Raw genomic sequence first — 140,675 nt, forward strand, 5'->3', positions numbered from 1 at the left:
AGCAATGGCCCTGGGGCTCTTACTGGGATCCTGGTGTTCCCAACAAGGCCGCGTCGGCCAGTGCTTCCGCTGACGCTCAGAGTCCCGCACTGCAAGTACGTGAGGCCAGGAGAGGGAGGCGAGGAGTATGTTTTAAATACTTTTATTTCTTAATTTACATAAAGGTATATATTTGGCTTATTTATCTGTTTTTCTTATACTCTGAGATTCACAATCAGTTGCTCTTAAAAAATAAAATAGCCATTTGCTTCTGAAAGAAATCAGAAAACTATTTTATACTCCTCCCTTGTATAACAAGAAAACATACTATATACTCCCATACATCACATAGTAACAGTGACTGTAAGTGCTGGTTTACCAAACAAAGCAAACGGAGAAGGGACTGCACAGCTGAGGCAGGGGCTGCAGGGAGGGCTCTGCTCTCCGGAGCACGTCCGCTCACTGAGCAGAGGTTTTGTCACCCTGAGGCTCGTCGGAACGGGCTGCCGGGGTCACCCCGAGTCTCGCTTTGGGTGGCAGCTTGTGGCTCTGGGGCCGATTCTGCTGCCTCTCCCTGCAGCTCCCATCCCCTCTGTGCCCCTTGCTGGGTACGAGCAGCCCAATCGCTTCTGGCGCGGGTGCATGGGTGCAAATGCAGCACTAGCTCTGGGGGAGTTCGTGGTTGCTTAAGAAAACCCAGTACGACGCGGGTTCAGCAACTACCTGCCAGGTTTCCTGCACGCCCAGTGCGCTCGGGACGCCCTGCCCGGAGCTGGACGAGCGCAGCGAGGGGGAGCCTGCGCCCTGGGCAAGGCAGCGGCACCGGGGCCTTACGGCAGCGGCAGGCGCAGCCCGCGGGGCCCAGCGGGGCGACGCTCCGCACAGCCCCCAGCCAGGGGGGACGTGGCCCTGCAGGACGGCAGGGCTGGCCCCCCGCTCTCTCCCTTTTGGGAGTATTTTCCCACCTGTTTTCAAATGAAGTCCAGGGCTCCTGTTTATGTACACTAAATCTCAGACATTCATGTGCAGTCACAATGTGCAAGGGATCAGTGCAGAATAACTGTATATTTACGTGATGAGCTGGAAACTTACTTCATTTGTTGTTATGGATGCTAAAATATGTGGATTCTTGATTTAAAGCTAATTTATCTTTTCCCATTAATAGCTTTTCTTTACCAAAAAACCCTCAAAAATACAAATACTAATGAGGGTTGTTATTCAGCTTTGATGTAAGTATTATCTAAATTCAGAAAAAGGGTCATATTTGTAGATTTTACTCCCATTCCAGAAATGCTTCCTATGCTTATACCAAAAATCTTTTCATTGCTCCTACATATGCGACCAACCACCACAATCAGCCTAAAAGCTTCCAAGCTGATTACATCTCCACCTATAGAAAATTTGTGCGTGTGGAGTTATAAGGGAAATGAGCACAACGCCGCAGGCAAAGTCCAGAAAAGCAATATTTAGAACGGTCTTTGGTCTCTGAGATGAAGTGACTAATCACTGGGTTGATATTGTTTCTTTTTCCACAGCTTAACAAGGAATTTCATAATGGAACTCCCAAATTCACAGTCCTTCAAAGCCAGGCGTTTGGCTGCTGGACGCGGTGTTTGCCCACCAATATAAATAGTGGCATGAGGTGGGAAGTGAAGCATTGTTTTGAACTGGCATTGCTTTATTATTTCTAGCAGGCATTTGCTGTTCTCCTGAGGATACCCAGGAGCTTGAGGATAATTTCTGGCTCTAGAGCCAATGTTCAGGGACACTAGGTCACAGCACAGCCTTTGCAGAAGAGTCCTAAGGAGTTCCATAGGGAAAAAAACAGTTACATTTTACAGGAGCCGCTGCAAACACACATGTATTTCAGCAGAGACTGGCTGCTGCAGTGCATGCTGGCCAGGCTGTTGGTACATGGTACATCTACTCACCACCTGCTACAGCCCTGCACTGCAGATCACTGCATGTCCTGGACGTGAATGGCCGTTTACTAACAGCACCTTCTATGCCACTTTCAGGACAGCCACCTTTCTGACTTATTGTAGCCTATCCGGTCTTGGTTGGCATTTCCTTCTCTGATCTGATCCTATTTGCCCCAGCCATGGCCTCTTTATTAGACTGAGTGCAAGGGAGGTACATTGACCCCTTAGAGGTGCCTGCCAAGCTGCAGGGAAGCAGCTACGCAGAAAATGTCCTGAACAGAAATTAGCCGTGGGGATCACCAACCCAGTGAGCCCGGCTCTCTCTCCAGGGCCTCTGCTCTCCTTCCTTCCCCAAACCATCACAGCTTCACGCGATGCTGTGCAAATTTGGCTTGCAGAGGTCGCATGCAGGAAACAAGACTCCTGTGAAATGGCACTGGCTGCTCTACAGACTCACCTACTCTGTATCTAAAGACGTTCAGACACTGGCTTCACATATTAAAGATCTCGAATGCATCTTCGTTAAGATAAAAGTGACTACAACAGACACCCCAATGTGTGTGCATTAAAACCGTGTGTGCATTAAAAGCTACCTATGGTCCCGAAGGGAGCAGTTCCTGTAGGGTATCAGCCATCTGCTTTGAAAATACTGACGGAGGGAGAATCAGCACGTCCAACACGGGTAACATGATATGCATGTAAACAAAGCATGTCGTCATTGGCACGACAGGACTACAACACCAGGCCCTGGGTAAAGCCATTCAGCCACATAGATTTGGGTATTTTAAAAACCTGTGAACCTCCCAGGCAATGCTGATTTAGTGTATGGAGCTCCTAGGTATTTCTGTCCAAGGTCTTTCTGGGTTTTTCTGTAACAACAGCCAGCAAACCCAGTGCAGCAAAACTCTCTCCTCTGCCCCATTCAACCTCAGGTGACAAGTTGTCATCTGCTGCAACCTCTCCGATGGTGCCCGATATCAGGGCACTGAGATGAAGAGATTGTGGATGTATTTATGCCTGGTATGGTTGCACAGGCAGCTCCAGATTTCCAATGTTTAAATAAAAATTGTTTATCTAATTATATATATATATATAGAGAGAGAGAGAGAGAGATATCTGATATCTAGTATCTTCAGTAGAGATAAAGCATCTTATGACACGTTTAAATTAAAAAAAATTGACTTGAACCTTCAGTGTTAAAGAAAAAGTGATGTACAGAAAAGGTCCCCAACTAGTGCAGTCTCTGGGTGCGGGAATGCTGGCAGAACAGCAGCATGGAATAGGACGGAAGTTGCCCTGTAAGCAGTGCATACTTCACTGGCTACAGCTAAAACCGTATACACAATCTACAGTCACTCACGTGGGGAGCACGTTGTGGGGCCAGCGAGGAACCTGGGACCGTCCTTATGCTCAGGGCACGCCGCGTGCCAGACCGCCCCACTCGTCTCCTGGCACCTGATCCCGCGGGCTGGAGCGGCGCCGTTGGGTTGGCGCTGGATAACCCTTCCAGGGTGCTGCGGAGCCAGAGGGTCCACCCATTTCCAGTAAGGAAGGGCTTCGAGCTTGAGATTGGCGTGGTGGTGGGAGCAGGACTCCACAGGTGGTTTCCTTCATTGGTGACTGCAAACGAGAAGAGAAGGTGGTGGTCAAGGGCGCAGTGCCAGGAACCGCCTAGCAGCAGGTACAACTGCTTGTGCTGTGCGGTGGAACAGCCGAGCGTCTAACAGCGTTATGTTCTCCCAGACTGTTTTTAACCTCTTCAGTTCACCAAAGAAGAGGGAGATTACTATTAGCAGCTCCACAGAAGTAAGTGCTGGGGCAGTGGTCTGAGCCTCAGGTGCTAACTGAAACACTTCTATTAATTACCTGCTAGTAGCCCTTAGCAAATCAAGAACGAAGAGAAGGGAGAACACTGTTTTTTTTTTTTTCTTGTTGTTATTGTTGTTGTTTGTTTGATTTGTTTTTTGCTTTCCAGCTGATAAAATCACTTCCTTAGATTCTCTGCATCCCCCCTGAATGTGCTGTTTTCACTGGGGGATAATCAAGGAAGATGCTTTTCCAGTGACCATCTTCAGATTACTCACCAAACTCAAACAGGTCCCTAGAGATGTGTCAAATTACCAAGAAACTGTATGAAATATAATCAGGACAGCTATCAAGGAAACTATCATATAAAAATTAGCAGGGAAAGGAAAATGGTACCTCCCTATCCAAGAAAAGATCTCTCTGTATTTGCAAATGATGCAAATCTGAGTAAAGATGTCTGGAGAGCAGCAGCCACAGACCCTGCCTTCCCCCTCTCCATCCGCCTAGTCCTAAATTGCCATTTCCAAAACTCTGTGTGCTGTGGAGTATCTACGTGGCCAGCAGCTTTCCTCGGGGTTGTAGATTCCCGAATCTCTTGCTGCAGGATTTCCTGCGAGAGGTTCACTGTTCCATGTTATACAGGAAGCTGTCCCTGACCTTAAAAATCAGTAACTGCTGGGTTATGGAAAAATTCCCTAAATGGATGACCTGGTTTCCCTCTTATATAAAACTGGACCAAAAGAGAAAAAAAAAAAAAAAAAAAAAACTAGAATGGAAAAATCTACAAGTGCTCAGAATCACATGTTCAGTTAAAAGGTGAATCTCAGCAACATCATCCATGTTCAGTTAAAAGGTGAATCTCAGCAACATCATCTAATATTTCCTCCTAGACATTAAAAAAAAAAACAACAAAAACAAAACACCACCACCACCAAAAAAAAACCCAAATTCCCACAACTTTGGGTAAAAGCTGCTGATAAATGACAGTGTGTGAGTATACACCCAGCTCGACAACTACAAGGTACAGGCTGGCCTGTTACACCCTTAACCTACACCATAATATATTCCCCTCTGTGGAAATAACATATCTGCTGTACTTGAAATTGTATTAAATCACTTCCCCCAAAAGGCCGTTCTTGAACGTGTTACCGAGTTCTGAGTTTATGATTAGTCTTTCAGTGCGTTTAATTTATGGGAAAGAAATCCCCTCTTCAGAAACTTGCTTTAATTAATGTTGGCTACAGTAAATGCTGGGCAGTGTTTTTGAATCGCTGCTATTGCTGCTGCTCATCTGAACTGCAGGCGCCCAGGGAGGAGCAGGAGGGCAGCGGGAGAAGGGCTCTCCCTTCGGCTCGCTGCGGAGGCCTCGGACTCTCACCCTGGATCAAGGACTGCAGTGGTGACAATCCTCACAGCGTGCACTTGCGGAGCGTGTTTTCCAGCAGAAAGGCTTCGCTTTGGAGGATGTTGGGAATGTTGTGGGCTAAGGAGCAGATGTTGGGCCAAGGGTAAAGCAGCAGCTGGTGTTACATATGTAAGGTACTTTGAGAGAACATCTGAATTCTGGCTTTAGACCAGCATAACTACTGCTCTTCAAGTCGATAGGGGCAGCGAGGGGTTACACCTGGGGTAGGTAGAGGTTGCCATTTTCCTGGAGGAAACTCGGTGCAACAAAGGACACCGGCGTCCTGCTCTCCCTGACCTTGCTTTACTGCTGCCTGGGCATGGGGTGCAGTGGTGCGGCTGTGCAAGGCCAACCTTGTGCACTCCATGAGCAAAGAAAGGGTTGCATAGCAGTGCACCCAAAATTAACGCCCGTCTAGGGAGGACAGCAACACTGACAGCCAAAAAATGAGCTGGCTCCAGCTGGCACCAACCTGCAGCATGAAGAGTCGTGTCCAGTCTGGCCCTTGTGTAGGGATGCCAGCTCCCTCACTGCAAAGCTCTGAGACTGGGAGCCTCCAGTTCTGCCCCAGCGTGAAGGAAGGAGACCCTCCACCCCCAACCCCAGCGTTTACTGCTCCTGAGCCCCCGGGACGAGCAGCGGCCGCTGCTTCGGGGCACTCACCGTCTCACACTTTCACGGAGGCCGGCGGTATCACGAGATGATTCACCCTGGTGGAGGGAAAGAAGAGCGCCATGAGAGTCAGCAATTAGCCAAGAAAACAGCTCCTAAAACACTCCCAGCCCACTAAATCCATCTTCCTGCTGCTCAGCAGTTAGCACCTGCCCTGCACAGTAATCTAGAGCTGCAGCCCCTCTGCAGCAGGGCTGACCGGGTCCCGGCGTTGCGAGAGGCCACGTCTCGCTGCTGACGCTCGCTCACAGGAGGCCCCAGAGGCACCTTCCAGCAAGCAGGGCCACACGTACGGCAGCTCTTGCACTGCGTCACCGGCAGAAACGTGACCAGCCACCACCGATAATGTCTAAATCGAGCAGAAAGCAGTTTGTCCCCTCGCAGCACATGAGGGCTCGCTGCGGCTCCGGCCGCAACGTTGGGAGGCTGCGGCGCGCTGGCCTGCGGCCGCGGGATACACTCAAACAGCTCCTCTGCAGTGTCTACCTCTCCGCTGGACATCACCTTCTATTGAACATTTTAACCACGCTTTAAATATCCAAATACATCACCAATATAAAACACATTACCTCGTGATGCTATAGGCAACTTTAGAGGTAGGAAGTAAGCTATGATATTTTACAAAGCCATCACGGGATACTAAAACCCCAGCTGTTTGAGTGCTCAGTAATGTTGTTTGAAAGTAATGCCCCTTAACAAGTTACTCATTGCAAATTTTTACAGGCTGCAGAACACACACAGAAAATGTTAGTTTTGCCACTGCATTATCCTAAATGCAGAGCAGCCACCTACATTGCTGACAGATGAATTGTGAAGACACAGAAGACTTTGCTTCCTCTCTTACTTAGTGTGCAGGCTGCTGTGGAATAAAATCTACCTCCCACACAAGTACTTATGTTCTCCCAAGTCATCAGAGTTGTTTGTTCTTTTCATTTTAACCCATTTCTCTCAACTTTTGCCTTCTATCCCTTTGGCAGATGGGAAAGGTGGCCTAGAGCAACTAATCCTCAAAAGTGTAGAGGAGACTGCAGGGGAAAACAGACCTAAGGGTTCACGTGGAAACACAGTGAACAAAAGAGAGACCTAAAATAGTCTCCCAGATTTCAGGTAGGGCAGGTTTCAGTGTGCTTAACAGCAGAGCCTCTGCCTTGCACTGAGGCTCAGCCTACAGGTGGCAGGAGGTCAGTGAGGATTTTTTTTTCTTTTTTTAAGCAAAAATGCTAATAATACATTTTAGATTCTCCTGGCTGGTGAATTGTCATGCACAGACTTAAGCTAAAAGGGCTCAAGCGCATCTAAGCCCCCATTGAAGTGCCACTTGCCTTTCTAATAACGATAATCCCCCACTGAATAGGTTGCGCTTCCCATTTGGGGACATTTGCTGACTAAGCCCTGGGTCCTAAATTGTTCTGTTTTGTCTGCAGTGTTTTCTCAAGATTGGGAATGTTTTCATTCCTTGAAGAGCACAGGGTGGGAACCGCTCTGTTATTTCCTGAGGGGCAGGAAATGTATCCAAACTGCCTCTCCAGAGCAGGAGCTGCCCCAATTGCCTTCATTATTTGAGACCTTCTCTGGCAGTTAAGGACGAGGCCGACTCCTCCTCGCTCCACCACTTCCTCCCCTGTCAAGCCCAAGTATTTCTCCTAGATCCTATCAAACCATCTCCATGTAACATGACAGCATCTCTAATTCTGAAGTATTTATAAAGCTGGCTGTTTAATATTAAACTACATGCTCTAATGCTGTTAAATATTTATAGTATGTAAAAAGCATCTAATTTCCCAACACCTCAGCCAGCAAAAATTACCTAAGAAAAAAGGCCAGTGTAGGGTATGGGACGGGTGGCCAGGACGTTTCTCGCTTTAGGAACTGTGCACAGTCGTTCTCCAGACGCCCTCTCCCTTGCAGGCTAACTGGTCCCAAAGCCAACATTAAATTTCATACATTAATTAAATAGAAATATTTTAGTATCATGCAGATTTCCAAAGACTCTGTTTTCGCTCTGTCTAAACAAGTTGGACTCTGGCTTTGGTAACATGGTAAAGGAAGCATTTTAGGAAATGATGCTCGCTTTTTCTCCAGCCTGTTGTAATTCACATCATTTAATTTCTATGATCAGGAATAAAATCCTTCAGTGGGGTCTGTACAAATACCTCCCTGCCGGAATTGCCGGAGCGCTCAGCAGTGAGGGTGCTGGGCTGCAGGGGATTGCGGATCCTTCTCCTGCCTTCACTGCGCTCAGAGGCTTGTGTTTCTGATACTGGGCAATATGCCATAAATTATCCACTTGGAGTGGAGCTTTAGGAGGGGACAGCAGCGTAACAGCTTCTAACGGCATCCTTCAGCGGAGTCCTTTGTTTAGATTTTCCCAGATACTGCTTGGAATAAACATTGCTTTCATCGACAGCCAAATTTTGATGACCAAGTTCAGCAGGAGGAGGGTTAACAGAAGCAGCCCAGCCTGGCTGCTGATGCTCCTCAGGACCTGCTGCCTGGACAGACCTGCGCAGGGAGGAGAGCCCCAGGACATCGCTGCACACCTGTGTGCGCTCTGGACGCCGCAGTGAGGTTTAGGGGTTGATAAATGAGCACAGGAGGTTTCCTGCACAAGGGGTTTGCTCACGCTGTTGCTATCACTCTATCCCTGCAGGCACCTGACCGAACAGTTACAGCTTTGGAGAGCTGCGGCCTCCTTTCATCTTGGCTTTCTTGAGCTTTAGATGGACACAAAGCCAGGCCCACCGGGTAGAGATCATGCTGTCACTGTGGTCTCCCTGGCACTTTGAAGAGCACTCATGCACTTGAAGCTGGAAGGAAGAGAGGGAAATTCTCTAGGGCAGAGGAGCCTGCAGTGGGCTTAGGCCAGAAAAAATCTTCCCTCTGCACAGTCACCACCTCCTTGCTCACCAGCTGCGACTCAGAAGCGGGGAGAGGTTACAAAAGCAGGTGCTTCCCTCCATCCACCACCTTGCTGCTGCCAGGATCACTTGCATTAAGTAAATCCCTGCTCATGCCTCTTGCCAAGACACGTGAACATTTTGGTAGAATGAAGGAGGGGAGTGGACACCAGTTTACAGACCAGCCCACACATATTTCCCACCGGTGTCTGGATACTGTCAACACACTCATAAACACAGTCAGCTCCAAGAGGATGTAAAGCTCAGTGTGGTTGGCCTGCCAGCAAAACAAACAAGTGACAACGGACAAGGAAATACTGCATTAAAAACACAAATCACCAACCTTCAGAAGTCATCTTCTGTGTCAATCTACACCAAACCTAGTGCTTTTTTCACCAATATTTCACTATGAAGGGATTCAAAGTTGCATTTGTCACAGTTCCTTTAAGCCCTTGAATCAGCCAAACTATTAAATGCACTAAGTCTCACCTAGTCATGCCCAATGCTAAGGAGGCCGTGCACGTGGGCCTGATGTCATGGAAGGACTGCTGCCCTGAAACACCTCAAAGTCATCTATATGGATATCTACATGGATATTCTACTTTCTGTTACTATGATATGTGGTCACGGCCGAAGCCAAACCCAGCTGTCTTACCTACTGCAGAGTGGCTCTCTAACACATCTCCGTGTGTAACACACTGGCTCCATCCCTTCACCAGACACCTCACCAGAGCTAAACCCGCATGGCAGAGGCTCACTTCAAGTATGCACACTGTAAACCTTTCATTGCTTGTTTTTTTTTTTTTTTTTTTTTTTAATCAAGCAATGCAGGACCTAAGTGTGCTAGCTGTTACTGTCCTCCAATGCAAAGGACCATTTCTCCTTCCAAAAGAAAGAGCTGCAGAGCCTTTGACCTTAATACAACAGCTTACCTCCTAAGCAGGGTATAAGAAGAGCCAAATTAAAGATTGCTTCCAGAGAACGTATCACGTTTTACCTGAGCTCAAGCTATTTTATCATTAAGTCAGTAACCTGGGGACAAGACACACAAGATTAATGATGTGCATTACTGCACACCCCTTCACTGAATGTCAGTGCTTTGATTCAAAAGTCTTCTAGCATGCTGCAGCTTAAAATGATGAGTGAAGGTGCAGGAAAGGTGAGCAATAATAATACATCAACCTAGAAAGATCCCTAAGTGTGGTGCAGGGGCAGGACTGGCACAGCTAAAAATAATCTAAGCACTGAACTTCCTGATGCATCGTGACAGCCTCATCCAGCTGCCCGCGCGCAGGGGCTGCGTGACGAGGCCGAGGTCCGGTTGCTAATGAGAAATGACACTAAGCACAGTGCTAAGAATTGTTAACGAGGCAGTGGTGTGTGGTAAACCAGTGCTTAATGTAGCTCTGCTGGCTGCTAATGCTTATTCATTTCTACCCAGAGAGAAAGTCTGGGGCTCATGTTAAAATATATATATATATATCCATAGATGCACACGCACAAACAAAAACCCCTCCAAACCAAGCTCAGCCAGGACACATTTGGGTGCAGCCATTGGCACCGAGGTCCCTTCCTCTGGGGACCTGCTCTATCCAGGGGGGACAGCCCCATGCAGCTTCGTGCTGGTGCTCAGAGTTTCTCCAACAGCTGCACGGAATTGGCTTAAATTCCCTTTTCTTCCTGCACATCAGTGGATTTAGTAAACGGAATACAACGACCATGCAAAACAAATGCATTTTTCCCTCATCTTTCAGTATAGTCCCTCAAAGCCGTGCAGACTCTGAGGGTTTTCTGACTATGGATCTAACCCAGGCGCTGAGCATATTTGCCTGGAGAGGAGAAACATAGATCACTTTCCATGTTCCCTCTTTCATAGATCTTGGTAGAGGAGAAAACTGGCATAATGGAAATGAATGATAGCCCAGGCAGCCCAACAGCTCTGAAGATGAGAGCTAACGGCACCCGCTGGGCATCGAGGACGCGGAGGGAGACGATGCCTGGAGATACAGCCAGAGCTTTGCTGCTCCACCGTGGTCGCTGGGAGAGGCTGCCCACGCTGCGTGGCTCTGGGTGCCGCAGAACTTGCCCCCGAGTCTGTCCCCGCGTACGTCCCTGCGTGGTTTTGCCAGATAATAACGTCTCAGCAGTAAGGTGATGGGGGTTTCAATGCTAGGGGTGATGCGGTTAACATCGTACTCTCATGTCCATTGAAGTGATGGGGGAAAGAGGAGGTAGAGGGTCTTGCTTTTTTCTTGATGTGATTTCATGGGGAAGGAGATAAAACATTACTATAAAACCAGACTTGATCTGTGTAAACTGACAAAACAAAAACACGTGTAGAACCTCCTGACGCCACTAGATTAGAAATGTATTTGCTACCTTCCAAAATAACCTCCCCGGGACATAGCTCTCTCTTCACCAACCTCTGCAATTCCAGGTTCAGGGAATGTCCTTTCATCTGGCTGCCCTGTAACCGTCCAGGCAGGCCCATCCGGCATGTGGGAATGGCCTGGCAGTGTCTTTAGGAACAGCCAAGGCAGAGCACAGGGGATTCCCTTCAGGAGCGGTGGGAGCAATAAGCCAACCGTTTTGGCCCCGTTTCACTAAAAGATGCCATGTGGGGCAGGGCCCCAGGCATGGCTGAATTATGTCAACGTACCCACGACCACAGCTTGTGCAAAACCCGCCTTGCCAACCAGAGGCCAGACCCAGAGCATCCCAGGCCACTGACTTCTGTTATGCTAAGTGTGAATTCGTTTATTATTAAAATTGTTGTCCTGAATACGTGCATGTGATTCTCCACATGAACAGGTCATCTACTGCTGGTAAAAGTAAACACTTTCATAATATATTCTGTAACAGTGACAGGCTCCAGAAATGGACTGATCATGTTGAGTTTTTCATGATTTGTTCTTAAATTTCCTTGTGTCAGGAAGGGTTTGGGGCTTGGAGAGCTGCCTCTGCTCAGTGCCTCCAGCCACCTGCATGGGATCTGGTCAGATGTCTTCGCTGTGCCTGTGCCCCTAGCAAAGAAACTCTCCTAGCATGAGTTTAAAATATCTTCTGCTGCAGAAAGTCTTTGCATGCCAAGAACTGTCCTTTGCAATGACAATGCATCATATTGAATTTGGTGTGAGCATATGATTTAAGTGCTCTTTTCACCAAAAGGTTATTGCGCTTTTAATCCTCTTTTCCAGAAGATGGGCATTTTAGGGATAACATCCATCTTCCTGCAGGTCACAGCAAGATGGCACTAGGCTTCCAAGAAGCTCCTGATCTTGTTAGCTTTTCTAGGACAAACAAGTTTTGCCTTTCTGTAGTTCCAGGCCCAAAGAGAAAATCTCTTCTTGCTGTAAGACAGCACTCAAGTAGCGAGGAAGGGTCTAGGGATCTTGTTTCCCTCTCCCCATGGCACCTGGGCTCGGAGAAGCACGAAGCTCTGCCCCCAGCCCCAGCTTGCAGCTAGCAGGAGCTCTGCCAGCCCCAGCTGCCTCCCGTCCCGCTGCCTGTGCTTCAGCAAAGCTGCTGCCAGCAGCCACCCCGAGCAGGGAACTTCCAGCTCGGCCGGCATTCGGCCTGGGGAAGGACTGCGCTTCGGCTCAGCGCGTCTTGGGAGCAGCCGTCCTGACCCGGGACACCTTCCTACGTAGCCTGCAGGAAACGTGCGGGTCCACTGCGGGGACAGAGCAACGCAGGCGTTTGGAGACATGGGAATGATTTTTCCATCTGCACAAAACCAGCAGCTCCCATTGAGGGAAGCAACTTAGCACTAGAAGTTCAGCCAATCCCCAGTCTTTACATTCTTATATATGCCAGCTGCATTTATGGAGCAAAAAAAAATGCTTATAAGTGGGTGAAAAAATAGCCTTACAAGCCATCTTTTCCACCAATAATGAAACTACCTGCACTGTCATGACCTCTTCACGTTCCCAGACTTTTCATTTCACGCAAACCATTTGATACTCTAACCTTATTCCATCTGCGGCCTCTATATGGTTATCACATCGTTCTCTAATTTCCCCAAAATGTTCCTTGACTTTCTTCTTCCTTCATCACAGAATCTGTGTGTCCTAATCTGGACTCTTTGCCTTCAAAGGTCAAGGGTATCCTATCTAGGCTAGAAGGCACTGAGAGTCTTTATCACTATAGAAAGTATTTTATTATTGTTCGTTGGTAAAGTAAAAAAAAACAAGCAATGCAATCGTGTCATTTCCCATTAATAACAGAATACTGGAAGGAGCAATATGAGCAATATCAGTAACTGTTCCTCAAATATCCCTTTTTAGAAGCTGCAGTTAGATTAATAGATAGTTAGATTAACTCAGGTAGCTGGCTCTAAAACCCTCAAACTGGATCTCTGTTTCAATGCATCACTGAAACATCACTCCAAAATAAGCATCTGACTTCTCAAAAGAAGAAGAAAACGACACTAACAAGTTCTTCCTAAGGTATTTCATAGAAGAAATGTTCTTTTCAGCAACACAAACCACCCAAATGGAACATGTCATATCAGTCTAGCATATCAACTTAATATCTGTGCCACCATTAGTGAGGGGAGCCTGTCCTGTGCTGGCAGCAACACGGGTCATCTCCCGGGTCTGTTCTGTTTCTAACTTCTGCCACAGAAACATCAGAGAAAGGAGGGCTGGCAGCTCGGCAAGTCCTTCCCCTGCCCCACATAATAGAATCTGCAAAGTAAAAATAAGGTCAGACACTTTCAAATTGCTGCAATAGAAGAACTGGGAGATCATTTTATATCTAGTTCTAGAAAAGGCTAAAAATAAGCCCAATGTGCAGCAGAAGACAGAGTCTGAAAATGGATTATTCTCATTTTTCCTGTAATGTAATTTGCAGATGTGCCATGTTTAAGGCAGCAGGAGAGGTGTATGGACTAACAATTGCTCCTTCTGGGTCCTGCACCATCTAATCTGCAATATAAGAACATTCTCTTTCTTGTGTTTGTACCAACCACTTTTAAAATAAAATGTTAATCACCGTTGCTACTCAGCTAGCTAATCTGCTCCACACCTGACAAAGACGTTAAGAGTAAAAATCTTTTTCTTATTAAATGATTAATTTTAATTTCTAGGAGGAAGGGAAAACCTATTAGAGCTGTTGCTTGATTCTTTACTAGTCTTAACATAGGCAAAACATTTATGCTTTCAGGTGTCTAAGTGCTAGCTAGTTAAATACCTGTATTCTTTTGTTTTGACCAGCTGCCCCAGTGCAGTTATTTATTCCTGTTTGTGCCCACACCATGGAATTATGCTGCAGTTGCATCCTGCTGCCTCATCTGCATTGCTGTAAATTCAGGAAAATATCCAGCAAACAGAGAGAGACCGAGCAGTAACAAACGGAGGGCATTGCTTTATACCTCTCAGAGAGTACGGGAAAGAGCAGAAAATCTCAAGCTTTCGGGTATATAAGATCAGCAATTACCTAAAAAATATTAATTATCAGTGCTAGAGCTAGAGTAAGAGGGATATTGTTACGTTTCTGATCCTTTCCTGAAGGGCTCTGCTACAGCCAGTCTAATCTTTCCCTGGTAGACACTGACTTCCAGAGGATTTACCTCCAACTCTAAGTCAAGTCTTATAAATTTTCATGAAGCAAATAAGAAAAATACAGCATGGATTGCAGCTGTGTTTGGAAAGAAAAAAATCCCTGCTCTGACCCTCCAGCACAGCAGTACAGAACAGGAAAGGACCTGCAACAGTGCCCTGAAATTACAACAGGAATTGTAGGTGAGCAGTACCAACGCCAACAAAATTGATACCCTAGTTCTTTCAAAAGAGCTCTTACAGAAATCATCTCCTAACACTTCTCTCTCACATACTTTGGAAGGGTGGGATTAAATCTGTATTTTAAAAATGGCATCAGAAATTATTATGAGTTACTATGTCTTGCTCTGCTACGCCTACATCCTGGAGCAGTGTGAAAGTACTTACAGAAGAAACAGGACTTTTTAAAGAGCTACTTTATGAAGAAATTTCTCTGATTGCACTTTCAGTGAGAGGGGGCATCTCTGTGAGTGCAAAAGTGCTAAAAATGTAACCCACAAAATAGGGCTAGAATGGCAATGATAAAAACAGCACCAAAACTCCACAAGGCATCAGAATAAAGCTTGTAAATGGTGGTTTTGAAAGGAAGCACAGTGGAAACTGGAGGAAGTCTTGCAGGAAAGAGAGGGTGTTATCCTGATGGTCTGCACTGCCTGGAAGAAGAAATGATCTCTAAGCAAATGCCCAAGCAGAACGCAGCAAAGAAAGAAAGAAAGAAAACGTAAGGAGGAAACGCAGGACCCGGGATTCAAGGCGGGAAAGCTCCGTCTCCACGGGCAGAGCGGGCTGCAGCGGGCAGCGTTCCACACCTCTGCTCCCACATTAGCTCTTTGGAGAGGTCTGTGACACCTGCCTGCTGCGCCCCGACCTGCTGGTGACCAAGGGCCTCGACTGCTGGCAGGGCCCTGGCGCCCGCGGTTCCTGCAGCTTCCTCGACTCCTTGCGGCCAAGCGCGTTTCCAAGCCCTGCGCACGGGGAAGCAGGAATCCTCTCACCTAGGCAGGAGCCGGCCGACGGCCCTGGCGCCCAGCAGGGGGGTTTAAGCATTTTTAAGCATTTCTGCCAGGGAATGGAGGCATCCAGGAGCAGAGCAGCACAAGTGATTTGGGAGAAATTACTTCGTTAGCCATTATTTATGACAACTGCTCTCCCTCCGCATCGGAGGCAGCTTGCAAGGGATCCTGGTGTATAATGAGTTATATGGAGTTTATAGACAAATGTGAATCAGACAGACTGGGAAAGGGAAGGATGCTGAAGGGGAGCGATAACCTGCGAAGAGGAAACCCTTTCCTTTCTCCACTCTCGCACATGTTAAGAACACAGAAGGAGGAACTGCTTGCACATGGCCACAGTACAGTCTGCATCGCTGTTTCCAAACCTCTCACCTCCATCTGATACGGCTGTGTGAGCCAGAAAGCATCACCCAAGCAGCTCGCACACTCACGTCCACTTCCACATACCTCATGTTCCCTCTAGCTGTCTCGCACCCAGTAATGCCAGGGCCTCTCTTCTAAGCTAGAGCAAAGACAGCTCTGCTCTCTTCCTGGCTGCAGAATCACCAAGGGCTCCTAGTCCTTCTTCCTCGGAGTTTTTGCCTAGCCTGCCTACACGGGTGCTGTTAGGCCAGCACAAAGCCTGTGCAGCCTCGCTGCAGTGTGATTTCTGAAGGGGAAGCTCCGTCACAACAGCAGCCTCAGCACCTGCCCACGTGTTCAGTGCTACATTATACACAGACACTCGCATCATTCAACAATTAGGAGAAAAGGACTAACCCCAGAAGTGTGTGTGTCATGTGGAAGCGTCTTCTGAATTACTGTAGTTGCCAACCGTGAGGTGGTCCGAATCGGTCTCTTTACTGAAAAACAGTAGCTTTTTTTTTACAAGGTGCAAAGAGGGACTGGGAGAGACTATCTTTAACGCAGCCACCCTGGAGCGTATGTGTCCCCGCATACACAGCTTGCTTCTTTCTTGCCTGATGCTTCTGTACATTGAGGTAGTGAGCAGGGCAAGGTGGCTGAGATGGGACCAGGGATTCAAAGCTGACCACCAAGCTCTATAAGGTCTCTCTTGCTCTTCACCTGGCAGTCCAGAGGTTCCCCAACTCAGCAACCTCTCAGTGCAGGAGGCCTGAGCTGTGACATGCCCACGCAAGGGTAAAAAGGGGCCTGTGATCTCAAACAACATGCTCCTCTCGGGGACACACAGCCAACGACGGAGCTCCACCGCAGCAGAAGCCTGTAAAGGATGCCCAGCCAGCATGACCCAAGCCCTTGCGCTTCGTGCAGAACCATGCACTCCGCTGAGCTGAGCTCCTCAATGCAAAGCCCAACATCCTTTACCTGAAGGACCAAGGCCTGGGACAAGAGTACAAGCAAAAGGAGAGAGAAGAGGCTTCCGCAGCGCCCCGCTTGGCCCGCCGGGTTACTCACTGCTGCTCAGCTCTGGCGCGGTCGCTCAGGAAGAAGAGGGCTGTGGCCAGGAAGAACATCCCTCCCAGGACGACGACAAAGGGGCAGAGCATGAGCGCGTAGCCCAGGCTGAGGAACTCCCAGAGCGGGGACTCCTTGGTGCTTTGTCGTATCAGGTCTGAGATCTAGGAGAGAAGGGCAAAAAAATCAGTCACTTAGAGGAAAAAGAGGCATAAGGGAGAGACCACAGTTCCCTGAAGAGGCACCCACAGAACATGTCCACGTGGGTAAAACGGACCGGGTTTGGGGGACAGGGTATCTACATTAAGGATTGAAGGTTTTTAGCCAGACTTCTGCTCTGTTCCCTGTTCTCTGTTCCCTTTCTGTTACCACAGAAAGGAGGAGGAGGAAATTCCAATGCTTGGGATAGAGTTAAGTGTTGCTGTCCTCTCAAAGGGCACTTTTTCACAGTGCACAGCAAGGCAGAAAACCAGGAGCATTATCAAGTTTCATGGGAGAGTTGACGGTTAAAACAGTCCTTTGATTGAAAGGCAAAAGACAGTGGCAATTAGTCTAGGAGACTTGTTAAAAAAATGGCAACAAGGCTCAAATGTGAGAGAGTGCAAGCCCAGGAGCACAGCAGAACTGCACTCAGCAGATGGGGGCCTCGGCTGATAATTTATTCCCTCCTGAATCCAGCCACCTTAGTTCCCAACATCTTCCTTACTCGTTATTATGAACCAAAATTGGGCACTGAATCAGCTCGTCCACGTGCAATAACCACAACTGAGGCTTTGCATTTCAAAGCATCTTTCACCTAGAATTTTTAAAACACTTTTTAGTGTTGGGAATGGATACAATTACTCTCCAGCAGGACCATACAATAAATAACTCTGCAAATTCACATGATCAATCAGCAACAGGATGAAAAGCTAGCCATATGCTCCTGATTGCTTTATCCTATGGATGACATGACTTCCCAGGCTAAAAAGAGCTTTGAAAATACAGAATCTCCAGCAAATAAAACTCCTACTGAGTTTTCCCCACACCTTTCCTTCTACGGCACTGTATCAATCTTTTATGCCAACAAATCTTGTTGGCATTGTTATTTTTCACGCAAGTGCACATTTTAGGAATACCTCTGTGCTTTTTTCTTCATTGCAGGTGCCATCCTTCCCAACAAACCATGTACACTTCTACTCGAGGTTTCATAGACCTCCTGCATCTCTTAGGTCTTCTGCAGCTTTCCTGGGTCTCCTGCAGAGGCTTTTGCTGTTATCTCATGCACTCCGCGTTCCCTCCCGCTGGTTCCGCTCGGTTACCAGCCACCTGCTAAGGCTGGGGCTTTGGCACCTTCTCTCAAGAGGCCGCAGGACATAATGGAACACATATGTTCCAAGCAGGGCGCCCTGCTTGCCAAACAGGCCACTCTGCACTGCCAATTTTCTGCATTTCCAGACTCCCCCTAAGGACAGTGCTCTGAGTTGTCACCCCGTGACTTGGCAGTCCACTGTCTAGTGTCACATTTGGTCCCTCCTCTCTGTCACGACTAGGTAAAAGCAGGGTTCACACACGGGGCCAGGGCCAGCTCATTTTTGAGATTCCTTCTCCTCTGCTAATTGGTAAGTGGGCAACAATATCCAAGCTTTCACCCCAAACTTGAAACTGGGCAGCCCTGCTGCTGTTTTGCAGCCTAATCGAAAGTGCTTGATAACATCGTCACTTTTTAAAAGTTCACATCTTTTGTCTCACTGTGCAACAGAGATCTCAGACCAAGAGGACTTGGCAGACTAAATTTCTGACTTTGCCTCTCGGCAAATCTTGCTATATAAATGGGTATTTCCAACGCAGTGTCAAGGCAGAAATATCTGATTTTGTTACCAGTTTGATGGAGGCCATTTCTCCCTGGCTCTTTCCTCCGATACGGTTCCTTTACAGACTGCTCCTTGTAACCTCACAGTGACACCGAGTTTGTAGGGGCTCCCACCCTCAAATCAGGGGTGCACGTGAGAAGTTGCTTTGGATCTTTTCAAAATCAAATATAACTGCAAATGTAGCCCGGAAACCCCAAATAAGGGATTTCATAAAGGAGAAGTAAGCAATTCCACAGGCCTGTGGGGGAGCACATACATTTATGCTGTGCTAAATGGCTTGAGAAACACATTATAAAAAGGGGAAATAAAGCTCATTATTTTATATTAGTTCTGAAAGCTGCAGAAGGGAAGAGCAATTATATTCTAAAAGTTATTTCACTTTTTAAATTGGTTTGCATGATGGGGAAAAAAGCCAGACCCTGCTAATCTTAAGTGTGTTCTGAGATGGCACCCAGATTCACCAGTTGGCTGGGGACAGCACCCGAGTGTGCCCAGCACTGCCTGCTGCAGAGATTCCTGCACTTTCCCCCGTGCCCCGGGAATGTGGAAGCGAGGAAGGGGGCTCACTGCTTCAATGGGAAGGGCTGGAGGGTGCTGGCTCATGTGATGAAGGAAGCTGTGGGGCACAGGAGCGCGGTTTGGGAGCAGACCCTTGGCAGGGTCCCTGTCCACAGCAAGTGGCTTGGGTGACACAGCCCTCCTTGCAGCACTGCTCCCGTCCCACCTGTGTGTCCCACATGCAACAAGCCCAGAGAGCAGATGATCTCCTGAAAGTGGGTCTTGGTGTGGGGCTGCATGGGCTCCGCGAGGGGACACGGGCCGGTCTCGGGGGTTATTCCGATCTGCACATCCTGCCGCTCGTGCCTTAGGAGCGTGAGCTTCCTGCTGCAATTATTTCAGCAGATCATCCCCGGTGGAACTGCAGCTCTGCTGGGACGAGGACTATTTCCATTGCTCTCACGCACTCCTTACGCAGCCGGGGCGGGCTGCCCCCGAGGACCAGCTCCTTTCTGCACTCTTATTTCCTCGGGGACAGATGCCAATCACCCTCTCCCCTGTTGCTGTTCTCAGGAACAGGCTCGTGGTCCAGCAGCCACAGGGACTCGCACCTTCCCCCTTGCTGCAGAAATGAGAGACCCAAGGCTGCAGGGTGCTCTTCTGCCAGGGACCCAGAGCCTGCATTCCTAACCAAAGTCACAGCAAATGTCAGGGCACAACAGTTCTGGGGTGGAAAAGAAAATCGAGCAAGCTGTGAATCCTTGGCAAGGAGCATTTTATATACGGGAAGTCACTTGGCTTTTTAGGGCAGATTTAAATCTTTTCTGTTGCTGAATCAGCAGAAGTGGAAAGCTTGTTAGCTCATTGCCACGAGGAGATAAATCCTATACAGATTGATCTCCAGGTGCTTAATTCTCCCCTGTTTCTTTTTTGGAGCTGCCAGCTATATAAAAGATTTGGGATTTCCATGTGCCATGAAAAAAAAAAAAAAAAAAGACTTTTAATTACTCAGCTCAGCCAGGACTAGAGAATTCCTGATATTAAAATTATTGCTTCAGAAAAGCAGAGAATAAGTGTGAGGGGCTGGGGTTTCTTTTCCTAGAAACGCATACTTGGAATGATAGACTGCAAGGGCAAGGTCCATTTAAACCATCACAATCTGGCTCATACACAAGTGTGACCATGGGGAAAAGCCTTTACACGAGGAAGGATCCAGTTTGGGCTCCGGAGCAGCTGGCACTTGCTAATGAATCAAAGCAGGAACGTGTTTCGCGTGACATCCGCTGTCTTCATCAGGGGATGGAAGGTGCTGCCAAAAGGCTGAGGTCGGTGAAACAGAGACAATGTATCCTGCACACACTTGTATATATTATAAATGCATAATATATTCCCGAGCACCACAGTGTGCTAGAGTGCTACAGCAAGTCACTCGTGATAGAAGCACTCCCAGCAAAGCTTCTCCAGCCGCTAATCCTCATTACCACCAGCTTAGAGCCATCATGGGGACGGGATCACATGTTGGGGAAAGAATTCAGGGGAAAAACAAACCTCCAGGCTGAGCTTTCAAGCACAAGCACCAGTGGCCGGGTGGGACAGCTCCTCAGAAGCAGTATCTGATAAATCACTGTAAGAAACACTCACTGGACACTTAATTTTGCTCTCACAGGAAGCAAGTCCTGGAAAATGAACAAGTTCTCCTGGAGAGGTGTCCCAGGGTAGGAGGGAGGCAGCTTTCATGAATCCCAACGTGCCGCCAGGGAGACATCTCTGCTCCAGCCCTGACTGCTACAGCAGCGCTGGGGTAACCCACACTCTTCTGTTACAGAATCTGCTCTGCTTCTTCACACTGCAGCTCTGGCAGGGGACACGGTGCTATGCGCAAGCACTTGATAAGCCCCTGTGTGGGGTAGGGTTCTATGGTAGCCATAACATTTTAGACCATACTGTACAAATTTTAAACCATAATACATGAATTCAGCTTCCTCCCACAGGACAGACAATCCTGTACATACAGACCTGCTTTCCACAGGAGTTCAGTATTTACTTGGATGTTGGAAAGTATCTTGGAAAGTAAATTGCCAAAACACTGCCCCAAACTAGGCCAAGGCTGTGAAATCTCTGGCTCCAATTATAACTTTCATTACACAAGTATCTCCCTTGCTGCATTTACTGCAGTTTTCCTTGGAATGCCCCTAATCAGATGCTGATCTGCCTTGCTGATACGGGGCAGGCAAGATACACCACTGATAATTAACACTGCTCTGCTAACTACTTGCTAAGGGAAAGCCATTAGCATTCTTGCTATTTAAGCGGCTCATTAGATCTAGTTTATCAACTGACTTGCATGAGAAACTTGAGGAAAGGAGAAAAGCAGAGGGTGAGAAGCGATAGGGTTCTTGCTCCAACCCTTCCAGGAAATCTCCGGAGTTGCACAAACCCCCTGGCTCCTCGATGCTGCCGGGGGACAAACGCATAGAGCAGAGCAAGGCGGGGAGAGGAGAGACCTTCCCCGCTCCCATAGGAAGCAAAGGACAGGCACAGCGGGACCTTCCAAAGATGGGAGTGTTGGGGGGGATGCACTGATCAGCGGGAAGATCCCCCTGACTCCCTCAAGATGAAGATGCGGAGATAGACTCCAAGTCACTAAACACTGTTTATTTAAACTCTGCGGGTTATCACAAACATCTTTAAAGAGCTATAGCTCTTTAGGAGTAAAAGCTATCTCATCTAATGAAATACTGCAGCAAAGCTTCTTGTTTGTGAATGAACAGGCAGCCCTGATTTATAGTAATTGATCCTGGTGTTTGGCAGGCAGCAAATTACAGCTGCGCCCTAAAAACTGCATTTGCATAACTTCATTGCAAGATTATCTTAAGACTTTTCACCATAATAAAATACTGTTGAAGTTATCAATATTTAAAGAGACATTAAAAAAACACACACAGAAGCTTCTTTCCACTTAGCTTTTAAACAGCAACACGTACTTGTCACTTTGGGGGATTGTAAAGAACTGCATAAATGCAGAGCATGGATGCTCCTGCACTGCAAGATCTGGAATTCAGGGCAGCTATAGAAAAATTGGAGTCTGACCTTCAGCTCCTATGGCACCCTATATGGCAGAAAAACTCTTCTCCACACAGGACTGCAGCTATTAAAAACCTTCTGCATTCCACATAAGGATTTTAAGATCAATACATCATTTATCGGTACCCAGAAAATACACACGGACAAATGGCTGAGCCAGCTTAGTCCTGCAAGGACACGGACATCCAAGTTGGTAGTAAGAGCACTGCTAGAAGTAGCAGTGACCTCCCCAAACTGTACAAGCCATATTTGCTTGCTTGATTCCCACAGACTGCCTTGAAAATCCTAATTATAACGCAGAGCACTCAGCAGAGCTGCTGGGTTGAGATTTCAGTCCCGCGCAAGGTCTCCATCCGGGAGCGCAGCCGGGCAGCTCCCGTGCCTGGAGCCTGCGGACTCCAGCAGGACAAGCTGCGGGTTCGTCACCTCGCTGCTTGCCCTTGTGATGGGGTTAGGATTTGCTTTTTGGTGTTTGTGCGAGCTCCAAGGGCCCTCCCAAGTCTGTAGCACGGGAGCACGAGCCGGCCCGGGGGCCGCAGAACCGGTGCTGGTGCCAGGAAGGGTGCCCGGCCACGCAGGCCTGCGCGCAGGTATCTCCTCTGCCCAACAACTGCAGCCTTACAGAAGGCTAATTCAAAATCATAATTAATATTTTCCCAGTCTAAAGAAAGCCCAGGGCAACCAATTAAATTGGCCTTATACATATTTCAGGCGGGCATCCTTAAGTAACTCCCAACTCGCTTGGTCTCTGAGCACCATTATGGCAAGGCGCATTATTTTCTACAACCAAAGTTCTTTTTTAATCTGTGACGGTAAAGAGCCTCAGGCAACTTTCAAGATTAATTGCAATCACTGAGGGTCCTGGCCCCCCTTCCTGGACGTCTCTCTTTGGTAACAAAAAAGATGAACACGCGACGGAGTCACCCGAGACAACCCTGCCGCCCGCACTGCCTGCACTCCCAGCCTGCTGGCCTGGCTAGCTCGGGTCCCTCCTGGCCACCCTGTCACCTCCCCACTGTCCCCTCTGCAGGGCAGTCTCCCCCAGCCATGTGCTTGTCTCACCACTTTCCAATATTTGTTAAAATCAGATCATTTCTCCTGGGGACCCCAGAGCATTGGAGCAAATGAGGACTAAGGTGAGTTACATGTATTTATTCTCTTCGGCTATTTCTCAGTTCCTTGGTCTATTTGGGCTTATCTGCATCTATCTCTTCATGCAAACTGCAGAGGGCTAGAGAGGAACTGGGCTGGTGTTGTGAGCTGGCATTCAAAAGCAAACGTGTGTAAATATGTATAAAAACATATATATATATATATGTATATATGACACATATACCTATATGTAGCATGTAGTAGTGGTAAAATATGTGCACAACCTCTCTGAGATGAGCAGAAGAGAAATGTTTGCTAAAAAAAGGGATAGGACAAGCAGTCTGGCTGAGAAGCACATGGTGCTCAGCTGGAAGAGCACGTGCCGGGTGCCAGGACAAGTTAAGATCCTGATTAATTCAGGACAAACTGTTTTATCTCCAGTAAAAAGAGAGGTGCTACTTGCAGTTTTGCACAGAGGTTACTGTATATTATAAATGCTGAACTATATTCTGTGTATCAAACTCAACAAAAAGGTGATGGGAAAGTAATGGCCCAATATATCTGCTACCTTTTTCCTCCTTATGTTTTTCAAGGTTTATAGTTTCAGCTGGGAATGTTTTCTGATGGCAGTTTTGGAGCAGGGTCTCCAAATTTGCTAGGATTTTGCTGGACTAAGAGGGATCTTCAACCAGATCAAAGACAACACATGCAGCAGAAATAGGAAGGAATACTACTAATGGAAACAAAACCTACACATCCATCCTGCTGTGGATTTTGTACCATCGTTTGTAACAACACAGAGCAGGTTTGAATGTCAACGTATCAGTAGAGCAGAAGAGCTGCATGTTGCTACTGTCAAGGAAATATTTGCCTTATGAGACCAGATATATAGTTAAACATACCACTCTCTTTCAGCCCAATTCCTAATGGACCTATGTCCGTATCACAACAGACACCACTATTTTCTATAAACTTTACAGATGTCCTAGGCTAAAAAGATGTAGAAACTCACTTCACCTTCCAGAGTGGTCCTTCCAGGTTGGAACTGGAGCCGATAACACAACCATGCAAGAAAGATGCACTGCTGTGAACCATCTGATTTCCCTTCCACGGGTAAATACAGACCTGCCCTCCCCAGCATGGCTTAACTTGGCATTTTAGACAAGCACTTAGCAAATAAAAACAGACACGGGCAAACAACCCTGCCAAAACCCACTGTGAACACTTACAAAGCCAATCAGATAAGGACTGCCAGCATCTCCCAGGAGGTGCGAGGTGAAACTCTGCAAGGCCACTGCGGTTGCACGGCGTGTTGGAATGACCACATACTGCAAAGAAGAGGAAGGAAAATAAATACATAAGGAAACTCCTTGAAGAACCAGTCCAGCTATCTTGAATTGCTCAATTTATGTCCAGGTTGAGGCAATGTGAAGAAGCTTCCCCAGATTTCAGTCTCACAGGTGGCCCGGGCAAAGCAAAACTACCAAATTCAAGAGGCAGAGCTGGGTAGATGTAAGAAACAGTTCAAAATTTCCTTTAAAATATTTTTCTTGCTATAAAAAGTGCATGAGAGCTAAATGAGAAATAATGCCTGCCTGGCTCTATATTCTATCAATTTCTAAGCAAAAGGACAAAGTTGCAAATTTAGTCAAAACACATCATTTTCAATGAGTGGCAGTGAATTAGTTCCAGTTGGAGAGAATTTTGAATGATACCTGCATTGTACATACGTGTGTGTGTCTGTACAGATATATGTACCAATATGCATTCACACTTACACCTATGATAAATAACTTTGCATGCATATGTGTATCATGTATACACTTAGTCTTTCAAGTAGCAAAATGAGTTCCAAACTGTTTTCATTTTGCCTAGCTAAAGAACTTAGTGATGGCTGAAACAAGTCTGCCATATACTTTATGGTGCCAAATAACTTCCTAAGTTTAGCCTGGAATTCTAGTGATCAAAAAAACATGCAGCAAACAGACATGAGATTTTTTCCTCCTCCTCCTCCAAAAGGATCCTGGAGAGAAAAAAAAGCTCAAAACAAGATCACCAAAACACACAAAAAACCCATTCCACCCTTTTTCCTGCTTAAAAAGTATTTTATTGCAATGGCACGGAAGCAGTTGGCGGCAAAAGTTAGCTGCTGTTCTAGGAAGACAGCAGTAAATTACAGCCCTAAACAGGCCTTTTGATACTAAAATAGACCTAAATTCAAACCATACACGGTCTGGTTTGAGCATCCCACAGAAAGTGGAGGTGGGTGGAAGCCCATGGGCTGGTCCGGGCACATCTCTGGCTCCAGGTTGAGGCTGGGTGCGGAGGCTGACCAAGCAGCTTTGGCAAACCTCGCCCCTTTAAATAGAGGTTTGGAAAGGCCATGGTTTACTACTGACATCCCCTTCCTGCAGTGAAACCACCAGGATTAGCTGTCCTGAAAAAAAAGTGAAGTTAACCAAAAAGGCAAGGAACCACCAACCTACCCCAGGAAGAGGCCACACACCAAAGAGGTAAGTCCTGATGCTTGTGTGTCTGATGGAAAACTGTGCTCAAAACAATTTCACTATTTGATTCTCTCTGGGTTAGCAGGAATCCTTGAGACACCGTATGGGGATTTTTTTCCAGTACCAAAAGCAAAGCAAACACCGTTCTGGCCACTGACAGGCTTTGGGAATAGCTCAGGTGTCCCTGTTGCAGGGATAGAAGAGTGACCAAGAGGCCCTTCACTAAAGTTAACGGCTCACAGGGAGACATTGTCCCAAGGAATAATTTACAATGAAATAGGGACAGGTTGAGCTGGTTCCTGAGTGACAGGGGCAATCTCTGGAAATGCTATTTCTTTGCTGGTAAAAATAGGACAGCGTTTTACACTGTAACAATAATTGCCTTAATTCATATGGAAGGCAATCAGAATAAAAGCATGCACTGCCCCTCGCCTGCAGCACAGCCCTGCACTAGTCTATGTCTGTTTTACGCCTATAGGCAGACTGACACCAAAACAAAACAGTAAGGCTCATCTCCAGCGTGGCAGCTCACGACCATTTAGAAAGAACTAACGTCATAAAAGGAGGCAGAAATATGGGGAACATTTTGCATGAGCATCACGGGGCTTTGCATATTCTGGAGGATGGCTTTTTGCAGCAAAGACCTAAAAAGATTGTGATCTGAAAAGCTGAGGCCCTATAAATTATCTCCTGCCTCTTACACGAAAATGCCATCAAGCCTCTACCCATCATCCGTGTTTCCAAGACGAGCTATGGAAGAAAAACCCAACTATTAAGACCACGTTCTACAAAGTCCCAAGGACTCCAAGACCAAAGCGCCCGGCGTGCCTCAGTGTTACCCACTCGCCTGCTGCACTGCAGCTCATTCATTATTGCTCTTACAAGGCAGCTTTAATGCTGCTTTGGGGTTGGGGTAATTTTGAGGCCAATTTGCAAAGATGGCCAATAAAATCTGTTTCATAATTAGCATGCACCATAAGAGTCAGCCCTCCCCTTCCCTGAGCACCGGCTGAGCGTGTGCCTGGGAGGAGATCTGGAGTTTGTGCTCAGGAGAATAAGGCCCGTTTTGTACAAATTTGCATTTGGAACAAATATAAGCGTTTAAACGCTCAGGCAGCGTGGTGCATTCTGCAGCGCTGACAGTTTATCAGGTCTAGCTCTCACCACCTTTTACTGCAGCCAATTTGGGGAGCTGGATACAGACTGCTACACCAGCAGGAATGCAAGAGCAAAGGAAATGTGAAGCTATAAAAATCCAGCATTTAATTATGAAGATAATAAGTACACATCCTTGTTCTGCAAGGGAACTTAAACCTGCAAAACCTCTAAAGTGCCTTACTGGGCTCTTAAGCAGGCAGGAGAACTGTAAATCTTGGGAGAGCTGCGACAAATCACTGCAGTCTCCCAAAGTCTCACTTCTGGCACAAGTCCGCTCTCCCTGAAATCCATGGGAGCCAAGTCCAGCCTATACTGCAAGCCTTTTATCCACAAAAATGGCATAATATTTATGTACATCACAAAGGTAGTGTTAGGCTTACGCTAGTAATGCTTTAAAACTCTTCACCAGCCTCAGGCAAGAACCAACATGCATCTGATTACACAAAATAAATAGCCATCAGTAGAAATTAATTTGCCCTACATTTCAAGTACATCTGGCTAAAGCCTTTCCACACCTTTCCCTGGCTAGGGCTTCCTATAAAGCTCTCCATCAAATGCAGTTCTAACCCTGGCTCTCACCTATCGTGTGATAAACATCCTCTCAAGCCCCTTGTGTAACAGAAACACACTGCAGACCATCTGCTTGCAGGCTTGCAAGCATCCAAGTGGATGGTTATATTTATTTGCACAGCACTTTTCCAGGCCTCCTCATCCTGACAATGCATTGAGCTAAACGTTATATATGGCAATCAGTTCATGTATCTATATGGACAAAGTGAACAGCTCAAGTGTTGGCATCAACTACTAGTTCAATTTTTAACATTTCTGTAGCTTCCTTATGTTTTATCTCATTTGTACTGTTTTAGAAAATGCAGCTCAGAAATTATTTCCAATGATTTTTTAGGGAATACTTTTGCACTACAGCAACATAACTGCAGATGCATCTGTGCAAATGAAATGGAATATATGATGCCAGCCACATAAGAGAGAGCCTCAAGCCACTCTGGAATGCAGACAAATTGCACACAACCGTGTATGTGTGTCAGCATTCAGGTACAACTGAACGGATGGCCACAACAGCCCTGAACGTGGCACAAGCCACAAAGCCCCTGTTAAGGCCATAGTTAGAGATGGAAAGTCCATCAGGTAAGGTGGTGCTGGCAACTGCAGTGGTACCTTATGAACGAGCCTTGAATTTAAGTCTTGCTGAAAAGAAACAGAAATTAAGCTTGAAATTCTCTGCTGAATGAATATATCAACACCAAAGCCTCTATATCTAGAAATACCGAGCCCGACTGTTTGCTCGTTGACATTTGCATAAACAATGAACACAAGTCAAGGGAGCTTTCTATGGATGCCAGCCTGGATATATTTTTAGCTCATTCAACAACCTGCCAAAAACCCTCAAGCAAGTCCCGTAATGGCTATGTGCCCTAATTTCTTTTTCATACAATAAGCAACAAGTAACCTCCCTCTCAATGGGACTTCAAGATACGACAGATGGGAAAGGGTCTGTAATCCTCAGATGCAAGCACCTAGAAAACATGCAAGCCTTTCTAACAAACATCCAGGCTATTGCACAGGAAAAAAGTAGCCATTGAGGTCAGCTTTCTGATTGGAAAGATTTAAAAAAGCTTTCTGGTGGACAGAGAATGGAAAACGAAGGACATGAGGTGAAAAATCCCTGACAGTTTCCTCTCGGAATAGGTGGACAAAGTCCAGAATTTCTTTGTACTTTCTTTTCCTCTCTCCTCTCCCAAGGTGGTTTTCTATTGTGCAGGTGTTGAATGCTTGGCTGGCTGGAGCTAAGCCAAAGAGAGAGGGAGAGGGAAGCCTGAGGAGGGAGGAAGGGAAGGATTTCCTACTACAAAAGCAAGCCAATAGGGATTATTGATAACAAAATCCAATAATGCGCTGACTATACAGAAAAACTGCCTGGATTCTTTGTACGCAGAGGTTTGCACAAATACTTAGAATCTGGGGAAACTACTTGACGGTGACTCTTCTGGATACTTCCTCTCCTTGTTGCTCAGGGCAAAATAAGAGATTTCCTCTTTCTTTCTTTTCATCTCACTCTCCTTTTCAGCAATAATAAAAAAAAAAAAAGAAAAAATAGAAGAGGCTGAAACTGGGCCTAGGCATTGGAAGAAATGAGAACTTTAGGTGGTTCTTGAAGCTGACCAGCTGCTCTGGCCCCCAAAAGAGAGAGATGCTCTTTCAATGTACACTCACCATTAGTATGTCTGCTGTGATAGCCCAGTTTGAAAACAGAAGAGTTTCTCCGATGAAAATGCAAATCTGTTGTAACAAAACACACAAAAAGGAGAAGATTTATTCACTTGACATTCAAAGGAAAAATAACCCGTCACAAATTTTCTTTGTTGCTTATTTGTTGTATCAAACCTACTCAAAGGATTCTTCTGTACGCAGTACACTCCTCATTGTGGTTTATCCTAAACACAGGAGTCTATAGATTTTTATCTGAAGCCTGAGGGGCTTGGCCTGCAACTTCATTAGTGCGAACTGCTTATGATCTACGGAACAGCTAAATAAAAGGCTGACACCTTTGGTGCCAGCTGACAACCCAACAAGAAGAGACACCCTTGGGATTCCACACTTGAACAATCACCTTCAAACAGACAGTTAGAAAGGGCAGAAAGGCCACAATTAGAAAGAAAATATTACTCCTGGAATCCCTCTTGGTAGACAGAGACTAACAGCAATGGAGATCGGGATTCAGGTAACTGGAGAGTCCCCTTTTAGTTAGCCTACGTTCTTTTGTATGTTCAGTTTTTGTTATGTTGAACAAGACACAATTCATTAATGGAAGAAGGCCACCCAGAAATACAGGGTACTCTTGGCTTTGAGGAAAAACCCAGATGGACAAAATCTTTGCTTTTCCAGTGAGTTTTGACAGGCTCTGACGGTCACAGCCCCTGGCCCAGCTGCTGTTGCTGGCAGCCTGGGGTGGAAGTTGGTGGTTATGGGTCTGATGTGACTAAGGCGTTTGTCTTGCACTTCTGGCTGAAGTTGCCTAAACCCCTCAGACCATCGTCTCACAGCCACAGTTTGCTTTATTTAGCCCTGTCTTACTCACTGACCTACAGAAAGCTTCCTCTATTTGTTCCTAAAATTATCTCTGTTTCCCATATGCTCCCCTTCCCTAATTCCTCTCTCTTGTCACCGGCTCTGCTTCCTCTGTGACGGTGTCTGAGACAGCTATTGTAGCTGAGCTGGGGAGCAAGGAAACCGCCTCTTGCCATTGCACCACTCCCCACTGCTCTGAACATGGCTCTTGCTGGAGATGACAACTGCCAACGCAAGAAACGCAGATCCAAAGAAACAAGGTGCTGCAAGAAGCTGAGGCCATGGGCGTGCAAGCAAGCCCCAGGTGGGCTCTCATGGCCACGCTGAAATTCTCCTGTTGTAGCTTTAGAGCCACTGTTGCTTCCTAGATTCAAGTGAGCTTGGGAAAGATGCGATCATACTGCTGAATGCACCCTTGACATGTCCTGTCTTTTCGTTAATTATTATGAACAGGCAACTGCTTGCCTTAAGGTTATATAAATTACACACATGCACACACACATATGTATGAATTACTACATACAGAAAGTAAGCCTTGCCCCCTCCTGCAGGAATTCTGCATAAGCCTTATGAACCACTAAAAAGCTACAGATATCAGTGCAGATCGGTTTGGAACTGCTGGATGTGCATTTCACCCAACACATTTGCAGGAAACTCATGTTTCATATATGGATAGCAGTAAAAGAGAAACGGATACAGAAGGAAGATCAAAGATCAGGACAAAAAGATACTGACATTAAAAAAAAAGTCAGCCCTTCAGCTGCTAATGGGGATTTTTAAAAATGAGCTCTCCTACTGCAGAGGGCATATGAGGATATGTGACATTTCTGCTGGAGAGAGATGCTCTAGGGATGCGTACTTCAAATGGGGCAGCTGCCACGGTAGAGCAATAGCTCCCAAAACGGTCACAGCTTTGGGTTCTTCACACATGTTCAGAATTGTCCTTTTATACTGAGGTTTTGGGTGCAGAGATGCACTCATCTTCCTCTGGCTGCAGCTGCACTGTGTGTATAGCAGCTCACCTAGTGAATGTAGTGACCACTTGCTCACCTCGGACGAGCTCATACAAACTACTTACCCATCTAGTCTTTCCTGGACTTATATAATCAGAGTTAGCAAATTCTGATCCCAGTAATGATAAATGAAGCAGTTTTTGGAGGATTCACACCAGCAGATCTTCCAGCTGATGTAAGCAGGTTATAAACCATAGCAGATTATAAACTGTGGCACATAAACTGCTTCCACAGCTGTTTGCAAAGTGCGTATCTGTCTGCATCTTCCTTGTTTGAAGCTCTTTTCGGTGTGGGGGTAAGGCTGCCACGTGTGCTCTTGAAACTGAAGCAAGTCCAAGTCCATCTTGGTGCTGGGCTATAGTGATGCCCCAGAAGCAGGTAAACAACCTGACCATGTCAACAAAAAGTTCCCTCGAGTTGAGACTGAGAATTTGCAAAAGCTCCATGGCAAGGATTTAGCCTGGGATTTAGAGATGTTGTTTCTTTAAAACCATAAAATGTCTTTGAGGAATTGAAATAAATGCTGAAACGGAGGTACAACATGAACTTGGAATAACATCAAAAGAAGCACAAAGCATCTTTCTTGAGGTATCTCGGGGTTTAAATGAAATATTCAGTCTGAAATCTGGGGAGGAAACATCTGAGCAGTGTGATACAGTACTGCCATACACCTAACGGGTTTGAAGAGACAAGTTTGAAACCCAACATTTAAGAGAATATATATTTCAGGAAAGCAAGACCTAAAGATGGGCAAATTATTATTCTAAGGAGCTGGACTACAATCCAGAAGTACACATGCTGAAAAAAATAGGCAGAGTAAGAACTGATGGGGCTGTACAGGAAAGCAAGATAATAAAGGGCAGAAATGGAAGTGCCTGGGCAGCTAAAATATGTTGAATACTGCTCCGTTCCACCTTTCCAACCCGTTCTGCTACAACAAATACTATGCTGGATTAGTTTGAAGAGATTAGATGCAAAGACGACAACTCTACCTGCTCAAAGAGGAGTGGCTGCTGCAGAACAGGAAGAGCTGCTGCCCTCAGAGGTCTAAAGCACCTGCAAGACAGGACTGAGCAGGGGAACGAAAGTACACGAGCTCAGGGATAGAAGGGGACAGACAGTTGACAGTGTGTAAGGGACAAGGTGACCACGCTAAAGGATATGTGGGACTTTTCCAGAAAATCAGAACACCGAGATGCTAAATAAAACAAGGGCTTCTCTGATTCTACTGAAGTGCTAAACACTTCACTTAATTATCACCACTCTCAGCTGAAACTGTAATTCTGGATTGTTAACGAGAGCAGCAAGGGAGCTGTGATCCTCCTGCCATCAGAGGCCATCTCTTAGGTGTCCATATGCTTGACATCTAGCTCCAAGTTTAGGCATCTCAGTGGTTGGAAATGATAATTTAAGGTTCTGAGCCAACAAGTCTGTGGACTGTCACAGTACAGAAGGTCTGGAAATTTCACCCCCGTGGGAAATGAGCAGAACATTGCTCCTGCCTTTGACAGCCACACGGAGCTCACAGCTGCTGCTGGCCCTCTCGGCTGCAGGACGTGGTTGTCAAAGAAGTTATCAAAGATTTAAAAATCTGCTCAAAACTCTACTGCAGTCTTTCCAGGGCCAGCTACTATCATGGGTTTTGAGATAGGGGAGGTACCCTAATTCATCATGCTGTCCCTCAAATCGAGGTTTTCTGACTGTGAGTCAGAGAATGTACACTCCTTTTTGGTCCAGTGATATTTAAAACAGACAGTAGTAAGAAACTGCTGCAGCCTTGCAAAACAGGTCTCCTGGTGAAGCAAAGGGAATTAGACAGGCTGGAAACCTGCAGGATCGCAATAGCTTTGGATGATGTGGAAGAGCAAGAGCCCACATATTTGAACCTTGCCTCGAAAAGGCAGTTCAGCCGACACGCGGCACCCCCATGAGAGCACCCTGCCTTGTGAGGCCTTAGCTCCAACGTAAGGCCAGGGTCTCAGTGGGATCTGCACCTGTGTCACTAAATGGTGACACAAAGAGTCACTGTTTTCACCCATATGAATTTGTAGTAGGTGGCTTGGGCAGGTGATTTACAAGCATTAGTGATCTAGGCTACCCTGATCCTCCAAGGGTGACAAATCCTCGTTTTTCAGAGACCAAACAAAGTTAATTAACTTGCCCACTGTCACAAGCAGAATCTATAAAGAAAGTTCAGATCTCCAATTCCCCAATCACCCTTTAATTAGGCTCTCTTATCCGTTTAGCATACAAGTTTCAAATGCAGAAAGAAAACAGATTTAGGGCTACGGAGAGGCTGTGTTACCTGCAACAAATATGTGCATCAGCAAGAGAATGGCATCAGCAAATATATTTATATTCTTCACGCACTCTCCATATGCAGATATAAATTCCTTTGTAAATCATTGACTCTTTATTAGATTTACTGCTCATGCATCATAAAATAAATTGCTTCCAAGATTGGTTAAATAATACCATCTATATTTATATATTCACACAATGAAGAACGCTCAGATGGAAACAGAGCAGCTTAAAAGCCACTGTCCTGAGGTTAAAAAAAAAAAAAAAAAGTCCTAACAGAAGGTAAAAATGAGATCAGTAACCACCTTTTTGTCGCAAATTTTCTGAAAACACTATTTCCAGCTTAGAAAGGGAGGACGTTCTGTATAAAGATATTAATCACCACAAATGAACATCTGTCATCAGGTCTGAGAGAGGAGAAAATCTCAGGTCTGGCCAGCAAGGAGATGGAGGGAGGGGGCAGTTCTCTTCGTTTGGAATGGGCTGAGAACAACAGCAAGGTTAATGCTTTGCCAAGCAGCAATACCCTCTTCCAGGTTGCCCAAGATGCTCATTTTCCAGCTGAGCATCGAACCAAAGGTTAGCTCTAAACCATGCTGCGAGCTAGGTGGCCAGAGTCTTCTTTTGACACCTTCTTAATAGCTATAGTAAATGTACATTGCAATTACTACTTACTCATATATTTTTCAGTATGTCACCACTAATTCATTCAGCTGAGAAGTTAATTGCATGACTGATTTACTAAACATCCCTTTGGTAGCTTCAGTGTTTATTATCACAAGTTTTCCTCTCCTCTGTGATCTGGGAGCATCTGATGGGTTTTACATACAATTAAGATTATAAATACTCTGGGAGGAGCCTTTTTTTTAGTCTGTATTTGTTCAGCAATAAGTACTATGGCTTCCTGGGTTATGACTAGGACTTCCAGGTACTGTGTCAATATAGATAACAACAAACTGAAATTACATGGTAGCCACTGTTGGTCTGCAGCAAGTTACCTAGTAATGGCAATTAATGGTAATTACAGGTAGCCAAAAGCATGCCCACAAATTATACTGTATTTTAATTTGGTACCGCTGCAGCTACAATACTCTTATTGTAAGGGAAGCTATATTCCTGTACCAAAACACTAGGCAAGAGCAATAGCACTATGGATAGTCACAAAGGCAGGGAACCGCAGGCTTCTGTGCATGAGCCATCCCCAGGTCTAAATTCAGATGACATTTCATGAGGAGGGATAAGCACCAAGATATTTTCCCTCTAGGCACTTTCAGGTAGTGCCAAAGAACAAAATAAGGAACAATCAGAGTGGGAAAAACAAGACCAACATCTCAGGCCTCCCTGCAAGGGAGGAGGCACAGAATCCCCTAAGGAGTTAGGTGAAGAGAGCGAGACTGGCTTATGCCAGCTACTATATTTTATACTTACATAGGCTCCCACAATGCTGCTCTTGGCAGCAACGAAGATCAGACAGATGAAGATGGCTGATCCGAGCATGCCAACAGCACAGACAAGAGGATCGGCTCGCTGCGTTTTTAATCGGCACCATTTGGTTGCCCCAGCTCCTGTGATTACACCCAGGAAGCCAGTGAAGCAAGTGATTGCTCCGAAGATCAAGCTATTAAAACAAAATATGGACAGCGGATTATTTTTTAAAATTTTTATTGGGGTGCATTAGCTGATGGAAATCTACATGTTTGTAAGTTTAAAATAAATGAGCCTCCTGCTGAACGCCGTGAATTTCAACACCCTTCCCCTGAAATTAAAAAGATCGCAGATGAAACTCAGTCTTGTACAAAGGCTTTAACCAACACCCAAAGTGATGCAAAGGATTCGTGCTGCTCCTTTGTGTGGAGTTGAGGTTCCTATAATTTGCATTGTACAACTAATTATGTACAAACAAAACTAAGTAACAGCCTGCACGTTGAACATGGAAGGAAAACCATGGACAGAGCAGGCACTAGGAGGCTTGAGAGAGTGGAAACCTAAAAATAGCTATATGTCACTGATTTTCAGCATAGTTTGACTTCCTATCTCCTTTCAGAAGAGGCTGTTTGTATTCTTTTGCTGTTATATTACATATTTGAAATGTGCTTACTTAAAGAGCTGCTAGCTATCAAGGATTCTCTGTACTGTACGTGCCGGACTTGGATTATAGAGTCTTTGGCAACGGCAGTAAAGTAGTTTCAGGCTGGCTGAATATATAGGTGTCGTCAAGGAGTGGAAAACTTCCCTTTGTAAACAGCAGATGGGCAGTCTGACTGCAGCTTTATTTTCTGCTAACTGCATTTTTGCAGCACAGTGCTGGGCTGCCCGCTGGGCTCCCTAGTCAGTGGTACTCGAAAGCACTAAACAGTTTCCTTGGGATGGGATTGTGTCAGCTAGAACACCAAGGTTTTCCTAGTGTTATTTTTCTCTTGCAATGTGAATGTGCTGCAAGCTAGGTTATATAACTGGGACTGCAAAAACAAACCACCATGTAATATCAAGCAGTCCAGACCAAAGTGTCCCAGATCTCTGCACCATTTTTTAGCAAAACCCATCACAGAGCAATACACAGAGGCTGCCCAGTCTGCCAGCTAATTCTGCTGCTGTTGCAGATAACTGTGAGCCTTAAGAAACCTCTATCTCAGGTCTCCAAATGCTTTCTGATGCAAAGGCTTTAAAATTTCTTCTCTGTGTACTAGAGTTGGAGAACTACCTGTGGTCATCTTTTTTTTCCCCTTGGTTTGACTTTGTGCAATGAAGAAAAGAAGAGAAAGAAATCCCAGTTTACAATCCCAGCATTTCCTATCATTGTTGCAAAGACCTGGAGGAAATTACAGACATTCTAGTAACTTGACTCTGTGGGACTTGCACGTTTCCTCTGGTAAATACCCTCCCGGCACCCTTTAAAGCAGTGGAGTCTGAATCTCACCTATCTTTGGTGCCACAGGGCTGCGAGCTGCAGGTCTCTGCTGTCTTCTGCACGACCTGTGCTCTGTGAAGGTAGAGAGGGATCCACATGCCGAGTGCCCCCGTGGCAAAGGAGACAGCCGAGGTGGCCAGCGAGGAGAAAACGTAGCTGCGGCTGTGGAGACACAAGAGGCAAATCCCAGGGAAGGTTTAGTTGGAAAACCTGAAAGAGCAGGAGTCACAGGAGAGGAACTGGGAGCTTCAGTGAAAAACACAGCATTCTCCCACCCTACCCATCTCACAGGGCGAAAGATAAGACAACGTACAAAGCAATGGAGAATAAGATCTAGGGAGTATTTCTTCATACATGAGGCTGATTTGATAACAACCTGCTCAGCTCTTCAGCGGTGCTCTGCAAAGGAACTGGTTTTCATGGGACCACTTCAGAATCAGTGCTCAGTCACTGCAACATGATAGATGAATTGCCATCTGCTTACCTGGATTACCTTATGTTATCCCTTAGTCCTCAGCCATGGCACTGGACCACTGCTTTTGGATACCAAAACAATTAGCCCAGAAATACATGCTAAAAATGACCCAAGGACATTCTATACACATATATCAGTCACTGTCATATAAACACATATATAAATTTGCCATGTTGTGCATGCTTCTGTGTATTTCCTCCTCTAAAATCGTTCTGGTGTTTAACTCTTTTAACCATCAGTAGAGTATCTCTTCCAAGGGGAAATAAAAGGAGATCTAAAGCATCTGAACAAGAGTGGCACAATTTTTAATAGAAGGAAAACAGGAATTTCTACACTTCAAAAGCCTTGACTTATCTGAAGTATAAGCCAAACAAAGCAGACTCTGAATCTTGGAAAGGTTAACCCAAAGGTTGGACTCCTTCTTTGTCATTATAGCCAATACCTACTGATAACATAACTGTTATTTTCTTTCCTAGCTCCACAGACTAAGCTTCCTGCAATTCCCTGCACGTTGCCATGGGCCAGTCTCACAGCATTAAGTAGCACAGGCCATTCAAAGCCCAAATTAAGCATTAGAGCAAAGTGTGTTTGAGCAGGTGCTCTTACTTTCTAATCAGTGCCTTCATGTCTCTCAGCCATGAGGTCCGAGCTTTCAGCTGTCCCCCGAGTTGTTCAACATTTCCTCTTTTAGCAGCAGGTACGAACACCAAGATGAGCGTCCCTGTTATCATACCCACGAGAGGAGATACCTGCAAGAAAGGAACAGGGAATTAGCACAGGAAGCCAGCACTGTTTGCTTTGCCTCGTCAGTGCGAAGCAGATTACACGGGCTGTGTTTCAGCAAGCCAAATCTTTACAACTAGCCAGAATGGGTGTCCATGCTCCGAGCCATCTGCTCCCTTCCTTCCTCCTTGACATTCCCCGAGCTCTCTTATCTCACTCTGGAAGCAGGCAGCTTTGAGAATCCCCCGATTAAAGCAATCAATTCCTTTGTTTCATTAAAGGAACAAGATTCCTCTTGCTACAGTTCTTTGGTGATGTTTAACTCTTTGAAAACTTACTCCAAGCTGGGCTAAGAAGCCCACTAATTTGTGGGAGAATTTAGATGCTTGTTAAGGTCACTTAGGCCAAGTGAAAGATTTCTGGAAGGAGGGAGCATGCTGGATTTGGATAAAGAGCATCTTTGCTTGACATGTATCCCTTTCCATGTACTTCCAGCTAACCTGTACTAGCTTTCCATATTCAGGCACCTCCTTTAGATTACCGTAGTGTGTGGCAGACCAAGAAATCCTAAAAATTCAGTGTGGAACACAGCAAAATGACACATTCAAGGGTTAAGTTTCCCAGGCTCCTGGGACTCTTTGCCCAACCTCTAGGCAAAGATCCCATGGTGCTTTCTGAGCTACAAATGTGAATCCTATTGCAACACTAAAAAGACCATCACTGTTAGCACAAAAAAGAGCTCTGCTAGAAGAATAGGAACATGGATTTCCACCAAATTTTCTCTTCTACACATGTGATTTTCAAAGTGAAATTCCTGTTCCCTAAAACATGCCTCCAACACTAATCTGAGAATGGTCTGTATCTACAGAGCAGTATTACAGATCCAAACTCTTCTAGGAAAGGGTAGATGAAAATATCTCAGAACTGGAAAGTCAGCAGAATCCCTCATTCAGGGGTAAATCAAGACTGACATATCCCTATCGCAGCTGAGCACAGTACTGACCAAAAAAAAAAAAAAAAAAAAAAGAAGAAATGCCTGGGATTTTCTAGGCCCCTCTGATTTTTAGTTTGATGGCTTCCTCCTCTGGTAGAACAACAGAAAAATATCCATTGAACACTCAATAATGCTCTAAAGAAACACGGACATAACTGCAGGGTACAGCCATCTGCTGAAGAGCCCTTCTGTCTTCTTCAGTCCACTGAAGTACTCGTTATTCCTGGAGACCACAGGAGATCACAGAGAGAGGCATCACCCAGGGGAATCCTCGTGCATGACTCACCAAAGGGCAGTAATTGACACCGAGATGGAGGTTGCTTAACGCTGATGGTTGGAGGTTTCCAACACATGCTGTACAACTAGGCAAAATAAGCAATTATTTCCTAAACAATTCTCATGGAAGCGTGCAGCTTGTGTCCCCATTTGCCTGAGGTAAGAACTTGTATGTTTTATCACCTGCTATTACAAATGGTGCTGGCCAGGGCTTCATTACGTTGACTGTCTTCATGAAGCACCAGAGAACTCACTTCTCTGCTGCTCGTGCCACCCAGGCTGCCAAAGGTCAGGGAACAGTTTTGCTGGGCCCCTTCCTGCCAGCTCTTTCAAGACATCTTTGTGTGCATGAGCTGTTTGTGTGTATGCGAGTGGAGCGTATTATCTTTTCAACACATTTATCAAGGTCTCAAGAGGTTAAAATAGAAGGAAACTGACTGTCTCGGGGCAGAAAAACAAGCGGAAACTGGAACAAAGTGTTTTTTCCTCAAAGCAGGAAGCCATTCCCGGAGTTTCTTGACAGCAGGGGACTGAAACGTTACGGAGTTGATTTAAGGCCAATGCCTCATCTTCCCATCACCATCAAGAAATCATGGTTGTCTGATAACAAAGTGTTTGGAAATTCGCTGCTCTCAGGCAGAGAAAAAAAACAACTACAAGGAGCCAAATACCTTTCCCGTTTGCTCAGAGAATGCATCTGCTATAAACTTAATATCCTTTTATGTAGTTTCCAGTCCTTCACCATCTACACATAGTACCAGGCTGAAGACTGGTGTGATACAACCCTTCTGCCCCTAACACGGATCAACAGATACTACTTTTAGGTTGTTCTTGAAATTGAGGTGTAGGACTGAACACAATCCAGGGGGATCTTCACCAAGGACTGAGAGAGAGATTCCCAAGAGCATGGCTAATGCTTACTAAAGGATAATTGGGAGACTTCAGCATGTTTAAATTTACTGAGGGAAAAAAAATCAACTTGTTATCAAAAAAAGTAAAAATGTTACTTGCCCGCAATGCCCAATGCCAGTCTCCAGCAACCTGCTTCACACTTGATCCAGTGATGTATCCTAAGCCACTGCAAGGAAAACAAAGTTGGGAGTCAGTTTTAATACTGTACCACAATAAAGATGTTCTTAAAACAAAGATACCTTAAACAAAGACACCTTGAACAAAGATACCTTGAACAAAGATAACAACGCAGTTGCACTCAGTTGTGTGCCTTAGGCTCTAAGAAAAACAGGGCAGGTGATGAAAAATACATGACTCTTCCCAGCATCACTGTCTAAAAATGCTTGAATCTGGTGGAAATTCAGACACTGACTTGAAATTCAAGGTTGGCTCTTCATACAGGGGACGGAAATAACGCCTCAGAATGAATTTGTTTCACAATTCAATTTCTGTGTCACGCTTTTCTGTTTACTCATATGAATGCTTACAATTTTATCTTCAACCTTCAATCAACAAAGTGTCTTTAAAGGATCCACTATACTCCATCATTAAAATGTTTTTTATCATGTAATGGAATTTGGTTCTAACTACCTATGAAAAAACATTTTCCATAGCCTATGAAAAAACCAAAGGAACAAGTTTTACCTTGAGTGTGCCTCCTCTAACTTTTAAAAGGTATGTCACCACCCTAAACCAGATGTTTTTTCTCTGCATTGCAGGGATATACCTGCTGTCCAGGTTTTCCCTGGTGGAAATGAACTCACAATGCCACCTTTCCATTGGAAGTTGTCCAGCTCTGGGAATCAGCAAGCAAGCTGCTCGAAGCCACCCTGCCTATGGCCTCACAATAGAGGGTCAGCCACGATTTTAACAAAATGGGATAAAAAGAATCACAGAATCCATCCTGTCACAGCCATCAGATACTGCATTGGGTTGATAAGGGAACTCCATAGAATGAAAGTGCCAGAGGAAATAATTACTCTAAATCCGAGTCTCTCTGTTGCATTCATCAGGCGTCCACGGGCTTGGTCGTCCTCCACCGCTCCCCATCAGGTTGAGTGGGAGCTCTCCTTACAGCTTCTCTCTTCAGCCTTGTCTGCACTAGACCTAATTTTTCTGTGTTGCTATTTCAGCAGCAGCTCTAGAATGGACTGACGTTTAGATTGACCAAATCCAGCAGAAGTTGAGCAGAATTTGAGTTTAAAAGAGAAAGAGCTTGAGAAAGCAAATTCCAAATCATGTGTATAGAGCATATCTCTCTTGAAACCACAGATACTTATATTGTCACACAGAACTTTGAAAATAGCCCTGTGTCTTAATGTAAGTGATCTTCTAAATTGCAGAGACCTGAAAGATGCTGGCTGAAGGAGGTCTAAATCTCAAATGATTCAAAGCAGCAATTAAGAGAACCAATATAATATTATTCAAATAGACAGTCTAATTTAATAGTGCTCCAAAAAGAGCAAGTCCAGTAGGGAAAAAAAAAAAAAAAACTTCCTACTAATTTCCCAAAGTCACACATGAACCAGTAACAGAATAAGAAACTAATTCCTGCAACTGATTAGTCACTGCTCACAATATTTTCCTGTCTAAACCATTCCAGGCAAAGACAGCAGAATTATCTGCTTTAGAAACATAGGACCTGTGCTAGCTTAAAGTCAAAAAACAGATGAAAAAAGCATTAGTCACTTACCTGCCAAGAGGTATCGCAAAGTAGAAAACAGACAGCATAAGGGTCCTTGTGTTTTTGGTGAAAAGGTCTCCTATGATGGTTGGAGCAATCGTGGAGTAACTTGCTTCACCGATGCCGACCAAACCTCGCGAGAGCACGAAAAGCCAGAAATACTGAGAAAAGAAAGGAAACATCTTAACAAGGATCCTTTATCTTCTTCTCATTTGAAGTGGACATGTATGAAAGCCAACCAACCAGAGAAATATATGCCCATGCGATGCGAGAGTGACACCTTTGCATTTATTTCTTCATTGTTTAAAACCTCAGACTCTGCATTTGTCACACTGCCCTGGCAGAGGGAGGCCTGGGTGAGCTCCAACACAGCCTCCTTGCAGGCTCCTGCAGAAGCAATGACACCTCCTCGTGTGCTCTGGGACAAGTTAGGCCTGGTCGAACTCTAAAAGCTCTTCAAAGCTCGGAAGGGGTTGAGCCACAAGCCCCTCAAGCCTGTGATTTTTTTTCCTTGATTAGAAACTATTGAATGAGGAAGGATTTTCAAAAACGCTAAGTGCTGGTTTCACTCCACTTCCCTTGAAAACAGCAGAAATCTTCCCCTCACAACAGGAAAGCAGACTGAGTTGATACTGAATATTTCCAAAAAGCCTCAGGTTATAAATTGAGCTGAGTTGCATAAGGCTGTGAAAAGATGAGGCTTGAGCTTTACCAGGAGCTGCTTGAACATAACAGTCCGCTCAGCAAGCAGAGCCACCAGCAGCAAGATTCAGAGGCACCCAAGGCAACTGAGCACATTGCAAAGGCATTAAATTGCCGTCCTGAGCAGACCGTGATCCTCATTCCGCACAATGCAGCCTAAAAAAGAAGGGCAGGAATTCCTCATCTAGCAGAATTATCTCCATGGCCTGTTGCTCTACTATTTCAACAAACACTTTTGTAAACTGCAAGGACTTGGTTTTCAAGCCTACATCTTTTGATATACTTGCAGTTTTCGCTGGCTGAAGGCACAAAGCATAATACTTTGACGTCTAAATACCTGATACACGAGCACAGTGAAGGTCTTGGACACTAAGCAACTCGAGCTACACCCAGAAGTCATTGCCTGTGCAAAAATTCAACAGCTATTGATTGCAGAAAGCTAAAAGCACAGGAGAAGAGCAGAGAAACCAATTTCTACAAATGCAACCTCTACAAATCCTCAATATACTATAAATAATTGGGAAAAGAGCAGCAGGGATTATGGTATGTCTTTAAACATGGATGTATTTTATGAATAAGGAACAATTGCTCATTCTCCTCCAATAAATGGAAAAGCTCAATGATGCAAAGCAACCGAAGCTGCACCATGCAGCAAACCTGAGCCAGAACTTAGGGGCTTGCTTCACCAATACCTTACCTTGGTCACCAAGACACCCATCAACAGACAAAAGTCTCTACCACTGGAATGTTTCCATTGTTTTTGTTGCTCTAATCTCCTGTTAAAAGAATTTCTTAAGGATTCCTGCAGCCATGCAAACAAAGGACTCACATACTCTTCACTTCCTCTTACTTTGTTGTAAATCCTTCAACAAAGCCTATTTTCTGCGTACGGGTTCCTTGTTTGATGGGTTCCTTGTTTGATGGTGGGGCGTTTGCAGCCTTGCTGTCACTCATCCCTCTCCCACAAGCTGTACATATTTAACAGGCTTACGTGGGTGTGTGCAGAAAGGGCAACACTGTGACTCAAGCTATTTAATTTATGCCAATTGCCCAACGCTGAACCACTCCACGATACTGCAGAAATACGCTGACAGCTATCGGCGCGCGGGTGACCAATGGCTTTGGAGTGAGCAACAGTAGCTGGAACACGCTGAACAACTCAGTCACGCAGATGTGGAAAGCAGGGAAACTGGCAGCTGATCTTGATTTCCTAAGAGGTTCAGATCTGGATGACAGAGGCTTTGACAGGCAGCACAGGCATCTCTCATACCTGGAGCGAGTGCAGGCAGGGGTGGTTACACCTGGAGAATGACACGCTTGTGCATGCGAGGGGTGTTCCTCAGACTTGAAATTCCTACATAAAAAGACACCTCCCAGGGAATGCATTGTACAGGGATTTCCCCCAACTAACAAGGTTTTAAGCCCTGTTTAATGTAGGAAAAATTTCCTACTGCTGTGAACAGTGGCTCAGCTCCATCACCACTGCTGAAGCAGAGGCCTAGATCTCTGAAAACATCTGCAACCAGCACCATGTTTGTCTCTCTCCCCCCATTCCTTCTCAAATCCTCCTCCCTAGCCCATGCCAACCTCACACACTCCATATATACTATATATTCTATATATATTCTATAAACAGCCCCTGAAGCAGAGGCACCCAGGTTTAAGAGATGAGATCCTGACCTCAGGTGGCAGTGAAACTGATGTTATAAAATATGATCTGCATAAAGACATGAATGGTATTGCCACTCAGAGATGACATATTCAAGCCTATGGACCAGGCAGCTATTTAGGTGTAAGGACCAAACAGATCACAGGAAAATCTAAAACAAATGTAGGGAATTCCTTATAATCAGTTCTATATCGGACCTTGCTTTAAAGCTCTGTATCTACGGAGTAAAGAGCTAACGGCTCTTCCTAGCTTACTCAAAGATCTCTTCTAGCTCTTTGCTTGCACACAGTGTCTTGGTATCTATCCGGCAAAAATATGCAGCAATTTGAGTGAACTAGAGCCTTCAGTCTTCCACTTCTAATCCCAGTCAGGCAGCTTATGCTCTCATCATCTCCGAGCAAGGAAAGCCACGCAGCTCCCAGGATAGAGAGCGCTCCTTTCCAAGAGAGGCCTCGTCTTTTCGCTGTCCACACAGGACAATAAAACAGCAAAAAACAATAAAATGACTCCAACATTCTTATGCTGCTACTCACTCGGGCCACAGATATCCCACGAAGCACTTACGAAGTGGTCCCCAAACCACAAGGACGTATGCAGGAGAGTCAACTGCACTGGTGTGTGTGTCTGTGTGTGTGTGCTGAACATGACGACCAGCACAAACGAGCGGAGAGGCAGCTAACAGCGCGGGGAGGAAATGCTCCTCTCCCACGCAGCCACCCTGGGCCCCTCCACCTGCCTCTGCAGTCGGTTTCTTCCCCCCTCCCCATCGCGTTTTCCTTCTTGTCCAAACCCCGGGTGCTCAGCAATTTAGTGAGACAGAAAGGGCTGGCACCAGCCAAACTCTGCTCTGTGTTTTCTGCTTTTAAAAACAGCAGAAGATAGGGAACTCTTACCTAAATTTCCCCATGCAGCAATTGGTATATATTAAGTTTATATAAGAAGTTTATTCCCACCTGCATTACTACCATTAACTACCAGTAACACCTAGACAACAACAGAGCGAGAGCACGGAGTCAGGCGGAACTGGTCCGACTGCTGTTGTCAATGATACTACCCTACCACAAGCTACAGGCCCACGTCATCCTGCCGGGTTGTCATGATTTGAGGTGAATGTTTACAAGATGCCAAAAGTTACTTCAAGAATTTTCCTCGAAAAGGATGACCTGGTTTAAGCTCACATAAACCGAACACACCAATTTCTGATGGCCTCAAACACATGATTAGCTTTAATCATGTTTGGGCAAACCTCGTAATTACACATTTATCTTAGTTGTACAGACCATTACAGGCCATTGAGTGAGCAGTACTTGTTTTAACAGGCCTAATTGCAGCTTTAACTTCTTTCTCTTATCTTTTTGTAATTAGTTAACGAAAGGAATTAAGCCATAGTTCTCTAACAGATTAGCTGTCAGCGATAAACCTATAGTCTGCTAAATATGTGTACAACTCCAAACCAGAAGTTTACTCTCTAAAGAATCACGGGATCCTTAGGCCTGGGTTGTTAAGCATTTGCATTTGAATGTGGAGTAGCTGCTGAGTGTCCCATAAAACAAACTAAGTATCTGCTTCTTCCTCGGGGACTCTTGGACCCATTTGTTTAGGCCAGACAGTGCTGGTCATGCACCAAAAGCAAGGGCACCCGTTTCTTATAGGAGGATACTGAGCTAATCTCCTATAGATCTACCAGTTAGTTTGGTAAAAGAGGGCTCAGCGCTGTGAAATGCCCTGTTTGAAATGCCAAGGCTTGCAGTATATTCCCTCTTTTATTAAATGAATAGTAGGCACCAAGCAAGGATATAGCATCAGGGTGTGAATCCCTGGGGAGATGACACGCATTGGGAAAACCACCCATGCTGCTGGGCAGGGGGGACTGCCGTGTTAAATCCGGGAAGCACATGGCAGCGGCGCAGATTGTGCATGGGATAGCAGGAAACTAAGGAAAACGCACCAGGGTTGATTTAATTCCCTACGTCTCCAGGGCAGCCTCGGCTGCACTGCGGTTACACGCGGGGGTATCTGTGCTCCGTCACCCAGGGTGCTCGCTCGCACAGGCGAGCGCCCCAACCGCACACGGATACAGCCAACATCCCCCAGGAGCCAGCGGATTGCAGGAAACCCCGCCGGGCTCTGACACACATTCGAGGGCTGCACAGCAATGGTCCCTTTGGTCAGATACTGCCTCTCCGTGCCAGTTCTTGCCTTTCCCTGAAAGTCCTGGGCTTTCTGGCCAAACACAACCTCCTGACGTGCTTTGGTAAGAGTTTTCCCATCCAGATCAGAAGTTTGCAGGGACCTAAATGGTTAAAGACAACTCACCACATGCCACACCACAGGTAAGCGAAGACGTAGCATTAATCATGATGCAAACCAAACAGGAACATGGGCCTGAGTATCGGTGCTGTGACTAATGCCAGCGGTGTCTGCAAACCTGCAGTTCAAATTCCAGCTAATTAGGAGAGCTGAGCAATGCAGTGATGCTGCAAACGCGGTGACATGTCTGCTTAAGCCCCAAACACTCCACTTCTGTTAGCATTCCCAGCAATGACAGAGTCCCTTTAAGCACCTGAATGTTTCCAGGTCAGACGGGGTCATGCAGCTATCGTGAAAGGTAAGAGCACGTTAAATGCCAGTGATGTTTTAAATTACATTCTGTGTCTCAGCACGATGACAAAGGTTACAGCAGAACAGACAAATTCAAATACATCTGCCACCTCTGAGCACCTTAAAGTTTTACAAATTTTCTATATGACTAACAAAGACAAGTCCTGGATCTGAACACACTCGATTAGAACCATGAATCAGATCTAGATGTGGACTGCAGTCGCAAACCCTGTCTTCCCACCTGGGGAGAGGCTACCCCGGCTTTAATAAATGGAGAATAAATGTTGTGAAGAGCTAAAGGGGACAAGTAGCTAGTACTGGGGAATGGTTCTGTGCTGACAATCCTGATGGATACTTCTTCTTGTCAAGTCCAGCCCATACTTACAAGTAACTGAATATTTATGCCAATTTTGGGCCATTTGGTGTCCTATAGTCCCAGAGATCTTTGTGCAGGAGCAAGAGAAGTTGGGTGTCCATCTATATCTATGAATTGTCTTAACTAATCCCTCTTGGGCATTCCAAGCTGGGCAACCAAAACACAAAAAAGCCATAGGACACAGGGGTTTACTGCGATGTTTTGTTGGTAGGTACTTCCTTCGCCCATTAGTGCATTGGGTAAGCCTTGTTTTTAGGATTTCTTACATCCAAAAGGATTAATCCGCATGTGGCAGAGACCAGCCTGGCGCGAGCCTGCCTGGTGACAGGCTGATGAGATACCAGCTCTGATGCAATGCTATGAACTACCAGTATCTTCACTATTTTTTTTTTCATGGAGATACAAGTGCACTCAGAGGTTCACACTACAGTTACCTGTCTGGGAAATGCAGCTATCGACTACCCTTCTCTCCTCCTACCTGTTGTTCTTCCATGATGAGAAGTGAGTCACACTGGCAGGGTGAGAAATTTGCTGCAATTGCCACTTCTTTTCCCATTTGGTCGCTGCAGACAGGTGATTGAGTTCAGATTCCCCTTTTCTTCCCTCAAAACCTGTATTATCACTTAACCATAGCTGCTTTTCACTTCCCATCTCTTCAAAGTTAAAAAAAAAAAAGTTTTTTTCTACCTGTTTTACAGGAAATATATATCCTATATATATATATAATATATTTACAGGATATATACACAGACCACCTCCTGTCTTTTTGCTGGGCCCCACTGACAAGTGTCTGGCTCTATCTTCTATATTGCTTTCCATCAAATATTTATACACATTGATAAGAGCCCCTCTGAACCTTTTTTCCTCCACGTTTAAGGCCACATGAAGCATTCAAAATGTGGACTGAGAAGCCATATGGCCCTGTCCTGCTTTAGGGCATGACCCCTACGCTCTACATCCCTCTGAGCATTTCTCACTGCAGCTTTGGGCTGGATCAATGCTCTGAACCCAAAGCAACCTAGAGGCTGCATCTGAGCCTCCCCAGGGAGCTCTACACTCCTCAGTATTGCTTGGTAATAGGGGAAAGACAGCAAAGTCTTGCAAAGCTGCTTCTTGGAGGACAAAGGCCCTTCAAAGCTTTGTAAGAAAGTTTTTAGCAAGAGTAACATATATGTTTTTCCAAACATACTTGATGTCAAAAGTACATCCTGCTTCACGTTCACCCCAAATTGCTTTGGGGCTCTTCCTCTATCCCCCTGAATTACATCCATTGCAACCAGGTTTGCTGTGACCAGGGCATGGACAACATCTCTCCCTATCTGTCTCTGCTTGCATTCACTCTGAACAGGTTTTTCTTCACGTGGTTTCTTTGAAGCCTTCTTGGACAAAGGAAGTATATACATGCTTAAATATTTGTGGCTGCTGAGGGAGGCTTCTTTTATCCAACGGTTTTCCCTGACCTGGGAAGGGCAGCTCACTTTCAGGTTAAACGCTGCAGTGATAACGCCCGGGGCCCTCCTTTCTCTTAGCTCAACACAAGATTTCAGCCAAATAAAGCCAAATATGTATGCCAAATAAAGGTATCGCCAAATGTTCTCCTACTAACCACACAAAACCCAGCAGGTAGCCCCAGCCTCACAGGCAGCAACCTCCAACAGAGCTTCTCAGAGCTGCAGCAGCTGCTCTGTGCTCAGCAGTTACAAAAATTGGGTTTTCTTTAGCTTAAAGTCTGAATGCAAAATTCCTTTTGCTATTTGAAAATTGCTGCCTCAGAAACCAACCCCACCACCCTGCCCCTTCAGACCTGCAGCAGTCCCCAGAGGCTCTTTTACTTTCAGTCATTTTGGGGTAGCAAAAAAAAAAAAAAAAAAAAAAAGGAAAAGCCCAATCCCCATTCTCTATGCAATTAAATAATGTAATTACAAGACACTTGGTCATGAAGCATCAGCCCCAGGTCCTGACAGGAGCTTCAGCTGAGACAAAGCAGCCTTTCAGCTTTGCTAATTGAAGGATTTCTCATCCGATGGACCTGTCTGCAGTAAGAATAGTGCATGACACTCAAATGGTGGGATTTATGTTCCATTCAATTTAGTCTCTTAGCACATTAATGAGAGGAATATAATTGGAAGGAATAAGACAGATTCGTTTGCTTATCTAGCAGAACACCATTCCGTGGAGTGGTCCATATGCGGCTGCTTAGAAAGTAAACCTTAAAGAAAAAAGATTTTCTCTACCTTAAATCATTGAGAACACGATCCGTGGGAGTGTTAGGAGCCCTATGCTACCAGTGCTTGCTAGAATGCTGAGTTTTTAAAGCTCCTGTTTTCACTGTTGAGGGCCTGGTTTAAGACACAAGCAGAGGAGCCTGTTACATGCTCGTTCTGCCACGTTATGAGACCTTGAAGGGCAGCTTGGCCATAAAACCAATCCAAAACTGTTCCCCCAAGACACCGTGACTCTGGATGAAAACAAAACTGGTTTCGTTTTTCAAACCCACCAAGTAGGGAACACTGTATGGGCACTTGCAACGAGTATATCTGGCAATATTGCCATTTCCTCACTGAGATGTGCGATGACAATGTCAAACAGAGGAACTGGGAGACTAAAAAGCTAAAAACTTCTCTGCAACTGTGGAAACGATAAATGGCTCTTGATGCATGAAGAAATTAGCCATAAATTTTTCAAAACTTAGTACCTGGAATATGAACCAGAACTCAGTAGCTTTTGAAAAAAGCTTTAGTCAGCTCAGCGAGACACCTGCGTGGGAATGTTTTGTCCGAACATTTTCAAAGCAGGACAAGTTTTTGATAGCCCGTGAAGGACACATTTGAATGGAGTGACTCAAGGTTTACATGAAATTACCCTACCCTAAGTTGCTCAGGCAGCATTTTTACCCACACTGTTGGTTTATTCTGTATGTAGTACATTGGTTTACTTTGTACCTTAAGCTTAAGCACACCAGCGGGGCAGACAACCTGTAGGCAACATGGCTAAAATTATCAGACTCGATGCAAACTCTGCAAGGGAATTTCTTCTTCCTGCTTTCTGTTTTCACATTTCTCTGGTTTCCTGATCCAGAAGTGAAAGACTCACCTTGCAGTACATTTGGACAGCATCTGAGAAACATCTCGCTTGTAGCATCAGCTGTAAAATCACGCCTGATTTTACAGGGAGACATTGCTGCACCTACGAATTCCTCCTATCTACTTCTTTATTTGTCATCTTTTTTGCACTGTTGTTAAACTGCTATTTGAAGTGGTATCAATTGGCAAAGTTTTGTCATGCTGTAGATGCATTTCATTCTCTAAAACCAGATTATTTGACAAAATGACAATGCCATTTAGCTCCATTAAGTGCATTTGCATGTTTTGTCACTCTCTTCTCAGGAGACTTCAGTTATGTATTCAGCCATGGCAATCAGCGCCATTCCCAGGGATTTCCTGCTCAAAGCCTATTACATGGCTCTGGGATTACCACCCTAATTCAACATTATCTGAATTGTAAATCCAATGTTTCACATAGCACGTGGACTTGATGCATTTAAAAAGAAATGTCAGCACTTCAGAAGACTATTTTAGCACCTGGCACCATAAGACATTTGCCATCTTCATGTGTTTGTGCATCACTGTCAGAATGCAACAGGTCCTTCAGCCTTCATGCATGACCAGGAGGCCCCTCACACCACTGAGGAATCTCGGACACTTCCTATAGCACAAGCAATGATTTTGTATTAGCAGGCAACCAAGAGCTTAACCAAAGGATACTTTTCCTCTCTTTTGCATCCTGCTTTTCAGGAAAATACGCCCAACTTTCCGAGGCCACCAAGGCCCTGCTAATAAAAGACCGGGTTTGTTTCCAGGCCTCCTAAGGAGATTACGAGTGGGTTGAAATAATTGTTTGTTTTCACTGTCTGTGAGGCACCATTAACCAAACCCTCCTGAAGGATCGTGCTTCTTTTCACCTCATAAGCCTCAAGAACACAAGCCATGAGCAGCCTCGTTTACGTCCATGCTAAGAACACGTTAGTTTTTAACCTTAAACAAACAGGAACATTCCTCCAGACCTACACCTGAAGCAATCAAGCCAACTTCTGCCTTCTGCTCTGCCTTCTGCACCCGTGTAACCAAGCCAGACTTCCACAGCCCCGGAGCACAGCACACACCAGCGCAGCATCGCGTTGGTCACCACTGCCACTGCCAGGACCGCAGGAGGATGTTAGGATTTCTTTTATTTTCTTAATCTGTCACAAATTAAAAGAAATGCAGCATTTCTTTTTTCTTTTACTACGTCAGTCCCAGTCTGTTTAAGGAACATTTCCTCTTTCCTACATTCCAAAGATGCTTCGAATGAGGCTGAATTTAAGAGCCTATAATAATTATTTATAAAGCATCATGCTCTGGCATTAGAGGAACTTTCCTCAAGACGGGGTGGAAGCAATAAGCCATCCCTGTTGTGCTTCATCAGCACGCTCTGTGGTTAGCCAACTGCTGCAGCATGACAAGCAGAATATATATTTTAATAGAAACATTCCTTCTTGTTGTCTAAGACACACACAGCCGGGCAGAGGAATAAATATGCCCTCTTCCCTCTGCTTCCTCAGCAAGGTAAGTGACCCGGGTGGGATTTCCTCCTTGGGCACAATAAGAGCAGGACAGGCCAGGTGACTGGTAGAAACAGCCCTTGCTTCCAAACCTGCTGTTAAGTGGCACAGCAGCTGAGCCTTCCCACTCCTCAGCTTAGAGCCCATGAACTCAGGTTTCTGCATAAAAACAGAACAAAGCTGGAAAGGTCTTTGGCTTGTAAAGATCTTTCATGCCTGCACCACAGTCCCCAGCTGGTGTCTCTAGGCATTATCACGATCCAAAGAAACAGCATCCAACACAGGCACGTTCATTTAATAGCATGTGGGGTTTTGATTCAGTTTCCACAAGGACACAGAAAAGTTTCCCACTGACTTCTGAGGCAATGGACTCAGAACTACTAACCCAGGATAATGATTTCAACATCTTCCAATAACCTAGAAAACTAATGGTTTCCTAAAAAAGGCAATTAGAGAGCCCTCACTGAGACCAACGCAAACAAGGACGTAGCCTCCAGCCTATTTCACAATCCTCCTCCAGCACAAAACTCTCTCCACCTGCTGCAGAAAGTGCCTGAGCTCCGAGCAGCAGCGGGGACGCTCCGGTGCGAGTCGCTGCCTTCGCCCGGACGGGCCCCGCAGCCCTGGCAGCAGCGGGGCGAGCTCTGCCGCGTCCCGCGGAGCCACGGGAGCTCTCCCGACCTCAGCGCCTGCTCCCTGCGCTCGCCGCAGGTTTTGCAGGACACCAGAGCAGCCGGCGACCTCAGAGCAGGGAATGCAGAGCAGGACACACGTTGCTACGAACGTAACACCCTGCCCTGGCACTAAAACCCCTTTGGGGTCCGTGCAAGCGCGCGGGGCACCACACGGTGCTGTGCACGCTGCCAGGAGAGCTGCGCTGCATCATCTGAGCAAGGGGGCACAACGCCAAACGTCAACGGCGTGTCCTCCTCTGCAGGGTGCCAGATCTGCGTTAAAGGCTGGCAGAACACGAGAGCCAGGGGATGCCCTTGCCCATGAACACGGCATGCTACATCCAGCACAGTTTTCTTTAATGGTCACACAAATTATCAAGAACATGAAGAATCTCTTTTGTGGTCTTCCTCAGACATTTCCACTCAATTCACGAGGGCCTCAAATACTCAGTGTCCTTATTACATACAAAAAGATGGCTCGAGGCTTTTAGCTTTGTTTCTCTTTTCAAACTGTGGATTTATCTTAGAGCGCAGAAGCAAAAGAACAGAACTGTGTGTTTTACGATACGACTTCTGCCAGAGCACTGGAAGCCTCAAGGGTTTGGGATTTTTCTTTTTTTTTCCTTGGAGTGAATCATGTTTTGTGTAGGGAGAGAGTTGATTTCAGTTTACCTTGTTTAAAATTACCTCAGCTAACCATTTGCTTTATACTGCACATAATTTGCTGGTTCTCTTTTAGCACTCCAAGACAGACAAGGATCTGAAATAAATATAGATCTGGCAAACCTGGAAGACAGGATTTTAATGAGTGCTGCAGGCAAACTGCAGTCCCACAGTGGACTGTTGGCTTTCTCTTTTGGAGGTAAATCAAAGGAAAAAGAAACATTTGTAGAAATACCTATCAAGCTATATCAGTGCTTAAGCAGAAACGTAGAAACAAGCGAGGAGGCGGCGGATTCAAAAGCACATTCCTGGTTTACCTCGCTATTCTTTGCTTTTCCATTTTTGCCATCTGCAGCTCTGGTGTCTCCCAGCTAATCCCCGCAACCACAGTCTACCTGGCTGATCACCGGGTCTACCTAGCGGAGCCAAACTGGTTAGCAGGAATACTTTGATCATCTGTAAAACAGCATCCCTCTCGCAGAGATTTTTTTTCCAAGTTATTTACATGGGAAACAGCAGTACTTCACAAGACAGAGAGAACAGTTTGCAATTTCCCACCCTCCAGCTCCTTCTCGCTTTGAGAAATTGCTTTTTGCTCACTAGGGATAGGAGCAAAATCAGAAATCTCTGCTAAGAAAGGTGTGAAAGGTTCATGTGAGATGAATTTCTGGCCAAAGGAGGGGTCTCTAAGCACTGTTATCATGGCTAGCACTGCTGGGAACACCTAAGCACCCACCAACAAACCCTGTGCGCACAACGTGAGCAACGTGCTCCCACGTTCCGCTGTTCGTGTGGATGGGGACGTGTCTAAGGAAATGCCACGAAGCCGGGATGTCCCGTGCACTTCCCCGGGACGCGGCCACACTGCACAGCAGCTCGCTGATTTACTACAGCGATGACCAAAGTGTTTGCAATAACCAAAAATGTTTTCCAATAATCAAAACAAAGGCTTTTTTTCAGGTGGAAGTGTAGAAAATTGTATATATTTGTATATATGCAAATGCAGAACTATTTCACAGGAATGCATAAGCATTAATTTCTAAGCAGGTGGCTGTACTTATAAAGTACAAAATAAAGTACGTACATACTTGATTTAATCTCCTGTAACTAGAGTTAATCTGGAGATTCATCTAAATATGTACCTAGTTTAAATAATTTTAGGTTAATGAAAGAGCTTGTTAATGACCTCCTATGTAACTTTCATTTTAGGAAGTGCTGAGAAGTTTTATGGAGCAGAAAAAATGTAACTATCCAATACAAAGTCATAATCATTGCAGGAAGGCTCTTTTCCTGCTTTTACAGAAATGTTCTATACTTACATAAATTGTTAAATCACTTTATTTAGCAGAATAAAAAGTGAGCTTCTCTATATGATCCTGGGCACATTACTTCTGATTATTTTCTTTAGTTAAATTCACCATTATCTATTTGCATCGATAAAACCAGGTGTATGGGATGACCCTCTGATGTGTTCATTTGGGTTTCTTATTTTGATTTGTTTTAAATGCACTGTACCAAAAATTTAAGTGTCTCTGTCCTCTTGCTGTTTTGCTAGGCATGAAATTAATGCTTGGTTATTTCCCCAGAGCTACCACCTCCCATATACTCTGCAACTACCCCCTTAATTTGGGGCCGATTTTCTTTTTCCTTTGAGAGCCTGTTATTCTGTTATTTAGTAGCTGCTGGCAGATGAGATTCCTTCTTCATTTATCGAAGTTCATTACTCCTGTGAAAAGCCCCAAGATATTTGGAAATAAATAACCAAGGCTATTTAATAAGCAGTTACAAACCGTAAGGCAGCAGCAGCCTGTGGCAGCTACAGGCCACTATGGCAAACCTGGCCAGCTCCTGCCTTAGCTGTCACTGCTCGCTCAGTGTCACTCTATAATTTGAACCCAATCACCATGAAATAGCATTTAGACAGTATCTCAGATAAACTGCATGTTATTGTGCTCCAATCTTCCAATCCTTTTTTTTTTCTCAGATCAAACTCCACTCAATTAAGGGAATTTTTCCTCTCCATGCTCTTTTCTTGCTATATGGATGTTTCTTTGTTGACAACCTGTCAGTAGGATGGACAGATATGAATTAAAATGTCTTTCTCTGTATGCTCGTTTCTACACAATAAATAATCTAGATCTGCAGTCAAACTATCGCATTTTGATTACCTGCCTGTAACTGTTCTAACGTTAATCAAGAACAAGCATTATCAGTGCACTGCAAAAATCCTTTACAAATGAGGTGTCTTCAGCCTCCACCAGAGCTGTGGCTGCTTTCTGCCTCCGTGAAGTCCTCTATCCATTCCCAGTCCCAATTTTAACTATGTGGATGACTCCTCTATTAATTATCTAGGGATAACATGCACAAGGCACTGTCAAAATCCAGGGAAAGGCCATTCCTGCAGGCCCCGGGGCTGTTTCTACTGAATACCTCATTTCTCTCCTACTTCAGTATTTTGTTTTTCCACCTAAAGGAGTTTTTTGTACAAAATTTTCATGGGCTCAGCCTGTGCAAATTCTCAGGCCCAGGTTTTCATGTTCTGACCTTGTTTAACTTCTGCATCCGGTAGCTGTAGATTTTTCCATAACCTGCTGGGGTTGGTAACAAGAGCTGGGCATGAACCCTCTGTCTGAAGGTAAAGCTGAAGATCACAGAAAAATCAGGACGTGGAAGTTAGCTCAGTGTTGGGAAGTTTATGCCCAAGGTGGTGGCATGGGCCCGCATGTGTCTCTGTGGAATTAGTGCTGATGCAAACCCAGGAGCGTTTTACACAGGTCACGCTCTTTCATCTTGGCTCTCGTGCAACTTCCAAACATTAGGGTTTGGAGTTCAAACACATTTCAGCTTTAAAAATATCATTTTCTCTCCCTTTAGCTAAAAATATGCCATTTCCACTCTGAGCTCTGCACACTGATGTATATTAATCCTTGAACTGCTTCAGCTAACAAGCCCAAAATCCATAAACTAAAAATCTACCCTGACAACACAGATTACATCAGGGTGGATTCAGTTCTCAGCAACTGCTCCCTCAGTACTTGTAACTACGGGGCTTGGTCCATGGCAGAGACAACGAGAACCTGAGCAAGGATCCGGATTCCCAAAACGAAAAGTGTCTCTAAGTGGGCGATTGCTTCCTTCCAAAAATATCTTCTTCTGCTTCTACACCTGGCCCTGTGCATTTTCCTTTCCAAATGCAGCAACAATCAAAACACGAGGGCAAGATGGACGTGTGGCCACCACCGCTGCTTTGAGTGGAAATTCTGCTTTATCGGAGCCGCAGCGCGTGCACGAGCGGGATGGGACGGGAGGAGCAGCCTGAGCACTGGCTGCCATTCCCGAAGCGTGCCCACAACGTGGCAACCTCGGGAACGCGGCTGGGCGGGAAGGCTGCAGGATGCCCCTGCTTCCCTTGGGAAAAGCACCCTGCCACTGCCAGGAGCTGTGATTGATGCGACTCTTCAGGAATGTTGCCACCTGCAGCAATTAAATCTTCTCTGGAATATGACTTAAACACGGGATTTTTTTTTCCGCAGAAACTGCCAGATCACTGTTTCCTCTGAGTAATCACCGACAGGCAAGAAAATGGATGCAAGGAGGAGTCCTCTAAAGGGGCGAGGGCGGCTGGCTGTAAGCAGACTTTCTAGCCATCCCCAATGGCTGGTTATATATAGCCACAGACTTTCTATTTTTGATCTTTTTTAAAGCCTTTTTTAAGTGTCTACGCTCTCCCTCAAAGCAAAGCCCTTGTATCAACAGGAACTCTTGCTTAGCCATGCTTCTCGTGGTATTTTTAGGAACTTGCGTGTTCAAAGAATAGAAGTTTTCACAGAAAAGAAGAAACAATAACACAGCTCACACTTGACAGAAGCTCAGATGGGGCAATGAGCCACAGGCCAGACACACTCCGGAGGGGTCTGTCCCGCTTGGCCTCTGCGATGGGGAGCAGAAACCCAGGAGGAGGTACCCAGCCAAGTGCTGCTGCCAAGAACTCACCTGTTCCGTGATGAACGAGCTTGAAAACGTGACCGCCGACCAGAAGAAGATCCCACAGCTGAGAATGATCTTCCTGTTGAAACGGTCACCAAGGTAACCAAAGATGGGCGCTGCCACCATGAAGCTGCAGATGAAAACTGCCAAGAAGAGAAAAAAAGGAAGAAACATTTCATAAACATCAGGGCAAGCACATGAAAACTAATTTTCTGCAAGTCAAATCCTCTAGAGAGCAGTTCCATTTAATTAGATGTTCTGCAGCCCTGACTTGCAAAGTTACTCAGCCTGATAGGCTTTCAGAGGCAGAGATTCCTTAATCAAACAGATTTCTCATTCCCAGAGAAACTTCAGGGCAGTGAACTTGGATTACAGTTGAAACCACCGACCCCTTGGTCTACTACAAGCTGAAAATCCAGGGATAGGCAAAACTGGGACAGCATAAATTAAGAGCCCCTGCCCAAATGTCCCTGAGAAGGTGAAATGAAGGTTGGAAGGAATTGTAGGAAACAGAGATCGAGTCAAGGGCTCCGGGCTGGCCCTTGCAGCGGGAAGAAATAGGCCACAGGAACTGAAGAACTTTCATCCATCAATTTTAAGGCAAAGTGAGAAAAAATATTTGATGCTACTATTGTCCTAGAGGCAATCCACAGCTAGGCAGAATTTTGCAGTCTCCTTATCAGGTCCCTTCAACAGCTCTGAACTTGTACTGAAGCCCATCAGTGAGCAGCTACTTCACCAGAAGAAACACTTTTGACCTACAAAGTCTGGAGGGGCCGGGGCTGCCCTTACAGGAGAGGCTGCAGGTTCCCCCTGCGCTTCTCCCTCTGCAAACCAGAGCATTAGCCCAGAGCTTGAGCATTAGCCCAGAGCTTGGGCCAGGCAGGGGGGAGCTGCAAAGTCGCCTTCGCTTCAGACGTCACCTCTCTGGGTCAGCTGAAAACAACCACGTAAAAAAGGCAAATGCACTGCGCTCACCACTGATTCTGCAGAAACTGGTTTGCGTTGATTTATACCTGTTCCTTTTTTTTTTTTTTCTGCCCATATTAGAGATGGGGAGGAGTGCAACTACTCTGATCTGGCACAATTTATTTCTTCCTCTCTACTATTCCTCTCTAACCTCTTGGATTTTCACTGACTTTCTGGTCTCAGCAAAGCCAGGAGGATTCTGGAGGGAGCGCGGAGCCTGCGGGTCCCTCGTTAGCCTGAGTTATGACTCGTGTTAATTACCGGGAGGTTCCCTGAATGCCGGGTAGGCTTTAGTGTCGACAAACCCCAGCAACCTATTTTTAAACATACCAAAGGAAAAGAAAAAAGAAGACCAGAGGAGAGGATATACATTCATTTGAGAGGAATGTGAGTACAATATTAAAACTGTTAAGACACAAGTTACGACATTGTCATGGTGGCACGTGGCAGACGAAAAACATGCATGTCTTCAAGAGGGAAATGATCTGTATGTCTCTTCTTTTTAATGTTAATCTTCAATCTTAATGTTAGTGCTTCATCTTAATGATGTCAAAGTTGCTTCATACGTAATATCTATCCATTTGCACCTACGTTTTGCAAGATAAACCACTCTGTGTATAGCAGCTTTGCACTATGATGTTTATGACAGGAATTGCAGATTTATTCTTTGTAAACAGTTATGGTAGAATAAATAAGTAGACAGCAAATACAGAAACACTAAGGAGTAAAAAGAAGCAAGTGCAATGTTATCCCACATATATTTCAATATGCACCCCCAGGAACGCTGTGGACAATGTGGCTGCTAAGTCAAGACATAAAATCTAGTGATACATTGAGAGCTCAGCTCGGATTTTGTGCTGAGATGCTCGTGCAGACGCCGCGGGCAGGTGCTGGGTCGCGGCTCCCTGCCCTGCAGCACAGCCCGTGTTCCCGGCTGCGCGTCCCGGCGGCCCTTCGCGCGCTGCCTCCGCTCGGCCGGATTTGGCTCCCGAACGGTGCTGGCTGCCACCAGCGGGGCCCTTCGGCGCGCGCCCGCGCTGAGCGTTTTGGAGCCCTCAGCTCCGTCACGAAGCACCTTCCCGAAGTGTCACCAAAGCTCCGGCCCGTGCGGAGCGGGAGCAGGGACTGCGCTGCCGCCCAGCCCGCGGCCCCGTATCCCGGCGTTCTCACGGTGCAAAAACAACGTGAAGTGAAGAAAGCCCCCACAGGGAAAATGAGAAACACCCGCTCAGCATCCCAGCGCCCCATATACAAAATAACCTGAGGCACGGAGGGTGTGATCCAAAATCCACATTAATCAACGGGATTATTAACTTCAGTGACCCCTGGATAACAAATGGGAAGTCTAATTTTGGAACGCGGGCGAAAGCAGGCAAAGGGCTCGAGCGTCCTCTTTCCAATAAAATAAAATAAATGGAAGAAATCTCCCCGTGCCTCCCTCCTAATGTGTGCCCTGCTGTTATTCAGGTCCTTTCAGGGAAATTGTTTTTGGGGGATTCTGCTCTGAACTAAGCTATGAGCTTTGTCACTAGTAAACAGCTGATTTGACAGCTCCACAAGGTGTAAAACAAAGGGATAACAGAGCATAATAAATAACAGTTAATGGAATGAAGCTGCCATAATAATAAACGCAACTGATATCAGAGTATTTATGACCCAAATATGCAACAAAGCATCGATCGACTCAGACAAATGCAGAATACGAGGGTTGTGTGATCTGTCAAAAAGGATCTGCCTGGTCCGGGCATTTCCCGGGAATCAATTTTTGCAATTACTCCTGTGAATGCAGACGAGGCTCCTGCACAAGGGGCACGGGTGCAACCGCCATCGAAAGGGACTTTGTAAACTCACCACCTGGGACTGAACAGCCTCAGTCAAGGGCACGGTACCAGGTGGGATGGAAACCCAAGTCGCTCCAGACCAGGAGAGCTGAGGTGCTACAATAAGCAAACGTTGCAAAGGGGGGATTTTATCCAGATAAGACTCATGGTGCTCCTAGCTAGGGAGAAGGGTGGTGGAAAGCAGACTAATTTGCAAAAAAAGACAGCAGCAGCCCAAGGCAGAAGGGCCACACTGCAACAGAGGAGCCCGGTGCTTGCACCAGTCTCCTTGCAGCTCCTCTCTTTTCTTCCATGGCTTTTTTTGCTCCTTGCATCACCCACTGCCCCAGTAACGCCCGAACAGCAGCGCTGCAGCCTCTACCCGACGCACAGCCCGAACCCTTCCCATTAGCGAGGGCTGCGACAGCGGCAGGAATCCCCTGGGGTTGGCGTTGGCGGCCGAGCGGGCAGCAGGCAGAGCTCCGTGCGCGGCATTAGCGCAAGCCCCGGCTGATTTCCCTTGGGAAACGATCTCCAGCGGCGCCCGCAGGAGCGGTCCAGCCCCAGCGCCGGGGGCAGCGAGATACAAATTATCGGCTGAGCAGAGGATGAATAAACAGGCGCAAAGGCCAGCGCGGGGGGAGCTGCTCTAGGTGTTCCCCAAACGGGAGGCCGTGTCCCCGCGCCTCCCTTTGCCGGCTGCCGCCCGGGACGGCTCGGGGGCTGTTTCGGCTCCGGATCCGGTCCCACCCTGCGCAGGTGCCCGAGCACCACAGCGGACGGCGCTGCCCAGCTCTTCCTGCGCGCGGCTGCAATTACAAAAATTGCAGGTTAAGAAACCAAAGGAGCCATGAAGCCTTCCCTGTCCCCTACCCTTCTCCTCTCCTCCTGGAAGGACATGGGGATGGAGGTGGCAATGCAAGGCTGCCAGCCCAGCCCCTGTTCCCCCGTTCCTAGAACGCTGAGAGCATCCCAGGCATCTTTTAGCTTTGATTCAACTGCACAAGGTTTATTTTTTCCTAACAGGAATAAGGTTGGAAAGGCACAAATAGCTCTGTGCTGCCTGGCGCAGGGCCGGTCGGGGGGAAGGCTGGGGCGACCGCGGAGCCCTGAGTCAGCAGCGCCTGAGGAGCCGCGAGGGCTGACAGGGCCACACGGCCCCTGCCTCGAGGGACCCGCGAGCCGCACAGCGCAGGACAACCGCGGCTGGGAGGCTGCCACAACGCTCCCCGTTACAGACCTGCAAGGAGAGCACCTAAGCGCCCAGCTCGCTGCCGAGGGGTCGTCTCTGGGTGTTTTCTGCTGGGGTCTGTTCCAGCCCCTTCTGTGCCAGGGGTTCCGGCTCCCAACCACCCTCCTGGCTCAAGGTGCTCGTGGCATCCGCTGCCACCTGCCTGTGATGGGCACTGGAGGCCCTCATGCCAGCGCAACCGGCCACGCTGCCTCAAAGATGTGTTTTTCCAGTGCTTTTTTATTATTTTCAGCTCTCATAGTATTACTCAGCACAAACACAGCACGTTGGATCACGCTGAGGCTTGGGACAATTTGCACAGGAAGTTGCTGTCATTAATTTCTGCATTAGGTGTGAGAAAACACAGGAAGGAAACCCGCCCGCAACGTACAGCCAAAACAACAGCCGAGAAGCCGCGTGGCTCTTCCAGCTTCACCATGTCCTCTGTATAGGACCACATTTACCCTAAAGGTATTTTTACAGGTATACAAGCATAATTAAGAGCATTTTTTTTTCTTGTAGGGCCATTTGAGAGACACTTTGGTGCCTTGAACCTGTGCATCCAGCCACAACCTGCTGCTGGGAACATCTGACCACGGGGCCATCTAATGCTCTGCGAAACCTCTGCAGGATGATTGGAAACATCCGCCCTTAGATGGAGAGTGAATTCTTCCACCACATTTCCTTGCATGACATTTCAGTCCTCAGTCCAGTATCATCACAGACTCCACTACAGGTATACGGGTACATCCCTCTCTTCATGGACTCTGTTTTGCTTCATTTCCAGTTTAACAGACAACAGATGGACCCTGTTATTGCATTTTGCCAAGTGAAAAACACAGGAGTGCCGGGTTCCAGCCTCCCAGGCAGACGAGAAGTTTCTGACACGTGTAAGGAGCTTTGAAACGGCTCCGTATGTCACCCAGAGCTGTCATCTAGCGGCAGCATCAAACACAGGAACGTTTTAAGAAAAAGGCCCAAGAACACAGCAAATCCACTGGATTTAAGTATACAAATGTCTGGTTTGGGCTGAAATGCCCAGGATTTTGAGCTGGGCTGAAGTGAATGCAGCACCAGATCAAAGAGGGAATTGCACAAATGCCTCATTCCCACGTGCTTGTGTCCTTAGCAAATTCCTGAGGACAAATGCGGCGTTTTGGAAGGCGTGAGCCTGGTCGCTCACAGCAGTTGCATTGCCCTGGTCTCTCTCCATCAGAACACTCTGCGCTGGGTTCCTCTCCCTGCAGATTCCCATTCAGGTTCCAGTATATCCCGTCCTCTCCACAGTGATCAAAATGTGCCAGTCTTTCCTTAGAATAAGCTCTAGGAAATGTAAGCAGCCTGTTTAGGATGAATATATACACACACAGTTGACATATGCATTTACATTGAGACGTCTGCTCTGTGATGCTGCTCAACTTCATTTGCTGTGACAGGGTCAGAGAGGTGTCACAACCTGGTTATGAAAACACACTTATAAGGGGAGACAAGGCCTGAAAAAAGAGTTTTCCTGGCAAGTTCATGGTTGACTCAACATCACACAGGGAAGAACCAAATACTGATAATTCCAGCCCTTTTCCTCATTGCAGAAACCAGGTTCCTCCAAGAGGTAGTTCTTATATTCCCAGCAAAGGATATCCTGAAAGTTCACTTTGTTCACCTTAGCCGACAAGAATAATGGCTTCAGAGGGATTTGCTGGGAAATCCACTGCTTGGAAACACAAAGCCAGATAAAAATAACCAGAAATTTAGTTAAATAACAAACTAATTGAGAGAAAGTCTTGGGCAAAGAATAACCAGTGTCACAGACACACAGCTACTGCCAGAATTGCCATGGATGGTGCATATACCACTGATTCATACAACGCTAGCCGGGGAGGTTATGGATGTGAGACCGCCTGTGTGTTGTTGCACAAACACTCCTGGCTCCCCACAGCCCAGGTAACAGCTTCAGAAATAGTTCTTTTAAAAGTTAAGCCCCCAAAGGGAAATAACACACGAGTAAGCAAAGACCAGAGCAGCGGCACTCGTATCCTGCTTTTCACCTTGGGAATGACCGTGGTAACAGGTACCAGCATTTTCAGGGATTTGGGAAACCATAACATCAAGAAGGCAGGTCCTGGAGAAGTGCCTCATACTACAACACGTAGGTAGCAATCAAAAGAAAGAGTTTTCGTGTGCTTTCAGCAGTACCTTGATTCAGACTCCTGAAGGCAATGGAAAAGCTCCCACTTGATTCCGTGGACACGAGAGCCAAGGTTTTTGTTTAGCTGTAACTGCTTATGAAGCCCCACTGGCAGCAGAGATCACCACCTCTCTACTTGTGAACATGCTTTGGTACTTGCAGGTTTGCTGCAGCCCTATAACATAAAAGGTTATTACTGGAAAAAGTACTGAGAAAGGCAACAAGAACTGCCAAAAGGGCAGAGCAGGTCCTTTCACGAGAGAGCATTAAACAGACCAGGGATGACTGATGGGGCTCTAGGAGAGATCAAACACCATGTGCAGTGCAGAAGAAGGAGCATCAATCACCTGCTCTTACAGAAGACTGACCAGGTGGCATTGAATAAGGCTGGCTGCTGTGCAATTCAATATGGGTATGCCAGGGAATTATCATCATGGCCGTATATGTACTATTGATCCCAACCAGAGACAGGGTAACTTACTAAAAGGACCTTTGGTCTGGACTGGTCTGCTTGTTCCCATGTTGCTTTTAATGAAAAAAGTATCTAGGAAGACAAAATTGCATCTGCTTTATTTCCACCAGACTGACTAGCTAATGCATTATTAGTGTGCTACTGGTTGACCAAGTTACATTTGTAAACAAGGAGCTTTAGTCCTTGTCCCCGCACAGGGACGGGGTGAAGCTTCCCAGGCAGAGCTCTATTCTCTTGCAGTTTCTTCTGTATTTGATTTACCCGACCGATGATTTGAAAACTCTGCAGCTTAACAGAGTGGGACAAAAGGGGGAATCACCCCTTTCTGACTGCTGCAGCCTCCTAGCCCGAACAGCACGGGACACGGCTTTGTTTGCCAGCCCCCAGGCAGGAAAAGCTCCACTTGCCAGTTAGGACAGACTTGTTTTCATCCCGGTCAGTCCTGAATCAGATCAAAGATCCTAGAGGCATGGGCCTTGGTCAGTAGTTCTGCAGCACTCCTGCAAGACTGGGTTTGCCTCAACACGGCCACAACAGATCCAAGAACCTTAGCTGCTGTTGCAGAAGCAGCTGTGGAGAGCCCACGTCTGACAGGAGGGCGGAGGTTTCCTTGATGCACAGACCTTCAGGGCACCCTGCGCACACCCCATCCGACTGAGAGCTTCATTCACAGATTAAACCCCAGCAGGGGAGACAGCCGAGAGGCCGGGAGGATGGAGGGCTCCCCCCGGGGTTCAGGGCTAGGAAAGGTGTCCTGAGAAAAGCGTTTAAGTAACCACAGAAATGAAGCATCTGTTCTCCTCCCTTCCTCTCTTGGCAATCTTTATTTTCTCGCTGCAGCTACAATACCAGGCCCAGGAGATGCTGGGTGCCCCGTTCAGATCCCAGAGAAGAGCTTCACCTCCTGTGTCCATCAAGGGTCTCAAGTCAGGCAGCCACAACTAAAATAACCGTCAGTCAAGGGCAATTCCGGTCCAAAAATGGGCCAGGGGGTTTGCAGGGGAGAAGAAGGATGAGGAAGAAAGTAAAAATGCTGCTGTCATTCGCAGGAGCCACATGAGGCTTTCTGTAGGTGGTGCGGATTTTGAAATCTGCCTGAGAACATGACTGAAAAGAAAGTAAGTTCCAGGGCTTGATGAGAAAAGGCCACAGAGATACTGCCAAGCTAAGCTGCAATCTAGCGAGGTCCAGAGGAATCCCAACCGGAGCTTAGGCAGGGCTCATTCCCTGCAGGGAAGGCAGTTTTTGAGTTCTCCCAGCCTGTGGTTTCATAATCACTTTAAGATGCTGAAAGGATCAGTCCAATCCCTTCCCTCATCTTAGACTTTCCCTTGTGCCAGTGCTGGAGCTTGTGTGGCCAGCGGAGAGCAAAACTGGGGAATTGTTGTGGGCTGAAAACTACCCGGGGCCTTTTCCAGTGAGTTCCCTAATCCGAGTCCCCACTCAGCAGCGCAAGTCCCAGGAAGCCAGTAAAAGTCCATGGCAGAAGCGAGTTTCCATTCTGACCACAAGCCTGCACTCAAACACACCAAGAAATGCCAGCCAAAAGCTCTTGAAATAATGCAGAATAATCTAAATCCCTCCATCCTCAAATCTGCATTGATTAGCATGGACTAGATTTAACTAGCAACAGAATATTTCAAATCATTTTTGGAATGATACATCATTTTGGGCCTGGTATGAAAAGAAATAACCTTCCACATTTCCAGTTAGAGATGGAGGAATGGGGACTTTGCATTCTAAAAACAGTTTTACCACCCCTCTTTAGTCATATTGCATCCTCTCAACTAACACTTCACTTTCAAACCACATACTAATATGCAGTAGGAGTGACTCTGTCCCAAAGAAGGAATCCATCGCAAAGCCCGCTTCCTGCAGCAATGAGAAAACAGGAGGAAAGAGAAGATCCACTGAAAATACTGTGCATTACAGATAAATTCTTTGCTACATCTAATTTACCAACAGCAGCAGCTTCCTAAGAAAAACAACAGAGCAGGAAGTGCTTCCCCTGCTTTCTACAGTGGAATCAAGAGCTTCACATGCTTGGTACTCATGGAAACTTGCTACAAGAAATGTATATTCTTATCCCAGAGCTTTTGTCAGGCGTCAGGTTTGTTTGGTTTGTTTTTAAAAGGAAATGCATAAACGAACGACTCTTCCAGCGCAGGAATTAACCTCTAAAGGAGCTCCCAGTAGCTGCTGGTTGTATTTACTGGAGAAACCCTGCAGTGCCCGAGTGTGGTCTTCCTAAGCGAATAAGGAGGCCCCAGCCTGGCCAAGTCGCTCACGGCTCCGCTGCAGGGAAGGGCGCTCGGAGGAGATGGAGCAGAGCTGCTGGTTTTGCTGCCAGGCTCAGCCGGGCCAGAAACGGCCCCCTGGCCATCCCTGTGCACCAAAGCAGCGAGCTCGGCCAGCCCACGGCGCGAGGCCCAAGGGCGCTGCTGGTGGCATCCAAGGAGATGCCAAGGGTGCCAAGAAAACGCTGTGTCAAAGCCCTGCAAATCCCCACCGCGCTGCTTTGGGAACGTGGGCAGGACGCAGCTCTCTGCTGATGCTCTCCCAAGGCAGCGAGTGGTACTGATTGATTTTCTTCATCTTTGTTATTACTGTTCTTTAGGGAGCTGTTGTACCATCTACTGCAGGTTTGGTGAAACATGTTCCCTCTTTTGAGGGGAAAATGGCCTTAGTTGTGTAACCAGCACAGCAGTGACAGCCTCATGACAGACATTTTCTACCCTGGCGACCAAAGTTGTCCCACTAAGAGTCAAACCCAAAAAACTATCTGCAAATCACATGGGCCAGGAATTGTGAACGGCCAGGAAAGACTTTGGGGTCAGGCAAGTGCTCTGCAGTGTCCTTGAGATCCTGCAGGAGCAGGGCCCAGTGTCTGAGGACAAGGAATCACATCCACAACGCACATTTGCGGCGTGTGTCGGGGTTTGACGTGTAACTCCTTTGCACTGCTCTTTTGCAAAATTGTTGTCTTTCCAGTCCAAGACACAGACCTTCAGGAGGGCTCTTAGTAGACTAGGAAACATCTGATTTTATTCACCTCCTAGTTGAAAGATGCTTGCACATAGGGCACTGCTCTTAAAATCCTGCTGTCTGCAACTCCTTTCACTTTCTTAGGAAGAATAGTGTAATATGAATGTCATAATCCACAGAAGATGCAGATGTAAAAGCAACTGTGGGCAACTGCTTTCGTTTCATGTTAAGCCAAAGACCTGGGCTTTTCCTCACTTTTCCTCACAATTTTTTCTACCAATTTACCTCCTTCCCAGGGATCTTAGTGCTTGGGATGGGTGAGAGACAGACATTTATTTGTGGAAACAGCACATAAATTTCTCAGCTCGGCCCAGCAAAACTTTTCTTTTTAAAAGCAGCAGGCTGGTCACCAAGGGAATTTCTAGTTTTTGTCCTGCTCAACTCTCTGCTATTCTTCTGAGCTGCCCATCAAATAGAGTGTCTATTGCAATGACAGCTCTTGCTATATAAGCTACCACCCATTTGAAGCTGGACCAAAACCACATTTATTTTTCAGAGGAACTGTCTGCAAGGCTGGTGGTGCTCCGGTTCAGAGCAGCAGCACGGGAGGAGACAGAGCCGTTTCTCTCCAAAATCCCCCAGTTTCCCCTTCGCAGCAGTGTCCATCTTTCTGCCCAAGGCGCTGGCCATGTACCCAGAAGAACAAAGTTCCCAACAAAAGGTCTCATGACACCTCAGGAGACCACGGGGACTCGGGAACGATGGCAACAGATCAGGAAACCGCACGGTCTTGGATCCTGCCTGTGCCAGCGACAGCAGTCGGGTCCTGCCGAAGAAAGTGCAGGGTATTCCTACACGAGCCACTGGATTACTCCGAGGCCAGCTAAAGCCCTCAAGATCTATCTCCCTCCCAAGGACTCCTTTAGATTATTACTACACTGTGTTAGCCACATACAGATCTTCTTTTAAGCTTTGGCTAAGCTCCTGTCCTTGACACCAGGGCTTTGGGATTCATTTCCAGAGCCCACGTGTTCACTGGAGTCCCCTGGATGTTGTCAGAGGCTCCTTTCACCCAGCTCACTCTTGCTTCTTTCTGTACATGAAGGAAACGTAAGAGAAACACACAACCTGCTTTTCTAAATCTTTCTTCATTTTAGGTGCCCTTACCATTATACCCCCTTATTTTTAAGAATGAACAAATTAATAAGGTAGATTATTGTTAAAATTGCTCCTGAGAGAAAGGAATTAACTGACTTATGTGTGACATCAGAACACAAGTCCACGCAGGAGCGGGGCTGGCGAGCCAAACTGAGCTAGCCACATTGGCCACGAGTGTCCTGTGTGCAAATGAACCTGCTGTCTAGTTTCAATGTGAGTCAGGAGCTCTCAAAAAGGCAAGGAAGAAACAATCTGTGCTCTTACTTATCCTGTGTCTAGGGCTATTCCTCTTTCTTTTAATTCCCCAAGCAGTGCACACTAGGGCTTGCACAGCCCCAGAAACGCTGTGCCTATGCAGAGGGGATTTGACTTGGGTGTGAGGGGTTTCTCCACCATCAGCTCTCCCAGCACGGATGCCAGCAGACATCAGCGTTCCGGGTGTTAATCCCCAAAACCCGTGCTCCTAATGAGATACCTGTGTGAGCCCCAGAATTTTGGAACATGATTTTGAGATACCCAAATTATCCTCAAGTGCCACTGCTTTGCGTGTCCTGCAGACCAGGGAGGGAGTCACCATCACTGTTCAGGAAGAAGTGGGCCAGCCACAGGCTAAGGGTCATAAATACTTCCCATTTCATACCCAGTTCCAGTTTTAGAAGATGCCCATCAGTAATTAAACAACTCTGCCAGGTTACACGGCCATGGGCTTCTCCATTAACTTTTTCAAATGCCAGCAACATTTCAACAGGCTTTTGTGCCAGCAGGTAAATGCAAAGAAACATTTCTATTGACTGCACCTTGCAATTGTGCGTGGACCAGCAGGACAAGGGAGCGGAGCAAAGAGCGGGCCACAAACACACAGCAACGGCGACAAGGAGCAATCAGGGTGCGGGTAAAGACGCCTCTCACCATTGCAAGAGGCTGGTGCTATTCCACAGAAATTATTCACCAGTTCATTTTTGCTGCCAGTATTGAGCAATTCTCTTGCCTCTCATTGCTATAAATGGCAATCCAGACAAAGAACACATGTTTTGCCAGGGCTGGGCAGCCTTCAAACAGGGGTAAATACATGTAAGGTAAGTCCTAAAATACCAATGCTTCCCCATGTTTGTTTGTTAATGGAAAAGACTCATAACCACAGGGGAGCCTGAGCTGAGTCTCCGTCAGCTTTACAGTTGTTATTTCTTTCCTATCACTATCACCCACCTGAATTTCCCAAGTCTCATCCCTGACCTGCACAAAACGCTCTACTTAATACCAAGCTCTGCTGCAGTTGGCAGGAGGGAAGTTTGCAACTCAGACACATTCCTAGATAAATGGACTCTATAAAAGAGCCCAGCAGTAACAGTAGTCCCGATAGCCACAGCGTGTCACTGGACCTCTGTGTTCAGTCGCCCCTGGTGTTAAGTCTGTTCTGACTGTACCTTTTGGTTGTAGGAGTACGACTGGAAAAACATACGTTGAAATGAACGCCGCAGCGCGACGCCTTCAGGCACCACCAGTTAACATCAATGCGAGAAAGAAAGGCTAATGTTTGGTGAATCCTGGGATTGCTAACGAAAAAGCAAACATTTCAGTCAGGTCTACGTATGGAGAAGGTGAGACGATGACTCAGGGCCCACCTGAAGTCAGCTGGTGGTCACGGGCTCTCCTGTTCTGTTCCCTAGAGAAGGCGCCTGCAAAATATCCCAGGACAGCAACTGAGCAGCCTTATTAGATGTGGGACTGCCAGACACCTACGCAGGGGAAACAGCGTCATGCTGTTGCCAGCTGTTTATTTCTTTGGTGATTAGACAAAAAAGACTGGAGTTCTCAACTACAAACACACAAAAAGTTCTATAAGAACAAATAGGAAAAAATAATGTGTCTTTAATACATGATGCAAACATTTTCTCAGCACAATATACCATATATTGTACTACCCAGGCCATTGGAGGGGTTTAACATTAGCAGCTGCTCGAAATATCTCCCCGGGGAGCTCTTAGGGCAAATTCAACATTCACTCACAAAGGTACCTCCACGTCTGCATTGAACCTCATTTCTGAGGCTCGTTAGTGGCCAGACACCGAAATGCCCAGTGGGCACGACGGCCAAGGGAAGGCTGCAGCCACACATGGCCCTGCCAAGGGCTGCTGCAAACTTCCACTGTAGCAATTTGGATCGTTCACGTGTTTCCCCTTACAATTACGTCCACACCTCAACTGTCTAATTGCACCCACACCTAAAATGTCTAATTATATCCACACCTAAAATATCTGTCATAGGTTAGTCCTGGGCTAAAATTACACCATGGTAGGCAGCTGAAGAAGAGCTCCCTATTCAGCCTCCTATTTGTGGCCTGTATCTTGCCCAGCACCTCGCACTCGACTTTCTGCGCTGTATTTTGACAGTCTGTAGCCAACAAACTCCAAGTATGTTCATCATTATGCCCATCTTGTAAGCTTGTTTTTTGGACAGATCACAACTGATATTAGGAAAGCCAAGCACCTCAAAGAAGCTTTGCTATTTTTTTTCTTTGACAGAAAATCTCACATTTTATAGAAAACTTGAAAATAACCCTTACAGATATGTCCTCTTACACGGCCAAGTGACTAAGCAAAAACAACTATAAGGCTGATCGTTTAATTTTGGCATTGTAAGCTATAGCAATGTAGTCATAACTTTGGTTTTACACATTCTAGCACTGCTCCAGAGATTTCCTGCTTGGGGAATGCCATAGGAGCAATGCATTAATGGCAAAAAATGTCAATTTAAAAACAAAACAAAGCAGAAAGAAAAAGGAGAAAGAAAGGACTAGACATTTTCATGTTCCTGCAGTGCAATTGTATCTTCAAGGAGATCAATAAGGAGATGGATTTATCTTGTCAAACACTTGCATGCTTCTCACCACAGCAACTCTTGACATCAACCCTTCTGAACTAACAGCTATTTTTAGAATCTAATTTTTAAAGGATTCTAAACTCAATCACCAATTCTGGGCTCGTAATTCTGCCTGGGAACAGTTTTGCTCGTGCAGTTTTTGCCATTTAATCACTTTGATTTGCAGCCACAATCAGGGAGTTAAGCAGGTAAATACCCTAACCGACCCCTGTGAAGTTGAAGGCTGGTTCTAAAAGGAGCCCCAGTGTTAAACTGAACGCAGCTCCGCTCGGTTGCACAGGGATCGCTAAAGCCCCCTGCACATCCCAGATTTCCAGGGCTCTGAAGGAGCGGCCAGGGCCACCTTTGCTACTGTTGGTGTTTGAGGGCAGGCTCAGCAGCAGGGCAGCTCGTGGGACACGGAGGCTGGAGCGGCAGCCACCTCCAGCACGGGCTGCTAGTGCTGGATCTTTCCGTGCTGCTTCCTGAGCCCTGCACGTGCCCACCAAAGGAGCAGAGAAAACCAGCACGCCATAGGTGCCCAAGAGGACTATGGTTGTTATCACAGCTAATTTCACTTGCTGCAACAATATTCATGGCAACAGCCACGAGGACCTCTGCTAAATACAGAATGGAAAGAAGTCCCACAGTTTTACTCCATGGAAAGCAAGAGCGTGCACCCGCCCTGATCCCAACCTAAGAGTTACCTAGAGGCTGGTGGCATGGAGGGTGCAGAGGACGACATCAGTACAGTTGGGAGCTGGATTCCTCTTGTAGATGGGGCAGAGATTCCTCCAAATTAAGTACTTTAGGACTGGAATATGTGTGTGTGTGTGCAGGGGAAAGGGAGGAGCAGGGCACTAGGAGACTCCTTGTGAGTTGGTGCAGCAACACCCGTCCGTGCAAGTCACCCTTACTCACGGGAACAGGAATCCAGCCTGGCAGGCTGCTGACAGCGCCGAACACCGCCAGGAAGGGAGTGCTGGCTTCAAGACAAGCTGCAGGTAACAGATGCCCTGGAATGCGTTTGCAGAGTCAGTTTTCTGTGTCGACAAAGCAGACACTCCTTTTCAAGAGGGCATGGGTCTACACAGGAATCTCTGCAACCTGTGTTGAAACTCAGAAGCTCGTAGATGTCTTCTGGACTGGCAGCTGAGCGCAAAGCTGCTCTCAAAGACGGTATCTTGGCTGCACTAGAGCTCCTTCACCTCCTGCCAGACTGTTGGGTCTATCCGAATGGTATCTCTCAAAGCAAACTCCTCCTCCAACAGCAATGCTTCCAACTCTACCAAATTATCTTGGAAGTTTCCCAATAGAGGCAGACCAAGCCTGACCTCTTCCCCACCTGATGCGAGATCCACGTACGAATACGGCTGTCTATATTTCTCATAACACACTATGTTGCCCTGCAGAACTGCAGATTTAAGCTGTAAGAAAATGAGAGTTGCTAAGGTGTGTGTGTGCGGAGAAGGAATCAACACAAAACCAAAACAATTTTGAAATAAATCTTTTCAGAGAGAAAAATATTCTGGCTCCCTGGAGTGAGGCATATTACACAAGGATGCACTACTGTCAGTTCTGTTTTCTTGCTCAGTTCATGAAGACCCTGATCTAATTTCCCTTAAAGCCAAGGCAAAAGTTATACCCCTCTGGGCTAACACTGAGCTTTAAATAAAACCCAATGAGTATCAGCAGCAAGTGCACACATGGATCCACATCCGCGTAAAGAGAGGGAATGCAGAGCTCCTCCTGATTTATACCATAAGCAAATACTTCTCTGCTCACCACGCTTGAAAATTAGACTTACAGGCTCAGTGAAAAGCCCGTGTCAAAGCCAAGCAGGTTTCCCACTCAATCCAAACAGCTTTCAGTATCATTGCAGAGGGGGAGGAAAAACAGTAACATAATGTGAGGTCTTAAATGTAAGAATATACCTCTGTCTTCCAGTAACAGGTAATCATTATACGTTTATGTCATTATATAACACCACCAAAATGACTGTTAATGCAACTCAAAAGCTCATCTCCTTCTCTCAGAAGTCCCTACCAGGTGTTATAAAATAAATAAAGGCAGCAAATTTAGCCCTTGTGAACTATTCATGCACACAATGCAATGCTGATGTAGCTATGTCAGCTGGCATTAAGAGTAAAAAGTTGTTTAAGAGCACTACATGATTTAAAAAAAAAAAAAAGCATGTTTTACTAAAGATGGCTTGAATGACATTCTGAGGCTGGAAGAACATGTGTACAAAATCCTTGCGAACTCTGGGCAGAATGGGAGCTACTTCTTCGATATCTGTGGGAAATCTCTCCCCTCATTATTATACTAAATTAGAGAAGTAAACCCAATCTTGGTAAGAGGTACTGACCTACAGCCCTAGGAAAAATGGGGCCAACATCTACTTACAGAACAGACGTGCCACAGGCACCACGAGCACAAGTTGCTCTTGCAACAACAGTCCAGGTACCTCCCTTGAGAGGCCACCAGTCAGGGCAAACTCTGCTTCATCAAAGCAGCAGACAGGATGGGAAAATAAATTGTTACGTTATGTTACTGGCCATGGAATATTATCAAATCAAGATCGTAATGAAGACAAGACAGTCCAGAGAGTTTCCCTGCTCTGGAAGCCTGCAATCACTTGCTGCCAGGTGCAATAAAAGACAACGTTCCCCAATGCCTCAAGTGTTTAACCTGCCATTAACAAGAGGTAAGAACATCCCTCCATCTCCTCCATCCCTAGCAAAGACTATTTTCGTTGCAGTCCAGGACCATATAGGCAGAGTACACACTGTAAATGGCATTTTTATAGTTTAGTCCTTAGTTTAGGGGGGACTGGGCTAGGGCACAAATGCATTTTCCCATAACATTTACCACTTCAAGAAGACACTTTCCTTCTTGATTGCAAAAGGATTTCCAAATAGGCTTACCTGCTTGCATGAATCAGATGCTCAGATTGCCAAGACTTCTTAGCATATCAGACACCCTTATAGCAGAAGGAAAAAAGGAATCACAGACTTAGGCTGCCAAGGAGCCTTCGCTTCCTTAGCTCGCTCTACCTTGGTAAGTAAAAGACCTGCTTGTAGGAGGAAAGCAGCCGAATCTTCTGTTAGATCATGCTGCAAAATGCTCCTGTGTGGGTTTTGTATATTGGAAAACAAATGGTGTTTCAGTCCATGTGGATCTGAAGCACTGACTTCAGTCTGCGAGTCTATATGTGGATTCCCACCTGAGACATTTGTCAGCCATACATTAAAAACAGGCATTAGTTAAGATGTTCTCAGACTCCTAACCAAAGAAAAGGCCTCATTGATTCCATCTCAGCACCTACTGTGCCTCAAATAAAGAACTTGCTTGGCATTTAAGGTACAAGGAAAGATCAATTTAGACAGAGGTTCTCCTTGTTATCCTTGTACTAAATATTATTCCAGGCACATTACTGGAACTCAGAGCTTGGCTTCTTGGTTTTTATTGCTTAAATTCCATACAAATGGTCTTAATCCCCAGACCTCAGCATCATGCTGCAGAATGCCAGGGCAACAGGAACAGGGATGCTGGTTTTACTCGTCATTCACATGACTTTGAGCATCTCATTTTAGCAAAAAGAGATCTCCACCTTGCCATGGCCTTCAGAGTCCAAAAGCTGCAGCAAAGTCTCCTGGAGTCACAGGCACTTAGCATGTTTGGGGAAAGAGAAGACACCAGCGTTTGACCTGCTCTGTGTAGGGCATGGTTGGCCGCAGTCCTTGCAGTCACAAATGCCGAAGAACTGCAAAGCATTTTGTCCTGCCTTCTGGGCTGCATAGCACTGGACACACAGAACGGATACAGACCCGGACACCCGGACACGAGAGCCTCGGAAGGAGCTCTGGCCTAAGGAGAAGTTGCTGCAAACATCTTTGCAAGAACACGCTAGGTAGAGTCAGCACATGGAGATCTCAGATGGGCAAAGGTTTTGCTTTTCAGATGAACACAGGTTTTGATCTTTACAGGAAGAATGAGCCCCTGACAAGAAAGTCCCTAGCATTCCAAGGCTTCCCAGGAAAAGCAGGGACTTTTCCTACTTCTCTCCATGCAGGGAGAATTCTTTCAGAGCCCCACATATCTATGATGATTCATATTTAATGAGTCCTTCCAGACTTCGCCATTCCTTACACTTCCTTGCTTCCAACTTAATGGCATGAACTTTAGTTTACCAAGATTTCCTCTAATTTCCCTGCGCTCTTTCTGGACAGAGACACTTCTGCTCTCTGCATTTCCATGGAATCCCTGCCATAACCTCCCTTTAATGGCTCAGGCTCTGCGTTCAGCAGTCCCCACTGTTACAGGCACCTTCCCATGAGCTCAAGTTGCCTGGGTTAGATTAGGGGGCCCAATAACAAGGAACAAATCTCCAGGTCTAACCAGCAACGTGCTTGGATATTGCGCGTTCAGAAGTGGGACCAAAATTCTCATTCTGGCTCTGCCTCGGGCCTGCTGTGTGACTTTGGGCAGGTCGTTTCTCCCATCTGGTTTTCTTAGCATCCCCATCTGCAGAAAAGGGCAAGCCTCATTATCCCTCCTATATAAAATATCCAGAGATGTGCAGAAGATAAACTGTATGGACAGCCAGGCACTATTCTTATTAGAGCTCAGTTCTGCTGAAGAGACTGTAACGAGAGACACAAAGGCAAAATATATCCAAGGGTAAGGAAAGCAGACAAAGAGATAAAGAAAAACAAAGGAAGAAAGAATGGAAAAAGATCCAGGGAAAACTGAAGTGAAACATTGGGTCACCACTCCTATGGTCTAAGGATATATAGCAAGAAATATGATTTAAATAGCACTAATTTGAAATACTTTTACAAACCCAGTTCTCCCTCCTCCCAATCTTTGTGTTTTATTGATGCCTCAGCTCTGGTTTTTCCAGGTCCAAATTGCTGCTCCTGCCCAGCTCCACACAAAGCAAATACTGTTATAAGCTAGACCGTTCAAAAAGTATTGACTGAACACAGCTGCACAGCTCAAGCAGACAAGAAGATGCTTGATCACCTTTTGATATCAGCCAGGATCATCCTTTCTCCAGCTCGGAAAAGCAACCAAGAAATGAAAAGCAACAAGATGATACAGAGAGTTTGGATGTGCACCTGTAGTGTAGTTAAGGGAACTTTATTGTCATTTATACAACTGTGCATGTAGTGCGCAAGAGCATCAAGATCAACATAGAATTTTAGCATCATTAAGAGATAATTGAGGCTCCAAAGTGAACACAGTTATGTGCCTGTTATTCTACAGTGCTACTGAGCAAGCAGCAATTGTGGCCCATCTGTCAATGTGTCCTTTACTGTCACAGGATCCTTGTTACAGACACTGCCACATTCTGCTCCTTTCCATTATGGATGAGACTGGAGCGTGGCTGTGATTTTACTACACAGATAGTTACAGTGCCAGTAACCAGTAACCAGTTTTCATTACACCTTCTAGGCAAATAGCAGCTCGTATGCTGGGAATGGTACAAAACAAGACACAAATGCAAATTCTGTCTTTGCAATTCCTAAGAAAGCGGTCACCTCTGCTTTGCAGAGAGCAGCAGAAGCTGCAGTGCATCAATTGGCTTTTGGATGTTTGCATGGAGGGAGAGCTGTGAGACGGGCTGTGTCTGCAAAGAACAGATCATGCCAGGCAGACGTTGCCTTTGCTCAGCCTCTTTTTCCCTTGCTGCTTGAGTTTTCAGCACCATCTCCTCCTAGAGCACTGTGTGAAGCCTTGTTTCTCAGTTAAAAGGATCTTCTTTACTATTTTTAAAGCCTGTTTGATGAGCGATATGAACTAACAGTGAATACTACATTATTTTTGCTCACCCTCATTAACATTGTAAATTAATTTAGGACTCATTTAGATGCAAGATTAACAACCTGAAGACTAATCCACTCTTTATTCAGAGGACATATTCGGGATGAACAGCCTTTCGTCTCACATCACTCAATTAGTTAGCAGGACCATCTCCTGGGAATGAGATGATATTTCTGTCTCTACTGCTTGGAAAGGGACAGTCCAAGGCTAAGGCAGATGTCTGGGAGACCTGGCCCCAACTTTACCATAGGCTTCCTCTGCAGCTCTGGTCAAGCTGCCTTTACACATCTCATCTACATCCATTTTCTCCAATGTGCACATTTAGAGGGCTCACACATAGAGAACAGATATAAGATTAGAAGTAGTATTCAGTTGGTTTAAGTTTTATGCAGGGTTAAGGCTGCACAAGCCATGGGCCAGCTGCCAAACGCAATCTTGTTAAGCTGAAGTAACACAATTGTTTTCACTTAGGTGCCCCTACCCTTCCTTACGTGAAACGGTGCTTTATTTTGTGAGCAGTCGTTTCCTGTGACTGATAGCGCTGTGATTAATGCATTATTATCTATACTGCTGGGGCAAAGTCAAATCCTAAGCATTCCCGATCTGCAGAAAGCAGAAAAGCAAATGCTGCTTTTCTTAAAGCAACACTTCTTACAAAGCCCAGGGCACACACTGCAGCAACCTTGCAAGACCTCAGTGAAGCTGCTTTTAGGTGCCCTGGTTGCTCACTAGAGAAATAAATAACATTTCTTGCAATTAACAAATGAAATACCCCTCTGGAGCTGAGCTCTTACTTACTGTCTGTAAATCACTTACAGAAGGTTTTCATCCACGGAGGGGAAAGATGATTAAATATATGATTTGGCAAGTGTCATTTTCCACCAGAATATTTTGTTGAAGGCACTTGGCACCTAACGACACATTGAGGATCTGCTCCTCTGAGCCCAATAAATAAGTACAAATAATTGTTGCAGAAAAGAGCCCGCCAGACACCCAGTGCTGCTGTGGGCGTGATGACTGATGTTACCTCTCACCAGTGACACTTGTAAAGGTCACACTTTGTGTTCTGGACACATCGGCCTGCACTCTGCCATGAGGAGAGCGGCGGAGCAGGAAGCTGCGACTACAACGGCCAAATGGAAGAAGTTACAGAGCATTTTCCACCACCACCACCCCTGCGCCAAGGAGCCCTCTAACATCCTGGGAATTGCTTTTCCCCCAGGATCTGTTAGAACCAGCCTGCACACTTTGGAAGCAAAGAGCAATGGAAAAGCCATTAGATTAAAAGAGCCATTACTGCCACTGGAATGGCACCAGGAACATTTCTAAAGCCCTTGTGCAGATTATTATTAATTGTTTGCATTGCAACATTAGCAGGAAGCTCCAACCACAGATGAGAACCCTCCTGTTCGAGGGGCTGCCAAAAAAATAAAAAATAAAAGAGACGCTCTGGTGTTTCACATAGTCCGAGATCAAAGGACAACTGACAGAGCCCCGACACTTTCATGCCAGCCCCCGGTGGGCCGCAGAGCCGGAGCACGTTCCTGTTGGCTATCACTTCGCGTGCGAGTTGCTGACTGGCATTTGGCATCCAGCATGTTAGCAAAAGAGACAATGTGTGGAAAAGAAGACTGTCTTTTTGGCATGCTATTTCTAATCCTATTTTCCAGAGATAGTCATTCCAGGGTGGCTTCCACAGACAGAAGTACAAAGGCAGGAAACAACAGCACCACACTTGAACAACTCCCGCTCGTAATTCAGGAGGATGTTTCCAAAGCAGATTGTTTCTGTCCTTAAAACACTGCATTTGCTCTCTGACTAATGATTTCAACTCTCCATAAAGATCTATTACCGTAATAATAATAGATATTATTATATAATTTATTTGCACTTGGCCCATTCTGCACTTGGTTCATTCTGAGCCATGATCTCCCACTCACCAGCAAAATAAAAAGTCTCCTTGTTGTCACTCACCTGATTAATGAGAAAACATTTCACAGCAAACATGTCCAAAGGAGAGTAAGCCAAGAAACTAGAAAGCATCCTTCTGAAAAGAGCAAGGGTAGAAAACAAGGCACAAAACACACGCACTTACCTGTCTGTAACAAGCCAGCCCCACTGTCCTTGACTCCAAAGTGCTGCTGGATGTCTAATAACACACCTGCGAGGGAGACAGAGAGAAGGAATTCAGTACCTGCAGGTTCTGAAGAGCGTTCCCTCTCTTTGGGAAGCATCAGCAAATTCTCAAATGCCAGTACTTTAGACCTGTAACTTCTGAAGTTTTTACACTGGCTTCTCTTCTGTACAGGAAAACTGCATTAAATTAAATCCACGTGCACGAAGGACCAGTCTTCCCTTCTCAAATAAGGTCACGGTTTCTACAACAGCACTGCAGAATCCAGACCTTTAATATTTGTTATTGTACAGAAATACAGGGAAGCCTTAGGTGATTTGAATGGCTCAACAAGCTGGACAAACTGAACAGCACCCAAGACTAGCTTTAACAAAACTGTTTTGAGGAAACACGATTTTAAGCTTAGAAGCAGATGGCACTTGTAATTATGATGGGAGTTTTCGTAACTAGGTCTGGGGGGATTCTCATTTCCCAAACCAATGAGAAAACGAATTTTTAGATAGAAGCTTAGTAAAGGTGGGGAAGTGACCAAATACTTGGGTTCAAAACAGCTGCAAGCAGAATCAAAACAAACCATCTTTCCTTCCTGAAGCCCCCAAGATATTAATTGGTATAAGCAAAAAAAAAAAATCATAGGTTTTCTAGTATTCACTTATTCAGCTGTTTCAGCACTTGGGCATCAAACATAAATGCCTGTAACGCAGGGCACACATGAACAGTGTTGCACACATCAGTGTTCAGGCAAGTGTTTTTAAAGCCACCTGAAGAGGGGCCAGTTGGGTCAAATACAGACCCAGAGGCAGGAATGTTTGTCACTGCTATAAACAATCTGTACTTCAGCTTCGTGGGTCTGGAAGACGTTTGGTATCTTAATACGTGGACCTGCTGGCTTTTCCAGAACTGAGGAAATGCTGGTCTCTTGTTAAAAGAGAAAATAAAGAAAAATGTTCTCCTACATTGAGCACCCATAAGAGTTCAGCTCCTGTTCAAGCTTTCATCTGAAATGTTATCCAAAGCAATCTGTTTATCACTGCGAGTCACACGAATCAGCTCAGCACAAATTTGATCTCACTCACCATAAATATCTCAGTTTTTGGGACTGCCAAGATCACCCTGGATGACAAAAGCAGAGATAAAAGGCCCAGAGACGACTATTCCCAGAAGGACTCTGGTACAATGCCAGGAAAACAGACACAAATTTAGAGAACTAAAGGGAAAAAAAAAAAAAAAAAGGAAACTAAAAGAAAAAAGCCAGAAGACAACCTTGCAAGGTGCCATCTAACTGGGGCAACGTTCAGGACAGCTTTTATCCCAGTCTGTGCCCACGAACAGCAATTCCCCTGACCCCGTTCTGAAAGAGCTGGAATCGCTTAACCCAGAGGAGAGAAGGCCCGGATCCTTCTTTCAGGATGGGGGATTGATTCCTATTGATGTGCTGACAGATTTTTATTTTCATAATTAAGTAAACTCGCTGAAACTGGCTACCTTGAGGCTGTGGCCAGTGGGACAGCTGCTAGCCCTGCTCAGGGCAGCATGTTCCCAGCCAGAAAGCCAGAGGGGCACCTTAAAACCCCAAACTTCACTAGGAGACTTAAGATGTGATAGAAAACATAGCCTCAGAAAGAAGATTTTTATTCAGATTTGCATCAGAAACTAGAAGAGCAAGTGCAAGGGATTGTAACAGTGCCTACACAGGAAGAGGGCTTTCCATCCACCACAAAGAAATTCTCTGTTTCGGTTTGCAGTTCCACAGTGCTTTCCTTTGCAAGAGATCGTGATGTGTTTTACAAGACTGAATTGCCATCTTAATAAAAAATATATATATTTTAAATAAATACATAACAATATAAACATATAATAAGCCATAAACGAAATATATATAGGGCACTGAAGTGCAGCCACAATGGACTAAGCCTGCAATTTCATTCTGGTGAGGAAGATCTGGGTGCTGTGGATGATCTGTGCACCCTAGCAGCACATTTATGGGTGCTATAGAAGCTTGGAAGATGGTTTCAATGATCCCGAGCTCTGCATGGAAGTGGCATGAGTTTACGACCCCACATAAGGTCATGTTTTAGTCTCTTTGGACCAGAGGTGTTTTGATATGGGATTTAGAACATTAAATTAGGGGCAGTAGAAGCAGATGATGCAACATGTGCATGGAGTGATAGGAGTTTCTGGGCTGCAGCAGCCTCCCCGCTCACACAGGAACACGCTCCTCCCCTCCTAAGCTTTGCTCAGCTCAGTTTATTTTCACCTGAGCATGGCAGTGACTCACCCAGAAATTTAATAAGACATGGGGATACAATTAAGCAATGATAGATCAGGGAAGAATACATAAAATGATAGAGCTTTGGACTTTCTCTTCTACTTCCAGATGCTGGGAAGGCAGAGCGGGCCAGAGCCAGGCTCCGGATGATGATCACATCGCTTCCAGACATGTGCTCCCGGGTGTCTCACTGATCAAAAACACCTGATGCAGCCACCACACGAGCTTCCAAAGCCTTTCTAATCCAAAAATTCCTGCCTACGCTTCAGGAGGAGCTGGGAACAGCCATAAGCCACCAACAGTGAGGAGCCACCCATTGTGGGACACCTCTCAGCAAGGCTGGTGGCCACTTGGGATGGTTTCTGATTACATGGCCCCAAATTAGTGGTATCACCTAAGATTTCTTAACCGCTCTTGGCATTCTTGGGGCAAAACAAACACGTAGGAAACATGGTGCCACCTTCCCAAGGTATCTCACCAGCTGAACTAGACACGATCAGTCCTCATGCAAAGCCTGGAAGGCCACGAGATGAAATGCAGGCGGCACCTCACCTGGAGTGCTGATCAAGATGGGCACAGAGACAGGACGTGTTGGGAAAGCAACACGGGACATATTGGGAAACGCAGACAGAGGAATGATTGGGACTCTTTGTGGGTTTAGTTACTCCAGCTCTATCTAGGTTACTTCACCAGGCCCACAGCTCTGGTGTAGAAGTACCTGACAAAGACACTGAGACAGTTATCAGCTTCTTGTGGGCACCCGGCATGAAGAGGGCTTTTAAAAGCAATTTGGAGGATAAAAGGTCTTTGGGCGTGGAGTGTTAGATAGGGAAGGAACAGCAGGAGAGTGGGGAAGAGGAACGTGGCTGACCTCACCTACCAACCATGTCGGAGGGCTCCCAGATGTGGCTCATGTCACCTCCCATTCTCTAATGACCCTTTCACAAGCAGTGAACGCGAAAGACCTGACTCTGGGGCATATGGAATCCAGGCCCACACTTTATGACCTACGTTATCTCTGATTAAAGGAAATACTTTGATTGGGAAAGAGCTTCTCAAGAGTTCTCCTGGAAGCGCACAGCATCTTCAACCAGGGAGGCAGGTGATCATGCATGACGCAGGTTGCTTGCCCAGATAGACTTGGTGCTGCTGACCAGAGTTACCACTAAACATGAGTTGCAGGCCTGGAAGGTCATCTGATATGGGATAAAAAGCTGCTCTGAATAGAAGGTCAACTTAGTTCAGATGTTTCCTGTGCTACCCATCACTTACAGCACCACCCCGAACAGATCAAATGCCCAAAGTGCCTTTGTTATCCTTTATATTTAAGCTGCTGTGAGTGCTCTTCATCTAAAAACTGCCACGTTTTCACATAAAGAGTCACCATGGTAAGCACCTGTGTTTGTAAACTAAGCCACAATGAAATCACAACTTCCAAAGCAAAACAACTTTGCAGCTTCCCCTTTTCCCATTTTCCACTCGCCACAACAAAACATTGGGCTTCGATTTCACGCTACTTGGAAAGGCAGGTGCAGAAACAGAGTGAAGCTGGGCACAGGGTGCAAAGCTACAGAATCTGCAACAGCAGCCCAAGCCTTCAGTGCACGTCCTCCAAATACTGTTAGCTTGTGCAATACAGCCACTCAAGTCTATCTCCTTTAAAAGCACATGCATTTAAGGGCATCTTTTAATGAGGAAAAAAATGTGTTTTAAAGGAACCAGCCTACAGCTTTGTGTACAACACATCCTGGGCACTCACAGCAACCACCTGTGCCCTCGGCAGCTTCAAAGCCCATTGAGGAGAGCCCAGTCTCACACACTCCCTTGGCCCCCAAAGGGCAAGGGCAGATCCCACCCTAAAGCCTGTTTTTCCTCCATCCCCTGCTGCTTGCAGCCTCTCCTCCTTTCCAAGGCATTTTCCGCTTCTGAAATGCCTCGATTCCCACCCCAGCGTGGATGCAGGGAGCGCAGAGGCCCAGCTCCACAGCCCCTAACCACACCAGGCCCCTGCTTACCCGGCGTGTGCCCCTCGTGCCCGCGCTCAGCGCCAGCAGACACAGAGGTGCCCACACCCGTCTGCTCAGCCGCGCAGACACAGCGCGCAGGGAGGTTTACGCCGAGGTCTCTGTGATTACATCTTCCCTGCAACCCCAAGGTGTGACTGGAGCTCACACACAGATCCCTAAGCTTCAGACAGGCTGCTTGCAGCTCAGACACCCACTAGCTATTAAACACAGCTTCACAGTTTGGACCCTAATTAAATGCTTAGCTCCTGCAAAGCCAGGTGGTAGCCCTGATGCTATTTGTACCTCAAGATAAATTCCCACTGCAACAACTCCAAACTTCCCTTTGATGGCTATGTAAACATTCCCTGTCTTACATGCAAGAAACAGCAACGCTGCTCTTTAATATTGCTAAATGAATGCTGATATCTTGCTTGAAAAGGCTGGCAGTCTGTTTACGCACACAGACTTTCCTTCTGCAAAACTAATTTCCATGTTGGATGACATGACAACGTGCATTGATGAAATAGCCTGCTTGGGTTTTGAAACAGCGTCACAAGATTAAGAATCTAGCAACAAGACAAATCAAAACAAGGATTTCCAAAGATCTGCTCACAATGGCATGCAAGACACTCCTGACCTAGAAAGCACTGGAAAGAAACCCTCGTGAACCCTGGTTGCTGGCAACGCGCAGGGAGGCAGGACGAGACAGGGCTTCCCCGAGCACCGCTGGGCACTCCTGCGCAGGCACAAATGGAGCCCTGCACGTCAGGCCAAGGGCCACGATGAGCCCAGGACTGTGCTCGCTCACGGGCCATAAAAAAGCCACTTAAACTGCTACTGCAACCCCGCAGTGAGCTCAAAGGCTGCACGGACACCGAGACCCCAGAGCAGGGACAGGGCTCCCGCAGTCTGCACGAAGCCGCGTTCCACACACGGCTGCCTGAAGCGGAGCTCGAAACTGCAAGGACAAAGTCCCGCTGTCCCGACACCGAGCAGGATCTGCTGTTTCCCTCTCCATATGACAGGTGCTGTATACATTATTGCTTGGGAAAAAAAAATGAAGAAACAAAGTGAAAGACTCTGTCTGCTTTGCAAGGATGTTCCCATTCCGAACAGAAAAGCAAGGGGTATCTTTAGAGACCTGCAGCACCCATCACTCCCACTTTTTCCATTCAATGTTTTTAGCTTATTGTTACATCAGCAGGGAATTAGCTGAGCTCTTCGTTCATTCCCAAAGGCAACGGGCCCAGCTGCATGGTGTGCAACATGGAATAAGCTTCGGAGGGAAAAGAAAGGTGGGAGGGAAAGACAGGGACACAATTAGCCAAGGGCTGGGAGAAGAAAAGATAGGAAAAAAAGAAGGAAAACACTTCTCTGCCTCTCTCCAGCAGGGACAAGGTAGTAATAAGTGATGGCTCGCCTGACATTGCTGCATGCAAATGCTCAGCACAGAATTGCCTGCGAGCATGGGAGGAGATAAAAGAAAGTTCATCAGTTTTAGAATTGATTTGCACAAGTCGTCATTAGCACTGGGTCAGGGTGTCTAGGGAAGGCTGTCCAGGACACTTCATCCTGCTTGGATTAAAGAAGAAAAAAAAATCAAAACAAACAGGAGTTTGGATGCAGCCCAGGCTGGCGAACTCCGGGTGTCTGAGCGGCAAAACCACTCCCTAATCAAATCGCTCATCTCCCTAATTACAGTGTGTGCCGGTTCCCAGGAGAATGGCTGGGAAGGAAACCCTCATCAAATGGAGAATGTGGATATGCAGCCAACACAAGCCATAAGAGCTTCAATAAATTCCCAAACATGGAAGAATTTCTGCTTGTGAGCCAGCACATCGGCAGCTGCCAGCAGTGAAACTGCAAGGTAAGGTGGGTCAGACCTGAGGCTGATGCAGTGTCACTTCGCTGTCCTTCCCATCCCTGCCAGGTAGCTCCCTACAAAGAGATCCTCCATTTCAGCCCTACTCCTCCTGTCCCTTTGAGACTCCTGTCTTAGTCCATCCGAACTAGCCTTGCAATTCCCACAGTTAGAGATAGATGAGCTGATGCGGCTACAAGGGCAGGCTAAAAGGAATGGGCACCTAGACCGGGATTTAAAGACAAGAATGTTCCTTGAGACTTTCCTTTTGTGGGAATGCTGAACACCAGAACTCGGTCCATCACAATTCTGCTTTATACAACAAGCAGGAACTTAGGTCACAGCTAAAGTTCATGTCAGCCAGCGCAATGGCAGGAGTCATTAGAGACTTGCAGATAGGGTTTGCCAGATCTTCCTCCCACACCCAACATCTCTTCCTCAGGATGCATTTTGGACCTTCCTTCTAGCTTTTAACTAAAAAACAGTGAAGCACAGAGAAAGCAATAGAATCTTTACCAAGTTAGAGACGACCCCTGTGATATTTCAGAACCTTAACCAATTTCCAGATCAAACAGCAGTCTTGGGAAACACAAACACTGCGTTTGAGCTGGCGCTTCCTGGCTGCTTTCTGATCCTTGCAGCAGATGAGCAGCACTGGCTGATGCACGCAGTGAAGCATATCTGGAGACTTTGTGCATGCATCAAAAGAAACAAAAAGAGGGATAATGATAGAGCAAATCCAGTGCATATGAATTCAGCCAGTGACTCACCACTCCCTTGTTTTCCTTATTGGAAAACTCTGTCTCGGATGCTGGAGCAACAGAGTGTCAGGGAACCAACACAAACGACAAGGAAATGAACGTAAACATCTCCCAGACCTTCTGGGTTTTTTGACAGATTTTAGAGCTCTTTGCTGGCTTTGGATGGATGCAGCTATGGATTTCACATGTCTAATCTCAGAGTCGTCTGGACAAAATCAATGCAGCAAATAGTCACTCACAAGTCCTTCTGGAGACAAGGCTCTCTTTCTCAGAATCAGTTTGATGATTTGCTTTCACATTTTCTTACTTATATTTTAACCAAACATATTTAAGACGTATTACTCTATCCTATTAAATACCTTTATCAATTAACTAGCAAGTAGCTGAATATTGACTTTTACTGGCCTGATTTGGAACCAGCCCAAGTACACGCTAATATTTTAACAGCAGGAACCCGAGAGCTAGTGGAACGTACAATGTGAGGACGATCATTCCCAGCCTAATTCTGTGCATGCACAATCTGCAACCAGCCACTTCGATGCCTGCCTCCTTCACAGGCTACAGCACTTCCACGGTCACCGCATCCGATGTCCCCAGCTGCACTCAAGGTTTCAGGCAGTCCACCAGAAAGCCTGTGAGATCTTGGGTACCTTCTCTGCATTAGCAGCTCTTTCACTGGTGCTATCAATACATCTCATTTCATTATCATAAAATTCAATTTAAAATGCTAAATAAAAAGCTATTTAGAAAGAATTTTTTTAAATCCCACTTTGTTTTTTCTTTTCTGCAGAGGCCACAGAAGGTACTGAAGGTTGAGGAAAGCAAATGTCTACGATCTCTGCTGACACTGATTCGAGTGAGTGAGGATTCTCCCTCCCCCTTTATGGCTGCACTTGCTTCTGTGGAGCAGAAGAGACAACCGAGATATGGGTGCATGTGGGGGGTAATTGGTGACTGATGATTTACAGCAGATGACAGCTAATTTCTCCAGTTAAGGAGCTTTCTATCAAAACTGTAGAAAGCCATGCTCAGAGCGGACATGCTTCCGAACGACTGCCTCTCGTTTCTCATCTGTATTCACTTGAGCTTAGCGATGCCTCCCAGCTGTTTTGGGGCATCACAAGCTATCCTTGGGCATACTGTTCTGTTCCTGTGTAATAATAAGGAGCTTTCTATCCTCTTTACTAGCAAGAGTGTTTCATAAAATGCAGATTCTGACACAGAGGAATCCTGTACAAGTTGCTGCAGCAGAGCTAGCCATGAGGTGTCAAAGGAGCCAAGCGCAGAAGGGCAGTTGAATTCCAGGCAAGTTCCTGCTGTGTTGAACGGCCACTGTTTCTCAGCCAGAGCACAGCTCACCTGCCACCACGGTCCTAGGTGAGTGAAGAGGTTTGCTAATACGTCACCACGTTGATCAGGATCTGGAGAGAGCGTCTGCAACGCCGCTGCCAAACACCTCCTGATTTTGCAGCGCGGCTCCGCAGTGCTGACGGCCACTCAACAGTTCTCCCGCTGTGACCTTGATCTGCATGGGCTTGAAGTGCAAAAGCAGGGAAAGCTGCAATGACGCATAGTATAAAACAGATAAAACAGGGATGCCAAGTTGGAGCTGTACCCTAATTTAGAGAAGAAGCAAACTCTAAAAAAAAAACTAACAAAACAAAAATGACCTACTATTTCATGTAGTAAAACTTGTTTTAGCTTGCAGATGAAAATACCTACCCTGCTTTTAGCACTCCCAGGATGGGCCCTACTATTATATATACATGCTTTAAATCTCTTGGAGATACTGCTGGTGAACATGGCAAACAGTTTTTGGGTCTGTCATCCTGCAGAACCTGATCCGAGTTCACCTTTGCGGGCTGCTCACTTCTAGCCCCCTGCTTTCACTGTTCTCTCTAGAACACAAATAACCATGATTGAGTCCTCTCGCCCATGTTTTTATCTGTAGGGCAGCAGAGTCCCTTCCTCCTTCCCGTTCTCGTGTTCACCTCAGAGAAGTCTCCCACCGTGTGTGCACTGATCTACGTGGAACTCCTACTACGCGGCATGTATTTGTTACACATCATGTAAATAAATCAAAGGTCCTGCTTAGAGGAGCTCTTTTGCCATCCTCTCCTGACCCAAGGGAGGCATTTTCCTGCAGCTGAGGCTTGAGCATATATTACTACGCACTGCAGTCCTGCTAGCTCGTTAAAGGAGAAAATAAAGTAATCCAGAGGGGCAACAAGCACTGGGCTTGAGTTAGCTGAGTTAATTCACGACCCCAAGATCGTTGAGATACCAACACCCACCATTAACTGCTATGGTCGTTACAGGGATGGGCTTACCAGGTAGCCAACAGCGAGTAGCAACTAGTGCAGCTGAACAGAAGGCACTGCTTGGCCCAGGAAAAACACTGCAGCGTTTCTTCACCCTGCGCGTACAGGGGGCTCTCAGCCTTGCAAGGAGCTGACAAATGCTGGTGTTTCTGCATCCTGAATGGACAGGGGACTCTCTAACTTCAGGAGTTTCCTTAGCCCAGCATCCCAGGTTAAGGGGAGTGGATGGATACTCACGATCCAGCCGGAGGAGTTGGTCAGGCATCGCTCCCAATTCCTGCCCAGCTCATCAATGCTGGACTGTCTTTTACATCCTTACAGAACGGGTACATGACTGTGCTATGGTCATCCTTATAAGGTGATCCTTCCCGAACCCTCAAGCAATTTCCATAAGATTATTCGCTTTTGCACCGTCAGGGAGATGAGTTTTGCTTCCTCATTGAGGTTTTGCGAGTCTATCGGTTCTTTAGTGAGTTGGGTATTTTAGCGAAGCGAGACTGCCCACCCGCTGCAAGACGTTCCACTGCCCTATCCGGCTGTTGGGGACAGGACCCAAAGTTTCTCCATCATTTTCCTGCCATATTTGTGGCAATTTGGCAGTTTCGGTTGTTAACTCTAAATTTACTCACCCATCAACTGCCCAAGTAGTTTCCCGGAACCCTCTTTTGCTTCCTTCCATAGCCATGTAACAGAGTCCTCAGCATCTCCGTGCTAAGCAGAGCTATTTTCTCAACTGTGTATAACTAGAATTTTCATCGTTGCCCATTTTGGCACTTCTCATTGACCAAAACCATCTTTGCCCAAAAACGAAGCAACGTGACCCTCCTCTACACGCATTCCGCACCGCTCACATGGGTTTTCCTCCAGCATCCCCCCCAGCAATACATCGAGCAGACATCACTATTTCATTCCAAGCCCTGGTCACGCTGTGGCAGGAACCTATTGAGCACAATGCAGAGCTACCAAAGGGCCGAGTTAGTTGCTGCAAAGAACATGCCTAAAAACTTCACCTAGCTGAAGAGGCAAGCAGCTTTGCAAGATTAATTAGCAAGATACAGAGTATTTGAGACCACCTGTGTAGGGCCCAAAAAGCTTGGTTAGGAATTCAGGGTTTGCACACAGCACTATTAGGTAAAAGATGGAGGAAAAAAGCTTTGGAGTTATCACAGGAGGTATTTAAATGCACCAAGTATTTAAAGGGCAGGACAGGGATGCGCAGCCCCAGCCCACACACTCGTGTTGCTAAAACACCCATGCAGCACAGGCCTAGGAAGCAGGACGGTTCTGTCCCCTCCCCGACAGCACCGCACCGTGCAGCCCCGGGTAGGTGTCCGACCCCACAGTATTCCAGAGTACGCGCTAGCCGCGTGGAGATAACAGCAATAACCACGTGTGTCACAGACAGAGCAGGGCTTGGTTATTAGGTGCTTGTGAAGTGCTAAGACAATCCCCAGATGAAAGGCGTTTTAGGTGGAGGAAGACTAATTATAAGACATGCTCATCCCAAACAAAAAACAGACAGGAACATCGGTGTTGTTAGGAGAGAGACACGCTCTGACTTAGGGCAGCCTTCCTTGCCGTGTTTGGAGAACAGTCCCATTTTAAACACTTTCCATGATCAAGCTTTGTGTGTAGATGGTGGGTGGGTGATAAGGCTCTGCCATCGCCTACATAAAGAGCCTTTGATTACAGGTCTCATTTCATAGGAACCGCGTCTGGGATGTGATGGGGCTGACGGGGCGGCCTCCCTTTTAACTGTTGCAAGGCAGAACAGGGAATCAAAAATTCCCTGCTGCTCCGAGCCAGAGAGCAGGATTGAAGGAATTGGCCCCAGGGTATGTTGGTGGCTCTTTGTCAACTCGATCTGCGCCAGGACTCCCAGGTCCTTCTCCACGGAGCTCCTTTTCAGCCACCACGGTTTTAACTCTAACTTCATTATGTGATTTCAAAATGATACCAAATTCTATGAACTCTCCCCTCCTTGGGGCACTCAATCATTTTTCTTTCATTTTTTTTTTAGTAGATGAGAAGAGGAATCTGAAAAAAATAATTATACAGTCTGTCCAGGACACAGAGAACCCTTTCCTTGACCTTGTACAGAAAGTTTTCTGGTTAGAAAAAAGAAATAGGACAGTATTAGACCCTGCATTTCTCAAGAGTCAGACTTCTTTTTGATTGCTGTCAGAAAGTCACCTACTCTTTAATTGATGATAATTAACAGGCAGGAGCAGAAAAAAAGGACACAGCTTGCACTTATTTGCAGCTAGTCCAAAAAGAGTTTGGGCTTCTCCTCACCAACTACAGATAAATAGCAAGGGGCTCAATTTTGATAAATATATGCTCATAAAACGGGAATTAATCCTTAACGACAGGCAGAACATCTACCAAGCACAGGAGTTACCTCAACCGCCGCACGTAGCTCACAGAAGCTGCAGTTTTTTCCAGTGAGGCCTCATGAGGTCCCAGGCACCGGGTCTCCCAGTGAGTTCACACCAAAACGTTGCTTCCCAGAAGGAAAAGTCACAACGCCTCTTCCCTACGGCTCTGTGTCCCGAGACATTCGCCATTCTCCAAGCTTGTTCAGAAATGGTGGGTGGACATTCAAAACCTCTTTGGCCCTGTACATTTTTTGGAATCTAATAAACCTTAAGATGACATTTCAAGGACTCTCTCATTTCTCTGACTCTCATTTCGCATTTTCATGAAACTTCTAGAAGCTTCTTGTGTTTGACACTTACCGGTCTTTAAATGTGGCTGAAATTGGTCTACTGATTAAAACACTAAGGGGAGAGGGGAATAAGGAATAACCTATAGAGAGACTGACTCAAAAATATATCCTTAGTTTAAAAGAAACTGCTTCCATTGCAATTCATTTCTTCTTTTAGCAGCTTTGTGGAAGTTCCTTATTCTGGTCACAGCAGTCAATTCTATTCCAAAAGTGAAAAGTGACTTTGTTTTCAAGATGACTGTATGTATTATACATCTCAGACTGCATATGGTGGCTTTTCCTTCTCTCTTTAGAGGCAAATCAGCAGTATCCCTTTGTTACATCCCTAAACACGGAGATGGGAGCGTTCTGCTGGGTCAGGGCAGGGCTCATTGCCGTTAGCGAGGGCGTCAGCCGGCCAACGAGGCAGGATGGAGCACAGCTTGGGGCAATGGGCTGCACCAGGAGCTACAGGTGCTACCTGGACCTTGCAAAGTATCTTGCAGGGTGTTTAATACTCTTAAGCTTCATAGCAGGTCAATAACTCATTATTTTCAGGAGAAACTGTACAGCACTCTCATTCCTTGTCTCAGGGTGTTTCCGTGGATGAAGTGGAAAACTGAAATCTCCAGAGATGATCAAGATTGGGCACAGGAACTGAACATAACGCATTATGAAGAAGTTAAAGCGAGCAGCACTCGTCTTGCGCTCCCTACCCACACCTTACTCTTGCACAGCCTCCAAATGCTCATCTATTACTGTGTTATTAACAATAGTGTCTAAATGGCTGAAGAGATGGGGACAGAAAGAGAATATTTAGCTCTCAAACTTGTGCAGAACATAAAAGCAGAGCTCCCTTTGAAGAAGTGGTCTGTTGGGGTCATGTGGACACAATTTCCTCACTGAATCGAGGAGAAAAATAAATTAGTTTCAAATTAAAAGGCAATCAAGACCTCAGAAGATTTTTTTGTCCTTCTGAACAGTCCCATGCTCTTTGCCTCTGCACTTCAATCACTGGTATTAAAGCTCCTTCTTTTAGGACACGTCAATCCTTTTGATCATTTATTTTTGATTTAGAGGTGGTACATAAGATAAAACCCCTCTGTTTTATGTCCATTAGAACACTGCATAATTTTAAAGAGGGGAAATGCAAAAGTAGCACCTGCCTTTGAGGCAAAGGAGCAGATACGTCTTGCTCGCTCAGTGCCCTCTCATCATTGACTGTAAAGCCCCTGTGTGATCAGCAAATTCAGATGCGTGAAGGTTCACAGAGTCATGCAAGCTCTCAGCACAAAAATCAATGCTCTGAGGTAAAGTGATTCTCAGGTGAAAGCAGCTCCTTGGAAAGCATTCTATGGATATGGATAGGCACTGCAAGGGGAAGAGCTGACCTGAGGTCTGGCTTCCGTGTGCCATTCCCCAAGGCATTTATTGCTGGAATAACGCTGGACTCGGAGCATCCACGTGGTGCTCAAGACACCGGCTGGGCTGGAGAGCCCCTGCCCGCGGCTGCGCCTGTGCCGGCCCCGCAGCACGGAGCCAACACGAAGAACTACCTTAGCTGTGAGCAGGCACATGCCAGCCTGGTGAGAACGCTTTCAAGCCAGCCCAAACGTCCCCCAAACACCAACACACAGCTCTGTGCACGTCCAAACAGGCACGCCGGCTGTTCCGATGGGCTCCCGCACCGGAATGCTTTGCAGATGGGGTTCCCAAAGTCATTTACCCTGTAAGCTGCTCCTTGCAACAGCGCTGCAGATGTGAGAAATGCAAACAGGAGAACGTTAATCTTTTTGTTAATGGAGAAAGATGAGATTCATGATGCACAGAAAGCTGCATAAGGAAATGGCACTGTTCTAATTCCAATCTGCAATTAGACTTTCAGCCAGAGGTTTGCAAAGCTGCACTGTGGATACAGCATCCAATTGCTTAATTTACTGTTATTTTTTACCAGGGACTGTGCCAAATTGTACATCTTGGCAGATTACGAATCAGCTTAAGTGTTTTGCGATAGTTAATTTTGATTTTTTTTTCTAAACATATTTTCATGGCAGCAGTGGAGGGACAAAATAAATAAATAAATGAAATCCCATCTATCCTGCCCAATTTCTTCCTCTGGTTCTGGCAGATCTAAAGAGAGGTCTGCAGAGCAGCAGAGCCCTGAGCTCCACACGCTCCCATACGCCTGTGCCTTCCTCGGGGAAAGGAGGGCTGAGACAGGCCCAAATCTGAGTTGTTCGGGAAGGCAAAACAGCCAGTGGCCTCTCCATCAGCCACCCATTTCTTGGGATATGAAAAACTGTTCTATTGTGTTAGCCACCTGCTCATTACCACAGTAGTAATTAATAACAAAGAGTCATCCCTAGATGACCTTGCAACTCTCACTTGTATTTCATCAGCCTTTCACTGTCACCGTTACCTACATCTTATAGCCCATCATAGTCCATCAAAAATGGACAGGAAACTGGAAATTCTTGTGGGTCAAATTATCTGTGCTAATGCACAGAAATATCAGGAACATCATGTGAATAGCATGTGAAATCCAAGACATGTAGAATATATAGAAAATTAGCCTTCTATCAATATATACTATCACTGCTAGTAGCCTGAAGGATCATCCTTGCCCATTTACTCACTATGGAAATGGAAATGGGAAAGGATTTGCCATCTGTCCGTTTCTCAAGGCAGTATTTTAGCCAAGAGAGATTTCTAATTGAAATTATTCTCAAGTCCTCAAATGCTCTACTTGCTAAGACTGTAAGATAGTAAGTATTCAGAACCACCAGTTGTTCCCAAAAATCACTTTAACTTTTTTTTTTTCCCTTTTGCTGCAGCTGCTAAAATACCTGGACCACTCCTCCCTCAATTAAGAAATGTGGCTCTCCTGCCAACTCGTTTCCGTGCGTTGGATTTGATGTTGCTTCCTTCTCCTGTTCATATTGCTCACACTCTGCGGTGACACTTTTACTTTGGGGAATCAAAACTGCTCCATGCCCATTGAAACTGAAACAAAATACAGGGGTTCTTCCTTCTCCATTCAGAAGCAAGAATCAGCAGTTTAACTTTTATGTGGCTATAATTAAAAAATAAATAAAAATAATTAAAAAAACACATTATCCAATCCTGACTCAAGAACTTAAAGTCTCTTTTTCTAATTAACTGTCTTCCTATCATTTGTATGGCAAAGAACAGCGCTGGCAAAGCATCCTAGACCAAGAGGAATCTCTTACAAATACTTTTAAATAATCCGGGATTTCAGAGATAACCACTAATTCACGTCCTTGTAGCTGAGGGCACATGAACTGCTCTTCCCCATCTTCCAATGCTCTCAAGGCCCTGCAGAAATTTGGAGATAGCAGAAGATGGCCAGCAAGTGTTAGAAAAGACAAAGACATTTGCCAAATGCAAGTATACTTTGCTTTGCTCCTACCCTCTCCATTTTTGCAGAATTTTCTAGTTTTATATCATTATTAATGCTACTTTACTGGGTGGGAAGAGAGTATCGACCTCAGGCAAGCCACCCTAGGATGCCGCAAAGAAGAAAAATGCATAAAACAGCCCCAGGCATAAGGATCCTGCTGCGTGCTGCAGGCATCATCTATTCACCTAAATTGTACAATAAAGAAGTGGAGAAAAACTGCAGAAATTGCTTTGAAAACAAAACCAAAAGTGTTTTCCTGGAGCCATCATCAGGTTTGCTTGTCAGTTCAGATGCCTTATTTTGTGCTCCATTCACATGCAAAAAAAAAAAAATGTTTGAAGAAAATTGCTAGTTGTGGTATTTACACCGTTCCACAGGCAGCTGGAGTGAGATTTCTGCTTTGGTGGAGAAACAGCATCAAGAAAATAGTCCAAAACTAGTGACAGTCATCCTGCAAGAACTTTTTAAGCATATTTGCAAGAGGTTTCTCGATTTCCTATGACAGACTCTCTAATGGACCTTAATGTTATGCTTATATGACATTAAATATTTATTTTTACATGAGGTTTTAGGAAGACAGGCCAGTTGAGGGTCAAGATGCTGATCTCAGAAAAGAGACTGAAAGAAGTGGACGAAGCCCTGCGACACCTTCTGCCTGCGTTTGTGAGGGGAGCTCTGCAAAAGGCCCCTGGCAGAGCCCTTTGGGGATGTCAGCAGACATTTGGGTCATTTTAGCCTCCCCTCTGACAATACCATATAATCTACCTCATGCCATGGCATTTTTAAGAAATACTTCTAGAAGCAGCCTTAAACCCATAGGGCTGTGAGCTGATTTTTCCTTGTGATATTTGGCACTTTCCTTAAAACAGTGACTGTTACGGCTGAATTCTGTGACTCTGCAGTCTTTAAAACCTTCAATCTAGGAAGAAAACCCTGAAGACAGAACCCACAAGCTCACAATACACCTAAATCACACGGAATATACTTATTTCTAGGTTTGATGGCAGACAGGAAGGGCTGCTCATTACTCTGCTGCAGTCGTGGTTAATTGTCTGTAGGGTGTGAGCTCCTAATAGGTCTCATCAGACACAGATGATGACAGCTCCTAATGAAAAGAGCTTGAGCAGATGTAAAACAACAAGGTCAGAGGTTGATAGAGACACAAATGAAGGGAGAATTCAAGAAAACAAAGCATCACTTCTGATCCTGACAGCTACTCCGATCAGCACTAGAGTCACTTTTTCACTTAACTGATGTAAAAGCAGCCCAATAAAATTTTGGCTTGTCCCTTCACTATCAAAATACCGCTGTGGTTATCAGACCTGCTAAAGGATAACTATTGACCTGTTTATGCAGGTTTACTTTTCGTATTTGACCAGGAAGGGGCCGCATTCTAGCTGCTTGTTCCCCCTGCCCACCCTGGCACCTCACACTTGCTCAGGCAGCTGCCAAGCAGTCACTTGGGTGGCCGTGGCCTAAATGAGCAAAAGCATCTGGAAAGGAAAGAGCAAGAAAATAACGTGTGCATCTTTATTTTACTTTCCCCTCTCTGAACAACATAACTACTAGTTTTCCTGAGAAGAAAAAAATTATGCTTCTGCTACAGATACGCAAGCCAACCCTCAGAGCTAACCCAGCACACTATTTCAGTGGAGGCAGGTGCAAACACTGGTCTCCATTGCTCCACGTAGTTACAGACTCTTCCCTGAGCCTCCCAAAATGCTTCAAGTCGCATCATTTTCCACTCCAAGTCCTCCCTACCAACTGCTAGGCTCCAAATTACATCATTAATTCCTGTCAGATTTCATGTGTTTAAATGTCATCCATCAAATTTGTATTTAAAAGCCCTTCTCCCCCTTTCCTCCTCTCTCTCGTTTCAAGTATCATTCAGGGAAAGCTTCATGTTTTAATACACACTGACATCAGCTGCCAACCAGTGGTACAAGAGGAAGTTATTTATGCAACTCCTTTGAAAACTAACTGCATATTCACTTGCAGGAGCCCAGTGCTCAGCACGGTGGAAGCTGTTTGCTGAACCAGGGGAGGCAACCAGGGTAGCAGCAGGGAGTTGGGAGCAGGTAGGTGACAATATCCTTGTGTCTCCAAGAAGCCATTTCAGGAGGCATCGCTTCCAGATGCTGTTCCCTGTTACCCAGCATAAAGTAGAGATCATCCTCATCACCATTAATAACATTTAACTTATAGGATCACTGTGAGAATTGATTATTTATTGTATGTGAGGAGTTCTTGCAGGCTAGATGCAGCCTTACTACACTAGCTGGGAAAACAGGGCATATTTAGCCCAAAGTCCCATTAATTGGCATGAGATTTACTCAGAGCAAACATCTTGATTTTTCCTGTAGTAGATCTTTATCCTACAGTTTGAAACATCCCAAAATAGAGCAGCTGAATTCTCTGACATCACTTGGCTTGGGAGGTTACACTGCTGCCCAGGAGCATGAACTTCTCCTGATGGCCACCAAGCACCCCCAGGGCCTTCGACACCAAGGCCCCGGTCACCACCACCACCTCGGAGCTTCTCAGTCCTCCCAGAAAGGCAAGAGCCTCCCTCTGCATTGAACACAAAGTGACCACGCTAAGGAGTTTAGTACACTCCAAATTCCAGCTCAAAAAAAAAAGAGGAGCTGCCAGTGGCCAATATTACTAGGGACAAAATTACAGCATGTGGGAATTACAGATCTGCAGACAAACCAGCAATCTGTGAGGAATTCAAGTTACCAGGAGCAACAAATTAAGACCACAATGCTAACAAAATTAGACACAGTCTCCTTTTAACCTCAACTCTATTTTTAAGGTTTTGGGTTTTTTTTTTTTTTTAAGGTTTTCTATTTGTTTGTTGCGTTGTTAAAGTTTCCGTGAAATTGGGCTGAGAGCAACTGTTTAGGAACAAAGTTTCCCCATAATTTTCTCTCATTGCCCCAAGCTGTGTGAAATTATGCCTATGTGCATGCAAGTTTTCTCTGGGCACCTTTTAGCGAGCGACAGAATTGCCCAGCGGAGACAAAACTCTTGTCACAACATGAAAACCTCCCACATGTTGGCAAACGTGCCACTTGGGAGAAGCAAAGGGGCTTCTGGAGTTTCCTTGCACGCTTGGGTCTTCTCTCAGGGGAGCACCAAGAAGTCACTCTTTGCTAGGGTGACTCTTGCTCATCTAAATCTTCATGTATTAAACCATGGAGGAGCGAAGAGCCAGCACCACCCACGCAACATCCCCGCGCCATACTTAAAGCCTGCCTGTTCATTTGGCTAATTGCTCTAACAGTCCCATCTGAGCGTTCCCTCTCTGCACCTTTCTCCATGGGAGAACCCAAAACGCGAAGGAGAGAGCGGAAACGGCTCATCTGCTGAACACAATGTTCGGAAACGCGAGGTGAACATTCCTCACCACAGCCACAGAAGCCTTCCCAGGCCTCCGACCCCCTCTATTTCCCATTGTTTGGGCTTGCTGGGACCTCAGTAACGACCCCAGCGGTCTCCAGCGGGGATGCAGAGCAGCTAAGGGGAGCAGTGTTTACAACAGGGCACTAGCACAAGGCACGCTGCGCCCTGCTTGCTCCTAACGGGGTATTCCAGGGATTCCTCGGTGCCAACGTGACGGGAGGACTGGTGCAGAGCCGCATCCTCGCACAGCTGCCGCTGAGACAGACTGCGAGGCCCTGCGGCTGTTGCTTTTCTTTACGTAAGAGAAACTTTGTACTGCTGTCCCTTTCTGGCTTTCATTGCCTGCACTGGAAAATGAGACCCTGTGTAAATATAATGTGGGCTGTTTATGGACAGAGACAACAGTGGCAAAGAAATAAGGGTTCTTAAAACTGTTAATTGAAAGGGGAGGAACAGGGCACACTGATGAGCGCGGCCCGCTGGCACGCAGGGTCGCAGCAGTAGCCAGCGACGGCAGGTGCAAACGCTCGAGTCCGCGTGCAGATCCCGGGGGACAGAGGGGCTCTTCTCCGCTGGGACTTGAGCCACTGCTCCGCTTGGTTACTCAGCCGAGAGGATCTGGGAGAGAAAGAGACAGACCCTCCAACGGCCCTGCTCAGCTTGGAGGGGTGCACGTCGTTGCGGCCGCGGCAGCAGGGGCTCAGAACAGAGGTCCATGGCAAAATTACAGGGGTATCAGACAGCTGACATGGCACGATCGTTTGGTAGGCAAAAAATTACTTGCTTTCCTCTCGGCAAACCACACGCTGCATAGCAATTTGGACTGCAAAGACGCTACCCCGGATTTAAAGGGAAACTAATCTTTTATAGGAAACGGACCACAGGGCAAGGGAGCCTGAGTGTGTGTGTGAACACGGCAGTGCACCCAGACCCGCCCGGGCCGCGCTCCTTCGGCCCGTTCCCGAGCCTCCATCCGCTGCCATGGAGTTAACTGTCTCTTGGGGAACGTTTCCAGAGCTGGCTCCTGGAGGTGCTGCTGCCCTGTAACGTTCACCATTTCCAATTTCATATCCACCTTTACCCGGCTCTCTCCGATCGCTGGGTGGCTGCGGCTGCTGCAAATATTTGTAGAGAGCTCTCTGAGACACTAACTGCACCCTGCCAGCCCAGAGCATCCTCGCGTGCTCCCAAATCCTTGCGGCGGCACCCGGGGCTGCTTGGGAAGCAAAGCAATTCAGGCATTGCTGCATCCTAGGTTTAAAACAAGACAATAAGTTCAGTCGAGGATCACTACTCTACATCAAATCCAAGAACATGTCTAAAGAAGAAAATTCTTCTTTTCAAGATATTTAGGTGTATATGTATTTAAAACCTGCCTTAAGATTGTCAAGACACTGCCTACCGGAGGGTAAATTATACTTTCAAAATTATATGTATTAATATTTAAGGCATATAATTATAAGGCAGCAGATATATTTTAAAACCATCATACTTCCAAATGTATTTTTTTAAATAGAAACTTCTTGCATGGCTGTAATGTCTGTCTTTCAGATCTCTTGCCCTGAAGTCTCAACACTAGCAGAGGCAACCGGAGTCGGCACGTTTGACTGAAAGCTGCAAACCTAGTATGTTCTGCTATAAGATATCATTAGTATTGAAAAGAAAAACAAGGAAGCAAATCATACTCATACAGAGCAGAAAAAAATCTGAAAACAGTGGTAAAACTGTGCAGCTAATGGGTTTTCTTCTTATCAGCTTTACGCATGTCTACCAGCTTGTGATTCCCACATCACGACTGATCCTGCTTGTGCTTTCCTGGCACTCCCTGCATAGAGAGGCTGAGTGCCCATGACTATGCAGACCCCAACCGAGGCGTCCCCCGTTGGGCTGGTGCTGCAGACCAAGCCTCCTGCTGCAGACAGGATTCCACAGGAATCATCTCACCCTCGGGATCAAAACAGCTTGTAATTCCATTGCAGAAGGCACCCAGTGAATAAAACCCAAACATCTCCAGGTTACTAAGTCCAGCAGTTCCTAAAAGGCGCTGAATACATTTTACATTCACAAAGCAAATGTGACGAGAGAGCTAATAGAGCTTAACCAACTATTTAACTCAAGCAGGATTCAGATTGCATTGGCTGTGCTTACAGATAGAAACCACTACCCAGAAATTCACATAAGATGAATTGTTATTCAAGAAGCTTTATTCTAATGCTGGCTCTACTGCTAATTTATTTTTGATAAGTAAAATGACCTTCAATGATGCAGGCAGTTTAAACACACCCTTGTGAGGCAGATGTAAGCTTGCAATGACGTACAGAGATTTTGACATTTATACCATTAGATATTTTCTGAACATAGTAAGAATACAGGAGCATTACAGATTATAGGTCATTTACAATTGAAAAGCACTATTTTCACAAAAGCAATGAAATGCCGGACAAAAGTGATTTACCTCTCATTTCTCCAGCTATTATTAGAATTACTCTCAAGCTACAGTCCAAAAAGCTGCTTGTCTTGGTAGCTTTTAATAATGACTCAAAATACAATAACTGAACCATGAAATAATCCCCCAAATAAGCATTAATTCCATATGCATCTAAGCACACATTTACCTTTGACCATAAATGTAATTTTAGGAAAGTGTTTTGGCATCCAGACACTTAACACACTAGCACACTAGGAGAGTAGGAACCCCCAAAAAGTCATGCAATGTCTTAACAACTGGGTTTTCTCTAGAAATAAGCCCCAAGAAGCTGTCAGCCCTAAAAGAAGCATCTCAACTTCTGAGATATTTGCCTGATCAGGAATCAGGCAAACCAGGAATCAGCCTGCAATGGTCCCAGGCTCAGTGAGCTGGGGCATGGCTCAGTTTTCAGTACGAAATGTAAGGTCTACCCAATCCCAGGAGAGTCAGATCACATCTACGGCAGTGGTCTTGCTTCCACAACTGCTCACGTATCTAAGTCTATGGAAGAGCTGCAGGTGAGAAACACTTGCACCTAGTTGTCATTTGCCAACAAGCCAAATGGGTGATTGTGGCTATCTAAAAAGAGAGGTTTTGTGAAGGAAATGGCAAGCGACCCTAAACTATAGCAATGCTACCAAGAAGCTGCTGTAATGAAAAATAGGCAAGAAAAGTAAACTCATTTATTTTTATTGCCTTCTCATTACTGCTGTGTAGTTCAAACTATTCCATGGAGCTGCCAAGCCCACAGCACTACGTGCTAGGAAACTGCTACAAAGTACTCATAAGCATCGAGCGTTTGCATAAATATAAGTAGTAGCTTAAATGAATGCAGCCACAGATAAAAAAATCAAGTTGGTCATTCCCTTAACAGTTAAAAATCGCTGCTAGGGAGAAAGTGCAGAGTAAAAGGCAGAAGATGGTGTCACTGCGTGGAGCACGCATGGGCAAGCACAGGCTTGGGGCAGCTATCACCCAGCACGCTCATGTACGGAGCAGTGACTCAGGATTTGCTTTACTAGGGGCTGTGCAATTGTTTAGGAAAAAGAGAGGAAAGAACCAGCAGGATTCCTCTCATCTAAGGAGAAAAGTTCCCTCTGCATTAATGCTTCTTGGAAAGAAAACACACACATGCGCACACACACACACTTTTTAGCGTCCCAAGCACCACAACTTGATATTGAGCATCAATATGCAGTCACTGTAGTCAAAACAAACAGCTAGAAACTCACACCTTATTATTTTCTGTATCTTATTATAGCAAAAATATTATGGAGAGATCCAAGCAGTCTTCCTTGGGTGTCCTATTTCTGATAATGGGACAAGAACATCTCTGGGCTACAGAATCCTTAAAAATTGTGGAGATGTCATCTCTCACCTCTCCTACTACCGCAACATACTTCTTCAGTCCCCCTTTCCTCCTCCCCCTCAAGAAGGGTCTAACATTTCCAAGACTGAGCTGATGAGGAGCTGTCAGCTCTAATCAGAGTGTCATAGCTATCAGTCACCAGTGGCCCTTGGGCCTTTTCTTCCTGAATATATAAAGGTTGTTATCCTTAAAGTTAGTCAGCATTTCTGGCTGCTAGGGGGAATAGCAGGACTACTATAAATGTTCCCAGATGAGTAAAGCTGGAGCTGTATTTGAGTTCTTATAGCTTAACACACACAAAACTCTTCAGGAGCTACATCAGTGTATGAGGCAAAAAAAATAATAATTTTTCCTTAAACTTACTGCACAGTTCATTTCCTAACTTACACAGCTAATTACGTTTACTAATAGTGCTGCAATTCTATGCTAATTATTGTTCAGTACTGACAACATGCTCGGTACCACACAAAATTGATCCTTGACCCAAACTGCTTAAACAGCCCCAGTTCAGTGCTCCATAAGCAACAGCTCATGAAAAATCCTGCTCAGTTGAAGCCTAAATAATGGTACATCCTGGTCAACCCACGTCACATCAAGTTATTTAACTGGTGCTGTCGAGGAGAGCCAAGCTGCAGCGCGTCTAGCTGGAGCACAGCTTACAGCCTGGTGCAGAGAACAGCCCAGGAACTACTAGCAACGTCAAAAGGAGATTCCAGTGTCTTTTGTGTGATCTCAGCATATTCAATATGCAGGAAATGGATATCTCGTTAGTCTCGCATTTTCAAATTAAATCCCTCCATGCAGAAGTGCAGGGTAAGAGCGCACAGCTGTTGGCAGCCTCCTATAGCTGCGCACCTGATAGCACAGCCTTGCTAAGGCAGCTATATGTGCAGCAAATATACAAAACATGCAAGGTCATCGCTACGGCACTGGCACAAATCATCAAATAAATAGGTGGCTGAAAGGAGGAAATGAAAATTGCAGATCAGCAATGGGGCAAGATCCTTTCTTTGCATCTGCGTTGCTTTACTTCTCTACTTTCCAAAGCATTGGTTCTTTGAAATGAGAATATTCAGGGAAAGCAGATCATCTAATCATAGGGCAGCCAACAGAATCAACCCGAACTTTCAGACACGTCTACTTTGAGCCCCGCAAGCTTCGTGCAAGCAGGAGTCTTCCTGGCACTGTCATTTCACCCGCTCTTGTTTTTGCCATGTTGCCAAGATCACAAGTAATAACAACATGTGTCTTACAGAAATAAAATGGGAAACTCTGAAACAGAAATAATTTACTGTGTTCTATTATTTACATAATTACTCGTGGAAGCCTGAACAAGAAGTCAAATGGATTACAGTGCTTTTGGTTCAATGAAGTCTTAAAAAAAAAAAAAAAAAAAAAAAAAAAGAAATCTTCATCACATGCCAAGGCTAAAAGGATTTTCATTCCTCCATGTGCTTCTCATTCAGGCAGCTGAGCTCCGAGCTGCTCCTGCAGCTCTTCCCCCTCTAGCCCTGATCTTCTCCCTCTGCTGAGCTCTTCAGCCACTGCAGTGTTGGCCCCCAGCAAAAGCAAAGTATTTACAAAACCAGTAGGAGACAATGTTGTTTACCAGCAACATAAACCTGGTACATTCAGAAGGCAGAATTGAGATCTGGCAAGGAATAAAGTTGACCACAACCTAGAGTTTTTCTTCTGTATTTCTCTCCCTTCTTTTCATTTAGATTTGTTCAGTGATTGCAGTTTTGGCAGGTTCATGATTCTGGAGAGGGATGACTGATATTTCTTCTCTCACAGACGTACAAAGCAGGTGAAAGCAGCAGTGCTGCAGTGATGCCTACAAAGATCAGCCAGAACAAACTCTGGGGTTTTGCCTGGCAGTTCATATTCTGAGAGCTGACATGATGCTTCCCAGGCATAGGTCATGCAGAGGCTTTCATGGAGCACCCAGCATCATGAGAAGGAGCATGAGGAGACCACCAGAGTCTTGAGCGAGTCCAAGAGCCCTTAAAGGAAACTTTCAGCTACTGCTGGCTGGGAATAGGACCATAATGATGACCCAAAAGGTAAAGGATTTTACATTCCATTACTCATCCAGCATCCTTACATTCTCACTTTCCTAGTTATTTATACTGCTGTAAAAAGCCTGGAAATTAGTACTCCCTTTCACTTCCTGTCTCTGCAACTCTATAGAGAAACAGCCAGGTTACACAGGCAGAAACACCCGCAAAACAACAATGAAAACAGATGTGTCAAAAAAGAGCGTATGAAATGGCTATTGTGCACGCCACTGATTCTATGAACAATGTCGTGAACTCTCTTAATAGCGCAAAGCTTAGAGGAAGATTTTAATAGTTAGAACTCAGAACTAAGGTTTGAGAATTACTTGTCTCGGTGATTTTTGTTGCTTCACCTTTTCTGTTTGTGTTTTCATTCTGCCTTTGTTTACCTCAGACTTGCCGTTTCACTTTCAGATCAATAATTTCACATCAGTTCTTCAAGAATGCAGTTTTCAAGAGAGCCAAGTATCCAAATTTCTCTGGAAATCAACACGAGCTGGATGCCTCAGTCATGTCGCCTTAGGCTCCCAGCCCAAACACATGTTGTTGGACTCAACTTCCATAGGACCTTAGGCATTTCATATGCCCTTTACAGACTTGATTGTAAGCATGGCTTTGTTGAGCACATGATTTTTTTCTCTATAAAATCATCATCCTGCATCCCCCATGCCAAATTCTAGAAGAATTCTTATCTCCATACACCTAGATTATACGACGCCTGGGTTAGCTTCGTAGCTAACCCAACCTATGAAGGAGTGGGTGAAGCCAGCTCCTTCATTAGAAGCTGTACAAGGAGGCCCTAGTGTGCACTACTAATAAAGCAGCGATGATGCAACCAAGCAGCAAAATTCTGATCCCCGGATTTCCTAATTACTATGTAAAACAACATTATGATTTCCCACTGAATGGCCAGAATCTATAACCTGAACCTTTATTAACAATTATGAAGTACCACAAGTTCTTTGCATAAAGCAGGCTCCTTAGTGTGCAGTTTGGTTGCTTCTAGGGTATAGCCTACCAGCAGCAATAAAGAATGCATGCGTAATATATAGGGACAACTAAAAACAAGTTCACTTGTGGAATTTAACCCTGGAACAACTTGGCACACTGTATAAAAAAGTCCTGAAGGAAAGATCACAAAATTCTTACTCTTTTGAGCATAGAATACTTTGTTACATGGCTTCTGGTATTGAGAGCCTCAGAGATCAAGGGACTAATCACATTATCACACTATTCTTAAGAGCACACTCAATATTTATGAGGATCTTAACTCCATGTAATGAAGGCTATATTCAAAGACCGGGATGACTAGGATGCTTTGGATATAAAATTAATCAACATGCATGAAAGAAGATCTCATAGTCAAACAGGAAAATCTGCATGTAATAACAAAGATAGCTACAATCTGGCAAACTATGTCACAAGGAAGAAAAATACTATGATTAAACATAATAAGACTTCACTTGAAATGTAAAATTCTCTGGATCAAATCCTGCTAATTCACATAAGAATGGGCAAACAAGGCAGAACTGACTGTGCAAAACTGGCCATCAGAGAGGAGGAAAACCATTGGGGGAGAACTAGGTGATGCTACGTGGTCCTTGGAATCGTGCTGTGACCTGTTTCCCCTTGCACGTCTGCGAGACACGAGTTTGTCCTCACGCGCAGTGCGGGGCTTCTCGCATTTTGAGCCAGCAGCACCTATTTCTCCAAGAAACCATTGTTGCCCGCTTGCGAATCCTCACGGCGATGATAAAGTGCCTCACACGAGCTAAGGATACTGCTGACTAGAGTAAGTTTTGTCTATATTTTCTTCCAGTGTTTTCCAAAATTGCACTCTTTCCTAGGTAATAATCAGATTTGACATTAGCACAAAAAAAGGTGAAAAATGAAGAGCTTGCCCTGCCCCTTCGTGGTTTCCTCCCTCAAACTATAAGCACAGAGCATAGTCTCATTATAATTGGGGTTCTCTTTATAGCATTACATATTTTAGCTCTTAAATTGCACAAAGATGATTCAGTATGAATATATTACTATCAAAAATGTGAACTCAGAAGTAATGAAAATCAGTTTTGCTTAACTCTTAAATGTCTTCACATTTAACAATTAGCACTGAACCTTTCCTAACCCTTCAGTTACGGCTTGCGCTACATAGTTTTAAACTTGACTTTCAACTTTCAGTAACCATTTGCATTAGGTATCTTCAAAGAATGGTATTTGAAACTATGTGTCGTAAGGAGAGACTAATTAACACAAATAGGTTTATTAGCAAGTTAGAGGCATTACAAGACAAAAAATAGCAAACAAAGCTCTAGCTTATTTTTTTGCCGTAGATACAGAACTTCAAGGACAGACTTACACCAGGCCAGGCTCTGCACTGCTACGTTACCATGGGCAAGTCACCCAAACTCTGCAACTCCATTTCCCTTTCCGTAGTGGGATGTAAATCTCATTTACTTTGCTTGGTAGGTCTCCAGCTTAATTAAATCATTACCTTTAAATTAAAGGCACTACAGAAATGCTAGGAAGTAGCATCTGAATTAGAAGGTGGAGGTGACACCCTAATGAAGCAAGACTGTTTTCATTGCCAACAGCAGGCACAGTAGAAGGTCATCCACAGCGTAATTGGGAAACCACATTCCAAGATGACTTGTCCCAAAACTTTATTAAGGAGGAGGAGATGCCCCAGCATCATCAGACGGCTGGAATGCTGTCCTGTAGTTTCATAGATGATCTATAATGGGTTCATTAGTTTTCTCATTTCCTTACTCTTTCTATTCCTCATAGCAGCAAAATATCACAGCTTTTGAAAGAATGTTTTTTCCACAGGCAACTGTTTTCAGTATGATCAAAGAGCCATTAAGAAAATTGCAGAGGATCATTTTCCTCTGAGACAGTCATGTTCAGCACAGATTTTCAACCTTTTATAGGAGAGCAACAGCAGAGGAACTCTAGCCTTAAGTCTAGCACAGCTCCCCTCAAATATCATTATGTTCTGACATTCCCCATACAAACTGGGAATTTCCAGCACTGGGTAAATGTAAAGGTGCTACTGAAAGATCCGCTGTTACTGCACAGGCTTTTTAATGTGAAACTATTGGAAAATATATTATTAAATTGCAGAAAACAGGCACCTCTACCTCCTTGGCACTGGCCTCGCTCCATCAGGGATTCACAAGAGAGCTGGAACAGTCTCAGGTAGGAAGCTGGAAATGCCTCCTGTATCAGTGACCACCCTGAACTTCTATCAATGCAATGCCCCAAATACCGGAAAACACATCTAATCCTGAAATCGTTCCATCTGGGCTGGAAAATCATTGGAACCAAAGCTAGGGAAAGAGGCAGCTTCATCCTTTGCTTCACCTGAGAAAGGTGACCCGGGAATGACGCGTTCTTCACCATCTCCTCGTATTCAGAGGTGGGAGTGTAAGCACCAAGAAAACCATTTCTGCTGTTCGGAAAAATCCTCTAGCAATGAGGAAAAAGATGGTTTACAGGAGGGGTCAGCCGAGAGTTTTCCTTCTCTTACGTAAGATCTCCTTACATTGATAGTATTATCTAACTGTGAAAACGCTTGGGGATTATATTTGCAACAAAGAACTTCATCTATCATCTTCTTTCCTATTGATTAAATACAACTTTTCTTTAAAAATACACATTGGTGACCAGGAAAGCCAAAAGGATTGCAGGAAGTTTTAAGAGATGATCTGATGGAAAGTGCACATGGTGTATAGCGCCCATACAACTATGTTGTCTCTTTGCTTATGTCTGCCAGCTGCCTGCTAATCCTTTCCGAGACCACTGCCCTGCTTTGACTAAATTAGATAGCAGGAAGAACTCCCAAAGCTCCCAACACTTTCATTTATATTTTTTTAAAAAAGATTGGAGTAGAGACTCTCACAGGGCAACCAGAGAAAGGTTAATGACAAAGGTCAATTTTTATTTGGCGTCAGAGAACCCACACAAGGGCTCACACTGGAGACAAAAATCCTTAGGAACCAATTCCCATTTGCTCCCACTCCTCCGTGAACACTTGTTTCGAGTAGCAGAAGAGCTGAGAAGCCAGGGATTAACTACAGTTCTCACGACAATCTGTAGGCCCAGATAAATCATAACTTTGGACTCTACTTCCCTCACCGTAACGCGGCTAATGTTAAACTCCCTTATTATGTTGCTGCAATTATTCATATTTGCACAGCACTTTGAAGGTCTGAAGAACTATATGCTCTAATTATTACCAGTCTTGAGACATGAACTGAATATTCAAATGCCAGCTGATTCATACGTAAGTGCACACCACATAAGCATGCAATGAAACACAAACTCTAAGGGTAAAGATTACTTTTAAAGAACCCTTTATAGAAGTCAGGTTTAAGCCCAACAGCCACATCATCTTTGCCACAGCTCTTTTATCAGATTGGATTTCAATTATTCCGTGTTTTGGATTTGCACTTTATGAGACATCAGGTTGGAAATTGCCAGAACACACAGATATCATGCAAAAACCAGGTGATATGGCTCTTTGCTGAAACTATTAGGGCCAAGTGGTAAACAAGACAATGCGTTTTTATTCATAGCTTCCTACTTGAGGGGGCAGGAGCAAACTGTGATATCTTCAGTCTTTGTACCTTTGAGCCTCCCACCACAGCGCGCTTTGCATCAAACTCGATACCTCCCAAGACCTGGCCTTTACCTTTCCTTAAAGAGCAAACCCTGTCTAAAATAATAATAATAATAAAAAAAACTACAGCAACTGTGCTGGCTGAATTTTCTTTCTAACCCTCCTCACATCCCTGCCCCAAGCCAAACCAACCTGGTCAACTTATTCTGACAAGTGACTAGATTTGTGTCTGTTGCGCATTTATTATTTTAATATAGTATAAATATAATCTAATGCTTTAATGTAGTAGCATAAACAAATATGCTGATTTAACACCTAGAGATTAAAAAACCTATATGCATAGCACAAAATTTATACACACACAAAGTCCATTTGCAAACACGGAATTATCAGTATTACCAGACACAAGATGCATATTATTTTTAATTACATGAGACGGATGAATATCAACAAGCCTACTCTGTGCCTAATTAGCAAGAGTCCAATAATCGTTTCCCTCCCTGCTGTTTCTGCCTGACAAGGATGAGAAAGGAGCCCTGTCGAGGGTGGTACAGGGAGGATCCGAGCGTGCGTTCTGCACCACCCAGGTGCTTTGCAGGGGCACTAAGTGCCAAGGTGCAAGTGCCTCTGCCGAAGAGCACATGGGGCCAAGACGTTTAGTTTAGCGGGGGGGAAAAAGAGGGGAAAAAAGAGACAGAAAAAAAAGAAGTAAAAAAAAAAGAGAAAAAAAGAGAAAGAGAAAAGAGAGGGGAAAAAAGAAAAAAAAGAGAGAAAAAAAGAGAAGAGAAAAAGAGGGGAAAAAAGGAAAAAAAAAGAGAGGGGAGAAAAAAAAGAGAGAAAAAAGAGAAAGAAAAAGAGATAAAGAGAAAAAGGTCCTTCGCAAGGAGCTCAGGGCTGCCTTCCCGCCGCCCGCAGCGGCCCGGGAGCCCCCGGCGCATCCCGGCTCCGGGGCGGCTTCCCCGCAGGCGCCGGGCGAGGCGCTCCCGCTCGGCTCCGCCTGCACCTGCCGCCACCGCCGCCCGTTTGCACCGTTCCCGAGACGGCACCGCTCCCCGCGACCCCGCGCGGAGCACTGCGAACAATATATATACACACACACACACATCCACAGACGTGTATATACACACAGAAATATATATTTTACCTCATAACTAAGCCTAGAAAAACAAAGGGCGCCGCTCTGCTCGCGATAAAGTGCCGAGGGTGGCCCGCGGGCGCGCGCACGCCTCACCTGCCACCGTGTACCGGTCCAGGTAGTTGAGCACGTTGCCCACGCTGAGGATGCCCGCGGCCGCCACGCGGGCCCGGCCCAGGCTCGGCGCCTTGTGGCGGGCGGGCGGGCGCGCGTGGCTCTTGGCGGCCGCCGGCAGGTTCATGCGGCCCGACAGGGTCTGCACCTCGCCCTCGGCGCCGCGGCCGCAGCAGCCCCGCTCGCCCTCGTCCTCCTCCTCCTCGTCGCCGGCTCGCAGGCGGCCGCCGCAGCCGGGGCTGCCGCCGGAGGAGCCGTCGCTTTCCAGGCACATCATGGGCGGCGAGTGCGGTGCGCAGCAGGAGCCCGCGCGCGGACTGGTGGTGGTGGCGGCGGCGGCGGAGCCCGCTCAGCGCCGCAGCCCCGCGCCGCCCGCCCGCGGCACCGGCCGCCGCCGCCGCCGCCTCTGACAGCTGCCCGCGCGGGGCGGGCCGCGGCCCGGGCCCCGCCCCGCGGCCCCGCCCCAACGGCCGCGCGCAGCCGCGGCCCCTGCGCCAACGGCGGCGCCAACGGGCGCCCGCTGAGGGGCAGAGCGGCCCCCGCAGGGCCGTGGGCTCCCTCGGCGGCGCCTGGTCCCCCGCGGCGGGGAACGGGCTCCTGGGAGCCCCTGACCTGCGGGGATAGCGAGGTGCCCCGTGCCCCAGCCTGGCACGGTGGTGGCCCTCATTAAGCACCTGCTTTTATGATTTTACCACATCGATGCTTACGAAAGAGGGATAGGGGGAGTTTTATGCTCACTGGCACTAACGCAGTATCAACATAAACTTCACAAGGGAAGTTCTCCACATTCTGCCCTCAGAACCATATTTAAGAACAAATGCTCACAGCGAGAAGGCTGCTTGGACTGTCTCCACACACAGAACAGTCTACAGTAGCTCAGGACACGGCTGTGAGGGAAGGGACAACACGGCCAGGGCACGACAGGGCATGCGGGAAGGTGCTGCCACCCTCCCTGGTTCCTGCTTGGCCCCAGACACTTTCCCTATGCCCCAGAAGTTGCTTCAGGAACAACCTGCCCCTTCAAAGGGAGTAAAATTGCTCCAAGAGTCCCTGTGCTGAATACAACTTCACCCCCCTCTCTGCACATTCCCACCTTTCAGCCAAGAGCGGTCGAGAGAAATTTCATTTCAAAAGGAAGAGTCTTCAAAGAGATAAAAGTGCTCCAGCAGTCGCCATCAGAGCGGCTCCAGCCTGTCGTACCTGTAGCAAAACTACAAAAGCCAACTACAAACAGAGGAACGAAGCAACAGGTGAAGAGCTCACGAGCATCTGTCGAGGGGTGATGGTTTCTACTTCCTTTTGGCTTGATCTTACCGATGAAACTGTATCAGGAGCAGAGTTTTATATATACAGGGCACATGTATTTAAACGAGAACGCCATCACCAACTCCAAAGAAAGCAGAGAGCAGCTTAGCGCAGTACATGTGCTCAGGACACACGGCCTTGTCTCACACTTCTCCCAGAGCAGGAGCACATCCTGGGAGCAGCAACGTGCCCACAACACCAGGGCCCGGCTGTGCTGGTGAGATCCCGCAGGGATCCTGCAGGGTGCTTCAAGGTGAGTCAATGTCAGCGATGACACCGTATTCCTCATAGGGGCACGGAGGTTGTGTGGAAAGTAGGTCTGTACAAATGACAGTCCAGTTAACTTATGCCAATCCAGACACTCATCCTTTACCCCACAACTGCATCTGCAGTTCAGATGTGACTGTATGGCCAAGGTTATACTAACAAAACTGCCTCTTCACATTCCCACTAATTTCAGACTTGAAATGCATTCATGTGGTCAAGTGACATTGCTCACCCTGGATATCTTATAGTCCAAAAAGAGGAAAAAAAGTCAGAGTAGAACAGAAAAATTAAAAGTGAAAAGGCTTCAGCAAGACCTCAGAGTTCAGTCAGCTGCGGAGTTAAAACATCCAAGTTCTTTAACCCACATATATCATGTATGAGGAGACAAGTTACAGGTCCAGGGACATCTAAAGAGGCTAGCCAAAGTATCCCATGTCCCTCACATGTGTGATATACTCCAAAGTTGCTTCCACTCTGTCTTCACTGATAGAGCTTTGCCTACAAGGCCCAAAGTTAAGTCCCTTTTTTGAGCATGGAAAACTGTGTTCAGAAGATACTAATAAAAGTAACAGGTAAGGCAGAATTTAAACCCCTAACCTCATGGATTAAATGTTTTCCCTGGAAGCAGTTAAGAAGGCACCGTTTTCTTAATAAACAGAAATCTCCTTTTTCTTTCATTTGTAACTAATAATCAAAGCCATACACAAACATAGCTTTCCCTAGCACCAAGGGAAAGCTTGCTTAATGCACATTAAAACAGCTGCCTAAACACTGGGAGGTCCTTCTCCCAACCCCCTTGCTCCAGCAGATCCCCAAGAAAAGAGGGCCAACCCAAATACCAGCCTACTGTTGAAGGCCAACCAAAGAACACCCTTTTCTTTCTGACAGAGAAGGATTTCAGCTCAGAAACATCCAATTCCAACTATAACACAAAGAAAGAGGTATCAGTTAGAAATTTGTTCCTTAGGCCATGCAGGGTCTTGCAGTTAAGCGCAACACCTTCAAACCTAGGCAGAAACTCAAGCAGAGTAGATGCCATTGCATCCATGTCATGGGATCTGTAAGCAGAAGGAACTGGAAAAAATGTGACAGAACTGGCATTACTGGCAGAATGATTAATATGACTGAACTGTTAGAAAAGGTAGCAACTAGTAATTTTGAGAGAAACAGATTCTAACTTTTTTATTATTACAGATAAAGCAATTTGATTACAGCGTGTAAGTTCTGTCATGGGGAAAAATAGCAGTATTAAGAGTTGTAATCAGACATAGCGAGAACCAGAATAGTGGTGGAGAATAGAAGTCAAAAAAAAAAAATCATCTGGCTCACATTTGCTACAGAGGAATTATTCCTGGAAAAAAATTCTAAAGAAAGGGTGTTTTCTCCATCCCTTGATGTCCTTGGGTCCAGTTGATTGGTCTTCCAGAAAGAACATTTTTACAACTCAGTCATGAGCTTTTGCACTCCACACAGAGATAATTGGCTGTAATTTAATGATACAGGCCAGACTAGGTGGGTTAGAGGCCCTCCTAGCCCTGAAGATATATATTATACCCCATTTATATTTATACCCACTCAGCATTCTGTGCCCACCTTAGTGGCTAGCATGGTCCCTAGGACAGCATGTTGCATTTACCTAACCATGAAAAGGTAACTGCAAAATAGAAGTGGTTGCGTAGCCCTGGTTACCAAGATGAAAACATGTTTCCAGAACTTGAGGACAGTTATTCCCTCTGGAAGCTCAAGACCCGTCTCACACTAGGAACACTAACAAGAGTGGTATAGATACAACAAGCAAGAGGCACATTTGATCTCAGGTAGCTCTCCTCAGGCTTTTTCTCATTCCATTATGAATCCCTTATTATTCTTCTACATCCCCTTATGCACACCATATTTCCAGATATTTTTTTCAGCAGCTTGTGACCGAATTAACATTTTCACCAAGGGGAAGTCATGTTTGACAAACCTGATAGCCTTCTATGATAGGATGACAGCTAGATGGACAATGGGAGAGCTGTGGATGTTGTCTACGCTGACTTCAGCAAGGCTTTTGACAGACTCCCATAGCATCTCCCTAGGAAAGCTCTGGAAGTGTGGATTGGATGAGTGGACAGAGGACTGAGGACTGGCTGGATAGCAGAGCCCAGAAGGTGGTGATAAATGGGGCCAAGTCTAGCTGGAGGCCTGTAGCCAGTGGTGTCCCCCAGAGATCAGTACCGGGTCCAGTGCTGTTCTGCTTGTTCATCAATGACTTGGACAAGGGCACAGAGTGCACCCTGAGCAGGTTTGCAGGTGACACCAAACTGGCAGGAGTGGCCGACACTCCCAAGGGCTGCGTTGCCATTCAGAAGGACCTAGACAGGATGAAGAGTTGGGCAGAGAGGAACCTCATGAGGTTCAACAAGGGCAAGCACAGGGTCCTGCACCTGGGGAGAAATAACCCCAGGCACCAGTGCAGATTAGAGATCGACCTGCTGGTAAGCAGCTCTCCGGAGGGGGATTTGGGAGTCCTGGTTGACAACAAGTTGACCATGAGTCAGCAATGTGACCTCGTGGCCAAGAAGGTCAATGGGCTCCTGGCTGCAGCAGGAGGAGCGTCGCCAGCAGGGAGGGGATCCTGCCCCTCTGCTCAGCTCTGGGGAGGCCGCACTGGAGCATTGGGGGCAGCTCTGGGCTCCCCGGAACAAGAGGGACATGGAGCTTCTAGAGAAGAACAACAGCATAGAACAACAGAGATGATTAAGGTACAGGAGCATCTCTCTTGTGAGGAAAGACTAAGTGAACTGGGCCTGTTTAACCCAGAGAAGATTGAGAGGGGATCTGATCCATACGTATAAATACCTGAGGGGAGAATGTAAAGAAGGATGTAAAGAAGCTCTCTCCAGCAGCTCCACATCCCTCTTGTACTGTGGGGCCCAGAACTGGACAGCCTCCTAATTTAGCAATCTAAGACAGGTGTTCAGTACTCAGTGACTCGATACCCCCGGTTATCATCTTTCTCCACATGTCTACCTGAGGAGACCTGTTTGCCCAGGCCCTTGCATGTACCTTACAATGCAGCTAGACCTTGTCCCCCTCAGAAGCATTTCATTTAGTAGAAAATTTATGAGCAGTGCCCCAAGGTACACAGAGGTTTTAAGATCTATCAGAAGGCAATTAGTTTCATCTCAGTGTCAAAAATGGATTGGTGTTTTAATTGGCTTGCATGGCAGAAATAGAATGGATCAAAGGAACGTCCATGAATGGGAGATGGGATCACAAGGTCCAATGTCTTTCTACCTCTTATGCTCTCTGAAACGGTAACTAGGGTGCAGAAGAAACTGTACTGCCACGTACAACTTAGCTTTTGCAACAGTACGAGCAGCCACTCCTGCCCTCCCCTACAATCCTACTTAAGTGCCTGAATATTCATTTGTGCATTTTTCAGTTACAACATTTTTTATGGAATTCTACTCTGCTTGGCGTATTATATCTGATGCCAACCAAAACTGGAAAAAAAAAAAACAACCAGAAGCAAACAACAAAACCCAACAAAACACCCAAATCCCAAGCCAAAAACCTATAGGCAAAGCAGACTGTTCAGAATCACAGGAGGCAGAGGCAGCGCTTGCAGTATGCAAACACCGCGGCTGGCCTGAGGTTCAGGACTGCTTGTTGGATGTAGTAATCCGTCTCCAGAAGTCCTGACTTTCATTACAGTCAGAGCGGTGTCAACGCTCCAAAGAAAAGGAGCTTGTGGTCTCACCTCAGGTCCCAGTGGGGACTGCAATTGCTAGTATGCCACATTTTTGGCAAGTTTTTTTCTCATGTCTGAATGAAAGATGCTGAGCCTGAACTACTGCCTGCTCCCACTAGAGGAGTCAGATTCTGCAAATGATAACATGCATATTTGCAGCTAGCATCCTTCTTCTTGGAACAGCTAAATACTTGAGGTCTGATTAACTAGCATTTAAGGATCCAGTGTGGAGGGGAGGGTTACAGAAATAGCATTCTTGCACCACCCGGCATTTTAGGACGGGACTGCCAGGGCCTTGTGGGAGCTGAGGAATCCCTAAACAATAGGGACAGACTCAATAGACCAATTTATAAACAGCTTCCTGGCATCTTACAAAGTGGCTCAAGCCATCAGAAGGGGATCCTTAGAAAAAACAAGGTTACAGTAATGTTTCCACTGTTTGCTTTTGCCCACATGAGTACAGAAAAGAAATGAGGTCACACAAAGCAAAGCAGAGTGAAATGCTATGGCTCTAGCTATATGGTTTTCACAGTCAAGTTGACTCCACTCATGAAGGTGAGTCAAGTTGACTCACTTTTTAAAAGCAGATTTCCTCAAGGAGCTTTGAAAGCTGCAGCTGATGCCAGCCACAAATCAGAGCTAAGCATCCGTTGACACGGATTCTCATCAGGTATGGGAGATGCACTCTTCTGGATTGAGCAGCACTTCTGTCCTAGGAAGAAGCGATTCCCAGCCCCTACAGGGGTCAGGGTTAGACAGCAACGTATGGAAGGTGGAAGCCCAGCAGTTACAAACACTGAAGTCCACCCTGGCAACTGGTCCAATTGATCAAACAAAACAGAAGGTGCAGAGGTTGCTTCAGCAAACAGTCGTGCTGCCTGACTTTTAAGAGATCAAGACGAGGTATAAAGAGCCCTTTGACCATCCATGGTGCATCTTATACCACGAGCAGGAACAACAGATATTCTACAGACAAACTTAAGGAATTGAAGAGATTTTTTGAAGAAGGTTCAAATTATTTGGAGATCATTCACGTCAAAGGAAGTTCTGGATCCCCTGGCTAGGTGAAGGAGCAGGGAATAGGGGATGGAGAGATTTGAACAGATGCTTATTTGCTGGGCAAGGTAAAACACTGAGAAAAACTCTCACAGCAAAGGGAAATGCTCTGCCAGTTAAGAAATTACCTGGGACACTAATATTATAAAATACTATTTCTTAGTTCAAACAATCTTGTGTCCTAATCAGGAAAGTTTAAACTGAGATGCTTTTAAGCCAGAACTAATGAGAATGTTGAAAGGGTTGAGGGGCTCTCTGGTCTCACAAGGTACCCTGAAATAGTTGGAACAGGGAGGACCTTCTAGAAGCCTGGAAGGACATTCCTGTTGTGCCAATACTTTATGAACATAAATACAGACCTGCCAGGGTGGCATCTGTGCTAAGTAAAATAATGTTAAGGTTGGCATGGGACTTGATTGGCACTAATTATATGGTCTCCCTATTTCTGTATTAATCAACAAGTTTATTAAAAAGTAGAACTTGCCAAATTAAATTGATTTTTACTTTAATGAGATCAGAAGTTTGCTTGCCTGCTGAAGGGTAGCAGTGTCACTGTAATGAACTTTTGCACAACACTTAGTTCAGTATTATATGACATCCTGATTAGGGATCTACAGCAACTCAGACTTAACATGACACATTAAATGAATTAAAACTGGCTATTTAATGGGTCACAAAATATAATTACACATGGGCATACATTATTATGCATGTTTCTGAAGAAGTCCCTCAGGAACCTTGGCTCTCTTTGGTTTAATATATTGCTAGTGAATCAACAACCATGTTCCAAGACAACAACATTTTGTAAATAAGAAGGGCAGAGCTCACTGCCAGAATCACCTGGACCACTTGGCAAGCCAGCACCCCATATTGTAACAGAACATACACCTTCCAGGACATATATTCTTGGAAGATTTTGGAGAATATAGAGGATTTTACTTTGGAAAGAAGTCACTTTGGAAAGGTGACATGGCTGATGGTGAAAAGTCAATTGAACATAAGTTCACACCCTATTTGTTGTGCCACATCTCTGAGTGACACAGCAAGTACAGTTTTGTTGACTAGCACTCAAGAATGCTGTTGATGCATAGTAGAGCACTCCAAAGAGCTAAGACAGACAAGGACCATGTTTTGTAAGGAAAGATTCAAAAGGCTTGGATCAGAGCTTAGATTTTTAGGGTAAGGACTGATTTGTGCCCTGTGGTTTGAGAGTGTTTATATGGAAAAAAACAGACTCTACTACAGAGTTATCTGTGTGACAAAACTGTAAAAGAGCTCCTACAAGCCAGAACATAAAACATTTATTAACAATGAGGGTAATTAGCTAATACTTAGCTACTTCAGCAATAATTAAGTCAAAATTAGATATTGTTCAAAAAATTCTGAAGCTCAAACAGGAACTGACTTAGAGAAGTCTATAGTTGTAACAGAGGAGATAAATAGTCAAAACAGTCATTTCCTACACGGAGGCAAATCAGCTCAAGTAGCAATATTCACAGATGTGTCCTGTACCTGAGTTTGAATTCCACACGTTCACCAGCATCACTATAAAGAACATTAAAAATAAAGCCTTTGCAATGAGGTGCGTGCCTTGCAGTAGAGGATCCGCTTGAATGCGACTAAACTCACGTTTTCCTGGCATTCATAAGCTGCATGAATTGCTATCAGCAGTTCCTTTTATTGAATTACAGCCTGGTTGTGGAATCAGGAAACATGTGTTTTCTACTCTGAGAGGAAGAGAATGTGAAGGGAGCGATCGGCACGTCCTTTCAGAACGCAGGCATTCAACAGGAGTTCACAGGCAGGTCTAAAAGCATTGCAGCAAAACGTAGGTTGGCCCAGAAAGCTGTCAGAAAAACAGAGGATAAGGGCATTTGGGAAGCACTGGTAGGAATAACCAGCCCCCAGTGTTGCTCCTAAGCACAGCCAAGTTTCCAGCTAACTGGAAAAAATAGATATGATTGTCTCCTGACAGCATGTGGTGCTGCGATGGCAGCTCGTTCAGCTGCACGATCCTTTCCATAAGCATGGGGCTTCCAGATCTCCACTTTCTAAAGGAGTTTCTTCTCACCACAGCTCCAATCCAAATATTATCTTAATACTGCCCTGTTCTGAGGATTAGAAATTTTTATCTTGTTTCCAGTTAAGTTCATTTCTGGCCCATTTACACCCTTTTGTTCTTTCAGCAGGATTATCCCTTGTTTTAAGTACAGTTTCCTTCCATTGCACACATCTTTAAGGTATCCACAGACAAAATCTCTCATAGGCCATCTCTCCTCAAAACAGGCTTCTAGGATGACAAGGGAAGGAATAACCTTCTCCAGCATTTGTTCCAGAGCTAAGAGCCTCATGCAGAGCAGTAGATGAGATCTCACCCGCATTTTGTACTATATATTAGCACGCCCTTAGTCTTTCCTGATTAAGAGAATGACAATTGCATTTTTTTGGTCTGACAGGTTATAATTATCCTTTGATTCCTCCACAACCAATCACACCTAAGTATCGTGTATAGCAGAAATCCTTATCATCTTGTAGGTTTCAATACCCTGCATTTTTTATGGCTGAATATTATCTATTTCTATTACATTAGCTTCTGAAATCCTCCAGAAAGGTAAACCTATACAAACATCACAGGTATTGTTAGGAACTTTACTATTAGCCATGTTTCCCTCACTTCAATGCCACCTGTAGCTGTCCCATTCTTTAAAGATTCATTCTAAAAATTCTTGTATTTATTCCCCAACAGCAAGTTCTTTCCCATGGAGAGCCATACAAAATGTTCATCAAGGACTAATCTCTTCCTCTTACAAGATAGAAGATCAGAGCTCAAACTGGGCGCTATTTCTATTTAACTGCCACTTTTGTCATTTGCCTCCCTCCCTAAATCCAACTGTTCTTGCAATATTCCCAGTTTACCATGGCTGCATGCCTGTTGGCCAGGTCACTTTTTCCTAACTCTTAAATATATACAGGTCACCAATGCTCTTCGCTTACAGAGCCCTACTCGCAAAGGGCCACGTTAGCTCAAAGACTTTCTCCTGGTATCGCCCAGTTCTGTCATTGCAGTGAGTGGAGATTCCTGCACTCAAAAAAAAAAAAAAATACAGCAAAGTTTCCTCAGCAGCTAACAAAAATTCCAGCCCTCCTCCATATTCAGGTACATAAATTGGTTTCCCTAATAGATTTTGTTTGAAACAGAAGATTTGACTCACTAACCTACTTTCATTTATCCTTTCTTTTAATTTAAAAGGAATCAATTTATGATCACCCAAACTAGGATAATATTTAAGACACTTCTTCATAACATAACCTTACCACTTGCTAGAATCATATTTAAAATCATGTATCATCACGTGTTGGTTCAAAGTGCATTTTGATGAGAAAAAGCCATTAGATACCTGGGACGATCCGACCTTACATTTAGTACTATTGATTCTCCAGCCTGGGAGTTTGGTCTCCACATGACAGTTCCCAGGAACACGTCCCTTCCTAATAACCCTACAAAGATTTTATGCAGATACAATTCTAATAAGAGAGCTTCTAGCAGCAACCCAGCAGAAGCTTTTATCCTTACTGTCCCTTTCTAGTTCCTTATAGCACATCTTGTCATTAGCACAGGACCAAGGGAAACAGTTGCCTTGCTGGGATTTTTCTAGATAATACAGAAGGATTTCAGAGATGAGATTTACACATCAATTTCAAGGAAGGTAAAGAAGTTAAAAACCTCACTATTAAGTTGGCTGTTCTAGAACAGCGGCTAGTCAGGCACCTGCCACTAGCACTGCTTGAATGTGCTTTAAACTGTGCCACAGCCAACAGCTAGAAGTAGATCAGAAAAATCAGGGAAAGTTTATTTTATTATCACTGCTGATCCCATCAGGAAAGCATTTTCCATCATTATGGAAAACAGGCTCAGTGATGCCCCTGACTCGTCTGGTTTTGCTTATGGAAGCAAAACCAAGGCCTTGGAAACGTTATTGTTGAAAAAAACTACCAGCTATCCCTTGCTAAAGGGGAAACCACAACTCGTGAAGGACTTCACAGTTCAACAACACACAAGCCACAGCTCTTTTAGAGTATTTGGCCCTCCATGCCACATGAATGCACTGTGGCATTTTTTCCCCCCCCAGAAATATTTTTAGCATTTGTGTTTTTCTTGATTTGAGGTGGACTGAACTCCCTGAAGGTCGGGTGGGGAAATACAACGGACTGTCACATCTGAGCACCATGGGAATGGCGCTGCTCTCCTCCACATCCAGCCCATGAAGTAGAGCATGCCCTAAAAGCAGCGTCCTTATATAACTGACCTCTCAAAAAGCCACTTTTCCCCCTGGCCCTTGGAAACCTCCTTTGCAGAACCCTGACACTTGACTTGCATCACACAGCTAGGAGTGGGTTTGTTTTTCAGTTATCGTGAAGGACAAGGAAAAACTAGTTCTGCAGGAGGCAGAAACCCCAGCTGACTTCAGGCCATAAGAATGCCCTGTCCCATCTAAGTAGGTGTGGTTTTGGCACAGCTTCGGGACGAATATGCTAGATAAGTAAATGCAGTCCTGACAGACTCCATTGCTGGCCCCGTACAAGTTGCATCCCCTCCTTCATTCCTGCAGTTGGCATCCTCAAGGGAAGGAGGGTGTCCTTGAGACGGGCACGCGCGGGCGGTCACGTTGCAGCACGGGGCTGCCCCTTATCTCGCGCTGCAGCGTGCGCCTGGGGCGCTGCGCACGTGCAGCCTGCTCCGTGGAGGGCTCCTGCTTCCGAGCCCGAGCACAGGGTCGTCTTTGTACTTGCTACAAGGACAAGTCATTTCAGAGCTGCAGATTTATTTCCAGAGGTGGAGGGAAGAGAGAAGTAGTCAGGAGTTTTAGTTAAGGTATTTGAATATAAGATGATGTTTGTTAAGGGAAACTAGAGGCGCCTCGCTAAGTTATGAACGAAGCAGTGGCGTCTGAGGACATTAATCAGACCAGCTAGGGCAGCGTCTTGGTGGAGAACTGCCCTCCCCGGGCAGCAGGGAGAGGGGCAACATCCCACCCAGCGTTGGGCTAACCAGCCCAGATGCGCTGCCATCACTAGGACATTTCTGCCTTAGCCAGCAGTCTGCCAGCACTTCCAGTTTCTTGCAATTGCCCCGTTGAGGCCTCCTCTTAGTTCACTGTGCTCAGCCCCTAACTGAGGGTTCACCATCATCCTGAGCACAGGGACACCCCCCCCAGGTCCTTGCTCTCCTTGGTAAGTGCACATTCCCAAAAGGCACAAGAATTCCCTCCCATTCCCTAATGGCAGCAGGACTTCAACCAAGCCTATGAAGTACTTTGCAGGTCTCTGATGGCAGATGCTATAGAAGTGCTGTTTACTGCTATATTTTCCTGGCAGTTTTGCTAAATCTTCCTTGGAGCAGATGGAAAATGAGCAGCACTAACACTGAAGCTGCTGGGTACAATCCTTCACACAAGCCTAATGTTCCTCTGAGCAGTAATTCCTTTACTCAATATGGAAAATGCACGTGCCGTGGGTACCACAAACAGACTGTGTTGCCCCTTGCACAGCAAGGCACAAGACACTGTTCACAAGTGGCCTGAGGCAGTTTAGGAAGGGGCCTGTTGCTGCCATCAGCTGCAAGAGCAGGACTGAGAGTTACAGCAAAGGAGCAGCTAGGAGGAAAAATGTGAAGCATTTTCCTCCGCCCGCAGGGGACAGGTGGCAATGCCACTACCATGAAGTGGGGTGGGAGGGAAGCCTTGAGTAACTGCGATCAAACAGTCTTGTGAGAACAAGGAAATACTCTGTTTGTGGCAGGGTAGCATGAGCAGATGCATTAGAAATCCCAAATCCTCAGCGCATGTGACTCACCATCAAATCCCCTTGGATTCCTGTTCACCTTTCCTTTCCCAGCCCCCAGCACTTGCTCAGCCCAGGAAGGCTGCAGCAGCTGCAGAACACACCTATACAGGGAAGGTTTCTCTGGCTGCAACTGCACTGTGCCCCATATGGATATGCTCTACCTGCAACATAAGTACGTTTTCCTGAAACTAGTTGAAGTTTCTTGTAAAAAGCAACGGAGAGTAAGGAGGAAGACATAGCAACTTAGAAACATTCACCTAGTGAAGACTGTTGTTCTGCCAGCTCCGTCACGGCAGTCTGAGAGCATTCCTTGGTGTATACAGACATTCCCTTCCCACATAGATAAGCCTCCCAAGGCTAATACCCTCCAAAACCCTACACCCACAGACGCTGCTGCAGCCATCCCAGACAGGGAGGCACATGGAATACCTGTCACTTGCATTCGAGCTCTGCATTTGTTTCCAGGAATGATAATGGGACAATCTGCTGTCCCAGTTAGCTCCTTAACTCATCTTTGAGACAGGCCAAGGTAAGATCTGTGCATATTCTCTCCTTTCCTTCCATCCAGCCTCAGCTGCTGAAGGAGCAGGTGGAGGTGACAAGCTGTTCTCCTGCAGGGACAAGTGGGACAAGGCATCGCCCAAGTCCTGTGGCCCTGAAAGGCCGCGCTATGATGCCTGCTCCTTTGGAGGACAGGCAGCACCCTCTCCTGGCACTTGGCAATCCATCACCTTCAGCAGTCCTGTGGACAGGGTGGCACGAGGTCCATCTCCCTTAATCCCAACTTTCCACCTACGGGACCAAATCTTACACATACAGATTGACTTCTCTCTCTCTCTCTCTCTATAACCATCCAGCACACTCTACAGGAGGAGAAAACACATGCAAGAGTGCCTGGGCAACAGCCTCTCACCCTGCCCCCTGGCCTTCATGCTGCAGCTGAGCCTCTCTTGTAGGCCAGGTTAGTTCTAGCCAAGTAGGCATATCTGACAAATATTTCTAGCTGCAAGGTAAGAGCAATAGTGGATTATCAGCTTTTTTTTTTTTTTTTTTTATCATCCCCAGGGGATGGTTGGGCTCCGTACTCCCCCCTCATGCAGCCCTTCCTATGTATGGTGAAAAACAGCCCCTGCCACACTGTGCTTGATGTGAATTAAGCAAGGGCAATATGCAGGAGAAACCCTGCATGACAGATGGGACCCCGTGGCACAGAGGGATTAGATGACTTGCTATGGGTCTCACTGGAAATCTGTAGAAAATCCAGGGAGTGAATAAGGATGGTAAATGCCAAAAACACACTTAGGCTTTCCCCAGGAGACTGCCTAAAAATCAATACCCTCAAAATTAACCTAGACAAGTTAAGCATGGAGAAATGCCTTCCTTTCTCCCCTTCCATCCCTGCTTTCAGGGGGTGTTGATCTGCTCTCCCTGGACATTCCTTCCCTGACCTCTAGTGGTTTAGGCTTTATCCAAAGCAGAAAATAAACTGAGCCAAAATGAGCAGTGACTGTCCTGGTTCTGCTCCAACTGAGTGCAGCCTTCCTCAAGTTAAGAGTATTTAAACAGAAACTGAATCCTATCAGTCTTCAAATGGCATTCTGAACTTGCAGAGTTCGGACTAGACAAGCCTGGTTTGTTTGTCCTATTTATAAGCTGGTTCATGTAGAACCAGAGAAGAATTTAAAGGAAGCAAGACTTGTTCTAGCCCTCCCTAAGCTCAAACACATGCAGATTTCTCAGCAATCAGTCTTTCCGGCTTGCAGGCTAAACAAGGAGTGAGGGGTAGAATTTGGGTGGTGCTTTGAATTTACAAACCCAGATAATTAAGAGACATTAGGACTTGGGAAGACATGTAAATCCTCCTACAGTCTTCCAAGAGGAAAACCAACCAGGAAAAGAACAGACCCTCCCTTCTATTCTTGCTATATATATTTGCCATTGCAAGCAGAGCACAGAGGAAGAAGTTTGACTCTCCTACCCAGATGTCCTGAAAATGGTCAAAATATCCTAGTTACCCCTGCATGGGGAAGGTCCTTGGTCTGCAGGCCCTCAGGGAAGGGCTGTCATTGCTCTGCAAGGGATGAAATGCACACCTAGCCCTGCATGCTAAATAATTAACACGGAACATGCTTACAAATTGAATTTGCTTTCTGCTGTCTCCATTCATTTCACTCAGGGAAGATGAGGAATCTCAGTGGGCTCTTAAGGCCTCCAGCCTCACCCCAGCAGCCGGCACAGTGAGGAGCAGGGAAGTGCCTTGCAGGAATATGGGAATTGCTGCCACCAATGCTGCTGTCCCTGTCAACATGGCAATCCAGGAACCTTCTTTGGGCGCTAAATTACTGTGCCTTTGATGAAACCCACCATTTCCTACACAGCTTCCTTGGCAGCCTCATTTCAGGATAAAGAGCAATTTACTCCCTAACTGGAGGTGGCAAGCACACTATAGATGCTGCTATATGCCCTGGTAAGTGCTGCTGCTTTCCTGGGAGTGCTTCCCATGTGCCTCCTGGGGTCATTTAGATGGATCAAGGCGTAGTCTCTTCTGAGCTGCCTCATCTAGATGAGCCTCCGTTCACCTGCAGGGAGCCCCTGAGCTTCAGCTTTCTTAGGCCAGTGCCCAAATGAGAAGTCGGTTGGGTTTTAATGGCTGGAAACTTTGTCAGCAGAACCAAGAGGAGGCGGGGGAAGAAAAAAGTTTAGATATGACCCAGGTCTTCTGGTGTCTGTTTTCCAGCACCATCCTAAACCACAGTAGAATGAGTAGAATGCATTTGAACACTCAAAACTTTTTATCTTACATGTTGTATTCAAATGAAAAGTGTTTTCCAGCCAAAAGAAAAAGGGCAACAGAATCCAGATTTGCATTTTACACACTTAGCTCTGCATCCTAAGTAATTACCAATGAGCATATTTATAAATAAGCTTTTTTTTTTTTTTTTTTTTTTTCCTCTTCTCCTCTGTCCTGTCTCCATTCATTTCACTGTGAGGATGAGGAACCTCAGTGGGCTTTTTTGAGTACTGCAGCGTCACCCTAGCAGCTGACCCTTAGCACCTGCACTGCTGTAATTAAAGGTGCACAGCGCACCTTTATCTATTATATTTTGATAAGAACCAATTCCTAATTTCAATGACAATAATCTAAACAGTAATAATTCCAAGTCACCTAGGGGCTCATAATTTGTTATAGACTTAGAAACAGATTCCTAATAGTCTTCTTGTGCTGGGGATGCAGTAAAGAACAAGATAAAGGTGAAAACAAGAACCCAGGGAAGATATTTTATTGTTCCATGAGAGGCCAGGCTGGTCTTCCCTGTCACTTTAGACTCCATGAAGCTTCCTTCCCTCCTAGTACCTACTCTGGCATTCCAGCCATGGACCAGATTGTCCTCACAGCCCTTACACTGGCTGCCTGAGACATCAGAAGAGCAGCAGGAGGCTTCACAGGCACTTCTCAGTACTGCTAAGAATAAAACCATTTTGCAGGAGTGAGGGTCAGCTTGCAAATAGAAAAAGGGCAACAATTCCAGGTATATTTCTTCTGATCTATTCCTGGCATCACACCATGTTCCTTAAAGGAAATTGAAATTATCTTTTACTATAAAATACATTTTTCAATATGGGAATAAAAGAAATGTGCAAGAACTGATGCAAGGGTCATTCAGTTTGCTTTGAAGTAAAGTCACATACCTGCAGAACAGCCAAGCAGCATACAGATTTAGCAAGATTCAACACCAGATAGGCAAAACAAATCCAAGTTACAGCCAGAGTAGTTGAGAACATGGAAGAACACAGCCTTTCTACAGAAACTTTCCTGCTTATTAATTTTAAAACAGTTATTCTATTTCTATTAGTCTTTCCTATTAGTCTGCCTTCATGCAGGGCCATTCCCAGAAGAGACTTCATCCTTTCTACCACCCAACCCATACAGAAGTCTAAGAGCAACATCATTCTGCTAGAAGGTCCAGCCTGCCAGAAAGTCCCTTACACAACCTGGAGAGTGCCAGATCCTTGCAGGCACTTCCAGGTGACCTTGTTCATCTCTGTCTTTATGCTGTGACCATCTTGAACCAGGCTTTTCCCCTGTTTCAGATGGATAAAAACTGCCAAATGCCCACGCTCCATAGCGCCCCTCCCTCAATCCCCTGCATCACATGCAGGAATCCCCACAACCCTTGTTCCTACACATCCTACTCCACACTAGTTTCTTTCTTTAAGCTCTGTGTTCCTTTTGGAGGGACAAAAATTGCGCTTAGGGCTGAGGGAGATTTTTGCATGCTCTCAGTCTTGTCTCTGCTCATTTTTGCCCAAGACTCTGCTTTGAGGTAACTAATTATAAATTTGGGTTAAAGTAACATCAGTTATTTATACGGCTCTTTACACGGCCCTGGCTTGCAAGAAGGGCAGATATAAATGTCACCACTCGGACAGCCACTCACTGCTTAGCAGCTGACAGACTGACTCCTTGAATCCCATCCCCAGGCAGCAGGGCAGACAACTCTGCATTAAACATTTAGTGCAGAGGGATCCAAAGTATTCGCATCACATCCCCTGCAAGGCAGGTTCAAGTCTGACAGCAAAGCTATAATTGCCACATGTCACAGGAAGAGCCATGAAGAGGTCAGGACACTGCCAGGGTCTTTGGTCCATGCAAGGGTCCTGCTGGGTGAGAAATGCCCAACAGCCCTAAGGCAGTTGCCACGGTAGAGGGGAGACAACAAAATCTCAATAATTCCAGCTAATCTGACCAGCACGAAATTTATTCCCAACCCAAAGCTTGAAAACCAGTTTAACCTCAGATGTGTCAACAAGATGCATCATTCAGCATCTGTAGTATTTAAAATAACAGTTCAGCAACAGTGTAAAGCCCCTGCAAGAGGTACAGGGAAACTTTGTGAAGTCACTGAATAACTTCAGACAACCAGGCTTGAGCAACTCAACACTGTAACACAGGGAGGTTGGGGCAGAGTAGGGCTCCTCAGAGGCAGAAGCAAATGATTCTCCTTGGTTTACCTTTCTGTCATAATTGCTTATGAAATGCTGTAGGAGACCCTACTAAGGGCATCAGGGAGTTCTGCACAAGGAGATGGATGTCCACCTGGGTGCTGCTGGCAAGATAGTGCTCTCTAAAGGGTACAGTTAGCACAGAGATGAGGAAGAGGTATAAAACCAATGGCCAGAAGAAGGAATGCCAAAGTAATTTCCTTCCCACTTTTCATACTCTTGGAGGGTCTTGTTCAGCTCCATTTTGATGTGATTGCTTTGGGATTTGATGCTAATAAGGATGAATTTATTTGCAATCTTGGTATTCCCTCTGAAATCATAAAGGATAGATGTAAATAATACGAAGGGAATAATCTTTCCACTGCACTTTCCATAAAGGAAACCAATGAGGGAAGAACCATACGCACACACCGATGTCAACAATATCCTCCAGAGAGGTGTTTACATTATATCAGCAGGCACTGCGCTAGATTGCATCCTCACTAACATTAATTTGCAGGCAAGGCTGCCAGAGCCTGGCTTTGGGAAGCCCTCCAGCAAACAAAGAGATTCCCCGTAGTCACTTCAAAGTGGCACACAGGTTATTTTTCTTTTTTCTCTCCCCATTTTGATGAGACCGGGGTGACTATGTATGCTGCCAACTACCATTCATTTATCTTTTGACCATCTGCTTCTAGTAACTTTTTTTTTTTTTTTTTGCATGCCAGACACTTTGGCTTTTTATTATCCATACTTAATGTGACTCAGAGTCTCTCCCTTTCAGTCCTCAGCAAACAGTAGCAGAAAGGGAAACACTCCAAGAATGATCCTGTTATTCACCGGTTACTTTGACTTATCCTCCTTTACCCAGTAGGGTCCACATGAATCATTGTGGGACACTGGTGTCAGTTAAGATATCTTGGTGAAACTTCAGGCATGGAAAAGCTTGTTAAAATTATCCCTGATCAACTTCAACTTTGTCACCAACAGCCACAGTCCACAGCCCAAACAGTAGTAGAACTTATTACGAGGAGATACAGAGTGGTGTCTTCATCACATAGAAGAAAACACAAAAAAACATACAGAAGATGGCTAAGTAAACATTTTGTTTTTACACCAGCAAGAGTGTCCGAGACAGAACTCGGACTCCAGGGCACAATTTTCGCCATTGTAAAGGCCTGAATAGTAAATACCAACCTAGAGAGAGAGACTTTTCTAGCTGCAGTTAGTGCAGCAGGAAGGACGTACAGTAATGGGCAAAGCATGCAAGGTGGAATAGCTCTACCAGCTCCACACAAGCACCAAGCAAGAGGAGAGTTTCCTGGCAGACCCTGCACTGAACATAGAGCATGGTCCCATGGTTAGCAGTAGATCTCTGTCTTAAAAGAAGCAGGGAGTCCACGGATAGCAAAATGGAAGAGGAAGCATTTTGCCCTGAAGGCAGAGACAGTGTCTATCCTCTTCTGCTGGACAAGCAGCACAGGGGTAGGAAGTGTGCTGCTCACAGACACATTACAGAGATTTACAGGAGACCAATTGTGGGAGCTTATCAAGGCTTTTCTGAAATATATGTGTGTGCTAAATAAAATATCAAGTGATTTAAATAGCTCTGTCCCAAATTCATCCTGCTCTGCCCTCATGGCTCGTGTCCTCAGGGATGCCAAGCTTGCAGCCAAGCTCACTAATGCTGTATGGCCGTCAGACTCCAAGGGGAGCAAGGCAGCCCCAAAACCAACCCCAGACTTGTCTTAGCTTCACGTATCAACCTTCTGTTCAGTTACTGAGCTGCCAATGCAGCCAAAGTCTTGCTGGCAGCTTGCAGGTCTGAAGGAAAAGTAGGAGCATTGCTATAGCACATCCTATCCAGAGGAAAGGAAAGGCATCATCCAAACTTCAGGAATTTGTTCAAGACGTTATATGCTAAACTGAACACAAACACTTTGTTATTGTACAACACCTGGGTGAGGATGGCAAAAACATTTCACGTTAGTTTAAGAAACCCTGTTATCACTAAAATCAGTGTTCCTAAGGATTTTCATAGAAGCACTAAGTGTTTCGAGGATGGCATGCTCCTCTGTGCCCATTAGGACCACAGCGTTTTATTCCTGTGCACTACTAGCCCCAACATCTGCACTGAGACCACAGCCCAAACTGGATAAACCAGAGAAGTGCCTTGAGTTCATCAGTGCTCACTCCAGTTAGGCTTTTAGCAGGCAATTTAAATGCAAATTCATCATCAGCTAAAATACTTAGTGCCCAGTACGTAGCTTAACTTATGGGGCTAAATTTCTGAAGCCACCGAAATGGGTGGCCAGCAGGGTCTGTTAGCAGCAGTAGCAGCATGAACTGCAGGACCGTGGAGACCTAGCCAAAAAGTAGCTTCAATTTCCAGCACAGCTGAACAGACTGGGAAATTAAATAGCCCCAAGTATTGCCTGAGACAATAAGCTCCTTTTAACAAGAAGATTAAGTGAAAAGCAAACAGGAATGTCTCTAGGAAGGTGCTGATCTCTTATTTTCCTAGAAATTTAAACCTATTAATACTAATCTATCATACTATATTTTTTGCAAATCATTACCATAATCCTATGTGAATACAGTTCTCCTTCAAGTATGTACCGACCTACTACGCACGTGGATAGAAATCCAAGTGTGACTCATGTCGTGCAGATACATATGGCAAACTATATCCCTGCATATGAGCAAATGTTACCAAAATATTTATTTGAACTGTTAACCTAGGTCTTTCTGAAGTACTAAATGTGGAGCACACAAAGAAAGTGAACATCTGAGAGGAGTACAGTCCTGTGTCAGCATGATAGTATAAAGTTAAATGCCCGTGGTATGTTGAAAATTCAGTGAAAGGTCTGCTTTACACACAGGTAGAGCATCGCCCCTTAAAAAATTCACTTTGGGAGAGTCTATAGTAAGTTTTATTGAGACTCTTCCACACCTTTTCAGTTCTCAGATTGTCACAGACCTCAGACACAGAGTGACTGCATTTGGCCACCCCTCAAAGGCTTTTTGAGCCAGGCATAAAATACTAGTTCTGCTTATGTCTAAGCTATAGGGTGTTTCCTCCATCAAGACTCAGCATTAAAGACCATCAGCACTGCTCCTTGTGTTGTACAGTCACAGCCACGTTACTGCCCAGCGATACCTGGGCCGGGTTTGAGTGTGCCTGGATGCTCTTCTCAGCTCAGAGATGAGGGGATTTACCAGGGTTTTCCTTGGCAATGGAGGGAAGTTCTTAAATACACACACTCATTAGCCTGCTTTGCTCACCTCCCTCTGATCACAGAGCAGGAAGAGCATTTCATCTCCACAAAACCTCCTCCTCTAATTACCTGGCTTCAACCATCCAAGTTTAAAAGTGAAAAGCGCAAGTGTCGCTTTTCTAAAATTACCTTGTTTAAAACTGACCCACCTTATCAGCATAAACAGCCTTACCATCATAACTACTAATCCAAGGCCACTTTCATTATGCTTTCTTTCAAGGACTTCAGCTGCAAAGAGTAGGAAAACCATTCGAATACCTCAGCATCCAAACAATTCAGGATCATCTGGCTCTGCAAAATGAGTCTTTCTGCCAATCTCTAACATTCAAGTTCATCAGGCTGCAGCTGTGGAAGGAAATAGCCCTCAGGACAAAGCAGACTGACTAAAATCAGGTTCTGTTTAGATGAGGTGCGTATAACCCACACTGAGAGGTGCCTCTCTGCAAAGTCCTTGGATTTGTCAGGTGAAACACACAGGACCTGGGAAGCCATCAGCAACACCTGGTGCTGGGTCACCAAGAATCGATGCATCAGGAGGCTGCAATTTCAAAGGTACTAATGGCAAAGGTGGAAAACACAGTAAATCACGAAACTAAAGAGGCAATAGCCAATAGCAGAGCTGCAGTTCTGGGCCCGTAAATCAGGTAGGATCATTTAGTCAAGCCAAATAAAGGCTCTGAAAAAAACAAAATTTTAAAGACACCTCTCTTCACCCATACATTTTATTTAAATCAGGAAATAAAATGCAGCTGCTTATACACAAGGACAACAGTTTCATTCTTCTTCCCATTAGAGGATGTTTCATTAATCTGCCATGTTTAATGTAATGGTTGAACCCAAGCTTGCATTACAGTAGTATCTTGCTAGCTGCATTTTTTATACATGTTCTGGGAGGCCAGGACTGAAGCCTTGGAGAAGAGGTGGCAGCACTAAAGTTCTTCACTAGGTCAAAATGAAAACTAAACACTAGCTTATTTCATGTTTTAGTTATAATTTCAAAGTATTTCCATCCCTTCTTAGAAGGATATGACTTGTGTGAGGATAAGGTATCACCCTTGCTTTAGTTTGCAGATTTCTTCCAGTATCTCCACATTTCTGAACACAAGTTCTCTAGATGGGCAAGTGCCTTTTCCACTGTTCCTGTTGCATTTGCATTTAAATCCAATCTATAAAAACACTGTTACAAGCTACTTACATACACAAAATACAGAATTCCTTATATCCATTGGATCTCCATAACCTTGGCTGTTAAGAGGTTTGCTTCTCTTACATAATTTCATACTATAAGCCATATTTTTCATGCTCCAATTATTTTGCCCTGCCTAATCTTACAGTCTCTTATTTTCATTAGGGCATCTGGGGTCCCAGTGCGTAATTGACTTGTACTTTTGGGACAAAGTCACCCACGGCATAACCGAGAAGTCTGTTTTGCACATCAAGTAGGATCCCATCTGCGGTGCCAGCCACCTAATAACAGTAGATATGACGGGGACGCTTCATTTCCAAGTCTTTGTTCCCAAACTCACTGTGCTCATCTCTCCAATTTTAACTTTTGGGCAAGTGAACAAGCAAAGTCCACACAATTATACTCTTGAAGCAGGATGACTTATATTAAGACCGAATGCAAAGTGCATTGGAGATGAGCATCCTTTGACAGGATAGCAAAGCCTCTGCATATTGATGATAAAAGTTATTAAAAGAACACAGCTTTGTAATACAATCCTATCTGTAAAAATACTTGCTGCAAATACTGATTAAATGGGTTGAACCCTTAAAGGCAATTACTGACTTTGATTACAGTTCAGGCTGGCAATATACTGTTTAGCCTCTGGGAAATATCCATGAACAGATGCCTAATTGAAACGTCAGACCTTCTTACCGCACATTCCTTGTGTCTTCCATTAGGAAGCTTCAATTCCAGAAAGCCTGGGCTGCTCTACAGTGAAATCCTGTGACACCTCTACCATCGTGGTCCAGTTGGGAAACGTCCTTCCCTGCTGACAGGCAGCCTGCTTGGAGTGCTGGGAAAGGAAATGCTTCTTTACACCCTGCGCCCTACCTAGGGGAATCAGCGCAGCAAGGTAACTTAACAGGCATTAAGGAAATGCCATAGGTCTTTATGGAAAAAAAAAATTCTCCATGAGGTGGCTAGAACACTGAGACAAGCCTGGCCCACTTCTCCTTTGTCTTGAGGTTAAATTTCTGTTTTTGTAGAGGAGCTAGGCAAGACTGTTCACCCCTTTGAGTTGCCTCACACTTGGGGGCATATTCTGGTTCAAATTCTGACCTTTGTTTTGCACCTCATCACTTATTTCTGCTCATATTCTTCATAAACTGCTCTTCTGGGGAGTCTAGAAACAATGTTGGCATCTGTACCAGGACATAGCAATCTCTGGAAGCAGTCACATTGGTGGAGGGGAGGAATACTGGGCACTTCCTTTTGAACAAGCATTTAAAGCTTGCAAAATCTTTGAAAAATACACAAGGAGCTCTTCGAGGCATGTCTTTCAGATGTCTATAAACAACCTAGCAAAGAACAGTCAAATATTTGCTACACCCTGAAATGATGCATAAAGTCACTTTAAAACACTAATATCACAAAGTCTCTACTATTGACATGATCAGTTCATTTCTCCAGCTACTGCCTGAAAATCTGTGCACAACAATCATCTTCACACCAACTTAATCTCACAAGTTGCAGCAATTACAGACAGAAACTTTGTGCTTTATCAGTCAGGACTTAATTCTGTCACTTGTTCACTTGGCTTCACCTTGTTGCTCTGCATATCACAGCCAAGCTATATCCCAGGGCCAGTGTATTTTTAATCGGCATTTCACAATCTCTATGAATGGAAAACATTAGATAAAGTGTGATTTTTTTTCAAATGAACTGCTGTGCTGTTTCTTTAGTAGATTTAGTTCTCACCAGTGCACAATTCTTACTGATTTGTTAAGTCTAATTAGCAAGTATTCAAATGTGCCATGCATTAATTTGGACACTGCTCAAGTCCCACACTGATTTCATATGAAAAGGGATTATTTAAATTTTAAATGGAGCCTGTTCCACCAATTTTGACGTATTACACAAGCTCACAAGCCATTAAGTCCATAAACTGCCAGTTGACCCAACAACCTGTGATGGAAGAGAATGAAGCAAAAAATACCTGCACACTCTGGTCCTGTATGCCTTTAATTTCTCCAAGATTTGGGTAAGCTCCAGATGCTGGTGTTCTGGAGATCCTGTACAGAATTATTGTTTTTTCCTATCTTTCCTACACAGAAGCAGAGCAACCAGCTGACCTGAAGACCAAGACCCGCAAAGCACCCAAAAGCACTCCAGGCTTCTCAGGCCAAAGCCACAGAATACAAACCATCCTGCCTTGCTTCACCTCTTTAAAAGAGAATTAAGTTTTTTGGTTTATGGGCTTTAAATATATCTTTTGAGGTAGTCTATGCACCCGGAGATTACTGCACATTGTTATCAGAGCAAAATCTCTTGCACATTTCTGTGCCAGCTGCATTGACAACAAGGCACAAGCTGAGCAGAGCTCAGAGTAAATAAAGCCACTGCCCTGCTCTCCCCGCTGCTCGCTGCAGTCAAGACTATCAAGGTCTGGCTTCTGCTGAAGTTTCTGCATCTAGTTTGGTGTTAAAACAGGGGAATGACAGTCCAGTCATGTCTACGAGCCTTTGGGGTTTATCCACTGCCTCTAGCACATAGCCCTGTGGACAAGGAAGGCCTGTCTAGACAAGGAACATGTGCTGTTGGCCAGTCTGCCCAGGTTAGCATCAACAAAGAAAAGTGCATTTTAGCACATGCATTAAAGCACAGTTTGCCTCAGCTAATGTATTTCAGCAATGTAGCACTGACGCGACCTCTAACTCAGTCTAGATGAGGCCGTAGAGACTCTTTGGAACCAGGGCTGAGCATTTGACATCCCTTTCCCAGCATTACAATAGCTTTATTTTAATTCACATCAAAGCACCTTCCAAACAGTAACCTGCAAAATAGATGTTTCCAAGTTCACAGAGTTACCTTGACTCCTTTGGCAACATTCCCTCCTCTGAATTAGTGCAGAAATAACAGAAAAGCAAATCTCTAAGAAATAGTGAGTAAAATAACTTGGAAGTGAAAAACCACAGGACTCTCAGAAACCTGGTAAGTAACAAGTGCTGTTTATTCTTTCATATAAAATTGATTAAGAAAAAAAGCAATGCAATGAAATGCAATGGAAAGACCTCAGAGAGAAGCAGAGTTGTTTTGGCTGACAGTCTTTAGGCACAACTGACTTCCAAAATGAACAAGGTACCAGGTAAAGGAGGCAGCTTGGCACACCTCAAACACCGTTTCACACACTGCCCCGGCAGCAGCATCAGTTCTGCATCCTCGCGAGGCACGTGAGGCTGGGCACTGCTGCAGGCCCTAGGCAGAGCAAATACATACCAGGGTTTAGTGCAACAGTGGTTGAGTTGAGTGCACACATGCAGCTTGCTGAGGTGGTGGGGAGAGGAAGAGAAATTGCTGGGTGGGGAAGTGGAGGAAGATTTGCTTTGGGGTAAACAGGAAAACGAGTTCTTCCAGATACCCAGAGAAAGCCCTAGCTTTTGACCAAAAAAAGCATTTCTCCAACACAAGTATTTTACTTTGCCTCTGTCATATTTAACACTTGATTTTTAAGCATGATTTTGTTTCAGTTTCAAGTTTGACATTTCCAAATGTGAAAGAAAGTATTAAAGCAAAAAACTTTGGCATTTTAAAAGTGCTGTCCTTTTTCCTTTAATTTTTAAGCTAAATTTATTTGCAAACTGCATCACTTTTCCTGCAGCAAGCCTGGAATGCAGTCCAGCTGGTCAAGCACCTACTGCTGAGGACAGCAGCGGTTCTTCCTATTGCAACTACCCTCCAGGTTTAAGGAATATCATAATGCAACACATCATTGGTAATCGTGTTTGAGGAGAAATTAGTTTATCAAGGACTAATATCAGCAGTCCATCTCCTAGCAGCAATCCTGACTCTCTCTAGTTTCACACTGAGCATTGATCCAGAAGTTGAGCCCTGGAGGCAAGAAACCACCAAAGTGGATGGATACCAGCTTTAGTAACATAAACATTTTAGCATTTCCTATGCTCCCAATACATCAGCTGAAAGATCACCTGAAAAAATAAAATAAAAAATAATCACATCTTAGTTTGGTAGGTGACCCTGGGTGAGCAGGAAAGGGGCACTCACTTGCTGGGACACCCCTTCGTACAGGAGACATTCTCCTCTGAAGGAGAAGGGAGATGAAATATGGGCCATGTGTTGAAATGGAAGATCAAGTTCCTACTGCACTTGCCATATGGGTCAAAATGATAGCAACTCACAACACAAAGAGGAAGGATTCAGGAGATGCCCATGTGCTACTGGGAAGTGAACAATGAGACAGCAAAATAAAGGTGGAGGGAGACTTTCAATACTCAAATAAACCTTTTTCTGTGGGTTTAAAGCAAACTGTGCAAGGAAGGCATTTTGTTCGTGAGAAAAGACAGATTGGTGTCATCAGAATGATTAAGCTTGTGCAACACATTGTTTGCAACCCTTCCTTGCAACAGGAAAGGCAGAGCCTTGACAGATTGTTGTGGCTAAAAAAATATTCATCAAAGAATAGTGCAATAAAATGACTGGAGAAAATACAGATATATGAAATCCACTGACTGTACTGCTATTATTAAGGAAAGATTTAATTCCAGCATTTATTTCCACTTTATGGGCATGGAAAAAGGTTTTTCACTTGACTTAAAAGGCAATAAGGTGCATGCGATTGAGATCTACTCATCTATTGGAATCCATGCCCTCTGTTGCCAGAATTACTCAAAACACAGCTTAGCAGGTTCATCCTAGCACAGCAGGAGGTCTGATGCTGATTGTATGTTCCCATCTCCACTTTTGGACACAGCTTGGACAGGCCTGACTCAGAGTCCAGGAAATGCAAGAGAGCAGGGACAGCTTCACAGCATGAGAGGGAAGGGACGCGATGCCAACAACAGGACCTCTTGGAACTAAAGCTCACCACTATAACTAAAGCTTGTGGAAGGTGAATTCCAATCCACCAATGCAAGTCAATTTAGCATGAGAAAAATCTCAACTATAGTTGGGGTTGCGAAAAAAAAAAACCAGCACAGTTGAAAACTTTACATTTATCATTATATTTTATGCAGTAAGTTAGATGCCAATGAAGAGTATCTGATGTCTCTGATCTCTTATGCTCCCACACTACAGGTGCAGAGCAGGCAAAGGCAGGACTAGTTCTGGGTGCCTGCTTGACCAGATAAGCAAGATTTCCCTGCACTTTCCATGACCTTTTCAATGCTTGGAGCCCTCCAGGACTGCTGTCTAGATGTACCAATTACTGCCAAGTGTAGAGGGGACCTTCAGATACTGGAAGGATTAGGTTTTCCTTGAGGTAGATGCTTCTCTCCTGTAACAAAAAGGATTCATAAACAGCACAGGCAACCATTTGTACAGCAGTGCTAGACTGGATCTATCTCTATAACCCATATACAACAATATATCATCTCCATTGCCAAAATGTAGCTCCAAGCCCTTCAGGTGTTGTTAATGATAAATGAAAGACTAAACTTCTCTGCTCTTAAATACTTTAGGCAGATACTGTATCACACTAGAGATGAGTACGTTTAACTTGTACCAGGCTGCATCCTTCTCTTGGGAGGCAAGATGTGCAACAGAGGCATTCAATGCAGATAAGCTTTGTTTGCCAGCTGACAGCGTGATATAATGTGAGGTCACGTCAAAGGGATGCAATCCTGGCGGTGCAACCAGGTCTAGAGAGAAGGGAGCAGAAGCAGGCTCAGATAAGCACGTCAGAAGGGAACTGCAGACATTTCCATCCAATTTTGTTCTTCAAATGTGAGTGAACAAGATGTAAATACTCCATGCTCTGGAGAGAAGAGCAAACCCTCCCATGACTAGATGGGCTGTTTATTAGCCAGCGGGCAGCCCTCCAGAGCACACTGGTACATCTTGAGCTTTCAGCTTGTTTCCTGCTGGGCTGCCTGCTGCTTCTGTTCTCTTCAGAAAAACGCTCAGTCCCTTTGAAAGGAACCTGCAACAGGCACAAGAACACGGTGACAGCCCAAACCCAAGAGCACAGCAGACAAACACATCCTGTCTGCTGGTGAGCGAGGAGCACCCAGACAGGCGCGTGGTTAGAGAAGTGGCTTGGTGCTCCAAGTCCAATATCCAAGTCTCCAGTATCCAGAACTCTTCAAGTCTTCCAGGTCTCAAGTTTCATGCAACCTGTGTTGCCCACATATGAGGGGCTTTCATAGGAAAGCTGAAGTTTAACAGTAATGATAGAAAAGCTCAGGTATTTCTAGATGTTTCAACATGCTAGAAGTCAAGAGATTAAAAACAAGTGTTTTCTGGTATTATTGTGTTCAGTGCAAGAGAAAAACATTACTAGGTCCAGCTTTCCTAGGAAGCTGAAGTCCATACTATCCTGACAAGCTAACAGCAACTCTAGACTGTGAAGTCTTCTACAGGCATTGCTCTCACACCCATCACAGGGGGGTTGCAAAAATCCTCAATAGTCATTTTTCAGAGCTCAGTGTTCCACATACCACAATACTCTGAATACCTTTTCCACTTAAAACTTTAAATATGTGCCAGGTATCTCGACAACACTGATGTTAAAGGCAAGTGCTATATTCTTGAAAACACAGCTCCTATGCCTTCCTGTGAAAACACAGGGACAAGACAGCACAAGACTGATGGACAGCAAATAGGTCAGATCTGTCCCCTATTGAAGTCCAGGTGCTTAAGCAAATATTTAACTGTTCAAATCTCACCTCCTTCTAGTGGTACCTGGATAACATGTTAGATCTTGTGCTGGTAGTTCTACATACACCAGGGATCCAACCACCTGTTTTAATTCCTTTTATCTACCTAGATAATAAGATCACTCCTTAGCTAATGGCATTTGCCCCTAAACAGGGAACAGGGGCATTGACTACATGCAAGTTCAGGTTCAGAAGTTACCAGATTTTCATGTTTGCTTCTAGTCTGACCTGAAATAAAATCCAGACTTTAGACTTTTATATACTGCTGAAGAATCTAGAAGTCTAATTAAAGTGAGTGTTTTCTAGGAAATAATATTTAAAACTGATAGTCAGTGAAATGGCTTGGATTGCTTTGCAAGGAGGCTTAGAGTAACATATAGCATTTTGTCAGTAACCAGTAATAGATACAACACATAAGAGCTCAAGGCAAAAGTAAGTTATTTCATTTCCCTTACAGCACAAGTTAAGCCAAGAGATTAATCTAATTCTCATTTGCTCTGTTCATCCACAAAAGTTTATGCATAACATGAAACAGTTAATTTCTTTACCCTTTAACCAGAACCAGGAATGCAAACTTAGTTATTTTCTCTTTTGAGACCTCAGTTTAGAATCAGAGGAAGACTGAAAATACCTGTTCCAGTCCTTAGTTCAGTGCTATTACCCATTTAGCAGTGGTATTTAGAGGCACCAGCTTTGGGTCAGCAACCTTCAGTGCCAGGTACTGCATACGCTTCTATAAACAAGACAGTGCTGCTCTCTGCCTCCCAAAATACCTTAAACTTAACCCGAGAGGCCATCAATTATCTTCTTAAACGTTGGGGATCACCACAAGATATTCCAGCTCTCTTTGCTTGCCAGGAGTTTCATAATAGCAGTGAATTTTTAGCGTGTAATAGAGAAAGCCGAGTAAACAACATACTCCAGAGAGGGCTTTCACCGTGGCCCTAACTCCTCAAACGCAGCAGCTGGAGCTTGCCCAGGCTCAGCTGGGGTCGCTTGGTGCCATCCTGACACTGCTTGTTTTCAGCTCTTTATGGCATTCAAAGAAAATCTGATCAGTAAGAAGCAGCCCACACATTGGCAGTTCGACCAGGACACGCTCTGCTTGGCACAAGCAAGATCAGCACCAACACCTTTCACTCCTGAAATTAATTAATTCAGTGTAACCTGAATTAATACAGCCCTGTAGCCTTTGGGCAGTTGGTTGCCTGCTTCATTTTAAGAGCTATCAGCTTGCACAAAGGCACGCTCCTTGTGCCCTGTTTTTGAAACCGATGCAAATGGGACCCACAGGGAGTTGTCACATCTCCAACACTTAATACATGGCACAACGATAAGAGCCAAAATTAAGCTACATCCAGGGCAAAGCAATTAAAAACACGATTGGGAAATAGTCCGGTTTGTGAGTGCCGCAGGCTCCGTTATCAGCTACAGGAGCACGTCAGTGTTGTTCCTGCGGGGCTCACGGGACTAGAGACCCACCTCAGTGATGCATAATTAGAGAGGCTTTGAAGTTCAAGAGCTGCACAAAGCTGAAAGGAATCTTTCAGCTCATCCTGATGGTACTCGCTGTAGGAGCTAACACAACATCACGAACATAAATGAGCTCAGCATCAGCGATGGAGCTTGTAGCCCTCTCTGCAGGCTGCACCTGCTAGGGGAGCAGCTTTGCTACCCTTCATTCCTGCCCGTTCATGACTGTGGTTTTCAGTCTCCTTCAGTCTGCACAAGTGCTATTTTTTTCACTGTTCAATATTTACCTGAGCTAAGGTTTAGGGAAAGGACAACCAGGTGAATAGGGTGATTGAAAGTGGCAGGGGAGAGTCATCAAGGCCTAACAAATACTGCGGTGATCTCTTGTTAGGCAGAACACATGAAGTGATCTTTCCATTTAACAGAATGAACTATTGTGCATATTTTTTGCCACATAAACCTACAATTTCAGGTAATGCTATCTGGAGACAAACTGTCTTACATAAACCATGAGAGGTATTACAACTGAAACCCTTTCTACCAGAGCATGGATGCAATAACTTGTCTTAAAAACCCAGGAGTCCTGTGTGCTCACAGGGTTCTCCCTTCTGCAGCGCTACCTTCTCTCCTGTTCTTAGGCAATAGCACACACAGAGCAGCCCAAATTAACTGGCACATGAGTGAGTTATCGTGGAAAAAAGCTGCCTTCAAGACGAGTAGCAGACAAGGTAATCTGCAGTCATCTGTTATTATTGACTACAAGAGAAAGAAGAGCCCTACAAAGATAACTTGCACAGCAAGACATATACCAAGCTAGACGAGCTGTCCTGCCGCTGCCGTTCAGTCTTCCTCTCCCCAGCTGGCCCCGTCACTTCAGCTCTGCTTCGGCAGCAGAAACGGCACCAGCCGCTTCCTGGCTCTCCCCAAGGCAGAGATCCCTACAAACCACTGGGGAACCTTCTCCAGCCTTTGCCTCCAGTTGCTCAGGGAAACTGGAGCTTGGTGGAGCTGGGAAAACAACCCATTTTAAAGGGAGACATTTTCAAGCCTCCCTTACCTGACCTTCAGGGACCTCAGCACCACTAGTAAGTCAAAAGCATTTTGACACACTTGTTCTTCATGACAAAGTTAGGCTCAGAGCAGTTCTCTTGCAAACCACATGTAGAAAAAATTCTCCATCAGAAGAGATCTCCAAAAATCACAACCAGCCCATCAGCTATCAGTAAAGTGCCAGAGAGACATGCAGAGTAAAGAGGAGGTTACACCAGATGCATCACGACGTGCTTTCCATTACGCAATGTACTTATTTGTATAACGCTGCCTAAGCGCAGGTTAAACAAGACATAACAGAAAATGGACTTGTCAGACAAAGCTCTTGGGCAACATATGAAATCCTAATTCTTGAACACAACCTATTGACAACGATCCACGTGTCACAAAAGCTCCCAACAAAGGGGAAACTGCAGACTGTTTTGATAGCTGCAGTCCAAGGAAGATTCCCACCAGAAGATTCCCCCACCTGACAACTCCAGCAGCAGAGACAAACTAAATATACAAGTTGTAAATATAATTAGAGAGCCTTAGAAGCATTGGTTATCAAGGGAGAGCTAGGAAATCTTGAAAGGTATGCGGGGAAAATATTTGGGCTAACACATAGAAGTTGTACGACAACATTAAAATGAAACAAGAGGATTATCAGGATGGAGAGGGGAGGAAAAACAAACAAACAAAACAAAAAAAAAGACACACGCATTTATGGCGAAATCCCCAAGACTGTTTACTGAAACTACAGCTATGCTTAACAAAGATATTTGAAACTAGAAGCAGTCATGTCATTTAAGGGAAAAGACTATAGACAGTGATGTGGCATTAACAAATAGGTACCAATAGACTTTTCACAACTAAGTCTTACAAACGATACACTGAAGAGCACAGATATGATATGCACATATACAAACTTAGCTGCTATCTCTTCCCCATTAGCAGTTTTCTACATTTTTTAGGTCTTTTGTTTCAGTGCTGACATCGTCACTTCTCATGCAGCAGAATTACTTGTCTACCCAGGATCAACAAGCTCTGTGGGTCAGGCAGAGATACTGCAACCTCAGTGCACAGCTCTGGTACAAGGAGGCCACGGGCAGCCTGCTCTTTAGAGACAGATAACTATCCATTAGATACACAACATGTAGTA

General features: G+C 45.4%; 1 protein-coding gene across 1 annotated transcript; it reads right to left on the reverse strand.

Annotated features, from left to right (window-relative positions):
- Nucleotides 1-5,774: 5,774 nt before the first annotated feature.
- SPNS2 (SPNS lysolipid transporter 2, sphingosine-1-phosphate) lies at nucleotides 5,775-108,980 on the reverse strand. Its single transcript, XM_088530100.1, has 13 exons — nucleotides 108,686-108,980; nucleotides 78,151-78,216; nucleotides 56,554-56,690; nucleotides 41,285-41,436; nucleotides 39,652-39,718; nucleotides 37,254-37,396; nucleotides 36,182-36,334; nucleotides 34,693-34,882; nucleotides 29,096-29,161; nucleotides 24,428-24,526; nucleotides 16,672-16,835; nucleotides 16,015-16,097; nucleotides 5,775-5,822 (listed from the first exon to the last, which is right to left on the reverse strand). Exons 1-12 carry the CDS (start codon nucleotides 108,978-108,980, stop codon nucleotides 16,031-16,033), a joined length of 1,599 nt encoding a protein of 532 aa, XP_088386226.1. The 3' UTR covers nucleotides 5,775-5,822; nucleotides 16,015-16,030.
- Nucleotides 108,981-140,675: the final 31,695 nt, after the last annotated feature.

Source organism: Tinamus guttatus, unplaced genomic scaffold (assembly GCF_059628265.1).
Source record: "Tinamus guttatus ecotype Peru unplaced genomic scaffold, ASM5962826v1 Tinamus_guttatus_pri_ptg000356l, whole genome shotgun sequence".
Lineage (NCBI taxonomy): Eukaryota > Metazoa > Chordata > Aves > Tinamiformes > Tinamidae > Tinamus > Tinamus guttatus.

What these genes read in the sequence shown, in the direction of transcription:
- SPNS2 (XM_088530100.1), bottom strand. Translation starts at nt 108,980, where the DNA reads ATGATGTGCCTGGAAAGCGACGGCTCCTCCGGCGGCAGCCCCGGCTGC. An exon ending in GGACCGGTACACGGTGGCAG is followed by an intron (nt 78,217 to 108,685) that starts GTGAGGCGTGCG and finishes TCTCCCTCGCAG; the next exon opens with GTGTGTTATTAGACATCCAG. An exon ending in ACTGGCATTGGGCATTGCGG is followed by an intron (nt 37,397 to 39,651) that starts GCAAGTAACATT and finishes CCTTTCTTGCAG; the next exon opens with GTATCTCCTCTCGTGGGTAT.